Source organism: Balaenoptera physalus (assembly GCF_965194825.1).
Source record: "Balaenoptera physalus genome assembly, chromosome: 3".
In the NCBI taxonomy this organism is placed as follows: Eukaryota; Metazoa; Chordata; class Mammalia; order Artiodactyla; family Balaenopteridae; genus Balaenoptera; species Balaenoptera physalus.
In genome coordinates this window covers 143,568,992-143,713,170 of record NC_138890.1, presented here as the reverse complement: position 1 = coordinate 143,713,170, position 144,179 = coordinate 143,568,992, and the positions used below count along the sequence as shown (strand labels likewise).

The following is a 144,179-nucleotide window of genomic DNA, read 5'->3' as shown; positions in this document are numbered from 1 at the left end:
CAGAAAAAGCAAAACTTCTAATTAAGAAAATTTAGGGGATTTCCCTGGCAGACCAGTGGTTAAGATGTCGCGCTTCCAATGCAGGGGGCGTGGGTTCGATCCCTGGTCAAAAAGTCTAAGTCAAGTCCCATATAAATTTTTCTGTGAGTTATTACCTAATATTTTACTACTTAATAGTCATTCCGCTTTTTCTAAAATGATTCTCCAAAAGCATATGAACTCTAATGTTAGTGTCTAGAGAAAGGAAACAGAGGAATAATTTTCTGAACTTTTCTTTTGACTAAAGATGTGAATTATCAAGACTTTTATAAAATGATCCAATTACATAGCTGCAGCACCAAAGAGGTGAACTTAGGTTAAACAGAGTACTATTTGGGAGGGAGTCTGTTGTTTGTCTGTTTCCATTTTATTGCTACTTGTATAGTCACGTAAAATCTTAAGTTACAGTGTTTTACCTGGCTACCACAATTATACAGATAATATGCCCATAAGATTGCCAAGGTAAATAAGCTAAGGGTGATCCTTTGAAAAGCTAGACCTATTCTACCAGGTCAGTTCCAAAGATGTTGCAATCAAGGGGTGTGTTTTGAGTTGGATGTTTCCTGTTCTGGTTACCTAAACTGCACCACTCCTGTGTTAAATACCATGTGTCCAGGTCTACACTAGGAAAGGCTAGAAAGGAAGAAAGGGCAAAACATACTTGACTGCACATTTAAAAAACTGAGGTCATGCTATGTAGAAGGGTGTTCTTGGACGGTAACTGCTTCAGAACTCCTTTCTTCAATTAGAGACATTTATCCTCTAGAGCAACATTCCTCAAAGTGTGGTTCAGGGGCCATTTGCATGCATCGGCATCACCCGAGATGCTCATGAAAATACAAGTGCTGATTCAGTAAGTCCTAGCTGGGCCCCTTGAACCTGTGTCTTTTTTTTTTTTTTTAATTATTTATTTATTTATTTATTTATTTATTTATGGCTGTGTTGGGTCTTCGTTTCTGTGCGAGGGCTTTCTCTAGTTGCGGCGAGCGGGAGCCACTCTTCATCGCGGTGCGCGGGCCTCTCACTATCGCGGCCTCTCTTGTTGCGGAGCACAGGCTCCAGACGCGCAGGCTCAGTAATTGTGGCTCATGGGCCTAGTTGCTCCGCGGCATGTGGGATCTTCCCAGACCAGGGCTCGAACCCGTGTCCCCTGCATTGGCAGGCAGATTCTCAACCACTGTGCCACCAGGGAAGCCCGAACCTGTGTCTTAAAGAGCATTGAGGGAAACCTAATTTATATACACTAGAGTTTAAGTATCTGTACTATAGGATACACTATCATGGCTTGATAAAAACTCTAAGTATATGCAAAGTTATCTGGTTTGATAGCCAAAGGACATCAAACCGTTTCCAAAGAAAGAGAGATTTTCAGGCAGAATTATAAATCTATTACTTTACTTTGAGGAGAGTGACAGTGTTAAATTCATATAAATCTTTCAAAATCTTCCATTCTTCATAATTTGAAAACTTGCTGTTGGCTGTCAAAACTAAATTGGTCAAAGCAACGTCAATTTTCTTTCTTCAGAGGTTTTCGCATACAAAATGGTCTTCAAACTGAAAGTGAGCACAAGGACAGTTAATGTTCTGTTTTTATCTCCAGATAATGTTCTGTTTTTTGATCTAGGCGTTAGTTACAAAAGCCATGTTCTCTTTATAAAAATTCTTCAAGAGAATTCCCTGGTGGTTCAGTGGTTAAGACTCTGTGCTTCCACTGCAGGGGGCATGGGTTCAATCCCAGGTCAGGGGAACTAAGATCCCATATGCTGCATGGCAAGGCCAAAAAAAAAAAAAAAAAAAAATCTTCAAGCCAAACACTTGTGATATGGAAACACTTCTCTATACAAAGTATCCTTCAAAAAAAATTTAATTGGTCTTTAAAAAAAATTCCACCTCATTAGGAACTATATGAAACTACTTTAACAAGATATTCTTGTCTTTCAAACTAATAACCCTTAGTATTGATGGCTGTTGAACTGAAACGGTCATCCTCATATATATTGTTTTTTGGAAATATAAACGGATGTAAGCCTTTTGGAAAGCATTTTGACAATCAATATTTGTCCAACGCTTTTTAAAACAGTCATACCCATTGACCTAGTAATTCTACTTCTTGAATCGATCCCAAGGAAGTAATCTTCAGTATGAGAAAAGCTCTATTCCCAACATCCAAAATATAAACCCAACTAAATAATCACAATAGGGGAACTCTTACTGAAATCTTAATATATCTATATGGTGATAAGTATACACTGGCGATAAACGTAAAAAGAAAAGCAAGGAAATAATTGATACAAAATTCTTTTTTTAAATTTTATTGAAGTATAGTTGATTTACAATGCTGTGTTTAATTTCTGCTGTACAGCAAAGTGACTCAGTTATACATATATATTCTTCTCATATTCTTTTCCATTATGGTTTATCACAGGATATTGAATATTGTTCCCTGTGCTATACAGTAGGACCCTGTTGTTCATCCTATATATAATAGTTTGCATCTCATACAAAACTCTTGATGCAACTGGGAAAAGGCACAAGGGTCTCCTAAGTGCCTGCTAATATTCTATTTAAGTTTGTTGCATATACAGATAGTCTGATTATCATCATTATTTAAACTGTACATAAACTTTATATACTAATATATACAAATATATGTTATATTTTATAATATACAAATTTTTATAAAATTCATAACAAATCATATTTACCAAAAGTTTATCAACATGAAACATGCTCATGTATAATGGTGAGATTTTTTTTTTAAAAAAGGACATAAAATTAATTATAAATTATGGTATATAGATTATGTAAAAGAAGGTTGGGATCATCACTACAAAGACACAGAAATCATCTCAAAACAAAAGAAAGGAAGAATGCACCTAAACTGATGTTCTTTTCATGTGATATAATTATACACTTAGAACTTTCAAGACAATCAACTGACAGTGTTACAGAACCAAACTGGGGTCTACTTGCCCAACACCCAGCAAAGCCAATCTACTGATACCAGGTTGTAGTGAAGGAAGGTAGAGCCTTTATTGCAGGGAGCTAAGCAAGGGAGTAGGTGACAAGCCTCAGATTCACTCCAACCTGGTCTTTGAGTTAGGGGGTTTTTAAAGGGGATGAACAAACAGGCTGGGATTAAACATCAGCTTGTGACATTTCTGACATTTCTTAATTGTAGTTTCAGGAGTCAGGATGTCTATGGTTTACAGTGGTCCACAACTTGGGGATGCATTAGCTCATCTTGCCCTAGAGAAACAACCTGAGTTTGTACATTAATGATGATATCTATAACAGCAATTTTAGTCACCTTATTCTGGTTGATTAGTGTTCCATTAGCGCAGGATTGATGTCAGAGGGGACAAGGCTGTCCTGGACACCAGCTATAATAATAACAGCTAACAATTTTTGAGGGCTATGTACCAAGCACTGTACTAAATGCTTTTTAATGTATTAACTCATTTAATACTGAGGGAGGTTAGTATTATTATCCTGATTTTAAGGATTAAAAAAATCCTAAGGAACAGAGAGGTTAAGTAACTCTGGGAGGTCACACAGCTAGTAAGTGACAGAGCCTGGCAGAGTTTGTGCACATAGCCAATACATTATATTGCCCTAACAATAAGCAGTTAGGAAATGTTATAGGTCACAGGATCTCATTCACAAAACAATACAGGATCATTAAAAACACAAACAAAAATCAAAACAAACAAAACCCTAGCAATAAATGTAACCAAAAAGTCACATTTTAAAAAATTTAAAATAAGACCAGATTGGAAGACTCAATAAATTAAATGGATGTCAATTCTCCAAAATAACAAAAAAATCGGGGGGGGGGGCATGAAAAAAAAGTGAGTAAGCTCTGTCTTCCAGATAGTCCAGTCCTCCAGCCAGTCACATAGGGAAGTCCCTGGAGCTTGAACTGCAAGGTGCTCCATTCACACAAAGGTAGCTCAAATCCAGCAATCTGGTTTGGCTACTTTGAGAAAAAGACAAAAGTAGGTCTCAAACAGTGGCAGGCCATAGAATGAAGCGTTCTGCTCCACTGCTACCCCGGAACCAAGGCATCAGCATGACAGCCCGGTCAACATTCATTCACTAAGGTGTGGTCAGGGCAACATTTGGCCACTATTTTCCTGGTAAAGATAGCAATGCAAGTTGTAATTCTCCAGCTATGCAGAAATAAAAGAGTCCTCCCTGAGTCTCAGAGTGCATAAAGGGGCTAGCAGATCAGACCACCACGATAACCTTCTGTCACACCAACAATGTTGAGCTGAAGTCAACCATAGATCTCCAATCCAGCTCTCCCTATTTACAAAGAAACTGAGGTCTAGAAAGGGCTTCTCCTCCCAGGTCACAAAATTATTTTAAGCCAGAACCAGAGCGTTAACTCCCCCCTCCCCCCAAGTTTTGAATAGGCACATCCAAAGTACTGCAACCTATTTATACAGGGGTCCCCAACCCCTGGGCCATGGACCGGTACTGGTCTGTGGCCTGTTAGGAACCAGACCGCACAGCAGGAGGTGAGAAGCGGGGTGAGCGAGTTTGAAGCTTCATCTGTATTTACAGCCGCTCCCCATCACTCGCATTACCGCCTGAGCTCCACCTCCTGTCAGCATTACGGTGAGTTGTATAATTATTTCATTATATATTACAGTGTAATAATAATAGAAATAAAGTGCACAATAAATGTAATGTGCTTGAATCATCCCAAAACAATCCCCCACCTCCCCAGTCCATGGAAAAACTGTCTTCCAAGAAACCGGTCCCTGGTGACAAAAAGGTTGGGGACCACTGTACTTATAGATAAAACCAGCATTTCCCAATCTTCAGACATTCACCTGAATGATTTTGCCACACTATATATTATCTCTACTATTATTCACTTTATATTTTCTTTGAATATACTCCTTTCTCTTACATTAACTTAGCTTCATTCTAAGCAACAACATCCATTCAGTCATGAATGAGATGTGCATTTTTCCCTAACACATCAAAATAAATATGTATCTACTGAAATTACAATGTTTGTCTCTGAACTATTCCTCAGAAAAGTAAACCATCCTTTGCCATATTTGGAAAGATCTCCCACATGTGTTCCAAGGAATTCTAATCTTTATCATGTTAATAGGTGTTAGTGAGGAAAGAGTGCATGATCAATAAACCTAGGGGATGCTAACTGAAATGAAGTTAAAGAGCTTTGAATTTTTTTAATGGTCAGACACCTCAGGGCCTAAGGAGGGAACACAGTACAATATTTCCAAAATTTATCTGACCATGAAATCCTTCTATCTAGGCAGAATCAGTATTGAAAACATGTTCTAAGCTGTATTAATTTTCAAAAGGCAACAGTTTTTCTTTTTGAGCCCATAAATTACAAAACTAGATACTGTATATAATAATTTACCCTGTATCTCTATTAGAACACTTAGAATATTTTTATGGTCGCAAAAAAGAATGGGTAGGAAATCGATATTTCCTCCTGTCATTTTCAAAAGGTCAGGCTCTTGGGTAAAGGTAACTCACCTTGTTTATAATGAAACCGTGTAATAATATTGGCACTCTAAAAACGTATATATCGGGCTTCCCTGGTGGCGCAGTGGTTGAGAATCTGCCTGCCAATGCAGGGGACACGGGTTCGAGCCCTGGTCTGGGAAGATCCCACATGCTGCGGAGCAACTAGGCCCGTGAGCCACAACTACTGAGCCTGCGCGTCTGGAGCCTGTGCTCCGCACCAAGAGAGGCCACGATAGTGAGAGGCCCGCGCACCGCGAGAAGAGTGGCCCCCGCTCGCCGCAACTGGAGAAAGCCCTCACACAGAAATGAAGACCCAACACAGCCATAAATAAATAAATAAATAAAAACGTATATATCACTTCTAATAAGTCATCTAAATCTCCTACATTATTGATTGTAGTTGATGACACACAGGCTTTTTATGAAGGCTTGTTTTTGTTGCCTTGGGGACTTCTAAGTGGAACTTCAAGAGTGACAGGTCCATAACATCACAGTGGTCTGTGGGTTTGACCATGGGAAAATGTGTAACAGATTTACCACCTAGGCTTTTTTTTTTCTCTCTTTCTCTCTCCTGGTCCTTCCCTCCCTTCCTTCTTCCTTTCTCTCTTTCCCACCCTCCCCCTTTTCAAATGCTTTGATATAAAAAACTAAAAAGTATTTTTCACCTTTAGGCATTTTAAAGTATTTTTGTTATCATGGGGAAAACATCCCATAGCTACTAAACTAGTGCTTTAAAGCCAAAGTGTACAAATATTTCTTTTGTTGCCTTTTCAAATAAAATTAAGAACTAGGACTCAAGACAAAGAAAATGCTGCAATACCTTATCTTCAGTATTCCTGTTAATGAAATTAAGCAGTCCATTAGTCAGGAAGAATGCTAATGTGTTAAGAACAAGATAGTCCTTCATCCAACCATACACCAAGTCACAGACCATGTTGAGTATATTACTCTTAAATACTTACTTTTTTCCCAACGACCAAAATCTCAATATATTCTTCCTCTACACCTTACAGAGGTTATCAAGTTATCAAGTAAATTTTTATTCTGTAGAATGCTTTTTATGTTCTCATTCAAAAATATTTATTAACTAGAAAGTTGTGTTCTTCTGAGGTTCTTCACCAAACACTGGAGGCCAGGAAAACATTCAGAAAAATGAGTCAGTTCTTGTGAGTGTCCACATTAAACACTAATGCATTGCAACAGAATCATCCTGAATAAGCTGAATTCTCTCAAATATTTAAGGCAGCTACAAACAAACTAAAGATTGAGTTTTCTACTCTCTCTGGTTCTAGAGTCAATTGTGCACTGCACTGCATTCATAATAAAGAAATAGTGTTTCACTCTTTCAGTAAGGGAGATAAACAAGAGTTCAACTTGTATAAATATAATTTAAAATGTGTCTCCTACCTTATATGAGTGAGAATTATTAAAATACACAAGCATCAAGAACAAAAGATAAAATAGAGATAATGAATAAATGTTTGATCCTTTAGGGAAATATTCCCCAAAGGGCTGTGTTATTATAGCAAACTTCTATGCCATAGGTTTCAAATGATTCAATTGTCCAAATATTCATTTTCGTGTATGTTTAAACATCACAAAGTATCTACTAAATAAAGTTAGGTTTTAATTATTGCAATTCATCTATTTTTAAAAATCATTTACTCCCTACTTGGCTCCCAAAATTCTATTTAAAGTATTGGAAGATTTAGCTGGTTCATAGAGTTGAAAACTTAAATGTCACAGTTGGACCCAAATACAATCTGTTCCTGCCTCTTCAGTTTGTGTCCTGCTGCTCTCTGAATTGCAAATGTCGGTATTTTGCAGAAAGGCATGTATGATAATGTTAGATACATTCCAGACATTCTTGAGGTACTTTTTTTGTAGGTGAATATGCCTTGCAGGACCCTCTATCCTAGGTGAGATTTTTTTCTAGTTACATATTTAATGATCATGATCTCTCTCCTGCTACATCCCTTTCATAGTCTGTTTGCAAAAAGTTCGCCCTACAAAGCAAAAAACCCTGATGAAAGATCTTCAGAGACCTTCCATAACCACCTAGGCAAGGAGGACCTCATCAACATACCTTCAAAGTTTACAAAACCACCTTGCATTAGGGTCTCTTGGAATCAATTCTACACACAGTATATGCTAGGTCAAGCATGGCAAAATCTCTTGTGCCATCACTAGTAGATGGTGGTGAGCCCTTGAAGGAAGGAATGGTGCTGTGGATTAGCAACGTCTATAATGAGAATAGAAAGACAAAAAGGGGTAGGTGATGTATCTCCCATTACCTCCATTTGCATCTGAGTTTATGCTAATCTTTCTTGCCTATGCCCATTCTTACCCCATCTCCCGTAAAAGAGATGTACCAAAGGACTGCAGATTTTCTGACTGACTTTACATCCCAATAGAGCAGCAGGGGCAATAATGCCACCTCCCTTGTTGGTTTACCCTAGGCTTATCTAAGATAAATACAAAGGGTTTAGCATAATCCCTGGCACATAGTTTATACTCCATCGATGTGTTTTTCATGTTATTCACTCTACTCTCCACTTTATCCATGCATACGTTCAGCTTAAGCAGGAAAACTGACTTTGGTTGGGTGCTTGTGAACAGAATAAGACAGAGTATAAGGAAGTATTTGATCATTTAAACTTCACAGAAGCTATTATAGATACCCTTGGTAGTTGCAGAAGTGGTAAACTACTCCACATAAAATAGAAAATTAAAATAAGTGCCTAAAAGCTCCAATCAGAAATACTGTGAAGAATTTTGTACTTCCTGCTTTTTGTACCCGCTTCCTGGGCACCCAGAGATGGGTGGTGGGTAGCTAAACTAAGTACACCATTATTGCTCAGAGAAGTCTTACCTTTATCCTTTATTGAAATGTGGTGGCTTTGTCCTTTTGTGCTTTAAGGGATGGGGTGAAGTGTTAAGGAGTGGGCCCCTGATCAGTGCCGGGGAGGAGGAGACGCTGTAATTCAGTGGTCAGCAGCACACACTCTCTGCCACAGCACTTGTGAGCTCTGGGACCTTGGAAAAATTACATAACTTCTCTCAGTGTCCTTATTTGTAGCATAGGGAAAATAATTCACTAAAAGCACTTTGCACATTGCCTGGCACCACGGTTAGTGCTTACTAAATGTTAGTTATTGAGGTTGTTGATTTACTGAGAAATGGAAAGAAAGGGGGAAAGAGAAGAAGGGAAGCTCTGCTTGGCATTGCTCTGTCAATCCTTTTAGACCAGTGGCCTTCTGGAATACTGGGTTTGTTGATTCAGGGCTCAGGGACAGCTATCCTAAGAAGGGCGGGAGGCAGTTTTGCAGAGCAGAGAGAAGTCATATAAGAAGGAAGCTCCCAAGAGAGGGCCTTAATTTGAATTATAGGAAAGCTTTTATCATTATTATGGATGGAAGTGGGGAAAAAGACATTAGCATTTGCCCAAACTTAAAATGCCACTACAATTAACACATTAGTTCAGGGATCACAGGATTGAAACTAGCTTTGCAAGACAAATGATTTCCTCAAACTCCTAAAAAAAAAAAAGTATCCCACTAATCACTACAGAGCAATGTAGGGATCACCTGGACAGAACTGAACACTTCCTAATAAATAGAGCTTTTATAAAGCAGCAGAGATCTCAGGCATCTTTCTGTAAAAGTGAATGCTTGGGCAGATCTGTAAAACAGCAGACCCAATCCTCCAACCCTCCTGCACAAATCTCATCTCAGAAAAATACAGGAAAAAATGTCAACTGCAAAAGCACATTTTGTCAATATCCAAAGAGAGAAAACTAACCCTTTAAAAACAGCAATGGAGGCACACAGCCCAGCCTGCGAGCTGAGGTGTCAGCACAGCTATTTCTCACTAGGCACTCTGATCCGAAGTGCCGGGTATGAGGCCTCTGCATGAAGCACCCTGTGAACAAGTGAAACTAGATGAAGCACAAGGAAAAAGAAAAAAAAAATGCAAGCTGCAAACCCTTTGAAAAAAATGCCTCTGCATCTCTAGCTCTTGCAGAGGTTGGCGTCTTTAATGGAGTCTCCTATTGGAGGGGAACCTTCAAGATGCCGGAGGAGTAACACGTAGAGATCACCTTCTTCCCCACGAATACATCAAACATACATCTACAACTGGAAAAACTCCTACAGAACACCTACTGAACGCTGGCAGAAGACCTCAGACTTCCTAAAAGGCAAGAAAATCCCCACGTACCTGGCTGTGTGGCTGACAGGGTCTTGGTGCTCCACCTTGGTGTCAGGCCTGAGCTTCTGAGGTGGGAGAGCCGAGTTCAGAACACTGGACCACCAGACACCTCCTAGCACCATGTAATATCAATCAGCAAGAGCTCTCCCAGAGATCTCCGTCTCAATGCTAAGACCCAGCTCCACCCAATGGCCAGCAAGCTCCAGTGCTGGACACCTCATGCCAAACAACTAGCAAGACAGGAACACAACCCCACCCATTAGCAGAGAGCCTGCCTAAAATCATACTAAAAGTTCACAGACACCCTAAAACACACCGTCAGATGCGGCCCTGCCCACTAGAAAGACAAGATCCAGCCCCAACCACCATAACATAGGCACCAGTCCCCTCCACCAGAAAGCCTACACTACCCACTGAACCAACCTCATACACTGGGGGCAGACACGAAAAACAATGGGAACTACAAACCTGCAGCCTGCAAAAAGGAGACCCCAAAAACAGTAAGTTAAACAAAATGAGAAGACAGAGAAATATGCAGCAGATGAAGGAGCTAGGTAAAAACCCAACAGACCAAATAAATAAAGAGGAAATAGGCAGTCTACCTGAAAAAGAATTCAGAGTAATAATAGTAAAGATGATCCAAAATCTTGGAAATAGAATGGAAAAAATACAAGAAACGTTTAACAAGGATCTAGAAGAACTAAAGAGCAAACAATGATGAACACAATAAATGAAGTTAAAAATGCTCTAGAAGGAATCAATAGCAGAATAACTGAGGCAGAAGAACAGATAAATGACCTGGAAGATTAAATAGTGGAAATAACTACCACAGAGCAGAATAAAGAAAAAAGAACGAAAAGACTTGAGGACAGTCTCAGAGACCTCTGGGACAACATTAAACGCACCAACATTCAAATTATAGGTGTCCCAGAAGAAGAAGAGAAAAAAAAAGGGTCTGAGAAAATATTTGAAGAGATTATAGTTGAAAACTTCCCTAACATGGGAAAGGAAATAGTCAATCAAGCCCAGGAAGCGAAGAGAGTCCCATACAGGACAAATCCAGGGAGAAACACACCAAGATACATATTAACAAACTATCAAAAATTAAATACAAAGAAAAAATATTAAAGGCAGCAAGGGAAAAGCAACAAATAACATACAAGGGAATCCCCATAAGGTTAACAGCTGATCTTTCAGCAGAAACTCTGAAAGCCAGAAGGGAATGGCAGGACATATTTAGAGTGATGAAAGGGAAAAACCTACAACCAAGATTACTTTACCCAGCAAGGATCTCATTCGATGAGATTCGATGGAGAAATTAAAACCTTTACAGACAATCAGAAGTTAAGAGAATTCAGCAGCAAAAAACGAGCTTTAAAACAAATGCTAAAGGAACTTCTCTAGGCAGGAGATACAAGAGAAGTTAAAGACCAACAATAACAAACCCAAAACAATTAAGAAAATGGTAATAGGAACATATATATCAACAATTACTTTAAATGTAAATGGATTAAATGCTCCAACCAAAAGACATAGACTGGCTGAATGGATACAAAAACAAGACACATACAAATGTTGTCTACAAGAGACCCACTTCAGACCTAGGGACACATACAGACTGAAAGTGAGGGGATGGAAAAAGATATTCCATGCAAATGGAAATCAAAAGAAAGCTGGAGTAGCAATTCTCATAGCAGACAAAATAGTCTTTAAAATAAAGACTATTACAAGAGACAAAGAAGGACACTACATAATGATCAAGGGATCAATCCAAGAGGAAAATATAACAATTTATATCAAGGGTAAATATTTATGCACCCAACATACGAGCACTTCAGTACATAAGGCAAATGCTAACAGCCATAAAAGGGGAAATCAACAGTAACACAATCATAGTAGGGGACTTTAACACCCCACTTTCACCAATAGAAAGATCATCCAAAATGAAAATAAATAAGGAAACACAAGCTTTAAATGACACATTAGACAAGACGGATTTAACTGATATTTACAGGACATTCCATCCAAAAACAACAGAATACACTTTCTTCTCAAGTGCTCAGGAAACATTCTTCAGGGTAGATCATATCTTGGGTCACAAAACAAGCCTTGATAAATTTAAGAAGACTGAAATCGTATGAAGTATCTTTTCCGACCACAATGCTATGAGACTAGATATCAATTACAGGAAAAAATCTGTAAAAAACACAAACACATGGAGGCTAAATAATACACTACTAAATAACCAAGAGATCACTGAAGAAATCAAAGGGGAAATCAAAAAATACCTAGAAACACATGACAATGAAAACACAGCAACCCAAAACCTATGGGATGCAGCAAAAGCAGTTATAAGAGGGAAATTTAGAGCAATACTGTCTTACCTCAAGAAACAAAAAAAATCTCAAATAAACAACCTAACCTTACACCTAAAGCAATTAGAGAAAGAAGAACAAAAAACCCTCAAAGTTAGCAGAAGGAAAGAAATCATAAAGATCAGATCAGAAATAAATGAAAAAGAAATGAAGGAAACAATAGCAAAGATCAATAAAACTAAAAGCTGGTTCTTTGAGAAGATAAACAAAATTGATAAACCATTAGCCAGACTCATCAAGAAGAAAAGGGGGAAGACTCAGATCAACAGAATGGGAAATGAAAAAGGAGAAGTAACAACTGACACTGCAGAAATACAAAGGATCATGAGAGATTACTACAAGCAACTATATGCCAAAAAAATGGACAACCTGGAAGAAATGGACAAATTCTTAGAAAAGCACGACCTTCCGAGACTGAACCAGGAAGAAATAGAAAATATAAACAGACCAATCACAAGCACTTAAATTGAAACTGTGATTAAAAATCTTCCAGCAAACAAAAGCCCAGGATCAGATGGATTCACAGGTGATTTCTAACAACCATTTAGAGAAGAGCTAACACCTATCCTTCTCAAACTCTTCCAAAAAACTGCAGAGAAAGGAACACTCCCAAACTCATTCTACGAGGCTACTATCACCCTGATACCAAAACCAAAGATGTCAAAAAAAAGAAAACTACAGGCCAATATCACTGACGAACATAGATGCAAAAATCCTCAACAAAAACCTAGCAAACAGAATCCAACAGCACATTAAAAGGATCAAACACCATGATCAAGTGGGGTTTATCCTAGGAATGCAAGGATTCTTCAATATACGCAAATCAATCAATGTGATAAACCATATTAACAAACTGAAGAAGAAAAAACATATGATCATCTCAATAGATGCAGAAAAAGCTTCTGACAAAATTCAACACCCATTTATGATAAAAACTCTGCAGAAAGTAGGCATAGAGGGAACCTACCTCAACATAATAAAGGTCATATATGATAAACCGACAACCAACATTGTTCTCAGTGGTGAAAAACTGAAACCATTTCCTCTAAGATCAGGAAAAAGACAAATTTGCCCACTCTCACCACTATTATTCTAGATAGTTTTGGAAGATTTAGCCACAGAAATCAGAGAAGAAAAAGAAATAAAAGGAATCCAAATCAGAAAAGAAGAAGTAAAACTGTCACTGTTTGCAGATGACATGATACTATACATAGAGAATCCTAAAGATGCTACCAGAAAACTACTAGAGCTAATCAATGAATTTGGTAAAGTACCAGGATACAAAATTAATGCACAGAAATCTCTCGCATTCCTATACACTAATGACGAAAAATCTGAAAGAGAAATTAAGGAAACACTCCCATTTACCACTGCAACAAAAAGAATAAAATACCTAGGAATAAACCTACCTAAGGAGACAAAAGACCTGTATGCAGAAAACTATAAGACACTGATGAAAACAATTAAAGATGATAAAAACAGATGGAGAGATATACCATGTTCTTGGATTGGAAGAATCAACATTGTGAAAATGACTATACTACCCATAGATATCTACAGATTCAATGCAATCCTTATCAAACTACCAATGGCATTTTCCACAGAACTAGAACAAAAAATTTCACAATTTGTATGGAAGCACAAAAGACCCCGAATAGCCCAAGCAATCTTGAGAAAGAAAAACGGAGCTGGAGGAATCAGGCTCCTGGACTTCAGACTATACTACAAAGCTACAGTAATCAAGACAGTATGGTACTGGCACAAAAACAGAAATATAGATCAATGGAACAGGATAGAAAGCCCTGAGATAAACCCATGTACCTATGGTCACCTTACCTTTGAGAAAGGAGGCAAGAATATACAATGGAGAGAAGACAGCCTCTTCAATAAGTGGTGCTGGGAAAACTGGACAGCTACATGTAAAAGAATGAAATTAGAACACTCCCTAGCACCATACACAAAAATAAACTCAAAATGGATTAAAGACCTAAATGTAAGACCAGACACTGTAAAACTCTTAGAGGAAAACAGGCAGAACACTCTATGACATAAATCACAGCAACATCCTATTTGACCCACCTCCTAGAGAAAGGGAAATACAAACAAATATAAACAAATGGGACCTAATGAAACTTAAAAGCTTTTGCACAGCAAAGGAAACCATAAACAAGACAAAAAGACAAGCCTCAGAATGGGAGAAAATATTTGCAAATGAAGCAACTGACAAAGGATTAATCTCCAAAATATATAAGCAGCTCATGCAGCTCAATATCAAAAAAACAAACAACCCATTCCAAAAATGGGCAGAAGACCTAAATAGACATTTCTCCAAAGAAGATATACAGATTGCCAACAAACACATGAAAGGATGCTCAACGTCACTAATCATTAGAGAAATGCAAATCAAAACTACAATGAGCTATCACCTCACACTGGTCAGAATGGCCATCATCAAAAAATCTACAAACTGTAAGTGCTGGAGAGGGTGTGGAGAAAAGGGAACCCTCTTGCACTGTTGGTGGGAATGTAAATTGATACAGCCACTATGGAGAACAGTATGGAGGTTCCTTAAAAAACTAAAAATAGAACTACCATATGACCCAGCAATCCTACTACTGGGCATATACCCTGAGAAAACCATAATTCAAAAAGAGACATGCACCCCAATGTTCATTGCAGCACTATTTACAATAGCCAGGACATGGAAGCAATCTAAGTGTCCACTGACAGATGAATGGATAAAGAAGATGTGGCACATATATACAAGGAATATTATTCAGCCATAAAAAGAAACGAATTTGAACAATTTGTAGGTGGGTGGACATAGAGTCTGTCATACAGAGTGAAGTAAGTCAGAAAGAGAAAAACAAATACCGTATGCTAACACATATTTATGGAATCTAAAAAAAAAAAAAAAGGTTCTGATGAACCTAGGGACAGGACAGGAATAAAGACACAGACGTAGAGAATGGACTTGCGGACACGGGGAAGGGGAAGGGTAAGCTGGGATGAAGTGAGAGAGTAGCACTGACATATATACACTACCAAATGTAAAACAGATAGCTAGTGGGAAGCAGCTGCATGGCACAGGGAGAGCAGCTCAGTGCTTTGTGACCACCTAGAGGGGTGGGATAGGGAGGGTGGGAGGGAGACGCAAGAGGGAGGGGATATGGGGATATATGTATACATATAGCTGATTCACTTTGTTATACAGCAGAAACTAACACAACGTTGTAAATCAATTATACTCCAATAAAGATGTTAAAAAAAAAAAAAACTGCCAGGGAAAATCTTTAAAAAATAGAATGTACTGAATTTTTTTAAATGTGTTTTTTAATCTTTCTCAAGGGCAGTCCTTGGCAAGGGTTAAAAGATTTGATTTGGGGTTTAAAGCTGACTGGTATGTCATCTGGGCCAAAAAGAGAGACCTTTGTACTTTCTTTGACAATCAAGGACTTATGAACACTTCATAAAATGGGCATTTCTAGCGCCACACCTTCAAGTCCAAGTGACTGTGCAACGTATAAGAACCTAAAGGAGTCTGTAAACAGGATCTCCAAAATTATGTGAGTCCAGGCAAAACCTCACCTAGAGGATGGCCTCTTCCTCAAGAGGAAGATACATTTTATTTCTATTCCTTTGTGGCATTTTTTTTTAATGTTCAATTTGGAAAACAAAATTTTAAATGAGATGCAAGCCAGGAAAAGGAAAACAAAACTAAATAATACTTTTTCTTCTTACAGTTTGTTTGGTTATAAAAAAAAGTTTAATCCATAGGTAGAACACTCGGTAAGAAGTGACTGCTATCAAAGCTTAAATTCAACATATATAGTTTAGAGTGAATTACACTTCAGACAACTTAGACTGTCAGCGGATCTTTTAAAATCCCTGCAGCATTAGTGTAATAGGATCAGAGATGAAGACAAATCATTAAAACAACAGGACAGTTTTGAGAAGTGTATGCTGTTCTTTCAGCTACTAAAATTTCACAAAATTTTTACTTCTTAGCAACTGACACTTTTACACTAATTCGCGATTGAGAGAAAAAGAATTCATATTCAATTCTCAGTCCTCACATTCAATATCTTCAAAATGTACTTGCTTTTTCAACTTAAGTGTCCATCGATAGATGAACAGATAAAAGATGTACGATATATATATGTATATATATACACACACACACACAAAATGGAATATTACTCAGCAATAACAAAAATGAAATATTGCCATTTGTGACAATAAAAATAGATCTAGAGGGTATTACGCTAAATGAAATAAATCATAAAGAAAGAAATAGAAAGACAAAGTATGATCTCGTTTATATGTGGAACCTAAAAAGCAAAACAAACAAACAAACAAAACAAACACAGACTCAGAGAGAGAGAACAAATGGATGGTTGCCAGAGGGGAGGGGAATGGTGGGGAGAAATATGTGAAGAGGATTAAGAAATACAAAGCTCCAGTTAGAAAATAAATAAGCCACAGGATGTAATATACAGCATAAGGAATATGGTCCATAATATTGTAATAACTCTGTATGGTGACAGATGGTTAATAGGTCTGTCATCATTTCATAATGTATGCAAACGTCAAATCACTGTTGTATACCTGAAACTAACATAAAATTGTATGTCAACTATACTTCAATTTTCAAAAATGTACTTGCTTTTCTTCTGTTACATTAAATGAATGAATCTTACTGCAGAAATGTCTTAGGCAAATTTTATAGCTCTTTTAATATATAATCTATTATTTCATAGGAAAATACACGAAACAACTTGACATCAGAAAGTCATATTAAAAAACTGCTGCTGGGCTTGCCTGGTGGCGCAGGGGTTAAGAATCTGCCTGCCAATGCAGAGGACACGGGTTCGAGCCCTGGTCCGGGAAGATCCCACATGCTGCGGAGCAACTAAGCCTGTGTGCCACAACTACTGAGCCTGTGCTCTAGAGCCCGTGAGCCACAACTACTGAGCCTGAGTGCCACAACTACTGAAGCCCGCGCACCTAGAGCCCATGCTCCACAAGACAAGTCACCACAATGAGAAGCCCACGCACCACAACGAAGAGTAGCCCCTGCTCGCCGCAACTAGAGAAAGCCTGCGCACAGCAACGAAGACCCAACGCAGCCAAAAATAAGTAAATAAATAAATTTATTTTTAAAATTGCTGTTTATACAATCAAATCTCATTTCTTGTTCGATCAAGCACTGTAGCTTTTTGTTTTCCTATAAAACAAACAGCCTTATTCATTGACTTTGACTTTCATACTTTTAGGCCTTCTTAAACTACAGCAAAGTTTTAATTATACTTTTAGTCTCCTTTGTGACCGATACTTACTAACCTGAAATGCAAGGAGCAGGCCAGGCTTGAGACTAATTTTGGCTTGAATTTCAACAGATGGTGAAGTTGGTATTATCCTCAGAAAGCAATCCTGCTTCATTTCTCCTCCCACCTCGCCCTCCCCAGTTAAGAGCTTTGAACCTCTGTTTCAGGAGTTCACAGTCAAGTGGCAGATTCTCTCTGGTCATAGCTTCCTCTTTTCGAACTTTGATGATTTCCTTTACTTCAATGCACCTCACTCGGGTTATTCAGCTCCGAATTTCTTCAAGATCTGTTCTCTGAATTCTCAGAAACCTTCTCTGTTCTAGATATTGGCCTGTAGGATGTGCACCTGTCTTCTCTGAGGCATCAGAGTGGATGTGAAGCTCTGAGCCAGTATATGCTTAAAGCTTCCTGTACTTGGAATGGAAGATAACCTGTTGTTAACTAGAGAGCCAATTTGGAGGGAAACAAACAATACCATGGTTAGAAAACACAACCTCTTCAGAATGGCCATTCCTGCTTTAAATCTAAATGAAGGCTGTCCTTTCTTTTCTTTCATAGCATTGATCCCAAGTTGTAAATATCTAAGTGAGTGTGCTTATTTGAATGTGTTTTCCTTTCTGGACTGTAAGCTTTCCCCCATTACACAGTTAAGCTGCGTGAGGGCAGGAACTGTTTATTTTGTTCAAAGGATGCACTCAGAGGTTATCCCAGCCTTTTACACAAGTACCTGTTGAATGGATGAATGAATGGCAGATTGAAAGGAAGAAATGTCTGTGGCTGGTCAATTCAAGCACAATGAGTACACCAGGTAAAGTACCTTGCTCACGGAAGAATGAAAACATCACGTTTTTCCATGTTCTGGGTCAACTGGAGAGATTTGTGTCTGAGGATGCATGCAGGGATGTGTTCATTGGTGGGATGAGGGCAGCAACTTGTGTATATGTCTCTTTAGGTTGGATGCGTATCTATATGCATATAGGTATTGAAAGTGAAGAGACTGCTGTGAGACCAGATGCAAAGTGGAATGTGTATGGATGACAAAGGTCAAGAGGGTAAGTTCTGAACACTCACTCTACTCTGGATGTGCCACGCATTGTGCTAGGGCACTAGCAGTTTTTGCAGGACAGGGTCCCAGTGGTACCCTGGATAAGCTGATGCCAGGTCAAGGGACCCCATAGCTATAGATAGTATCTGGTAGGACAAGCTGAATCCTTATGCCTGTCGAAGAACAGCTTCTTTCCTCAACACATCTTTCCTCACAAAGATGCTTGTTCTTTTTCTTTCCATTTTTGACTGGAAATGTTCCCCTCTTGGTCCTCCTTCCCTCTGCAAGGTCCCCACGTTGGCTCCCTGCTTCCAGGCGGGTTTGCATTCATTTCTCCCAAATAAATGTGCTTCAATTCTTCTTATAAACATCTCGAAATTTAAAAATTGGAAACTTATTTTGGAAGAAAACCAGATGAATTCTGTGTCTGGGTAAAATTCACTAATATCACCTCAATAGCTAGACTGTGATTACAGTCAATATTAGGTATACCTTTGAGAAATTATCTAATAAAGTTAATCAATATAAGTAGGCAACAGAAATCATCTCTTTGAAAGTAATTCTTTCCTTTTCATCAAGGGAAGGGAGGGAGATTGCCTAAATTATCTGAAAAAGTACCTTAATTCTCTTTTTGTGATTATATACACAACCAGTCTTTGGATATTTGGGGCTAGGCCCAGGCAAAAATAAGTTCTATCAAAGTAATATATACTCAACTTATTATTATGCCCTCTAAACATTTTATGCACAACAACTAATCATATAATCATTAGAAATAAACCTGGGAAACATGACTATGTAATAATAATAACTACTGTTTTTAACATGTGCCAGATATTTTGTTTATATGGATTGCTATATTACTTAAACTGCAAAGGAACCAACTTAGTAAAAATTCCTTTTTGCTAAGGCACAGGCAACTTAACTTACCTACTATGACCTTGAATCCAGATTTTCTTTATCCCAAGGCCAATGATATTGAGGGGGAAAAAAAGAAGACATAGAGTCATATGGTTGGAGTTCCAGTTTGCGCTAAGAAATATAGAGGTTAGGGATAGAGGTTTGGGGATCAGACAGACCTAGATTAAAATCTTTGCTCTGCCATTTATCAATACTGTGATCTGTAATTTACTCAATCTCTCTGTGCTATGTGGGGTTATTATTCGCAAGCAACAGAAACTGAGTATGGTCAATTTAAGCAGGAAAATAATTTATTGGAAAACAATCAATCACACAAGGAGTCAACAGGAAGGCTGGCAGCAGCAAACTCAGCCAAGGTCACACCTAACCAAGATGGTAAGGATGCCTCAACCAGCAGCCACTTACACTGTGGGATCCTTCACACCACCATCCCCAGATGCTGTGTAGTCTTTTAAGAAATGAGGGCTTCCCTGGCGGCGCAGTGGTTGAGAATCTGCCTGCCAATGCAGGGGACACGGGTTCGAGCCCTGGTCTGGGAAGATCCCACATGCCGCGGAGCAACTAGGCCCGTGAGCCACAACTACTGAGCCTGCACGTCTGGAGCCTGTGCTCTGCAACAAGAGAGACCGCGAAAGTGAGAGGCCCGCGCACCGCAGTGAAGAGTGGCCCCCTCTTGCCGCAACTAGAGAAAGCCCTCGTACAGAAACGAAGACCCAACGCAGCCAAAAATAAAAAATAAATCAATAAATCAATAAATTAAAAAAAAAAACACTTTAAAAAAGAAATGACTATGTCGTCTTCCACATTCCTTAACCAAATATCAGTTTGCTCATCTGTAAACTGGGCCTACTAAGTGTAGTACCCTCCTCATAGGTTTCTTGTGAGCATTATATGACATATGCATAAATCATTCAGCACAGTGCCTCACTGACTAAGCACTGGATAAATTTCAGCTGGCCTCACTAATTTTTGTGCCTTTGAGCAAGTCACATAGCTTTTCTGTGCCCACAAGCTCATTACTGAAGACAGATGAATCCAATTATACTGTATTAGTCAGTATAAGCTAACTGCCCAAACAATCAGCCCCTCAAATCTCAGTGGATTATTTCTCTTGCACTTCATTGTCCAGTGAAGGTCGCTGGGATTGGAATGAGGTCCCTACTCCATGCAGGCATTCAGGGACCCGGTCAACTTCTATCTCGTGGTTCTGCCATACACCAGGGCCTTGCATCTTGTTGGCAGAAAAGGGAAGACAGAGAGCACAGAGGATCAGGGTCTTTTAGGCACCAGGCTTGGAAGTGGCACATATCACATCCTCCCGTTTTCCACTGGCCAGAATACAGTCACACGGGCTTTACCTGACCACAAGAAGTCTGGGAAACACCATCCAGCTATGTGTTAAAGCAGAAATGGAAACAGCATTTGGTGAAACATGAGTCTCCATCACACCTACCTAACATCCTCAGGGGTTGCTAATAAGAACACATGCGAGTGCAATTGTGAAAGCTCTGTGGAAAGCAGCCAACAAGCTACAGATGATGCTGGTGTTGATGATTAAACCAGGGAGTCTCTGTGTTATTTCCTGAAGTGCTAAAAAATACAGCGATTCCGGGGGTGTGAGAAGAAACTAAAATATAATCAGAATGTCCATCTTCCTGTAGAAGAGACGCCTGGACTCGTAAGGCTTTATCTCTCCACCTGTATCTTCAAAAATGATCAACACTAAGTAAGTAATCTCCTTTCTTTGTCCATTAGTCCAGTTCACAATGGGAGTGCAGTGGAAATATTTGTTTGGAGAAAAAAGAGGGGAAGAATACAAGGGTAGAAAGCCATGCCGTTGACGAGTGTAACTGTCGGAGAAGAAGGCAGCCTGAAACCGTCACTTGGTGGCCACCAGCCTCCACAGCAGTAATTTATCCCCACATGAAGACGCTGGGGAGTTAATCACAGTACTGACACGTGTAACAGCTCCAAGCACTAGACTCAGCACAAAATTTATGCTTACAAAATGAAAATAATTAGGTGCATATTTGAAATGCACCACTAAAAAGGGAGGGCAGTCCTTAGGACCACAACCACAACCGTGGACCTCTTTTCATGCCCAAGGTCAGGTTAACATCATGCTTCTAATTTACTGAACCAACTGGGTGAGGGTGTAGAAGGCAGATGTATCCAAAGGCACTGTGTTATTTGTACCAGACAGATGCCTTTTTCACTGTTTTGAATATCCGTATGGCCTGTCCAGAATGACAGAGAGCAAACACAGTTTGCACAGGCTTTGCTACATGAATGTTAGCACTTTAGGAACGCTCTAAGATGTGGCCAACTTCGGCTTAGTAGGGGGTCCAGGCTAGATCTGATTCATCCTGCTGCCTTCCCTCCAGGAATTAGCCCCTTTGTTACCCATTCCTTTGACCCAAGGAAGATTCAACCTAGTCAAAGGCAACGTGGTTGGTACCCTGCAAGCAGACTGTGGTTTTAAATGAGTTCCCCGCTTATGGTATTTACTTAAAAGAGTAGTCCAGTAATTAGCTAGCAGAGAGCAATCAAACTGATCAGTCAGGCCATTCTTAGACTAGTGCAAACCTTCAGAGAGGATTTAATGACAGTTCTAAAGAACTGAACTAGGGGCTTCCAGTGCAGAGAAATAGGGACTGAGGCAGCAACTGCAAGGGAGGATAGCAAACAATGTTTAGAAAAAAAATCTTTTCATTAAAATATACAAACAACGACAAGAATTGTCCACATAATCATGGCGATTCTTCATTTCCTTGTGCAATGTAGATTCCTGGTAGAGTGTGAGGGAAACTGAACTACACTGTCTCAGCTTTTCAAGTTAAGAAAATAAAATAATTATTTGTTTCCCAAATCTTCAACTTCTACTTCTGAAGGCTAAACTTAAGTTTTAAGAATCATGCACCAAAAGAAGTTACAGGTAAACCTGCATTTTTTCAGTCTTGTATTCTGGATTCTTATTTTCATTTTCCTAAAGCTACTGTGGAAAGAAAATGTAAAGGACTAGTAAGAAAAACAGCTCTATTGATAGCAAGCCCAGTTTATCAACGACACGCTAAAACCTGTAATATTAATTCTCTCAACAGTGTGCCTCAATTTTTATATTTAATATACTCTTCATCGTGAAAAGTTGACAAGTACTAATCCTAATTGTTCTCCATTTTAGGAACTTCAAGTGGAAGGAGAACTGGAAAAAAATTTTTATTAGCAGAAAGTGATTGATTATAAGTGGAACTTCCCACTTCGTCTTCATATTGTGACTGACAACCACGTGACAGGGTAATAGTGATACAATGTAGTCAGGGAAGACTGGGGGGTAGAAGGTGCAGTTTCCTTTTTCTAGTGTTGATTTGTTTTCAGTGCTGACACAATCCTAGAGCTTACTACTCATGGGAAGCACAGACAACAGTAGTGGTTATAGTGATGATTAAGACTCCGAGAAACTGACAAATCGCCATCAATTATTTTATATTGGCTAACAAATGTGTGTTTTTCTTTCTGAATCCCTGATATTCATGAGGAAACAATACAAACAACAGAATGATGTTGTATCAATATATCCACATGGTGCCTTACGCAAAATGTGTAAATACAATTCTAATATGTCCTGTAATTAGTTGAAATCTGGAATGCCCTCTTTTGTTTCTCCTATTACTTATTTGTTACTGTGTCATTTGAGAATAACTGGAGAACCAGATAAATTCTTAGGTTTGTTCATTCATGAAATAATATTTAAGGCATGAGTGCCTGCTTTATCATAAGAAGAATCAAGTTATTTACCTACCCTGTGAGGAGATGCAATATGTTAAAATGCACGTATACAATCCCCGGAAGGAGGTTTTCTTAGGAACCGAAATTGTGAAGGCTCACACAATCTCACTTCATGGTTAAAAAAAAAAAAAATGGTGAAGCAGTTATAATTATGCCATAAAGTTTTACAATCACTTTTTTTAGTTTTCAGTTCTTACTTCAGGAAGTAGAATAGAAAGAAGTGAATAACGAGTAGTCGAAAAAAACTGTTCCCATCACAGAAGAAATTATAGTGTAATTCAAAGTAAAAAGGTAGAGCAATTAGGCTTTTCCAAGAGTTGACCAGGGTTAGGGTTAATTCCTTTACTCGAAAGACTTTTAAATCCCAGTCTCACTCTGCATCAGCCTTTCCAAGGATTCGTGGTGAAGGTATCTAAACACGAACGTAACAGGGCCAAGACACGAAGCTCAGTCTAACCATTCTCACCAGGCGGAGAAGTTCCCCGGAGGAGGAGAAAGGCCTCCGCGGTTAGACAGGCAGCCCTCCCCCCTCACTACCCCTGCCCTGGGGGACCGCGCGCCACCTCTCCGCAGCCGCAGGGCCCTGCCACCTGCGCCGGGAGAGGTTGCTGTCCCGGCTCCTTTTTTCTGCCTGGGGCTGCCCTACCGAGCGCAGCCCACAGCCTGGGCGCTGCCAACTAACTCCTTTCATGGTGAGAAGATGGATTCTTCGTTGTTTCCCCGCCCTTGCCGGGTGCCCACCCGCCCATCCACCCACCACAACCGTCGCGCGCACCCTACTTCTGACCCGGGGCCACGCGCGCACACACCCTATTTCTCCTCCCCGGACCACGCGCGCGCGCGCGCACACACACACCTCGGCCGTTCCAAAGTTGAGTCATAAGCCGCTGACCTCCCTTCCCAGCACCCAGATGTCGCGACCCGCGTGAAGTAGGTGCGAGAAACAGCCCACTTGGAGCGGGAGGCAGTGAGGAAGAAGAGATGCCGGTTTCAGAGCTGGCCCCCCTGGATGCCGACTTCAGAGTACCTAAGAGGGTGCACAGAAGAGCACTGGGGCTTCCCCAGGGTTCCCGCGGACCACTGCTTCTCCGCACCACCTGCCTGAGGCGAGGGGACCAAGTCTCCAACACTCCCCCCCCACCACCTCGTTGGAGGGCGGGAAAGCCGCAGGGAGCCGCCCCCCGAGGCGCGGTGGGATCCGCGCAGCCCGGAGCCCCTCCCTCCAGCCCGCGGAGCTTCCTCGCCGCGCAGAGGAGCGAGCACGCGCCCCGCCCCCTCCCGGTCTGGCCAATGGGCGCCCGGGCCGCGCACTGTGTGGCCCCGCCTCCGCCAGGGAAACTTGAAGCAGGAGAAAAGTTTGTACAGAGGCTGGACGGGCAAGAGCGGAGCTCCGAACAGGCAGCGCGAGAGGAAGATGAACGGCCCCAGGTCAGAGCCTCAGGCCGAGTGGACCTCAAGCCGCCCCCAGGGCGCCAAAAGCGGCCTCAGCTGCAGCCGCCAGCCCCGGTAGCCACCCGCGCTGCCTTGGGCTGGGAAGGAAGGCGGCCCGAGCCGGGGATCGAGGCTCGGTGCCACCTGCGCGCGCGGCAGTACACCTGAGCGCCGTCCGCCCGCGGACGAGACCCGCGGGCTTCGCAAAGCTTGGATCGTCTTTGGAGAAACGAAGGAAAAGAGAAAGAAAAAAAATCCAAGATCAGGCTTCACTGACCCATTTCGCTGTCCTTCTGGTTCTCCAAGTTTTTGAAAGCTGACCACTCTGACCCCTGTTCCGGAAAATTGGCAGCCACCGAGAGAACAGGCTCTGAGAAGGCAAAGGCTTGGTAAGCTCCACACTGAGCGGGGCAAGGCTGAGGGCAGGTTGAAGGCGTGTCCAGGATATCCGAGGCTTGACCCTGGGGGCTTACGTGGCTGCCACCTCCGCGGCTACCACAGGTGAGATAGGGTTGGAGGCACTGGGCAGAGAGCGGTGGGCGAGCGCCCCTTGAGCCGAGCCAGGGAGGGAGGAGCGCGCTCTCCAAATTATCTTCCGTAACCTGGTTTCAGTGAGACTTTTATTGACTCAGAATCTGTCGGGAAAACGAGCAAAACACTTTTCCCTTGAGATAAGTCTTGTTCATCTTGGCAGTGGATGAGTTGGCTTGGGGGGCGGAGGAGAGAATGGCAGTACCAACGTATAAATATTAATGCCAGTAGAGTGGTGCTGCTGGCAGGACGTATCCGGAGCCTGGAGATTTCGGTAGCCGCAGTTGGTAAGTGGCTACAATCCGCAAGGTAGGATCGAGTTGCTCCCCTGGTCTCCTCAGCATATTGTCTCTTGGGCGCGGGTCTGACACCTTTTTGCAAGTGGTAATTTCCGCTCACCGCGTCTTTGTCTCTCCCCTACCAACCGCAGACCCAGCCTCGCACTCCAAGGCAGTGTACCGCCGGCCACCACCATGGCCACCCCTGGAAGCAACGCATCCGCCCTGGCCTCCGACCGACTGAACAGCCCAGTGACCATCCCGGCGGTGATGTTCATCTTCGGGGTGGTGGGCAACCTGGTGGCCATCGTGGTGCTGTGCAAGTCGCGCAAAGAGCAGAAGGAGACGACTTTCTACACACTGGTATGCGGGCTGGCGGTCACCGACCTGCTGGGCACGTTGCTGGTGAGCCCGGTGACCATCGCCACGTACATGAAGGGCCAGTGGCCCGGGGGCCCCGCGCTGTGCGAGTACAGCACCTTCATCCTGCTCTTCTTCGGCCTGTCGGGGCTCAGCATCATCTGTGCCATGAGTATCGAGCGCTACCTGGCCATCAACCACGCCTACTTCTACAGCCACTACGTGGACAAGCGGCTGGCGGGCCTCACGCTCTTCGCGGTCTACGCGTCCAACGTGCTCTTCTGCGCGCTGCCCAACATGGGCCTCGGCAGCTCGCGGCTGCAGTACCCGGACACCTGGTGCTTCATCGACTGGACCACCAATGTGACGGCGCACGCCGCCTTCTCCTACATGTACGCGGGCTTCAGTTCCTTCCTCATTCTCGCCACCGTGCTCTGCAACGTGCTCGTGTGCGCGGCGCTGCTCCGCATGCACCGTCAGTTCATGCGCCGCACCTCGCTGGGCACCGAGCAGCACCACGCGGCCGCAACCGCCGTCGCCGTGGCCCAGGCCGCCTGCCGGGGCTCCTCGGCCGCCGCCTCCCCCGCCCTGCCGCGCCTCAGCGACTTTCGCCGCCGCCGGAGCTTCCGCCGCATCGCGGGCGCCGAGATCCAGATGGTCATCTTACTCATCGCCACCTCTCTGGTGGTGCTGATCTGCTCCATCCCGCTTGTGGTGAGTGGCTGGGGCCAGGGCCCCACTCGGCCCTTTTCTCGCATCCACCTCCCTCCTCCATCTCCCCCTCCCTCCTCTCCCTCTCATTCCTCGGCCACCAACGCGTCTCCTCCAGGTCGGGGCTGGATCTCCACGCTCTGCTTCTCAGAGCAGGCCCAACCTCTTTTTACGCCCCGTCGCTAAAGAGATGCAGCAGGTGCTTTTCCCCTACATCGCCGTTTCCTTCCCTGAAAGCCGGGTTCTCTCTCTCTCTCTCTGTCTCTGTCTCTGTCTCTGTCTCTCCTTCCCTCCCTCCCTCCCTCCCTCTCTCTCTCTCTCGGGACAGCCCCTACCCCTTGCTGCCTGACACTGGTCTTGAGCCTTCCGGGAACACCCGCCGCACTGTCAGATGTGGAGGGGAAACCGTTGTAGTGTGACTTAGCCCCGTCCTCTGCACTGTCTAGGGCAGAATCCGAAACGTCAGGGGTGGTGATCTCTTTGGTGTACACTCCTTACAATAGTGGGGTTTTTAGTGTTTTGATTTATATCGGGTTTTTTGGTAGCTTATGTAGAATTTTAGAGCTAGAATGGATATTGGATGCATTTTGGTCTAGTCTAACTCCTTCACTTTACACAGGGAGTGACTTGCTTAAAATAATCCAGCAAAGCTAATCTATCAAGCTGAACTCCCTGCTCTTTACCATGCTGGGAAGCACATCGCCGTGCACATGTGGCCCTACACAGGCATGGTCCAGAGTCCGGTTCCTTCATTCTCTCTAGGGGCCAGGAAAGCAAGGTTTCTCAGGGGGCATATTAAGGGCAGGCTCATGGACATGGGGTATTGAATTTGAATCCTAAGCTGTGAGAGGTACAGTGCCTTTCTAGAGAAATGGGGTTTTAGAGATGGTCAGCTTATTTATTGCCAAGCCAAAGCCTTGCAGCTTGAAATGAACCTCAGACCCTTCTGACTCCAAACCCTGCTTCTGTTATATTGTCATGTCTCCCTCCTAGAACGCTTCTAATTTTGGCCTTCGCAGCAGTGTGTGTATTTGAGTTTTGGTACACTTTATTTTCATGACACCACCTTCTTTAAAATTGCCTTTGGATTAACTTTCAAAATGTTTTAAAATGTCATAAGCAGAAAGGTTGAAAGCCTACCTAGTTCTCCTCTATTTGCACTAGAAACCCATGGGCAGATGCACATACTACTGTATCTAGAGTTTCTCTTGAAAGCAACTAGTTCTGAGTTTTTCCATCTCTCAGAACACCGCATTCCTGGAAATTCTAAATTATCAACTCAAAAAAGTTTGGGTTTTTTTTATGCTGACTGGGAGCAAGAGAAAATGTAACAGGTTATTATTCCTTCTTTTCCCTTATTAATGCTGTTCAGGGATCTTTAATATAAAAATATTATATCTCTGGTAACACTGACTGTACATGGAAGGAACTTCAAGGTGGCTGAGAGCCAGCATACAGTAGCTTCTTGCCAATTTGTATAAACAGAAGTAAATGTAATTGGCCAGAAGGGCCTTTAAACCATTGCAGGACCCAGTATAATTTACAGAGTTGACTGAGCCACATAAATATATTTTACTGTCTGTAATGGCAACTCAGAATAAAGTGAGATTTTGGAAGAAACAACTCTGCGCCTGCTGGGGCTTCCTTCTGTGGCCTCTGCCTTATGTTTTACAGAACAGTAAATGCCAAAGTGAGTTGCTGTTGTTTGCAGAACATGCACTTTAAGGAACTGAGGAATTAGAGCTAGAAGCTTAGCAACATGCACATACTTTTAAAATGTGCTTTGGTTGGAGATAAGCATGTGAAGCTGTTGATTACCGCACACAGTCACAGATGAATTGTTTTCTTCAAGCCTCTTATGGGCTGAGATAGCAGATCTGACCCGATGGTGCAGGGCCATTTATCACAAAGCCTTTGACATTATTTGAGAAGCAAGAGGCAAGAAATTATAGGAGCTATATTTGTGGTTTGCAAATTAACCAGATTTTAACTAACAGGGACTATACTCTATAGAAAGTCAATATCTTGTAGTAGATATTAAGTCATTTTACCTTGAAAATTGACAATGGCTCAGCTGAGAAGTAATCACATGGACATACCTTTGTAAGTAATAAGGAATCATACAAGTAATGGCAGCTTCAGTTTTTAGCCTTTAGTTTTGGCCACTAAAATCTAATTTCAGAATCAATTTAATTGTAAATTAATGATAAGAATGGTGTCATTGTACTACTCACCCAGCCACAGTTTAGCAATTACTGAAAGAATTAAAAGGGAAACATCCACAACTGTAGCCTTCCTTGGGTTACTTTTACAACTTCCTTGTTTTTTCATGTTTCTCTTATTTATATTGTAATTTAAGTTGAAAGTTTCTGAACTGTGACATTTAAAACAGTCAGATCTATCTTCAGTTCCAAGGAAACGAATGAAGCATCTCTTTTAACTTTATCAAATAAAGTTGGTCATTAATCCTATTTGAGGCAAATCAAACCCTTCGAAACATTTAAAATGCTTTGGAAATAATAGAGCAAATACAGTTTATGTGCAGTTTAGCAAAGCTTGACTCACAACATGTAAGGAAAACAAGCAGTCACTGCAAAGGACCCACATTTTTTATATTTTGGACACCAGGGAAGGAGAAACTACAGTGGCTCTTAGAGGGCAGTTGATATTGAATTTAGGATCAAAAGTAAATTTTAATTTGTTATCCAAAATATATATGTCGCATAAATAGACCTTGGAATGGAAATTTGAGAAAGGCTGGAGAATTAGTTGTGGATATATAAGGAACTGTGCTGAAGTTGCAAAATTTTCTAAAGCGAGTCATAAACAATGAACAGAAAAGATGTAAATACAATGGACAGGGAACATTACATGACAAGGTTTAGTGGGAAGGCGGTGGTTGTCATTTTGTCTATTCTATTTATAACCAGGCTCTGGTTTTTAAAATACAAGAGAAGCTAAAGAAATGAAAGACTCTATGCTTAAGATAAATAAAAGGGATTGAATTCTTTAGAAATATGTGAGATAGCCTCCTAAGGTCCTGGTGTTAAATGCTGCAGCTGGATCAACGTCTGGTGCCTAATTTTGCAGTTACTAATGTTACGATAATGATTATAATCCAATCTTTTGCCTCAGGGCTAAACAGTTACACTGTAGGATTTGAAAAGGCATTTTCCCCCCATGCACAGGCAAGCCATGGCAGTATTTACTGCTTACTCGTTTCTTTATTTTCTTTCTTCTTACTCTGAAGTAGCAAGCATTCATCTCTGTTAAGGGCAGAATGGCCAATTTGATTCATCTTCTGCCTGGGACGGGTGAAACTTAGGTCTTCAGGAAAATAGCTTCCTGTAAGTGTTTATTTGTTTCCTTACTATAAACTAGTTGTCTGCATAAAGACTTCATCAGCATCTGATCAGCAAAGGTTTATTAGAGCAGAAGAAAGCTGTGTAGACTTTTGTTTACTGTAGGCAGACTGGAAGTGGAATCTTAAAACAACTGATGGGGTTTCAGATGAGTAAAAATCACATCTAGAGGTACATGAGGAATACCATAAATCCAGGCACTATTACAGCAGAACCTGAAGGATCTGATTATTTTTTTCAAATATATTTGGCTAAATTAAAAAATAGCAATGCCCCAAAGCAGATTTTTAGCCATAACATAAAATTGCAGACCCAGCAGTAAGTACCTTGAAGACTGCAAAGCAGCACATAAAAGTAAGGTGTTTTCCCTGCATCTCATCTGAGTCTTAAAAAAAGCTCTAGGCAGAAAGGAGGGCTGGCCAATATCTTCGCTCCTTCTGCACCTCGGATTCCTCAACTGCAGATGAAGACTATATCATGCTACTTCCTGGGTGGCTGTGGGTGAGTTCTAGTCTAATGTTCCTTTCGCTATGCTGTGCTGACCTGTCAAGGCTTGGTTATGGAACATTTGCTAATAAGATATTTTTCCCCCAGAGCTGAAGTGATTCTTGCAGGCTCCTATTAGAATGTTGAAAGTTAGAGTTTAAAAAAACAATCACTTGGGCCGGGAAGATCCCACATGCCACGGAGCAACTAAGCCCGTGCGCCACAACTACTGATCCTGCGCTCTGGAGCCCACGAGCCACAACTGCTGAGCCCACCTGCCACAACTACTGAAGCCCGCGCGCCTACTCTTGCCATAACTATAGAAAGCCCGTGCACAGCAACGAAGACCCAACGCAGCCAAAAATAAATAAATTAAATAAAATAAATTTATAAAACAAACAAACACTTCATAAATAAATTTTCAATGTACAGACCTGACCTACAGAGACGAGGCACTTCGCCTGCAGTTAAATGGCCAGTTAGTGAGGCAGAGGGAAGGAGAACAGAGCTGTCACTCCACCACACAGCCAAGCACTCTCTCCACTCTCCTTTACTTAGAGATTTTTTTGTCACTAAATTAAAAAAAAAAAAGGTAAGCATTTCTAGTACCAGCTGTGTCAATTTTGGACTCTTCACAGGGCAGTTAGATAACCGAGCACACACAGATCACTCCTTTTATGTGCTCAGAACAGAACAAGGAGCACACACACACAAATCCAGTTACAGGTTCTTGTCATTTGTTGGAAAACATTTCTACCTCGACAGTCAACTACCAAATCAGTCCAATCAAAATTTCAACATTCTTTTTCAATTAGACATTCCCCGCCAACAAGTTAACTCTTAAACAGGAAGTATGTGTTTTTGATACCGTGTCATTAACTATATACCCCAAAGCTATCTCTAAGCTGTGGTTTAAAAATTATTGGTATATTCCCCAGTGGCCAAGCCTCCACGTATTTGTACTAAGCCCTTTCATAATTTGCTCATAAATTCTTTACGGAGCAGAGCCAGGATTTGAACAGAACGTGGGCATTCATCTTTACAACATGTAGCCTCCCTTATAGCTTTCCTGTCATCACATCTAATTTTGAATTTATCATCTTTTCTCCAAGTTATGTTCCAATGCTCCTGAATCCTAATGTCTAGTCATCTTTGAGAATTTTAGAATATTGTCGTGTATGCCAATTTTAACAATAAGCCACAGGCGCAAATCTGCAGCTACTGAAAAATAGACTAACTTTTAAAATTGCAAGAGACTGTATGTGTTGTTTGTATTCAGTGAATTCTTTTAAGGTGTTTCCCCCGCCCGCCTCTGACTCAGAGGTTCAGTTTTCTCAGCAGCACACTCTTCCAAAACTGAAAACTGCCTGAACGTGTTTATTTGTGTAACAAGAGCCCATTGGACAGGAACTGCAGAAAAGTGCTTTCCCCTCCCTACATGACACTGAAGTCCTGCTGCGGATGGTCCCATCTTAATCTGGGGTTTCCCCCCTTTCGGCAGAGCAAATCAAGTAGCCTTTAAAGTGAGGCAGAGATGGCTATATTTTTTTCAAACCTTATGAAGTGCGTGGGCATTTTGTTCTTTTTTGCCTTCTTTTTCTCTACTTCAAGTCAGTCTCCAATGAGAACATGCTGCAAAGGAAAACTCTTTCATCTTGATTTTTTTCAAATGATTTGACCAACTTTTGAGAATGTTTTTACCTGAATTTGGAATGTTGCTTTTCAAACTCATGTTTATTGCTACCCCGTGAGCTCTCCTTTCCTGAGAAGACATTAAATGACCAGGTTCAGTAGCTTGTATTAATGGTAAGCACCCCCCGACCATGGAACTCTGAAATAAGGCTCTCTTTCATTCCCTTAACAGTAGTCAGAATTAATTACTGCTGAACATGAAGTGAGCCACAAAGATGATTCTTTCCTTGCCTCTCGTCACCTTTGATTATGAAAGTCCATTATTAATTTTTTTACAACACTCTGACTTTTCTGAAAGGTCATGGGAATTTAAAAATTGAATGGTAACTCCTAATATTACATTCCCTTAAATAGCTATAAATTTCATTCCTTCTATATCCATTTCAGCTGTTCAAAATTCTTCCTCCTTTGAGTAGTAACCATGTTTCCCTAGAGGAAGCGGTGGGAGAAACAACTAGCAATAAAACATTTCTGTTAAAAATTTGAGAAGTGCAAAGTTTAGAATTAACCAAGATTCTGTTCTTAAAGAGGGTCTTGGAGGTGGCTGGGCAAAACGCTTCCTTTTTATTTTTTTAATTAATTAATTAATTTATTTATTTTTGGCTGTGTTGGGTCTTCGTTTCTGTGCGAGGGCTTTCTCTAGTTGTGGCGAGCGGGGGCCACTCTTCATCGCGGTGCGCGGGCCTTTCACTGTCGCGGCCTCTCTTGCTGCGGAGCACAGGCTCCAGACGCGCAGGCTCAGTAGTTGTGGCTCACGGGCCTAGTTGCTCCGCGGCATGTGGGATCTTCCCAGAAGAACCCGTGTCCCCTGCGTTGGCAGGCAGATTCTAAACCACTGCGCCCCCAGGGAAGCCCGCACAATGCTTCTTAAGCTGCCTGTGGGACCAAAAACTCCCAAGTGGAGCAACACTGCCACCTAGAGGCTGGAAGTCTCAAATTCGCACAAATCCTGCCTTAGGTTTTTCACTAGAGGCTACTACACACCAGGGAGGGCCTGATACTAACAGATTTAAATCTATCCTTTCTTTCACCCTTAGGAACCTACTGTGTGATGTGAGTAAAATATAGATCTCACGCTTTTTACCAATAATTCCCTTGTCAGGAAATAATTCTTAAACAGAAAGCCAGCCGGCCTTAAAACAGAAAAAGCAACATGGAAGTCATCTGGAGACCTGGGGCCCAGACCAAAATCGCCCACCAACAGGGTGGGGGATCTAAATAAGGTTCTCAAAACGTCCAGGTTTCTGTAACACTTCATCTGAGAAAAGGTCCGTAGACCTGAGGGAATCTCAGTGCCCAGGCGCAGCTGAGAACCTCAATAAAGAGTATGGTGGAAGGAAACCAAGATGCTTTGTTTCACTGGTTTTTGAAAGGATAGACAATCAGTCATCCTTTGTCTTGATAGTATCATTTATCCAAACATGGTTTCTAATAGTATTTTAAGAGTAGTCATCATAAACTGCTGTTCATTCTAGTTCAGTTTTTATTTAGCTGTCTTCCAGAGATCAAGGTAATTTCATCTTAGAGCCATTTGACCGCGTTATTCTATGAGATTTGCAGGACTGTAATTGCTTATTCAAAACACTTAGCACCAGATGTGTTTTCAATTCAGAACTTCTTGGCTTTTAGAAGAGTTATTTAGTAATACACTAAATGTATAAATGTATAAAATGTAATATCCCCATCAGAACTGGAACAGGACCTCTGGAGCAAAACATAGGAATATTCACATTAAGTGGAATAAATAAAATTATAAATCACCTCATGGTCTAGTCAGTTCAAGTTTTACAACCAAAAACAAAACAAAGCAAATGAATAACAAAACAATAACAACTTCTTGATAAAGATTATAAGCCTGTGGTTGATTGAGGTCTGAACTCCAGTGTAGGAAGAAACAGAAGTGCAGTTACACCTCACTGATCTATAGCATCATCTAGAAATAAGTTTCATAGAAGTTGAGTTTTGCAGATTAATGAAATTTATTTACACATTTTAGACTTTTTTATCCAATTTGTTATAAATCTTTCTAAAATATCCCTATTCTTTCTTAGTGACTCATACACCATGAATATTAATTATTATACTGTATGGCAAAGTGGCAATGTCATCAACTCTTATTAAAGTTAGAGATATTTGTCCCTAATTAAATGGCTCCAGCTATGCTTTTATGAGTTCTTTCTTCTTTTTATGGTTTTTAATGCATCCTCCTTGGCTGTGAGACTCACTTCTTACTTCTCCCTAATCTTAAATAATTACTGAAGGCAATAATAATTATCAAATAATTACTAAAGACAGATGGCAGTTATCTTAAAACCACTATTTTTATATGAATTACAGTGAGATTTTTAAAAATTAATTAATTAATTAATTTTTAAATTTTTGGCTGTGTTGGGTCTTCGCTTCTGTGAGGGCTTTGTCTAGTTGCGGCAAGCGGGGGCCACTCTTCATTGCGGTGCGCGGGCCTCTCACTATCGCGGCCTCTCTTGTTGCAGAGCACAGGCTCCAGACGCGCAGGCTCAGTAGTTGTGGCTCACGGGCCTAGTTGCTCCGCGGCATGTGGGATCCTCCCAGACCAGGGCCCGAACCCGTGTCCCCAGCATTGCCAGGCAGACTCTCAACCACTGCACCACCAGGGAAGCCCCCTGCAGTGAGATTTTTATATAAAAGATCCTGGTGGAATTAGAAGTAAGACCCAGACATCATCATCATCATCCTCCTCCTTTAAGAGAAAAATTCTGGGTTTTTTTTTGCATTTATATATATATATATATACACACATATTTATTTATTGAGATATAATTGTTATATATTTGTTTCAGGTGCACAGCATAAGGATTCAATATTTTTATATATTGCAAAATAATCACCACAATAAGTCTAATTAACATCTATCCCCACACATAATTACAAGATATTTTTCTTATGATGAGAGCTTCTAAGATCTGCTCTTCAGGAGTAAATGTGAAAGTGTACATTTAACAAGTACTTTTATGAAGCAGACTCACAGGTAAAGAGAACAAACTAGTGGTTACTAGTGGGGAGAGGGAAGGGGGAGGGGCAACAAAGGAGTAGGGGATTAAGAGGTACAAGCTATTAGGTATTAAATAAGGTACAAGAATATATTCTACAACACAGGGAATACAGCCAATATTGTATAATAACTATAAATGGAGTATAACCTTTAAAAATTGTGAATCACTGTATTGTACACCTGTAATTTACATAACATTGTACATCAACTATACTTCAATTTTTTAAAAAGAGAAAAAAATAATAAGTGCTTCTACCTCTAAGGAATAAAATGATAGTCTTCCTTAAGTTTACACAAATTCATACTCTTTTCATTGAGTCATTTGAAGTTCCCAGAAGTTGGCATATCATTTCATTCTTCCATGACTTTGCACATAGAATTACTCTACTTAAAATGCTATGTCTGGGCTTCCCTGGTGGCGCAGTGGTTGAGAATCTGCCTGCCAATGCAGGGGACACGGGTTCGAGCCCTGGTCCAGAAAGATCCCACATGCCACAGAGCAACTAAAACCGTGCGCCACAACTACTGAGCCTGTGCTCTAGAGCCCGCGAGCCACAACTACTGAGCCCACTTGCCACAACTACTGAAGCGCGCGCGCCTAGAGCCCGTGCTCCGCAACAAGAGAAGCCGCCACAATGAGAAGCCTGTGCACCGCAACAGAAGCGCAGCCCCTGCTCGCTGCAACTAGAGAAAGCCCGTGCGCAGCAACAAAGACCCAACGCAGCCAAAAATAAATAAAATAAAATGCTATGTCCTTCCTTCTAAATTCAGCAAACTCCCACTCATCCATCAAAACTCAGTCCAAGCTCCTCTCCCACAGGAAGCATCTTCTGATGCCCTCCCCTCCAGGTCTGGGTTAGCTGTGCCCCCTGTAAATGCCTCTCATCATTTACCCCCAGCAATAGTTGATCTACCTTCCTGTTTTGCATGCTGTAGGTTACTCTCTGCCTTCAAGCGTTGTTTGGTCTTTAATGCAACTTTTTGTGCCCAGAACCTATCACAATGCCTAACACACAATAAAGGCTTACTATTAAATGATTAAATGCATGAAAGAATATGAGTAAATAAGTGATTACAGTAAGAGCAAAAACGTTTAACTGTCAAAAATAAGACTCCACAACAGCAAAAAGGCCGTTAGGGTCTCCTTGTGTCTACTTCATTCATGCCATCCCGGCCTGTGCTGGGCTGGCAGACGTGCCCCTTCCCTTGAATGGCTCAAACTGCACTCAGATGAGTTGTCATCCCTGTTGGGCTGTCCAGGGTGCTCTTGGCTGTTTACTGGCTCAGATGCTCCACAGACACAAAGGAGGGATGGATTCCCTGAGTGGCAGTTGTTGAGCAAAACTATAGTTCCCAGGCAGCAGGGAGCCAGTGAAGGTTTAGCAGCCAAGTAGCATAATCAGATCTGCATTTTAGAAATAATCTCCTGGTGGTAGTTTTTGGAGGATGGATTGGAAAGAACAGAAATCGGAGGTGGGAAAGCTAGTTTGGTGGTTGATGCAGTTATCCAGGTGAGGAATGCAGTTAGAGGGGAAAAAAGGGGAAAGGTTTTCTTTTTTTCTTCTTTTCATTTATTGTATTTATTTATTTATTGACATATAGTTAGCTTATAGAAAAGATTTTTGAAGGAAGAGTTGATAACACTAGATGATTATTGTAACTGGGGAACAGATTCATATAGAGAAAATAAAAACTGTTCTCTGGTCATGCTAGATGATAATAGATTCAGATATTGGTTTAAAAGTTTCCAGGCTATTCTTTCTAGATCCTAAAATAAATTTCTGGGCTTTTCTGTGATTAGATGATTAGTTGACTTCCAAAATAAGTTTCATTTAAATATATACAAAGCCAACTGGCATAAAGGAAATCAGTGCCTATTGGGGAAAAAAGGATACTTCATTAGAATTACAAAAACTTGAAAGCACTCACAGAAATGAAGTTAATAAAATTCTTCTCCAGGGAACTTCATGCATATGTTACCTGTACACACATTGCATTCTTTTATACCATCTTTGATCTTGGGAAGATATTCATAAGGTAGTTACAAATATATTAAAGTTACACTGACTTGAAACATAAATGTTAATCGGTGGTTTTTCTGAAGCTAATTGTGTATGCTGCTCTTTTCCTGGCACTTATTAACAGAAAAGAGGGCAGCTACCTAATGTTACTAAGTTAGACGTTGCATAAAAATGTTTCTCCCAGTTGCTTAATGATAAACACTAAATGTGGGCATCTCATTTACACAGGTGCGGGTGTTCATCAACCAGTTATATCAGCCAAATTTGGAGCGAGTAATCAGCAAAAACCCAGATTTGCAGGCCATCCGAATTGCTGCTGTGAACCCCATCCTGGATCCCTGGATATACATCCTCCTGCGGAAGACAGTGCTCAGTAAAGCGATAGAGAAGATCAAATGCCTCTTCTGCCGCATCGGCGGTTCGCGCAGAGAGCGTTCGGGGCAGCACTGCTCAGACAGTAGAAGGACATCCTCCGCCGTGTCCGGCCACTCTCGCTCCTTCCTGTCCCGGGAGCTGAAGGAGGTCAGCAGCACGTCTCAGACCCTCCTTTACATGCCAGACCTCAGTGAAAATGGCCTTGGAGGCAGGAATTTGCTTCCGGGCGTGCCTGGCATGGGCCTGAACCAAACAGACAGCACATCACTTAGGACTCTGCGAATATCAGAAACCTCAGACTCCTCACAGGGGCAGGACTCAGAGAGTGTCTTACTGGTGGACGAGGTTGGTGGGAGTGGCAGGGCTGGACCTGCCCCGAAGGGGAGCTCCCTGCAAGTCACATTTCCCAATGAAACACTGAACTTATCAGAAAAATGTATATAGTAGTGAAGGAAAGAAATACAGCACTATTTCTGGAAGCTTCTAAGATCCTGTGCAATAGACACATAAATGAACTGTTTAGCCGTGCTCAGAAGGGCCCTCTTCATTCTACAATGCACATTAGAGAATATCCTGGCTTTTGAGCACTTTTCAAACAATCAAGTTGATTCCTATGGGTCCCGAGGTCTGAAGCACATTGGTTGCCACCTCGCTATGATACAGGATTTCGGTTACAACTTGATGGCTGGGAAGATGTACCCTCAGTTTTTCTACTTGATAGGAGGATGGCATAAGTTTGTTATTTTCATAACATCAAGAGCTTTATATCTGGCACACAGCAGAAGGCCAGGTACAGAAGGGCTCTATTCCAATAAACTAGGAGGACTATCTTATGGATGATTTAAGTGTCTCACTAAAGCATGAAATGTGAATTTTATTGTTGTAAATATGATTTAAGGTATTTAAAGTATTGTCTTCTCTGTGAGAAGGTTTATTGTTAATACAAGGTATAATAAAATTATGGTAACCCCTCTCCCCCTAGTATAACCAGCTGAAGTTGCAGATGTTAGATATTTTTCATAACCAAGGTTCAGGCTATGGTGTTGAAAATTCACAGTGAGAGTCATATCTATAAAAAAGATATAAATTTTTAAAAGAAAGAGTTTAGCACTATTAAAGGAATAAAGCAAAATACTATTTAAGACATGAAAATTACAGGCCAAAATATTAAAGTTCTTTCTAAGCTATGTGTAATACATAGTGAAAAACGTTTAGTGATGCCGCATGCATTTATCCAGAAAACTGATTTCAGGAGAACCTAACATGCTGATAAATATTTTGTACTTCTGTCCTCTCTAGCTGGTACTTTTTAAAATGTAACATAAATTTTAAAAAGTGTTTAATAAGTAACCCATAATTGAAGTGTATAATATAAAAATAAAAAGTCTAAGCAGCTTGTTTTCCCCCCAGAAGTGTGCATAGTTTTACTTTCCTAAGGAATGATCTAGAATATTCTTTAAAATTTAAGAGGAAGGCAGATTGCACCATGAAGGGCTTTACTTGGAGGCGTGGAAGGATTGGTTAAATTAGCCTTTCACAGATGTCACAACAGAAGGGGTACAGAAATTGGGCATGTAAGGGTCATCTTCTAAAAGTTTTGTGTTAACGCCCAGTAATGCTGTACACATATTTGAAGGACCTTCTCAAAGAAATATTAAGCATGTTTTGTTGCTTAAAGTGTTTGTTTTCGTGAATTGCTTGGTTGTAATTAAATTGAGCCTGATAGTGATGTGGTTTTAAGCAGTTGTACCAACTGAAATTATTTTGGAGATTAAAATAAATAAATACAGTCAGTCTGAGTTCCGTATCATCAGTTTCGGAAAACTCGTGTGATTTTTGTGTGTTTGTTTCAGGTCATCTTTCATCTTTTTAAATTGAAATATTTAAAAATTTTTATTTTAAAATAATGATGTCAGAGGTAAAGTTACAAGAATAGCACAGAGCCTTGGATCCACTTAATGAAGACGGGCATTTAGAAACCAAGATCTGGGTGCGAAGTGTATTCAAAATTACCAGATAGTAGGGGAGACAGTATTATGCTTTACTTGCTACATGTAAAGGATCCAAATATTTAATATTAAACAATTAGCATAAACTTGTGACCCTTCCTACTTGTTAATTCTCTAGATCAGTGCTTTTCAAACTTTAGCATGCATCACAGTCATCTGCAAGTCTTGTGAAAACACGAAGTTTCTGATTCAGTAGGTCTGGGGTATATCCTAGGTGATGCTGATTCTGGCAGTATTAAAACACACTGAGTAGCAACAATCCCCAGGAGTGAGGTTATGATTTTTTTGTGTGTGTGATTTTTTTTTTTTTTAGAGAGATTTTTGGATGATATCAGAAAAACAAGACTGTCATCTTCACAGTCCTGATGGCTTAGTGATTTTCGGCTGAGGGAGGGCTAACTCAGAAAAGGAGATCTGGCTCAAACTTCTGAAATGTTGTATTTTACCGTGCTAACCAATGAATAAGAAACAATGTTTTCAGAGAATATTTTACTTGTGAGAGAAGCTTTTGTTTTTCTTCCATGTATATGGACAATGAGACAACATCTAAATTTATGTATAAATGAATATATATATTCATCACCCATGTTCATGGAGGAAAAACAAAGCCTCATTCAGAAGTTAGCATTACTAATAGTCAAGGCATAATCTCACTCATCCTTTACTTCGGGTTCACCACCCAGAATGCTGATTCTGGCTTATTCTTTTTTTTTTTTTTTTAATTGGAATAAAACTCACATATAATAAAATTTGCCTTGTAAAGTACTGTAGCGTATTCACAGAGTGCAACCATGACTCCTAATTCCGGAACATGTTCATCACCCCCAAAAGAAACCACATACCCATTTGCAGTCACTCCCAATTCACCTTTCCCCCTAGACCCTGGCAACCACTGTATCTCTATGGATTTGCCTATTCTGGACAGAAATGTAATCATACAATATGTGGCCTTTACTGTCTGCATAATATTTTCAAAGTTCATCCATGTTGCAGCATGAATCAGTACTTCATTCCTGATTTATGGCTGAATAATATTTCATTGTGTGAATATACCACATTTTGTTCATCCATGCATCAGCTGATGAGCATTTGGGTTGATTCCATTATTTGTCTGTTATTAATACCACTGATAGCCACAGTTGTGTACAAGTATTTGTGGGAACATATTGTTTTCAATTCTCTATATACCTGGGAGTGAAACTGCTGGGTCATTTATTAAGTATATATTTAACTTTTTGAGGAACTGCCAAATGTTTTCCCAAGTGACTGCACCATTTTACATTCCCACCAGCAATGTACAAGCGTTTCAAGTTCTCCACATCCTCATCAATACGTGTTATTGTCTTTTTAAATTATTACTGTCATCCTAATGGGTATGAAGTGGTGTCTCACTGTGGTTTCGATTTGCATTTCCCTAGTGACAAATGATGTTGAGAATCTTTTTTTTATAATTTTTTTTAAATGGTAATTTTATATATATTTTTAATTTATTTATTTTTGGCTGTGTTGGGTCTCCGTTGCTGCACTCGGGCTTCTCATTGTGGTGGCTTCTCTTGTTGCGGAGCACGGGCTCTAGGCGCATGGGCTTCAGAAGTTGTGGCATGTGGGCTCAGTAGTTGTGGCTCATGGGCTCTGGAGCACAGGCTCACTAGTTGTGGTGCATGGGTTTAGTTGCTCTGTGGCATGTGGGATCTTCCCAGACCAGGGCTCAAACCCGTGTCCCCTGCATTGGCAGGCAGATTCTTAACCACTGCACCACCAGGGAAGTCCCAATGTTGAGAATCTTTTTGTATGCATACTGGCCATTTGTATATCTTCTCTGGAGAAATGCCCATTCAAATCATTTGTGCATTTTTAAATTGGATATTATGTCTGTATTAGTTTGCTAGGGCTGCCATAACAAAGTACCATAGACTGGTTGTCTTCAACAACAGAAATTTATTTTCTCACAGTTCTGGAGGTTGAAGGTCCAAGATAAAGGCACTGGCAGATTTGGTTTCTCCCAAGGCCTCTCTGGCCTCTCTCCTTGGCTTGTGATGGTTGCCTTCTTGCTGTCTTGCCACGTGTACACATGCATCCTTGGTGTCTCTTTAAGAGGACACCAGTTAGGAGCTTCCCTGGTGGCGCAGTGGTTAAGAATCCACCTGCCAATGCGGGGGACACGGGTTTGAGCCCTGGGCCGGGAAGATCCCACATGCCGCGGAGCAACTAAGCCCATGTGCCACAACTACTAAGCCTGCGCTCTAGAACCCGCGAGCCACAACTACTGAAGCCCACACGTATAGAGCCTGTGCTCCTCAACAAGAGAAGCCACCGCAATGAGAAGCCCGCACACCTCAATGAAGAGCAGCCCCCGCTCGCCGCTACCAGAGAAAGTCCGTGCACAGCAATGAAGACCCAATGCAGCCATAAATAAATAAATAAATAAATTTATTAAAAAAAAAAAAAAAGAGGACACTGGTCACATTGGATTAAGGCCCACCCTTATGACTTCATTTAACCTTAATTACCTCCTTAAAGACCCTATCTCCAAATACAGTCACACTGGGGGTTTTAGGGCTTCACCATGTGAATTTCAGGGGGATACAATTCAGCCCATAACACTGTCTTTTTATTGTTGAGTCTGGCTTATTCTAAAAAGAACAACCAAAGGAAGAAAAACTTCAGCATTGTTCACCATCTATTCCACATTTACTTATAAAACTTACCAACTACGTTATGCAAAAACAGGTTTTTTTGTTGTGGGAAACTTGTTTCTGATCATTTAGAGTGTCCAACTTTCTATGCAGGACAGTTCTGATTATCTAACTGGCTAGTATTAAATCCTACCTGGTCCCAGTAGGAAGATAATTTTAACACCATCTCATAATCTTTAAGACAATCTCATAATCTAACCAACCAGGTCAAGTGTATTAGAAAAGATTGTGATATTGGTACAGCTATTAAAGTGGTACTTTGACTAGAAGACCATGGAATGCAAGAGTCTTTTCCCAAAGTACAGCCACCCCTCTGCACAAGTTTCGTATTGGAGCCACAAACATAAAGGGCCATGGAAAAATCAAGGCATAGTAGTATTCACTGTTAGCTATACCTTTGGCCTTAGACTTTAATGCAGAAATATCCGCACTACATGAAACAGTCATTTTTCCTAAACTACTTGTCATAGTTTCAGAACAAAACAAGCCATGAAGTTTGCTCTCTTTTCACTGCTTCCCCACCTCAGGCCCTTCCTACCACCACCGAACCTGAGTCTAAGATGCTGCAAGTGTGATCGATCTTACGATGGCTCTCAAGGTACACCAGAAGTGGAACCAGAGAAAAATAGACTCAGCTCGAGAGAACATTCGACCCTATTGTTTAGCCTGAGCTGCCCTAGGCCACACATGGGGCTGTAGCCCTAGGTTGGAAGTGCTTTGGAAGAAAAGAAGAGAGAAAGATAGTTGGGCTTCTTGTCTTTGTGTCAATATCAGCATCTCTACCATTCATTCACAACCTTATATTTACCCTCCCAGGTCATCCACCCCATTCCACACCACAGAAGAGGACAGAGGAGCACACCAGACACAGCTGTGTCCTAACAACTCTCTACCACAGCAAGTCCATACACTAAAATCTGAACAACTGGGTAAATATGTCTCTTTCTTGAGTTCAATACAAGGAAGAAACAAAGAGAATTCCAAGAACAGTGATGAAAGAGAACTCAAGGCAACAGCTCTGCAGTAGAACACAGTGAAACTAGCCTAAGGCAGGAGAGGGGGTTCTGGATGTCTCTAGGTTAAAAAAAAAAAAGAAAGAAAAAGAAAATCAATGGATTATTTTATATTTGGAATATTGAGGGGAGTATTATATTTCTATTAGAGGGGATATTTGTAATATATACAAGGAAAACTAAAGAACAAAAAAAAAGGCAATTATTGACTCCATGAAAAACAAAGAGAAGTATAAGAAAGGTAAAATAAAAATAATAGACTAGGTGAGACTAACTATGTGTCATAATTACATAGTCATATTAAACAATGAATACAGATTGAGGCCAAAATTATAATCAACTGTATTGGAAATAGATGCAGAAGTAGTAAGTAAATATATTGAGGAAATGTAAGAGAGCCAAATCATATTCCAAATAGTTCATGTCGTAAATTTCTAAAAAAAAAAAAAAAAAATGAATAAGCAGTGAAATCGTAATTATATATACACACACATACGTATCTATGCAGTGAAATCACATGTGTGTATGTGTGTGTATATATATATATATTCACACCCTTATACACCAATCATATTTGTAAAAATTTTATAGTATGAAAATACCAAGTATGCTTTAGAAACTCTAATACATTGTTGGTGGGGTATAAAATTAGAACCATTTTGAAAAAATGAACTCGGCGTGATCTACTGAAATTGAGGATGTACACAACATCAACACGAATAATAACTGCAAGGATTGAAACATATATGTCTCAATGCATGACTTCATAATGATACAAAAACGAAACAGAACACCTAACTCATCACCTTTGGAGGGTGCTAGAGAACCAACGTATTATTTTGAAAAGTGCTAAATAAAGGGGAAGAACAAAGCCTCCACTACATAAACTGCCTGTACTACATAAATTGTTTCCAAGGTAACAAAATAGTTGATGAGGGGAAGTTTTTCTTCAAAGATGTTTTCTAGCACCAGAATTCTAACAATTATCACCATTTGTAGCCTCTAATGAAACAATGAATCTAGGCAATGATAGTCAACAGCTGCTGACAGTACAAAGAGAAAGAAATAGCCAGAAATATTTAACTTCTGATCTAAATATCCAAAACCACCCATGATGTATTCTTACCAGAAAACTGAAGAATTCTAAACATTTTATAGGAAATGTAGGTACAGAGTAACATTAATGATATTAGGTGGGCTGCAAGAGACAAAATACAAAAAGCAGAAAATTCTAAAGGACAAACAACTCAGTTTTAAAAAAAATAAACTGCAAGGAAAAAATGAAAGGGAACATATAGATTATAAAAGACTAAGAGACATATCAACAATGCAACAAATGGACTTTTTTGGGATCCTAATTTAATCAAATCATACTATCACTCAATGTGACACAATTGACAAGGTCTACGTTGTAGCTATTTTTGACACCTAATTTGTAATTTTAAACTTTCCCAAAAAGGAAATGCTAGGTCTAGGTGACAATGCTTGTTAGTTCTATTAAACACTATTGAACAAAATACCAGATCTGTAGAAATCTTTGAGAAAAGAGTAGGTGGAAATGCTTTTCAACCTCTATTTTTAACGAGGTCAGCATTACTCTGATTCAAGAGCTAAAAGAGTATTACAAGAAAGCTACAGACCAATATTTTTCATGAACATAGACATAAAAATCCTTAATAAAGTATTACCACATTGAATCAAAAGGATCTAAAAAGGATAATCCATCATAACTAAATAGGGTTTATTTTATCCCCGAAATGCAGTTGATTTGACATTTGAAAAATACATGTAATTCATCATATTAACAGAATAAAAGAGAAAAATCATATGATCTTCTGATGGATGCAGGAAATAAATGTATCAAAATTCAATCCCCACTTGTTATAAAAGGTGTTTAGCAGACTAGAGAAGGAACTTCCTCAATTTAATAAAGGACATATATAAAAACTACAGCTACCATCATACTTAATGGTGAAAGACCAAAAGATTATAAACAAGGCAAGAATGTCCATTCTCACAGCTTCTGTTTAACATTGTGCTGGAGGTTCTAGCTGGTGTAATAAGGCAAGAGATAGAAATAAAAGGCATTCAGTTTGGAAAAGAAGATGGAAAACTGTCTTCATTCACAACATGATAATATATGTAGAACAGCCTAAACAATCTACAAAAAAGTCAATGCAACTAAGAAATGAATTATCAAGGTTGTAGGCTACCAGGTCATTATTCAAAAATCGATTATATTTCTATGTAATAGTATCAAACTGGAAAATGAAAATTTAAAAACACCTCTTAAAAGCATCAAAAAAATATGAAGTACTTAGGGATAAACTTAACAAAAATATAGGCAAGACTTATTCACAGAAAACTAAAAAACATTACTAAGAAATTAAAGATCTAAAACAATGACAATTATGCTGTGATCATGGATTCAAAGATGTGCCATTGTTAAGATGGGAATTCTTCCCAAACTGATTTACAGATTCAATACAATTCCAATCAAAATTCCAGCAGACCTGCAGGTAGATAGAGACAAATGATTCTAAAATGTATATAAAAGAAACTAGAATAGTTAAACGATTCTTTCTTTGAGAAAAAAAGAACAAAGTTAGAAAAATCACACTGATTTTTAAGACTGTAGGACAGTGTGATATAGGTATAAGAATAGACATATGGATCAGTGTAACAGAATACAGAACTCAGACAGACCCTCAGATATATGGTGAAGGTATTTCAATGGGAAAGAGCATTTTTTTTTAAATACATAGTACTTGAATAACTGAAAATCAAAAAACGAACCTAGCCCTTCACCTCATACATTACATAAAAATTACCGTGAAATGAATCAGACCTTGATATAAAAGCTAAAACTGTAAAACTTCTACTAGAAAACATAAAATCTTTCTGATCTTGGAGTGAGCACAGATTTCTCAGCACACAAAAAAATACAACCATAAAAGAAATATACTGGACTTCATCAAAATTAGAAACTTCTGCTCTTCAAAAGGTATCATTAAGAAAACAAAAAAGCAAGCCACAGATGGGGACAAAATATTCACAATACATATATCTCAGGATTTTTATCCAGAATATAGAAGAAGTTTTTACAACTCAATAATAAGATAACCCAAACTAAAAAATGGGCAAAATGTTTAAAAAGGTACTTCCCAAACGAAGATATACAAATGTCAAATAAGCATATAAAAGATGCTCAGCATCATCAGGGAAATGCATATTAAAACCACAATGAGATACCATTACATATCCACGGAAGTCACTAAAGTGAAAACGAACAGCAATACCAACAAGCACTGACAAGGATACGGCACAACTGAAACTTTTTTAATCCATTGCTGGTCAGAACGCATAATGGTACGGATACTTCGGAAGATTCAGTTTCCTCTAAAGCTCCACATATACTTATCATAAAACTCAGTAACTCCACCCCCAGGTACTTAAACATATATCCACACACAGACTTGTGGCATATGTATATAGCAGCTCTATTCATAACAGATCAAAACTTAGATGCTCATCAACAACTTAGATGTCCATCAACAGATATGAATAATTGCAAATCGTGATATCCATACAACAGAGTAAGAGCAATAAAAAGGAACACATTACTGATATACACAATAGCGTGGATGGATCTCAACATGGATAGATTTCAAAAGTATTATGCTAAGCGAAAAAGGTCAGAAAGAGTATATATTGTATGATCTATTTGAAATTCTAGAAAAGTCAAATCAATTTATAGTCACAGAAAGCAAATTAGTAGCTGACTAGTGCTGGTTGCTGGGGTGGAGGAGAACTGGCTATAAATGAGCATTAGAGAACTTTCTGGGTGATGGAAATACTCTACACCTTGATGGTAATGATGTCAAAGCTCTTACAATGAATGCATTTTATTACACGTAAATTACACTCTTAAAGTTGACAGGGCAGGCAGAGATATTGTTTCATATTCTTCCCTTCAAATTAAATCTAGAGTTGATATTGTGGTCTAGCACAATGCTAAGTCAGCAGACCTTTTAAATACCCTGAACAAATGTTTACATGTTGCCTTGTAATTAACATTACAATAGAACTTCCATGATTAAAAAAAAGTTAATGTAATTAACATTTTCAATAGAACTTCCATGATTAAAAAAAAATCTAACATTAGAAAAAATCTGGTTTTTGTCTCATGCTTACACTGAAATATAATCTGCATTAATCTTTGTTAGGGTTTGAGGGAGTCATAAAATAACACCCTTTTCTCCTCCTGACTTTTTGAGCCGCTTGAGAGACAAAAAGTCATGTAGAGATTTAATATGTCAGATTTAATGCTGAAAAAGTCTAGGTCAGAGGATGTGATTTAGGTTTGTGACAACAATGGCCACCTAATATCAAACCCAGAATTAGACAGACCTGCTCACCAAGGCATGGGCAGTCCTACACAACTACAGGTCTCCCCTCGCAGGGACAGAGAGTCTTCACTGCAAAACCTACAACATTTCTGGCAAGAGACCACAACATAGGCTCTCTGCAGGCATGACACGTCCAAAAAAAAAAAGGCAGAATGAGGCTTGTAGGTCCAGTTCTTTATCTTAAACTCCCTTTACTGGTGAGGTGGAGGGGGAGGAAAGGGAGAGACTGGAATTCCTTGGTTAATGAATGTCCAAAGCAGCACCATCCCCACCCTCTGCCTTCCCAACAAAGTGTAGACCAGCATTTCTCACCCTTTCTTCCACCCTGCACACACAGCAAGTGAGGTTCACACACAACACATATTAAGGTACAATTCATGGTACACTGGCTATAAGGGCCATCCCTTCTCTTCCATTCAAGTGGACATATTTAATTGCATGTGGCAGAAGTGACACATTTCACTTTACTTTGGTAATGAGTAAATCATTTACAAATTTGTGTATTTTATTATTGGTTAAAAAAAGAAAAACCTTACTTTCTCAATCCTAAAATGTCATCAATTACAAAATACACCATCAGTTTCATAATAACCTCTGAGGAAAAACACACTTAATATACCTATTGATTTGAAGATAATTATAGAACTATGGTTTTTGTGTCAACTCACAGCTCATTTAGATACATGTATGTCATGAAATCAAAGTCCAGAGTCAATTTAGAAGGGCTTCTGACTCAAGAAACCTGAAATTAAAGAAATGATTGACAATTTCCTACTGCTGGGGAAAGGAAGGGAAACAAGCTTCTGACATCATTACATAAAGTATAATTTTCAAACTGGTCAGTTATAATCCTGGAAACTCTAGTTTTCTGAGACAAAGCTTTTTTTAATTTAAAGTCTTCATTATAGTTTTGACATACAACATCAATTTAAAAGCTGATTTCGTACTTGAGTACCATAAAATTTTGTACATAGGCTCCAATTAAAGTAGATCCAACTAATTATTAGAGAAATGCAAATCAAAACTACAATGAGGTATCACCTCACACCAGTTAGAATGGGCATCATCAGAAAATGTACAAACAACAAATGCTGGAGAGGGCGTGGAGAAAAGGGAACCCTCTTGCACTGTTGGTGGGAATGTAAATTGATACAGCCACTATGGAGAACAGTATAGAGGTTCCTCAAAAAGCTAAAAATTGAATTACCATATGATCCAGCAATCCCACTACTGGGCATATACCCAGAGAAAACCATAATTCAAAAAGACACATGCACCCCAATGTTCACCGCAGCACTATTTACAATAGGCAGGTCATGGAAGCAACCTAAATGCCCATTGACAGACGAATGGATAAAGAAGATGTGGTACATATATACAATGGAATATTATTCAGTCATAAAAAGGAACGAAATTGGGTCATTTGTAGAGACGTGGATGGATCTAGAGACTGTCATACAGAGTGAAGTAAGTCAGAAAGAGAAAAACAAAAATCGTATATTAACGCATATATGTGGAACCTAGAAAAATGGTACAGATGAACTGGTTTGCAGGGCAGAAATTGAGACACAGATGTAGAGAACAAAAGTATGGACACCAAGGGGGGAAAATGGTGGGGGGTGGGGGTGGTGGTGTGATGAATTGGGAGATTGGGATTGACATGTAAACACTGATGTGTATAAAATTGATGACTAATAAGAACCTGCTGTATAAAAAAATAAATAAAATAAAATTAAAAAAAAAAAAGTAGATCCAGGTTCTGTGATCTATACCTTGCATGACTTTTCAACGTTTATGTAGTGTTAGCACATTTAAGATAAATACTCTATAATCTAAGAACCTGTTGTCGGGACTTCCCTGGCGGTCCAGTGGTTAAGACTCTGTGCTCCCACTGCAGGGGGTGCAGGTTCGATCCCTCGTCGGGGAACTAAGATCCCGCGTGCCACTGGTGCGGCCAAAAAACAACAACAACAACAAAAAGAACCTGTTGTCTAGAGAATAATATATGATTCTCAAATCATCAGGCATGGTCTGGATGTGTACTGTTCCGACTAATGAGTGTCTATGCCAATACAATTTTCAAACAAGAATACTACAAATTATGTTCAATATAATATTAGTGTTTAGTGCTGTTTCAGAAAGTATATTAAATATCTTTAATTATATCTTTATCATAAACATCAATTGTTTTTCTCTCAGATTCAAAAGCATTCGCTATTATAGTTACCAAGCTTGGTAAAGATCTATCAGTATTCACATCCTTATAAAATAATGTATGCATTCTTCTCTTCACACACAGAAGAGTGTTAGCTAAGCATCTTTTGGGGCCTGAAGAAATGAGCTGCCTTCCTTCTGCATAATTCACTATTTCTTTCTCTCCTCCATCCTGCATCTAAACCATCTTATGTCTTATCTCTGTGTAAGGAAGAAACAAACCTGGCCTACTGATGTCAATAAAGAGGAAATGCTAGGTTCATAAACAGAATTTAGTGGCTACATGCACTCCATCCTGGGTCTTGCTTCTTTTGGGTTGAGGTATAGACCTTACACCAAGAAGAGTCCTCGACTGATAGCCATCTGTCCTACAGTATCAGAAGTAGTGACTTCTCACTTTCATAAAAGGAAAAGATTACAAAGTAGTTCTCCTCCTTTCTTAAAATCAGAAGAAAGTGAGGTTAAATAAAACCAATTCAAGTTCTTCATAGAAATAGCTAGCATTTACTGAGTACTTCATACACAAGACACCATACAAGGTGCCTTACATATTTTATTTTCATATAAGAAATGAATTAAATAAATCAATCTAATTTTTCAAAAGCTAACAACACAAAATAATAGGCAAACCTTTAAATGCAGAAAAAACCCATTTATTCACAAATTATACAATAAACATCCATTACTCGAAACAACGTACGAAATAGTAAGTGCTCACTTCTCTCGATACCCAACTATCTGCCTTTTGAGAGTATGCCTTATTAAACAAAATAAAATATAATTAATATTTGTTTTTTGGATCTTTCTAAAACTAACTTCTTTAACCAGAGCTAACTTTCTGATACAACTTTGGGGAAAAAATATAATACTTTTCAAGGCAAGTGCTGGCTTCTCCAACTCCGAAAAAAAGAGGTAAGCATTCCACTAAAAGAAATGTTTTTAAATCATCTCAGAAAAATGTACACTATTACATGTACATGCCCTCAGAGGGTAAGGTAAGATTCTTTAAAATAACTTACTTCCTCTCTAACAAGGATAAAATTAATTTTAAACCAATAATAGCTTCCTGAGTTTCAGAAGTTAACAGTACACAGCAGTTCTACTGTACTAACATATATGTGGCATAAAAATAACAATTAACATTAGCAATGACAGTATTGACTTGTGGATGTGACTGTGGCCTTTCAATGAAATATATTCTGCAATATATCCTTTCTACTCATGGGACTGAACCATAAATCACATTTCAGTTTCTATGTATGTTGTGCCTAAGGTATTCACTCATTGGCACTTTAATAAATCTCTACTTTTTTTTTTCCAATTTTTAGAAAGGTATAATTTAGCTATTTAAAACTGTGATTGTTTCTCATTTCACTGAGTAGTTCCAGAAAAGTTAACTAGAAAAGGAATTCCAAACCATCAGCTGGAAAGTTATATCAAGAGATAAGTTATTTTCAAGGTTTTTAATCTTGTAAAAGTAAGGAAAAGAAAATAACTGCTTTTGACTGGGACAAAAGCAGTGCAATTTGTTATGATGTATCTATAAGAGCCATTCATTTTAAAAAATGCACATCTTAAAAATGACTCACTTGGTGCTAAGGACTACTCTATCTACTTTAATAATTTAAAAAATAAAACCATGATTCTGACATTTATCAGTATTTCACACATCTAACAAATACTGAAACTAGCAACTACCATTGTTATAAAAAAAGTCAAAACAAAAGCACAAATCAGAATTAAGAGAAACTTCAGAAAGTATTCAGAATGTACACATATGCATGCATTTTCAGTCAAACTTTCAAGGATCCCACATATAACCAAATGACAACTTTGAATCAAAATGAATGTCAAAAAGATTCAAGCTTTGTGACAGACTTACTCTAATGAAAGAAGAGAAAAAGAAGAGTGAATAGTAACAGCAGTGTATTTCTAGCAGGGAAAGAAGCCTACTTCCTTTATCATAAAAGCCAACAAGTCAATATTTTAATAACACTGGCCATCAAGTTATTCACTCTTTGAGAATTTATTTTTCAAGTTGTATCTTTAAAATGCATTCACTTATGTATTTGGATTAAATTAAGCTTATTAATCAAAAAACCACTGTACCCAGAATTTTAATCTTAAGAAGCTGAAATCATAGCTTATCAAAGCAGAGTCCAAACACTACACAATAATTCTTCCATTTAGTTTTTATATGCCTCATCTGAAAAACTTATTTTACAAACAGGAGTTTTGCCCTGTTTCTCTAAATGCCCCCACGGCTAAAATTTAGGTGGCAAAGATAGATTCAAATGATTCCTGCTAAGCTTCATCGGGCTTTGATAAAAACAGAGCCATCTGGTGGAGCAGCACCATCTTCCTTCTCAGTCACAGTCTCTACAGTCCCAGAAGCCGACACAATAACCATTGTTTTATCTGCTGCAACTGTCTTCTGTTTTTCAGCAATAGCTGCACAAACAGCTACAATCTCCTCACTTTCAAAGTCATACTCAGGAATTGACTTTGGTGAGAAATGTGTTACCTCTGCTGGTGCTTCACTTTTTTTAATCCTCTGTGCTACCTTCTGCTGCTCCTGGAGCGTTCTTGCCCAAGAAAGGTCTTCTTTCCATATTTCAGGGTTCATTGGATAGATGTGAAGGGCTACTTGAAAACTTCGAATTGCCTAGGGAGGAGAAAAGGTCAGACTTTTTTGTTTGCTTAGTTTTAATAAAGGAGTGTATTTAATATAATCTACAATATCCATCTCTCTCTCTCTCTCTCTCTTTTTTTTCCTCAGTGTATTAGAATGTAAAGATGGAAGTTAGAGCTGTTCTCTACCCACTAGATGATGGTTACGGTAAAAAAAAAAAAAAAAAGAGTCAGAGTGTAAAAGAAAGTGGCTGACAAATTGTTGATGAGGACTAAAAGTCTATTAAAACAGAGGTACTGATATTATGGCTCAAAACAAGGCAAATGCATTGTTCAGTTTCTGCAGATCAGCAAATATATAAATCTGGTGATTTCCTGGGCTAACCCATGATCAGAAAGGTATCAGGAATGCATATCTTTGAAGCCAAGAGTTTAGATCATGATAATGATAACATGTCTATAGTGTCACAGGAGACAAAGAAGGACATTATATAATGATAAAAGTGTCAATTCACCAGAAAAATATAATGATTATAAATATATATGCACCCAACAGCAGAACATTTAAGTATATAAAGTAAACACTGACAGAACTGAAGGGAGAAATAGACAGCAATAAAGTATTAGTAGGAGACTTCAACACCCCACTTTCAATAATGAATAGAACATTCAGACAGAAGATCAATAAGGAAACAGAAGATTTGAACAACACTATAGACCAAAGGGACCTAACAGACGTATATAGAATGATTCATACAACAGCAGCAGAATACACATTATTCTCAAGAACACACAGAACACTTCCAGGATAGATCACATCTTAGGTCACAAAACAAGTCTTAAATTTAAGAAGACATACCAAGTATCTTTTCTGACTACAATGGAATAAAACTAGAAATCAACAGCAGAAGGAAACTGGAAAAACTTACAAATACATGGAAATAAAACAGCACACTCTTGAACAACCAGTGAGTCAAAGAAGAAATCAAAAGAGAAATTAAAACATATCTTGAGACAAAAATTAAAATGTAACATCCTGATACTATAGGATACAGCAAAAGCAAAACTAAGTGGAAGTTTATAATGATAAATGCCTATGTTAAAAAAAAAAAAAGATCTCAAGGAAAAAAACCTAACTTTATACCTCGAAGAATTAGAAAATGAAAAACAAACTAAGCCTATGAACATTTTCCAACATACACACCCAGCTCCGCATAAAAATCTAAATACTCATAGATGTATATACAACTATTGACTTTTAATTTACTGCCTGTTCTATTTACCTATGTATTTTCTTATGTTTTTGTCCATATGTATATGTAGAAAGAATTGTGAGATGTTAGAAATTTTAGCTTGTTTTCAATATATTTTTTACAGTATTCTCTTCATTATGACAATGAGTAAAGTTATTTTTTTAACCATTCTAGTATTTCAAAAGAACGGCTTAAGTTTACATAAAAATTACAAATTTAGATTTTTTTCAAGTAGAGCCCTAAAACTGTATTAAATGGGGGAAAAAACACTTTTAATTCCATGAATTTCACAATATAAATAGAAAGAAGTGTATCAAGGGGAAAAAATAGCAGTTGAACAACTGGTACTCCTATTTTGAAAACTTAAAATATTGAATAATTTTACTTTTATTGGTTTATTCAAAGTATCTCTGTTGTCTCACCTGCAGTTTATTTTCTTTCTTTATAGGACAATCTTTGCTAAACATTATGTCCTAGAGATTTTTCCCATTACCATAGGTACTTATAAGCAAAACAGATAATGATTTGTAAGTTTTTAATAAAGGAGAAATGGGTAAAAAGTATCATAGAATAGACTTTTGTTTTGCTGTTAACCTGTTAGAAAACTAAATTCCTTGAATTTCTTTTTCCAACTCTGATATGATTTAAGTCTTCAGATAAAAAAGAGGAAAGATGACTATGTTAAATGGCAAGGAAAGAAAACAACCTTTGATTTAACTTGTTTCCATCACTGTGAATTTTATTTCAGATTATCATTTTTAAGTTACTTTACTTTAAGCAATCCTTTTCTCATCAAAATTCCTTATGATTTTTGAGAATCTGATAAATACCTTTTTTGGTAATTAGAAATAATGATATATTTACAAGAGTACCAGAAAATCTAAGTTATCTACAACTGACTAAAGCCATTATTAGTAATGTTAAATTCAGGATTTACCAATAATTTTAGCCTTTAAAGAAACTTCTTTGGGATTTTTTGCTTGTTTTGTTTTTTAACTGTAAAAAGCTAATAAAAGCATGAAAAATCTTAATTTTTGATGACAAAGAGCAAATCTGGCACCACTATATTAGATTTACAGAAGTCTTTTAGGAAATTAGCTGTCAGGTATATCTAGTTCAGTCAAAAGAAAAACAAAAACAGGACAATGCTCACAGCCAACTCTGACCTACCAAGCCTTTGCTACCTACAAGGTATAGTCCAGACAAGGTGAGAAATGCATCAAGTACCAGTTTAGAGTAAACTTTACACAATGAGTATTTCATTTTCATAAGCTTCTACCCTTCCCTATTTCTCCCCTCACTAAGCCTAGCAATTTTTCAGTCTGAATATTTATCACCATTACTCTCCCGTATTTCACTTTCTTCCTTCCTCAACATAATCTTTTAGTGGTTTTTGTCTCCATGGTGATACTAATACCACTTTATAATGTGGTAAATTTAATGATGCAAGGAACTAACCTAAAAGTTGTTTTATATTTAAATAAGGTTTACCAAATGCCTACATTTCACGTTAATATTTTTTTAATTCCCATGATGCCAAATACCTGAAAAATATTCTGATCCTGATATAATTGATATCTGTAACGGAAAAAGATGTTCGGTAATAACTGATCTGTGTTTATGGGTTAATACCTTTAAAAGGTTATTTGCTATTTACTATTTACTTTTTGGTTCAGCTGATGCAAAGCATGTCGAAATAAAATGTCATCACTGTAATAATCTGACGTACTTACCAAGACTATCTCTCCTAATCCAAGCTGAGCACGTCCCAAAGTTTGCCAAGATTCCCATGAATGTGGATTTCTCTGGACAGCCATTTCCGCAGCATGAACTGCTGGGAATGTTTCATGAAGAGACATTAGGACCTATAGCCAAAAAAGAAGAAACAAAACCCATCAGTAATATTCATAAATTAGCAAACTAAACACTAGCCAAAAAGAAAAAAATGGATAATTGTATGTAAACAACTCTTTTCATTTTTTAAAAATATATTTTTAGTCTGGAAAATATAACATTTTAGTGGGTTTGACCGCCTTCTCTGCTATTCAGGGTGAGAAATTATATTCTTCCTACTCCTGAAATAACTATGAAAAATACAAAGCATTCCCTTTTCAACTGCTCAACCCTACTGCCCATCTGGTCAACACCAGGTGGGCATATTCTGGCCATGGTGGCTCACAGCTATCTGAACCCCAATTCCCCTTCTATTTATTCTACTTACAATGTGTTTTTTTAGGGAACTCCAGGTCCTGCTGTCAAACTAGGTAAATTTAAATTTGTTCAACTACCCATCCTGTTCCTAGTGAACATCTTTCTGCTCTAAAAATCATTTAAACACTCCACCAGCCTCCCCACAACTGGGTTCTTCAAATCATACACATCAGAAAAATCAGGGAGTTCCAGAACCCTCTACCTCAATTTATGGGAAAGGGCTGGCTTTGATCTATAATATTTTGACCATCTGCATTTCACAAGATTTGTGACACCATCATTATCAGGTTCCAAATAAAACAACTCATTTCATATAGCTTGCCACAAATCCTATCTTTAATATATACATATTTAAGATTAAAAATTAAAGACTTATCCAAATGAAGGTCCTCATGGCACTCCATTCAGTGGAAATAATTTATTTGGGTTTTTCCTGGATAAACTACAATCAAAGCTGAAAAAGGATGTGCCCTATGTTTGGGATCATCATCTGAAAGATATGCTAGGTGTGTGGATCAAGGCTGAACTGCAACCATTCCCTGCCAGAAGTATGTTTCATTCTCTCTTTGAGATTTTAAACATCTTTTGGATAATCTAATACAAGTGCTCAGAGGTTTTCTTTATGAACTTTCCCACAAAATATTAAAACTGTATTTTTAAGTAGAAATGTTATTTTTATATTAATAAATTGAGTCTATTCTGACCTTCTGCTATGGACTAGGCCATTTTTAGAGAAATATCATCATCTAGAATCCAATCCATCCTCATTCTGAAGAGACTGAGTTACTGCTAAGCCCACTACAATTAACTTCCAAGGAAAGCTAACACATTTCATTCATTTAAGGGATCACCAGTGACTTTTTAAAAGACATCCATCTGCTCATATCTTAAGCAGTTAGGTTGAAATGAAAGTTAGCTTCATTGTGAAGTGTTTTAAACAAACTTCTAATCTGATGCATGAGGAAGAGCCATAAATAATATGGTGACATATGTTTTTCCCAAATAAACTATATTTTCAAAAAAAGAAAATGGGGCTTCCCTGGTGGCGCAGTAGTTAAGAATCCACCTGCCAAGGCAAGGGACACGGGTTCGAGTCCTGGTCCGGGAAGATCCCACATGCCGCGGAGCAACTAAGCCCGTGTGCCACAACTACTGAGCCTGTGCTCTAGAGCCTGTGAGCCACAACTACTGAAGCCCGCGCGCCTAGAGCCCGTGCTCCGCTACAAGAAAAGCCACCGCAATGAGAAGCCCGCGCACTGCAACGAAGAGTAGCCCCCACTTGCTGCAACTAGAGAAAGCCCGTGCGAAGCAATGAAGACCCAATGCAGCCAAAAATAAATAAATTTATAAAAAAAAGAAAGAAAATGGGAGGAAATGCTCTTTTGGCTCATCACCAGACATAGTGAGTGCAATTTCATAATGAAAGGGAAATTCTTCATAATTATTACCTGTGATTTCATCTCATACAGGGTAGCATCATTTGGGGTTAACTGCAGTGCTTCATCCCACTTCTGAATCGCCTCTTGGTATCTATGGTTGTTAAAGTTACATTAATATTATATTTTCAGTATGTCTTTGAGAGTACATGACCAAATTTAAAAATCAGAAAATAAGGAATAATTGTTTACCAAGAAATATCTCTATTCAAGAACTGATAATGGTGATGTTACAAAAGCAGGAAAATTTAAGACATACAAGGGACAGTTCCAGGTTGGTTTAGTTATCAGAATTAGCAATCTCTAAACTAATCAAAAATTCAAATGACACTAGTACTTTCTAAGTATAATAAGGTTATATCTAAAATACAAATCATATTCAGGTTGTTTAATCCTCTGAAACTAGCCTAGGTGTTTAACAATTAGAACTATAATTTTAAAATTTTGGTCTTATAGAAAAAAGAGGAAATCCTTATAGTGAAAAACAAATACAGCAGCAGCCTCTCATATCTTCTCTCCTCAATCTAGTATCCAAAATACACGCAGGTGCATGCACGCACACACAAACATACACTTAAAAGCTCTGCTTCAAATGAACAACTACTTTTAAACTACTGTAAACAATAAGAGGACATGTACAGGAACACTATTTTCAAAACCTTTGTAAGGGACAAAAAACTTTTTTCCTTCAACAACTTAAACATAAAAATAAACCTCTAAACAAATGCTGATGAAGGCAAGTTCTTAACGGGGGAAAAAAACAGCGAATAAATGCAGGAGAAATATTAGAATTTTTAAAATCATCACTTATGAAATAATGGATCTAGATGGATCTAAACGAAGACCATCAGTGGATGCTAAAACCATTAGGGAAAAGATGGATGCAGAACTGTACGACGGAAGACAAGGCTGATATTCCCCTGAATGCTGTAACTGACCTTAGCATCACTAAAGGGACACTCAGATATTATATATGTCATGATGTGATGCAACAGAAAGTAAACAACACCATGAATATTCTAGCAAAAAAAACCTGAACTTCAATTGAAGCTGCTTGACTTAACTTCCAGTTTACAGAAAATACAAGAGATGGAGGGAAAAAAATTAAATGATCCAGAGGGAAAAAATCAGGCAAATCCAGAGTGTGAGACAGTCTACTAAGCAATTTGCCTAGTTAATTCAAAAAGTCAATGCCATGGGAAAAACTTTTAAAGGTCAGAGAATTGTTCTAATGTTCTAAATAAGGGTCCACAGACTTTTTTCTGTAAAGGGCCAAACTGTAAATACTTTAGGCTTTGGAGACAAGACAGTCTCTGTTCCAACTTCCTGACTCTGCTGCTCTAATGTGAAAGCAACCACAGACAACACAAATGAGTGGTGCTGTGTATCAACAAAACTTTATTTAGAAAAACAGATGGCATACAAAGTTTGATCCACTAACTGTATGTAGTCTTAGTCCCGGCTCTAAATTGAAAGAGACTAAAAACACCTAACAACCGGTAACGATGTATGAGTCTTGATTGGATCTTCAGCCAAAAAATCAGCTATAAAAAACATTTTATGGACAACTGCAAAACTAAATACATATGAGATACTAACATATATTAGGAAATTACTGTTGTCTTACATGCTAGTTATATTATGGTTATTTTGGAAATGTCCTTATTGATAGAAAATTCATATAGAAGTTTTCAGGGATAAGCTTTCATGATGTCTGCAACTTATTATCAAATGGTTCATAAAACATATACAGAGAAAGCAAATATGGCAAGATAACAACTGCTGAATCTAGGTGGTGGGTAAACAGATGTTCACTGTAATTTTCAACTTTTTTGTATGTTTCAAAATTTTTACAATAAAAAGTTAGAAAACAGTTTTTAATGGAAAGTTATAAGCATGTCCCCTATCTTTCTACATACACACATGCACACAATCATTAAAAGCCAAGTTTGCTGCTTGATAACAATATACTCAAAAACAAAAAGGGAAAAAAAGTAAACTATGTTTTTTTAAATGCACATCCAGTTTGATCTAGCAATTCCATTTCTATAAACCTTTCTTGGACTGACCTGTATGTGTGCACACTTATATCTTTGAAAGGATACCCACTATATCATTTGTAAAAATTAAAGATGAAAATGTTCTTTTTCAAAAGAGGTAAGGTTAAATACATTTTAGAACATCATATAATGAAATACAAGTATACCTTCATATCCAAATCTTTCCGGTTCCTGATTTCAGATAGTAAGAGTCTGGATAGTAAGAGACCTACGACACAGCCATTAAAAAAAAAAAAGGACTTTCCCTATGGCACAGTGGTTGAGAATCCACCTGCCAATGCAGGGGACACGGGTTCGAGCCCTGGTCCAGGAAGATCCCACATGCCGCGGAGCAACTAAGCCCGTGCGCCACAACTACTGAGCCTGCACTCTACAGCCCGTGCACCACAACTGCTGAAGCCCACACGCCCTAGAGCCCGCGTGCACCAACAACTGAGCCCACGCACTGCAACCACTGAAGCCCATGCACTCTAGGGCCCATGTGTCACAACTACTGAACCCGTGTGCTGCAACTACTGAAGCCTGCGTGCCTAGAGCCCGTGCTCTGCAACAAGAGAAGCCACCACAATGAGAAGCTTGCGCACGGCAACGAAGAGTAGCCCTGCTCGCCACAACTAGAGAAAGCCCGTGTGCAGCAACGAAGACCCAACACAGCCCCCCCCAAAAAAAGATCTCTAAGATGTATTAAGTTAAAAAGACAAGGGAGAGAATGGTATATAGATTATATTTAGAATGCTACCATTAATGATGTTTTAAAAGATCTATAGACCCACAAGCTTATAAATATAAAGATGATCTTGGCAGGATATCAAGAAACTGGTGACTGTGGCTGCCTCTGGGAAAGTGAAATAAGAGGCTAGGGGACAGGAGTAAGGGCAAGACTCTTCACTGTGCATCCTCTGTTATTACTGCATTTGCTTTTTAAGAATCATGAGTATGTTTCATTGCCTTTTTCTTTTCATTAAAAATTTTAAGAATAAATTAAATAAACCATGGATCTGGGAAAGATCACATACAGAAGAGAGTAGATAAGAAAGAGAAAAAATACCAGGGCTGGAGTTTTCACAATCTGGAGGTCAAGCAAAGAAGGAAGGACCAGCAAAGATGACTGAGAAGCAGAGAAAGAAAGGAAGGAGAAAATTCAGGAGTGTGTGTGATTTTATAGAAACCAAGAGAGAAGTCTGTCATGGAGAGAGTGACGAGTTGTACTGAATACTTCAGAAAGCTCTAATATCATGCAGGTCATTGGGGACACTAACCAAAACAGTATTGTTGGAATGGTGGGAATGGAAGCCAGACTGAATAGTGAAGTGGAAGTAAAAAGGTAGGGACAGTGAATGACTCACTTGGGAAGTTTTCCTGTGAATATCAAAGAGAGAAATGAGAAGATTACGCATATAAGAATATAAGATCAAGAGGTGATTTATAGGGACTTCCCTGGTGAAACAGTGGTTAAGAATCCACCTGCCAATGCAGGGGACCTGGATTCGAGCCCTGGTCCGGGAAGATCCCACATGCCACGGAGCAACTAAGCCCGTGCTCTAAAGCCCGCAAGCCACAACTACTGAGCCCACGTGCCACAACTACTGAAGCCTGTGCACCTAGAGCCGGTGCTCTGCAACAAGAGAAGCCACCGCAGTGAGAAGCCTGAGCCACAGTGAAGAGTAGCCCCCGCTCGCCACAACTAGAGAAAGTCCACGCGCAGTGACGAAGACCCAACACAGCCAAAAATAAATAAATAAATATATTTATTTATTTAAAAAAAAAAGAGGTGATTGACATATCTCAAACACAACGTGTTCAAACTGAACTCACCATCATCTCCTACTCCAAATTTACTCTACCCGTATATCCCTGACTTAAAGAACAGCACCACCGAGTCATTAAGAAAATCCTGAAGCCATTCTTGACTATACTTTTCCCTGCTCTAGGTCACATTAGTCTTCAATTCTCTAATTCAGTTCCTTTAATCCACTGTCACTGCTACTAGTGTAGGTCCTCAGCCTTCCAGGATGGTCAAAAATTCAATAAACCAGTCTTCCTGAGACCAGTCTTGCCTGACTCCAATCCATTTTCTACTCTATCTCAGAAAAAAATTTCCAAAACATAGTTTTAATGAGTTCACCTACTGATAAAAACATTTCAATAGCTCCTGGTTACCTTCAAGACACTCAAGTTCAGGCCTCTTACATTTAACTAGACATCCAATAGACATGTCTCGGCTCCAAATCCCCATTCTCCTCTAGACACTCCTTTCACTGACGTTGTACATTATGCTCCTTCCAGTTCTACTGAACTATTGTTGATACTCCAAAGGGAGAGATTTTCTCTGGCCTCTTCTTGGCTTTGCACATGCAGATTCCTACGACTGGAACATTGTTCTGCCCCTTCTTCAGCTAATTTCCATTTATCTTTTATGACTGTTCTGATGCTATCTCCTCCCAAAAATCTTGTAAAACAGGCTTTAATTCTTCCATTCCCCCATTTAGTTAAACACCCCCCTTTTATATCATCCAAGGAACTCTCTAAAACAGTACTCTTTACTCCATATCAAAACAGCTTCCCTCTTTGTGTTGCCCCCCAAAAGATGCTTATCTAATATTTTCTTTGTGGCATCAATGCCTAACAAAAGCACTAAATAAATGAGTAAAAATAGATACAAGACATTAATATACTAAGTTAATTTGAGTGAAGGGAGAAGAATATGAAACAACAAATGACAAATGATGTTGAACATAATTTTATCTTTGCTGAATCACACTGCTAGATTTTATGCAGCTTTAAAGTAAATTTTAATTACTTGTCCTGATTAAATTCTTGACAAAAGAAAAGATGCATACATGAAAACACTGCTAAACTCAAAAGCTTTATTCTAGATATAACTGATTCCCATTCCCAGTGGTTTTGTTCTATAAAGTCACCATAAAGACTGAATTAATGAATACTGAATCATTGGTTCTAAGGTTAAGTTCCAGCAAGCCTCTGGTCACATTTTTATCAACTGATTAACATATAACCCTGTTTATGTCCGTTTCTTTTTAAAGACATCTTTAATATACATTGCTGATTCACTAACACTGAACTCGTGGCCAGCAGCACTGTAGCTCAGGCCTGGATGAAGCTTACCTAACATGCGTATTTTCTCCACATGGCACATCACAGCCTTCTTGGGCTTAACAACACTAGACAGCACTTCTGCGCTACACTTGGGGGCCTTTTTAAACAGCAAAATCACCAAGAAAAGGCAAAAAAAAAAAGTGCAAAACATAACACTAAATAGACCACAGAGAGCACGCTTGTTTTCACTATGAGAGATAAAACACAAAGGCAGAGGGAGCATTGCCTTGTTTGACTCAGCTGGGAACTCAGATGGGAAAGCACCATGAGTATTGATTTTGGTGTTGCAAATACATTGTACTGAGTAAGTGAACTCACAAATCCAAAATCCATGAATGAGGACTAACTGTATTTAAGAAGAAATGTTAGAGCATTTTTGTCAATGTAAATAAATTGTAACTAAACACATTGATCACCACTTTCCACTAATATCATGATAGACTTCTATCATACAATTTTATGTGCTCATGTGGAAATACCAAAACAAATTTAAAAGCTATTCCTATACAGCTACATTTCAGTAAATCAGCAGCTAATATATGATTCATCATTTTATTTCCTTACGAAAAACTATATCATCAAGAACGTTAAAGGGAACTTCCCTAGTGGTCCAGTGGTAAAGAATCCGCCTTACAATGCAGGGGACGCAGGTTCGACCCCTGGTCAGGGAACTAGGATTCCACGTGCTGCGGAGCAACTAAGCCTGCGTGCCACAACTACTGAGCTCGCGCCCCTCAATTAGAGCCCGTGTGCCGCAAACTACAGAGCCCACGCGCCCTGGAACCTGCGTGCCACAATTACAGAGCCCAGGCACCCTGGAGCCCGCACGCCACAACTAGAGAGAAGCCGGAGCACCGCAACGAGGAGCCCCCGCACCGCAACGAAAGATGCCGCAGGCCTCAGCGAAGATCCCGCGTGCTGCCACTAAGACCCGACGCGGCCAAAAATAAATAAATTAGTTAATAAATAATAAATAGATCTCTTAAAAAGTTTTTTAAAAGAGTATTAAAGTTTTCACCTTATTTTATATTGTTTTCTAATATTTATAATCATTGTTTCCCCAAAATGTTTAACGACAGAAATAACTTTTCTGGCTTAGTTTAGATTTTGTTATTGGAAGTTCAGTATATAATATTTGAAATTAAAGTTTAGTTTGCTTCCTTGATTTTGTGGGAGCTTTCATAGAGAAATTATAATGATGTTGAGATTTGACTGAAAATCGTGCGATTCCCAATGTAGGTAGATCAGGTTCCAAGTTTTAGACAAAGGTCAATTCCCTGAATTAAACCACACATCCACAAAAAAACCCTCCATAAATTACTTTGAGTTTTTCTGTCTAGAATTTAGAATAACATTCTGAAGAAAGCAAGGAGCAAATAATGTGCAGTTCCATACATGAGCATTCATCATAAGGAACTTAACTTCTCGCAACTTCAGATAGGCTCAGAAAGGAAGAAAAAAAGAAGCAAAAACAATGAAAGAAAAAAATATACTGCCTAATTGCATATTCTCTCAAGACAGTCATATTGAAGGAAAGGGGATCTAAAACAGGAAGAAGTATCGAGATGATGCTCAGACTGGAGTCCCAGTATGTTTTACGAGGCAAGAGCAAGAGACACGATATAAATATACTTTAAAAATAGGGCTTCCCTGGTGGCGCAGTGGTTGAGAATCTGCCTGCTAATGCAGGGGACACGGGTTCGAGCCCTGGTCTGGGAAGATCCCACATGCCGCGGAGCAACTGGGCCTGTGAGCCACAACTACTGAGCCTGCGCATCTGGAGCTTGTGCTCCGCAACAAGAGAGGCCGTGATAGTGAGAGGCCCGCGCACTGCGATGAAGAGTGGCCCCCGCTTGCCGCAACTAGAGAAAGCCCTTGCACAGAAACGAAGACCCAACACAGCCAAAAATAAATAAATAAATAAATAAATAAATAAATAATAAAAATAAAGGAATTCCTTTAAAAAAAAATAAATACTAAACTGCTCTGAATTTTAGTCACTATCAATTAATGAAATTATGTGGACACAGGATTAGGTTAAGTCATAAAGTCTACTCTCACTAATAATTTAAACAATTTACCTACACAAAAGAACAAACATGTCTTTAAAAGTTTCTAATTTATTATAGACAAGAACAAACAATTTACGGCAGATCAATTCACTCTGGAAACAGTAGGAAGGTCCTCTGAAATTACATGGAAGTGCACACACACGGAATAAAGGTCATTTTCCAAAGCAAACTGAAACAACAATGCCAACGTCTAACTAGTACAGTACGTTTCTTAGTTGTTACTGTATTGAAAGCAATTACCCTGTTCTACTCCTTGCTACACTAGGCAATGAGAATTTTCTGAAAAATTTCTAAAAAGTCATCATTTTAATATCCCAATTTTTACTTTAGATACAAGAATCATTTGAAATATTTTACCACCTATATTACTCATTCGTTTAGCATACACATACATGTCACAAAATAAAATTCACCAGAAATTAATTCTAGTATAATTTGGATTAAATGAAAACATTTACAAATAAATCAGTAGTTCCCTTATTTTAATGATAAATATGATAAAATCACAATAAAGGCAAAACAATAAGTAGAACTCCCTTCGCCTGGATGAACTCAATCATTTGTCTTCTTGCTTCCTTGGAGAAGCCTTCTGTGACCCCTGATCTAAATCACTCTGGCTCATGGTACCCGGTTATTTACCTTTGTAAAACTATTTGAAACTTCATATTTATCTCTGTGCTTATTAAACTAAAAGCTCTATGTAGACAGTGCAATAGGTATTTTGCTCACCAAAGTATATGCAGCTGTATCAGCTAACACAGGACGAACTGGGACAATATGGGAGGGGCCCTGACTGGAAAATAGCAGCCACTGCCTAATCCAAAATTTTAAATTCCACGATTAGAAATGTAGTCTTAAGAGTCCTAATGCATTTCAGCATATCTGGAGAATCTAGCAATAAAAATAAAGTACACTTTTGTCCTAAGAAAGATACATTATTTGAGAAATGAGAATTAATCCTAGTGATCACTGAAGAATTTTTAGTCCATAAGATAAATGTAAAAATCCTAAATAAAGGATTAGCAATTAAATCCAGCAACTTGCTAAAGTACAAAATCTACATGACCATGTAGGGTACACCTCAGAAAAACATTAGAAAAGGTTTCATACGTAATAGATAATGGAGAAAAAAAAGTATATGACACTCAACAATGCTTACTATAATTCAATACCCATTTTTTATTATTCATAGCTATCACCTATAATGTGTGTTTTTTTTTTTTTACCTATAATGTTTTTAACAAAATGTATATACAACATTAAAGAAATTTAGTTCCCTGGTGCTATTATCCACTAAGTATTAATGGTATTACCTCTAAAAGCATTAACTGTGTCACCTAAAAAAACGCATTTGTACTTCTTAGGCATATTACAGGTGATTATAAACTTGTCTCTAAATAATATTTCCAAATGTTATTATAGACACAACATGAAAAACTTTGGAAGTATGTTATGTTCTACCTTCTTTCTCTGGAAAATTAAATTGTTGCTTCATAATAATCTTTATACTCATAATTTTCTAACTAATAGCATAGTAGTAAATTCCACAGGATTTAACAGTAGCAAGTCTATGTCTCCCAGTCTTAGCCTATCTGTCCAGTCTTTTTTCTCCCCACCACACCTCTGCTTCACTTAGCTGTGTCTTTGCCCTGTCTCTACCTACATATCACTCCTTTGTTCGTGTGGGTTCCTCAGTGTACAAACATGTGCACATTTAGGTTCCTGTTCCTCCCCCTCCTCACCTAGTCAAAGGCTCTCTCTCCTCTAAGACCAAGTGAAAATGCCCTTTTCTCATGAAGACCATGAGTACCACTTAACTGACCACACAGTCACACTTATATTTCTAAAGTAATTTATGTTTTACAAAGCAGTTTCCATACAATTACTTAACATACAATTATTTTCGTAAAAAGTTAATTCACTTAGTGCTCACAAAAAGTCCTATAAGATTGGCATTACTTGCTTTCATTTTACTGATGGAAGAAACAAAAGTAGAGAGCAAATACAGGACTACTCCAAAGGCACATGGTACTAAGCCTACACAAACCAGGATTTGAAGCTAGCTCTTATAACTACATGACCAATGCTTTCTCTAACTACCCCAATATTGTTTTCGTTTAATTTTTCTCTAATTCTTCCATGTATTTCTATCTTCTCTTTACTAATGAGTTCAGGGACCAAAGGGTGGGTTTGCTTGTATTCTCTACAACACCCAGAACATGACCGGGCACACAGAAGGTGCTAATATCACAGATTCTACCTATCTCATTTGTCCTACCTTCTCCAAGAGAAATCTTGGAAAGCAGCAGAGAGAAGCATGGAAGACATGAAAAGAGGACAGAAGCTAGCATGCTTACAATACATAAAAAAAAAAAAAGATGGAAAGACGTAAAAACAAATTCTACCCTAAGACAGAAGTAGCAAACACCTTAATTCTTACTTTGTTTCATCTCACCATTCCATGTACAGAAATTACAAGAAATTCCCAAGACTAGGGGAATAGAAATATGGGTAGAAAGAATCAAGAGATTAGAATTATAGGTACCTTAAGACCCTGGGATGTCTGAGGTTTCAGGCATCTTTGTGGCTTTTGAGGAAGGGCCTAAAGCCAAGGTCAGCGTAGTAATGGTCCATACAATGAATATTTTAGGCTTTGTGGGCCATACTGTCTCTGACACAACTACTCAATTCTGTTGTAGCACAAAATCAGCCACAGACAATACACAAACAAAAGTACATGTTTGTGTCCCAGTAAAACTTCATTTATAAAAATAGACTAAGGTTTGCCAACACCTACTCTACTTGGACCAACTACTGTTAAACTGCCACATTTGTCAAATGTCCTTTTTTCTTTCAGTCCTATTTTCTGCCTACCTCAAGCAGGGGCAGTTATCACCCCATGGAGGGCATGTATGGCAATTTATAGAGGACTTTTTGGTTGTCACTAAGACTTGGAGGCACTAGTGGCAGGGGTTCAGGGGTGTTAACATCCTGCAAGGCAAAAGGCAATCCTGCACAAGACACTGTCCTGCCCAAAATGCCAAGAGCGTTATTCCTAAGAATCAGGCCGGCTCATCCCACCCACTGCCACAAAGCTGCTTATGCACCTAAGTTTAAGTTGTCCCAAAGTACAAAATAAACTAAGAAGTTCAAGATGACACTGACCATCCCTAGTTCTGTTTTCTCTTTTCATTAGGCAGGCATGCAAACTTGAGGCAAAAAGAAAAATGTCCTCTTCCCGTTGCACTGCTTTGGTTTTGAAAACATAGCCACTGCTGTTAGCAGAGGCACTGCCAAATGAAACGTGCTTTGTTCACCAAGGCATACAAAGGTTTAAAGGAACAAGCGAGCTGCTTTCCACTGGCTAAAGAGAAGCAAGAACTGGTGGGCATTTACTTCACTACTGTGGGCTTGGTGAATTCCCTCCCCTCCCTCATTTCTCATTTCCTCTTTGATTTACTTCTCCTGGCCTACAAATAAAAGGTGGCACCATCTAGTTCCTCCACTTCTGGATCACAGGAAACTTGGCACCTAATAAATCAATGGTCTCTCGTAAGCTCCACAGCATATCTCTTAATTCAACTTTGGTTTGGAACAGACCGAACAGGCACAGCCCTACTGCAGCTGCTGGATAGGAAACATTAAAAGATAAAAACCTGGTTTAAAGTCACTCTGGTTAATAAGTGACCAAAGTCTGATTCAGCCAGTTTAAAGACAACCTTAACAGTATGCAACCGAACTAGCACAAAGAAGGAAGCAGAGTGAATAGTTCCAGGGACTGCCCAAGGGTGGGGTGAGATAATACCCTACACTGAGGTAAAGAACAGCTGGTCACAAAGCACCGAGCTGACTTTGTGACCACCTAGAGGGGTGGGATACGGAGGGTTGGAGGGAGAAGCAAGAGGGAGGAGATATGGGGATATATGTATATGTATAGCTGATTCACTTTGGTATAAAGCAGAAACTAACACACCACTGTAAAGCAATTATACTCCAACAAAGATGTTAAAAAAAATTTTTTTTAATAAATTAAAAAAAAAAAAACAGCTGGTGATCAAGCCAAATAAGTCAGCACGCTTATTACCAGATAGAAATATCAAAGTGTTTAGCTACTTTGCTCCCAATTATATTTGTAATTTACTGTAGCATCAAGTTTAATGAGCTATATAGTTACCAGCTTATTTATTTAATAAACGTTTATTGAGCACCAGAGCAGAATACTACTCTGGGTCAGGTAGTATTCTAGGTACTGAGGGTGCAGCATTCAATAAGATATAAAAGGACCCTACTACTCTTCTAGAGCTTACATTCTAGACTGTATATGTGTGTGAAGAATGCACAGAAAGACAACAAATGTAAGTTAAAACATGGTTAAGTGCCATGATGAAAAACACATGGACGGATGTGACCGGGGTGAATGCATGGTCAGAAAAGGTCTCTCTGGGAAGGCATCTGAGCTGAGAGCTGAATGACAAAAAGCGGCCAGCCAATGGAAAATCTGGAGAAGTTCATTCCAGACAAAGGAAGAGCCCAAGGCAGGATCAAACACCCCATTTTTTGAGGCAAGAAAAGAAAACGAGCATGGCTATAGAAGAAAGAGGAAGGGGATTGCGAGGCCAGAGAGGTAGTCCAAAGCCATGATCGTGAAACTAGTAGTCCACAGTTGTGAGTGTGGATTTCACTGTATGAGTGATGAATCCATAAAGTTTCCATGCAACACAGAGACATGAATTGCTTTACATTTTGAAAAGATCAGTCAGGCCCAGGGGAGGAGAATGAACTGTAGGGGTACAAGAATGAGCACAGGGAGGCCTGTTAGTTAGGAGACTACCAGAGTAATCTAGGTAAGAGCTGACAGTAGATTAGACTAGGATGACAGCCATGAAAACAGAAGGGAGGATAAAAGTGATTTAGAATATATTAAAAAGTAAAATCATCTCAACTTGGATTGGATATGAGGAGTGAAGAAAAGAAAGGAATCCAGGATGATATCTTAGCTTGGGTTACCTGGGAAATGAAGCCTGAGGCCTAAGCTTACAGGCTAACGCTGTGTTGGGAGTAGGATCCAAAGGAAGCAAGAGTAAGGGGAAAAAAAAAAGAAAGAAAAGTGAGGCAGGAAGGAGGGAGAATAAATATAAGGCATATGTTAAGCTGACAAGAGCTTCAAAACAAACACAGATGATTGTTAATCTTGTAGAACTTCTTCAGAGACAGTATGAAACCTCTTTGTATTGGAAACAGTCCAGTGGGGAAAGGAGGAAAAAGAATTTATCTGCAGCCTCCCTCCCATATCCTGTCTCCCCTAGATCAAAGTCAGCCCCACAAGTCTTTAACCCACTCACACTTCTGGGTGTGTGACCCAGTCCCTCTAAAGCACCTATAGGTCCAACCTGGCCAGTGTCAAGGTGTGATGGTCTTTCATTATCAGTTAGCACCGTACATAGGGGCTCCCTGGTCTGTGCTGACAGCAGCAGCTGCCAGGACTTTATGGTAATAAGAATATTTGTAAGAACCTATAATGAAAAATAATCTGAAAAAATATACATATATATAAACTGAATAACTTTGCTGTATTCCTGAAACTAACACAACATTGTAAATCAACTACACTTCAATTTTAAAAAAACATAAAAAAAAAGAATACCATGAGCTGTCTCAAAGGCAGGGTTTTGGAGGTGAGTGGGGCTGATTAGCTCTGGAATGGCACATAAACCAGCAGAGATGACTTCTGGCTTTTGGGCTTCAGTAACTGGGTAAATGGTGGCACCTTTTATTACTGACATGGGCAAGACTGGAAAGGACCAGATGTTGGGGAGAAAGTTCAAGAGTTCTGCTCGGTACATGTTAAGTTTGAGATACTAATTAGACATCCAAGTGGGTATAAAGCAAGCATGGGAGACAAAGAGTCTGGAATTGAGGTGGGAGGACAGCACTGCAGGCTGTAGTGACTGGCATAGAGATGGTACTGAAAGTAAGAGACTACATAGGTTCTAGGAGGACAAGAACGTATATGGAAAAGAAAAAAGGTATTGTCTAAATACTGTGGCCCACTAATATTTAGAACATGAAAATGAGCAAAAGAAAACAGCAAGCAAAGAAGATTAACAAGCAGTGGACACTGAGACAAAAGGAAACTCATGAAGAGTGTGGTGTTGCAGATTAGAGGGCAGTATATTTAAGAAGGGAGTGCTCAGCTGCGTTGAATACCAAGAGGCACACTAAATGAGAACCAAGACATGATGACTGGATTTGACCACGGAGGTCATCAACAACCTTTAGAAGGGCGGTTTCAGTGGATTAGTGGGGACAGCAACTTGACTGGAATGCACTGAGAGGATGACTCATCAAGAAATGGAGTCTGTTGTGAAGGGGCAGCAAAGAAATGGTAGGGTGTGTGGAGTCAAGGGAAGGTTTTTAAATGGATGCTATCACAGTATGTTTGTGTACCAGTGAGAGGGAGCCGGGGGGCGGGGGGCAGGGGCAATAAGGGGTAGGGGAATAGAAGGTACAAACTATTATGCATACCACACAGGGAATACAGCCATTATTTTATAATAACAAATGGAGTACAACCTTCAAAACTTGTGAATCACTATATTGTACACCTGTAACTTATATAATATTGTACATCAAATATAATTCAGTAAAAAAAAAAAATAGGGTAAAAAAAGAGAGAGAGAAGACAACAGATGACATGAAAATGAAAGGGGGTTTTAGGAACAGTATTCCTGAAAAGGCAAGAGAGATGAAGTGTAGTGCACAAGTGGAGGGGTGGGCCTTTGATAAAAGAAGGGGCACTTCATTACAACACAGTGAACGCAGATGGCTTGAATGCAAACGCACTCAGATTGGGAGATGTGGTGGTGAGAAAATAAAGGCATTCTACACTGACTGCATCTATTCTCTTCCAAAGAATAAGAGGCAAGATCACAGTAATTAAATATATCCAGGTTGGCACTCAACAGACTGTGTTTCACACAGCCAGGTCACCTTCAAGTTCACTCTGGTAAGTATGCTTTTCTAGACAAGGAACAAAATTCATGGTAAATTCTAATTATATGCTAGCTTCACACACATACACACTAATACTCAAAAGAAAAAAATGAAACCATTTAGCTACACAATCAAATATCACCATCTAGTGGTTGAAACGTTAAAAGCCAACATATCAAAGCTGGGACCCACACTGTGATTCTTGAGAAGATACATCCTAGTTAGAATTAATTCAAGAAAAAGCTGTTTGAACAAAAGAACTTATAAAAAAAACTTTAATACTGCATGAAATATACCAATCACATATAAAATCTTAAAATAAATTACCTAAAGTATATTTACTGAGTGCTTACTAGGTGCTAGGTGGCATGCTAAGCTCTTTTACATGGACTTGCTCCTTAATACCCCAATAGTCTATGAGATAAGTGTCACCATTTTAATATAAGGAAACTAGAAATTGACCCTTGAAAGGTTAAGAATGTGCCCCAAGTTTATACAGATAGAAATGATAAAACTAGGATCTGAATGGAGTTAAACTAACTTCAAAATCCACACTCGTAACCACTAGACTTACTACTGTCTCTATAAGGCACCAACATTACTTAGGGCTTGTGTAGAAAAGTAAACTAGTCTTCTGTTACAAAGAATCATGAATACTACAAGGTAGAACTTCAGAACTTAAAAACCATTCCACTGCAAACCGAATTTTTCTAAGAGCAGTTACAGTTTGTTACTAACGAAATAAACTGGACAACAGGAGACTCTGATGCTCAAGAACTATGCCTCCTTTGGAGGAAGACTGACATGAACACACTTGGATCATGCATATTCAATGCGTTCAGAAAACTCTCTCTGTGCTAAATAAAACTAAATAAGAGAATCTTGAGGGCAAAAACGAAGAAAATCACAAATAGGCAAAAGGATGTATCCCAGGAAAATCCCTCCTCCCTCTCTCCTTCTGTAGCAATTCCTCCAGGGGCGTCCCTACTTCTCTACCATTCTAAGGATTATTACTCATTCCAAGTTCAAAGGTGTCCCATATTTTGTTACTTAATCCTTACCATCATAGGTTATAGGGAAAGGAATAAGACTCAGAAAAGAACAGTAATTTTCAAGTGTCATATTCTCATACAGATAGGAAAATTCTATTCCCAAAGGTCCTTTGTGGTTGGGATATGAAATAAAATATGTTCTCAGAATACTGTGTTCTAATCTGGAGTTTACAATATATATTCCTATAGTACAATGCAATATATGGTAGTTAATCCACAAAAACCTATTTAGCCATAATATAGCAAAACACAGCAGCCTTATAAATATTCAATAAATATTTACTGAGGGCCTGGGAAGTGCCACAAATTGGTCCAAGAGCTGAAGGTAGAGGACAAAAGTCTGTCTAGACAAAGTCCCTACATTCCTGGAGCTTACATTTCTACAGAAGAAAGACAACTAAATATAAACAACTAAATAAGTGTATAAGGTAACTTCAAAAAGGGAGAAATACTATAAGAAAATTTAATATGCTGATGTGACTGTGGTTTTTCATTACTTTGTTAAAGTCATAAAATTACTTTTCACCATTGCCAATAGAATATAATGAAAAGGGTCTTACTGTTGCATATAAAGAGATCAGTCTAGTTTTTTTTCTTCAGCAGTATTTACTGCAAACTTATTTGTATTTCTTTGCTCCAGCAATACCAAGTTGGTAGAATTTTCCTAAACATGTAAAACAATTTCTTTTACAAGTTTAGGAAAATTCTTTGCATTTCCATATTCTGTTCCCACTTTCCTGAAATGCTTCCCACCACTACTGGTTTGGCAAAATACTACTCCTTCTTTGAAACCCAGCTGAAGATTGAACTTATCTGTCAGAACTTCCTTGATATACCAGACAGAACTGGTGGCTCTATTCCCTGTGATTCTAAAATATTCTGTATGAACTAACCTGTCTTACTGCAAACACTACTCTGCAATGTATTGATAATTATCTGTATTCTGTGCATCTTACCAAAGGCTGAGCTCCTTAAAGTCTGATAATACATCTTACCTCTCTTTGAATGTTTTTTTTAAAGAAGGATGGATGGATGAATGGATATTTGATGTTATATTTTAATGATGACATTACACATTTCTTAAAAGTTGACTCATTTTATAGAAATTGGTACATCAATAAATGTCTAATACTGTTCCTGAACCAATAACTGCCACCCTAGCAACTAAATAACTTCCTGATCTGTCACCATAGGTGAGATCAACTTAATGATATCCTTTGAAACACAGATTTAGAAACATACACATAAGTCATGAGTAAAGAATTTTATTTTTCATTCATTTGTAAGGTTTATTTGACTAGTATTCCTTTCACCTAATCACAAGATAGAAGTTTAAAATTCATTTTTTATTTTTCTTGGCCACACCATACGGCATGTGCGATCTTAGTTCCCTGACCAGGGATCGAACCAGTACCCCCTGCAGTGGAAGAGCAGAGTCTTAACCATTGGACCACCAGGGAAGTCCTAGAAGTTTAAAAATCTTTAAACAACAACAACAAAAACATGACTTCCCTGGTGGTCCAGTGGTTAAGAATCTGCCTTCCAATGCAAGGGACATATGTTCGATCTCTGGTCAGGGAACTAAGATCCCACATGCCGCGGGTCAACTAAGCCCACACGCCACAACTAGAGAGAAGCCCACGCGACACAACTGGAGAAGCCCACAAGCCGCAACTAAGACCCAATGCAGCCAAATAAATAAATAAATATTTAAGAAACAATAAAAAAGGTTGATATAATGGAGGAAAAGGGAGTATGGGGTTGCTGGGTAGTCGGGGGGGGTTCGCTGAGAAGAGGACATGTGAGCAGAGATCTGAAGGACAAGACGAAAGACATCAGAACACAGGAAATAAGAGCTTTTCAGACGGAGTCATAAGACAAAGTTGTATTAAAGAACTGTGTTCAAAAACACAGGGAAGGCCAATGTGGCTAAAAATGTAGTGAAAATGATGGTGGTTTAAGATAAAGTTGAAATAAAGTTTGGAAGACAGGGACTGAGTTTTATTTTTCTTAATTTAACTTCACTATTCTTCCTTATATTATTTCCTATTCCTTATATTACTTTCAATCAAGTTGAATATTCTCTTAGATATTTTTAAACCATTATTTCTATTTATTTTTGGCTTAGAGTAGCCGAACAACTCATTTCTACCAGATTCCTTTAATTCTGTTATCTTTTAAAGCTGTGTATACATTACTCCAAAAACAAATGCTAAATAGCTAAAAAACTTAATCATCTCACAGTGTTCTCCATTCAAAATAAAGCATCCAATCCAGCTGATTTCAGTGAAATGACTCAGTGTTTTGACATGCAGGAAAAAAAAAAAATGAGTTATTTTGTTTATACACAAAGTTGGTATCTCTCATCTACCACAGGAAATTCAGAGGGAATCCCATGGCAATAACTGAATAGCTTTTCCCTTCTACACACTAGTGTGGTCTAGAGAAAAAGATAAAAACAACAAAGTTAATGAACTTTTAACAGGCATTTACAGGAATTTCTAAAGATGTTTTATGGATATTCTGAAAATGATTTCATAAATGTGGAAAATTTATAGTTGGTTTTCTTCTGACTAAGACAGAATGGCCAATCTTGCAAAGTTCTACAAGAGAAAAATCTTTGCCTAAAACACTGCAAATGAGAATTCACAATCTAACATTAGGCCGTTAAGCTGTTAGTTGTCCTTGATTTATTGTCTACCCTTCACTCCCAATTTGAGGTGCTAATATATTATAGCTTAAGCATTATTTTATGTTTTATATTAAAATGCATTAATAAGATTACTCCCAGAATCAAAAATAATAACATGCCTAGAAACGAAAATGCTGGTTGCTCAACTTTGACTCAATTATGACAAAAATGATAAATAAGGAATCTTATAACCATCCTTACCAATAGAAAAAAAAAAGAAAAAAGAAGATAAAGAAGAAAGAAAAGAATTTTTAAAAAGTGCTTCTTGTTCAGCACTACTTTTAATTTCTCAAACTCTTCAGCACCACAAAGCAGATACCAGTCAAAGGCACAAAGGCCTGACTGTAGATCTCTGGATGATCTGAGGAGTATTCTGTCCTACCAAAGACCAAAACTGTTCTTGAAAAGAAAACTCTGAAAACATACCTTTTGTTTTCAGCCAAAGTGGCTCCTTCGTCCTTCAGCTGTTTACTTTTCTCAGCACAGCCTTCAAGGAGAATTTCTTTCCTCCGTTTAATGGCATGAAGCCAGTTCCCTTCATCGTTCTCAACTGCATCCTTCTCATCAGCAGCTTCAGCTTCAAACTGCTGGGAAGTGACCTTTGAGACCTTCTCTCCAATCTTCCTTTTCCATCCAAAGGAAGCCATTCTGGAAAAATTACAAGGAAAGAGCTTTAAACTTCAAACTTGGCCTTTTATAGAAGTATTCCAATAAATAGCTAAAGAAAGGATAATAGGATTAGACTGTCACCATTTTTTGAGCCCTAATTAAAATAGTGGATCTAGGCAATAATCACTGAAGGCTGCTAACATCATAAAGAAAGACAAGTCCACGATTGTATCTCCTGACGGAAGTGACACAGCATCCATGAAGTACTTCTGCCAAAAATTAAAGCTAAATCAGATCAAACCTCTACCAGTTTACAAGAAATATGGGATACAGATGAGCATGACAGATAAGATGTCAGAGATGCAGACAGCAAGAAACAGAAACTAAAGAAAAAACTGGCTTCTTCAAGAAATGAACTGCCAGGTTTCTTCAAGAGGAAAAGAAAAGTGAGACTTAAGAAACACACAAATCAAATATAATGTGTGGAGCTTGCTTAGCTACAGGTTCAAAGAAGCCAATAGGGAGGAAACCTTTATGAAATAATAGGGGAAATCAGAACAATGATTTCATATTTGATGATATTAAGAAGTTCCTGCTTTTTTTTTTTTTTGGTATAACAGTATTGTGATTATGTTGACAAAAAGAGTGCTTATCTTTTAGAAATACATATTAAAATATTTTACATGAAATTACACGATATCTAGGAATTGCTTCAAAGTAATCAGCGGGAGTGGGGAGTGCAATAGAAGAGAGATATAGATAAAAAGATTGCTTTGAGTTGATAAGCGATGAAGTTAGGTGATGAGTACATAGGATTCTTTGTACTTTCCTCTCTCCCTTCATATAAGTTTGAAATTTTCCATAAAAAAAGTTTCTGAAAGATTCAAACTTGGGAAATGACTTAATTCACATAACTATAAGGTTAATCAGACTGATAAGAAATGTTAAACTGCTTTGTAAATCTGCAATAATATACAAATGTAAGGGCTAAGCGAGACAGCATAACTGATGGAACAAAGTTAAAGGAAAACCTGGAAGAACTGAACAAATATTTATTTAGAGAAGGGATTTGCTGAGGGATCAAGAGCTCTTGCTAGTTACATGGATGGGTTTAAAGATACTGAGAAACCCTTGGAATTCTATATAAACTTTTATATGCTTGTGTGCAATCTGCACAAGAGTCTCTAAGCTTTCATTCCATTCTTAAAGGAGTCTATAACCCCAAGAAGATTATGATCAACTGACTGATCAACTATCGAGATAAGGAAAAGCAATGAACCAGAGGTCTCCATAAAACTATCAAAGAATGGGCATTGTGGGAGTAAGGGAGGGACAGAAATGAAATAGCAAGTAAGTTCTAGCAGATATCAAGATCTTTATCACTAATGCACATGCTGAAGTAAAGTATAAGCAACCACTAGAATGATGGAGACAAAAAAAGTGAGGTTGGCCACTAACATGGAAAGGCCCAAGATAATGGCAGATTTTGGAGGGGTAAGAAAATTGTGGGTCATGTGCCTAAGTTCTTAATGAATATGACAAAGTGCCAACAAATTACAGCAATCAAGAAATGTACAGGTTGATACGGGTAAACCACATGCTTTCCACAGGAGCAGAGATTTCTAGAAAAGCCTGTAGGAGTAATGGATTATAAGCTATACTAGGGAATCAGGACAACGCCAAACTCTCTCCCCAGACCCATTATAAGAGAGGAGAATGAGTTTCCTCTGTTTGAGGATGACTGCAAGTAACTTAGGGAAAGAACCAAGAAATGGCTGAAAATGTAAGTGTGGTTACTAAGGAACAGAAGTCCGGAGGCCCAGAAGGAGAACAACATGAGAGAATGGATCGTTAGGAAGGTCTCACGAGATAACAGAATAAGTCAAGATAAGAAAGAAGTCTTGTATTTATGACTGTCCCTAAAGGTGACAAGGATGAGGATGATTAAGTTTTCTGGCTTCAAGTTTCCAAGTTGGCAATGTGAGGGACCAACCAAGTGTGGGAACTCTAATAATACAGACATTATACCCTGCCACAAGCTAGAGAATGCTTCTCTTCCCTGCGACGTAAAATGCAGTACCCAAGACGAGAAACCTGATGAACACAAACAGGTAATCACAACCGCATCCTTCCGGGTATAGGGATGTAGTCGGAGGTGAGGAATTCAAGAACCGATTTACCCGAAAATGTTACCGCAAAAGAGAAACCAGCATTAGCGATTTCCCCTCGTTTTGCACAACAGTAAAGAAGAGCGAAGTTCATAAAGGCTGCCCAGGACTTCACCCGCGAGTTCACAGCCCCGCCCGCGGCCGCGGGCCCCTGCCACGCTGGGGGCTAAGCCAGCTCGCTTCCGCTCCTCCCGCCGCTCAGGGCGGGTCAAAGCCGACCCGCCCGCCTCGGAAGCCGCCCCGGGCGCGGGCGCCAGGGAGGGCCCGATCCCCAGACTTGCTGGTCCCTAGAGACCAACCTTAGCGTCCCGGCTCTGCCACACCCGCGGTAGGCCTCAACTCCGACTTCTGAAGCTCCTGTCTCTCGTTACCCCAAGACCCACCAGCCTCGCTTCCCTCAACTTCCTCCAGCTTCCACCACAGCCCCGTAGCCCCTCTTACCTGATGACCACTCCCCGGGTGCCGTGTTTACATTCCGCTTGCCCTTTGCCCACCGGAAACGGAAATTACCGCGCCCGACCTCCTACCTGCTTGCCGTAGGTGCAGGGTCTCCCAAGATAGGGGTTTGCCCGATCTGGGGCGTGCGAACAGTCCAGAGAAGCTGGCAGGGAAGAGGCGACTCTTAGCGCTTTTCTCTTCCGCAATCCTTTCCCCGGGACCACAAATCCCAGAAGTCACTGCGGCCGCCCCCACCCCATTATTACCCTCCGAGGCTGGTAGTCCTGGCCGCCCGGGCCGGGAGCGCCCTCTATCGGCAGACGAGAGCGTCGGCGCGCGGGCGCCCACAGGTCGGGAGCGCGGGAAACTGCGGCTGCGCGGGCCGAGTGCGCGCGGAGAGGACAGCCCTGGCGGTAGCACGAGGTCCATCCGGTCAGCAAGTAAAGCAGAAGAGGCGCGGGAAAACGATTTGGGGGGAATCCAGAGCATCGACTCACGACTCTCCCTAAAGGAGCTTACAACCTAGTTGATGAGGTCGTCCAGACGCTGAAGACAGAGGCAAACCCGACTGAAGAAGGGTACGGCCGTGGCTCAACTGTCGGGGGAAAAAAAACCCCCAAAACAGTTGGACTCAATTTCTCTAAAGAAGAAAGAATTATGGCCCGAAAGTAGCTGTCTTGAAAATAAAAAAAAAGTGGGGACATGTAATACAGGGAAGTGTTTAGGAAATTGAAAAATTAAGATCGTTTTGATTTCTCAATGTCGCTGTGGATCATTTTTGTAGACCAGTTTTTCTCAACCTCAAGGCTGTAACATTTCCAACGGGATGATTCTTTGTTGGGAGAAGGGGGCCTCTCCTGTGCGGGGCAGGGTGTTTAGCGGCACCCCTGGGCTCTACCCACTGGATGCCATTAGCATCCACTCCCACCCCACCAGCTGTGACAAGCAAAAATGTCTCCAGACATGAGAAAATGTCCCTGCAAAAAAGATGGATCCCCCCACCCCTACCCCATTGAGAACCACTGATGGGGAGCAAGGATTCTCCAAAGGTGATCCTCAGACCCCCTGAGGGTCGTCAAGATCCTTTCAAAGTCAAAACTATCCTTATTTTCATACTAACATGAAGACATCATTTACCTTTTTCACAATGTTGACATTTGCGTTGAGAGTGCAAAAGCAATGGTGGCTAAAACCACTGGCACCTCAGCCCGAATCAGGGCAATGCTACCAAGCTGTACTAGTAGTCATTGTATTCTCCACCACTGTACACACTCATTGTAAGGAAAAAAAGATGCAGTCCCTCAATGTCCTTGAAGAAGCAGTAAAAATTATTTTATTAAAATGACCCTTGAGTACACACATTTTTTTTTAATATTGTGACAAAAATGGGAGGGGGGCTTCCCTGGTGGCGCAGTGGTTGAGAATCCGCCTGCCAATGCAGGGGACGCGGGTTCGAGCCCTGGTCTGGGAAGATCCCACATGCCACGGAGCAACTGGGCCGGTGAGCCACAACTACTGAGCCTGCGCGTCTGGAGCCTGTGCTCCGCAGCAAGAGAGGCTGCGATAATGAGAGGCCCGCGCACCGCGATGAAGAGTGGCCCCCGCTTGCCGCAACTAGAGAAAGCCCTCGCACAGAAACAAAGACCCAACACAGCCATAAATAAATAAATTAATTAATTTAATTTAATTTAATTTTAAAAAATGGGAGGTACAAAGTACTTTTGCTGTATATTGAAGTATGATGTCTCAAGATAACAGCACTCGTGAAATTGTGTTATAAACTGAAGTAGATGCTTTTTTTGTGGAATACAACTTTTACTTAGAAGGGCTGACACCCCTGCTGGTTATTCAGGCTTGGGTCTGACAGGCCTTTTCGTGAAAATGAACAAAGGGAGCCTGTTACATCAAGGAAAACAATCGAGAGTTACCAATGATAAAATTCAAGAATTTAAGCAAAAATCATCATTCTGGAAAACATATATTTGCCACAGTGATCTTGCCAGCTTCCCAGTACTTTCAGATTTTTCCAATGAGATCAGTGGTGGTATCAGATGCGATTTTTATTTATAATATATTGTTGGATTAAATGTTTCAACATTGGTAAGAACTGTGGAAGTGAACCAATTTTTTCAAAATGAGCAATACGCAATTGTGGTAGCCAACCTCCAAGATAGCCACCTATGATCCCTACCTGGCATTCATACTCTTGTGTAGTTCCTTCCCACATCATACCAGGATTGTTCTGTGTTGCCTGTAGGATAGGGCAGAAGTGATAGTATACCACTTCTGATATTATATCACTTCTGATATTAATAAAAAAGACACTATTAAGGTGGTGGCAATGTTACTTCATCTGGGTTAGAGGTTTACATGGCCATGTTCATTGCAAACCTAAAACACTGAAAATACATCAAGCCAAATATTTTATGATTTGTGCACTTTTCTGTATATGTTATACCTCTATAAAACTCTTTAAAATATATGTATCTCCCTAACAAGGCATTCAGAGCAGGATTTATGCCTTATGGTCACATTCGTAGTGCTTGGTTCATAGTTGCCTTATGAGGGGATATAGTTTGCAGAGTAAAATAATTAAATGGTGCTTGAAGCTGTACCCCTTTCTAAAAAGAGTCTTTCCTAAATCTCTCAAATAACTTAATCTTGATCCACTCTACCCTAGTAAAGGCGACCTCCAACACTAAGTTTTCACACTTCACCCACCACTTTCCTACTTACTTTGGTCTATGATCATATGCATCTATTTATATAATTTCCCATGCTGTCTGTATAGACAACATGATCATCTTCCAAGTTGCTAGAAATCCTCTACATTTGTCATAGTTAACGTTTATTGTCATCCACAATAAATAGAGCAGCCTACTTGTTTACAATAAATAAAACAGTTCAATAACTATTTTTCAGACAAGAGAATTTCTTGTACAATTTTGTTCAGTCAGGGTACTTAGAGTAATTTATAAGTTCCCTAAAAGAACAATCTATGTGCTGTTCATAACAGTCTAGTACTGTGTTCTGTTAAAATTATCAAGCTATTTTAAGGATTCAGAATGTCAGCAATCTAACACAAGCCCTGCCAACAATGCCATATAAGATTTCATACTGATTGAATTCTAACAGTAGTGGAATTCTAACCAAATCTAATGTTAGCAGCCAAAGATAACTGCTCTGATTTTTATTGTATATAACTTAATATTTTGTTCAGGTGGTTAATTTTTAGATGAAACAAAAACTCACTAATTTAGATGAGACAACAATCACCACGTTCAAGTGCTAAAATTTGTTCAAGCACTATACTTTAGGCACATTGTTTAAAAAGTGTACAGATGGTCGGCCATAACAAGTGCCTTTTTTTTTCCATGTAGTTTTCCCAGAAGTTAAAAAAGTTAAGCACATTGTAAGCCGATGAAAAATGATGTTTTTCTTTATTATCCATTTTCCAAATCAAAGTATTTGAAATTGTATCCTTAAATATACTCTGGTCAAGACATACATGAACAAGTCTCAGAAATATTGTACCACAAAGATTGATTTCTACCATACTACCAATTTATAGTTATGTTTTATGTGGACTTTCATTCATCTAGTGAAGAGAACTCACGATGAAAATATGATCTCTCTTGTGGATGGGGGAGATGGAAGGAGTTAAGGGGAAAAGATTTAAATACATTTTTTTTCTTTCATTCCAAAGGTTCATGGAGTTCTACATCCACCCATAGTCCACCAGTCATTAATTCAGTGTGAATGGTATCACTACAAGGTCAAAAAGTGGGGGGGGGGGGGGGGGGGCAGGGTGAGAGGGCAGGACTTTTTGTACAAAATCATTTAAAAGTCTGAAAAACTACAGAACCATCCAAAGAAAAAATATAATCAAAGTAAAAGCAATGGAGTTTATTTCAGTGAAATTATTTTAAATTAGATATGATATATTAAGCTCCCATATCCCCCAACCTGGTAGAAAAGTTCCTCTCAGTGAGAAATCATTTATTTTAATGGCAAAAATTTTACATATCAGTAAAATCTGTTATATTTAAAACTATGTATACAGTACATTTCTGGCAAAAACCTTATACATCTTTCAGTTGTCAAGACAAAGTAAAAATATGGTTGCATAAAATCACAAAAAATATAAATTGCTGAAAAGATAATAAAAAAAGATTAAAAATCATTTGCATTGACTCCCTTACATCTTCAATTAGTAAGAATTTGCAAACAACAGTAAATTTCTGAAAATTCTGATGCAACCTTGACATACTCAACCAAAAGTTGTCATTTCAAATATCCCAGCTTAAAAAAAGAATTTACTGCAATAGTCTGTGCATTTATTATACTATTTGTACAAGTGCAATATTTAAATATCTTCAAAATAAAACTCAGTAACTAAAAGGAACCACAATAACTTAAAAGAAGCAGTTTACAAAATTAACAGTTTTTAGAAGGTTCTATTTAATTGGTTCCTCTTTTTGTTCCCTGCTCCCCACAACAGGTTATAGAGACATTACAACGATGTCTTAGTTCTATATACAAATCTGTAGCTTTAAAAATACAGTCTTCTGTTCTTAACATTAGGAACATTATGCTGCATTTAGCGCCTACACGAAGTCAATATCCTCAAAACAGAGGGCCACATACAAGTTATAAATACAGTTTGAACTTATATTTAAATGGAACTCCTATAATTTTATACAGCTTTCAGATTCTAAGTTGAATAGAATAAGCCCTGGACAAAAGGAAGCAAGGTTTTTCTTTTGAATTCAGTGCATGTTTCTAGGGGTACTGGAGCCAAATCTACAACTACAGTAACTATGCAAGCTATCATGACATTTGAGTACATTATCATCTGGTTACAGAGGAGCCAAAAACAATACTACAATACAAAGAGTCTTAAAAGAGAAAAAAAGATAGTTCCATTGCAATGGAAAAATAATTAATACCAAAAAATTTTTCTTGAAGTTAAAATATAGTATAAGGCAATTATGGGTGACACAGTAATTTTTTATTACCATACACATGATACGAATTTTATCTGAGGTGACCCTAAATTTTTTTCTTACACCTATTATGTAATGCATTATACTAAGAGCAAGAAAAAGAAAATATAAATCAGCGCTCTTAGGAAGATTAAGCAACTTTAGGCAGTTTCCATAATGCTACTTTTTAAAAAGTAATTAAAATCCAAAGCAAATGTGACTATTTAGAAGAACTGATCTGTTCCATATTTTATCGAAACAATAATAAAGTAATAGCTGATGAAGGAGACACCAAATGCAATGTATAAACTTTAATTGGAGCCTGGTTTGAAATAAATTTGTAGGACAATGGGGGAAATCTAAATATGCATGATTAGATGGCATTAGAGAATTATTAATTTTTAATGGTATTATGGGGTTTTTTAGGAGAATGTCATCATTTTTTAGGAGACGCTTGCAGTGTTGAGGGGTGATCAATATGTCTGCGAAATCCAAATGGTTCGGGGAAAAAAGCATATACACACACACACACATATATATATAACTGTATCTATATACAGATATAGATAAAGCATATATGGCAAAATGTTAACAAATGTTGAATCTAAGTGGTAGATACACATGTGATCACCTTACAGCCTTTCAATTTTTCTTTTAAAAAATGTCCATAATGAAGCCTAGGAAAAAAAAGTCATATCTTTTTTCAAATAGTTGGTAAGATATGTTCTATGCACTGAATCAATTTAAAAGATACATGATTGAATGACTAGAACTTTTTGCATACATTTAATACTGACTGACATGATGAGCAGAGGACTTTGTGATATTGGCAAAACCAGCATGATTTATTTACAGTATATGCAACGCAGCTCTTGTGACAAAAAGAGCAATTTATGTACAGAATATAGTGGGACAAATTGTAAAATTAAACTTAGTGCTTAGAGTATCTGAATATATAAGTTCTGGACTTACCAAACGAAAGAAAAAAATTTAAATGTGTCCAATATCTTTAAGGTGACTTGCCATATACTACAGAATATTAAGAATATTAAGGAGGGGATATGGAAGAATCATCCAGGCTGTCCCTACTGTTGAAGATACTTGCTATTTAAGGAGCCCAGAAAACAAAATCACGTATAAAGTTCTCTGGGGATTCTAGGCAAATATTTATTGAATAAATTTATAAAGCAAATATATAACACATCAACACGTAATTAATATATGAAGGCCTTTATGGTAAATTAATATTTGACAAAGCCCTGTATACACTAAATATAAAATAGCCAAAAATCAAGTGAGCCTGAGAGAACTATAATTCATTGTGTATATTATATTATTCTATATGCCTACTGAACAATGAACAAAATTATCTTAATTCATTTCTGCACATTATGCTTTTAACGATTAATCATGTTCCAGTCCCTGTGCAAACTGCATTCCGAAAGGCCAACCCTCAGTTATAATTATGTATAACTTGATTATAAATGGAAGCATTTGGCTATGATTTATTATGCATGCTTATTGCTATCAAAGAAATAAGCAAAGTTTTAGGTTTACTGTGCAAGAATTTTAATTAGATTTGCACACATCTCAAAAAATTCTATTGTGTGACTTCCAGGTCTTGGAGTTAAGTCAACAGGCGAAGAGTCAAGTGAGGTTACAGATGAGGTAAGAGAAGCTTCTGAGGATTTTCCTTGAGCCTCAGCATCTGAATCATTCCTCTGGCAAGCTCGATAGCTGCTAACTGAGCCCGATCTCTGTGGAGTAGCAGTCCCTGATTTGGCTTCAGTAATTTCATCTGGGTAAAAAAAAAATTCAATTTATTATAATCCATGACACCCTGCCCAAAATTTTAATAGTATTTAATTTGCTTCTTTAAGTGACATCACTGACCAGCTATCAAGAGCATGTTTATTTTGAATACCTCCTAAAATAGAGGCAATGAATCTGTATTATGCCACTTGCCTTTTTTACACACAGCAATGTATGCCCCTAATGACTTACTAAGACTGGGTACATATTTGGCTACTCATCAGTCTTGCAATCCAGGATTAAGAGAGCCCAATAAACTAATAATGAGGCTTAATAAACATCATTCCCTAGCAATAAAAGTCAATCTTTCTATATTAAAATCATAGAATAAATGCACTTAAAATTTGAATCCTGGAAATCATCTCATCTAACTCCTCGCTTTATTGATAAGAAAACATAAACCCCTTTAGAGTTAAGTGACAAATGAACAGAGAGGTAAATCTAGAACCCAAGTCTCCTAACTCTCATCTTGGTGCTCTTCATTCTCCCACTTTGTCTTCATATTTGATTTAAGATCTTATAAAAGAACAACAATTCCAATGAACAAAAATCAAGGAAAACCTAAGTTGGGAACATAATATAAAAACAGTAAATGTCCGTTCAGTTGGTAAACCCAGGTACTAATAAACCTAAGGTTCATGAATTTAATCCAAATACAATGGAAAAAAATAAAACCCATTCTGTATCTCAGACTGCGTTAGTAAGTGTTAGAAGAAAAATACCATCTAGACATAGACAAACAGGTTTAGCCAACATATCATAGCTCAAAACTGTGTCTTTCTGATACTATGTGGGTACTATCTTTGAGTTTACAAAGAAGACAAAAAATTCACAGGTAAATCTCATCTAATAATTCCATATAATCTTAAATGAACAAAAGTGGCAACACATCTTAATTCAATTGATTTGGCCAATGAAGAAGTGCCATAAACTTCTACTTAATTAAAGTTCTGGGGGGCTTTCCTGGTGGCGCGGTGGTTGAGAACCCACCTGCCAATGCAGGGGACACAGGTTTGAGCCCTGGTCCGGGAAGATCCCACATGCTGCGGAGCAACTAAGCCCGTGCGCCACAACTACTGAGCCTGCTCTCTAGAGCCCACGAGCCACAACTACTGAGCCCGTGTGCCACAACTACTGAAGCCCGCACACCTAGAGCCTGTGCTCTGCAACAAGAGAAGCCACCGTAGTGAGAAGCCCGCGCACCACAATGAAGAGTAGCCCCTGCTCGCTGCAGCTAGAGAAAGCCCGCGCACAGCAACAAAGACCCAATGCAGCCAAAAATAATTAATTAATTAATTAATTTTTAGAAAAAGGTTCTGTTTGTGAGAGAACATTTATATATATATATATATACACACAGCTATAGCCTTTCATAATGCTGGGGTAGAATTATTATTGATATTTATTTGAATTATGAGTCAAATGTGTTCCATCAGGCTTTTTAATAGATAAGGTAAATTAGTTTTAAGAGTGTATATGCATGGGAGATCTGAATTAATGTACATTTCAAACCATGGTATGATTTTGCACCATTTACTAGAAGTCAACATTTATTCTAAATAAAACATTTTATCTTACCAAAATGAACTACAAAAAACAGAAATGTAGCAGAAACTAGTACTTTAGGATTAGGCTGTATCAGGCTTTAAGGATTTTAGAAGATAATCTTAAAAGGACAATAAACTATTCACAAGATACACAAATGTTCACGTCAACAAAGGCACAAAATCTTATATTCTGTGTTCTTTTGCTATTGAATTACTAGGAACAATTCAAAAAGCTTCAAAAGAATCAAAGATTTACTAAAATGCCAAATTAGGTAACAAGGTCTAATATGTCATCTATGTTGTTCTGTGTGATGTACATACCATCAATACTACGGAAATCCAATAAGTATGTTCTACTGTCCACTTGGTATAACTGTAGACTCATTTTGGAGAATGTACTTGTCACAGGATTCTTCCTTCGAACACGCAAATAATATGGGTTTACAACCTAGCATATGGTATGGAGAAAAACAAAGTCAAAAGGAATTCTTCTATAAAACATTATACAGACTACAGGTTTGTCAAATGTGCTAATAATCAGAATGCTCTTTCTTTCTTACCTTCCATTCATAATCCAGTTGTTTAATGGCTCTACAAACTTCTGCCATGATATCATTTGGTCGACTTTGACTTCTAATTCCCAAATGCCATTTTGCTTTCCTTACACCTTGGTGTTTGGACTTCTGTGGATTTAATTCATCGAGGGTATGGCGTGCCCTTGGTGTTTCAGCAACCAAGAATGGTACTCTTTCAGGATGGGGCCGGGTCAAGTGGTGATCATCGAGAAAAGAATCAGGTGGGCTTGTTGCCAAGTAAAAATCTTTGGCCTCATTCATTATTCTCCTGTTATCTATTATGAGGTGGTAGGCAACTGCCAAAGGGTCCTGGTGATTTCTGTTATAAAGGCAGCTGAGAACCTCCTCTTCTGAGCATTCAAATTTTTCACATACTTCTTTTAAGGCTTCATCATCAATCATGGTTGAACTATATGATGGATCCTCAGGAAAGAGATATTTTGGAAGGTCCTGTTTAAACCATTCATGTTCCCTGAGAGAAAACGGCAGGGGTCAGAAGGACTTCGAGGAGAGATGAGACTGAAAGTAACAGTTTGGGGGAATTTAGGATATGAATTCATTTATATTTATACTCATACTGTATTATCATTTTTTTAAAACTGAGATTTTCCTCTTCTGGCTCACATTTCATGGTATATGTTAAGGGAAATTCTCCAGCCTTCCTCTGATTTTAAGAGGGAGAAAACACTGCTGGAGCAACCAGAAACAAAGTGTCTACACTTTAAAGTTTTGGAACAAATAGCAATGACAAACAAATGGCAAAGACCATGTTATTTCCAGCTCAGAAAGAGAACAAAATTAGTCTGTGGATTCATTATAATACTCTTTGGATATAATGTTAAGTGAAAAAATATATAACAACAACAAAAATAGACAACTATTATTCATTGAGTGCTTACTATGTGGTAGATTTTAGGCTAAACACTTCTTATATATTATCTCACCTCATTTTCAAACAACTCTGTGAAGATAATATCCCCTTATTTTAATGAAGGAGCTGAGGATTTCCTAACTTCATATATAAAAGGATATTTTTGACTTGAACTATGTGAAAAAAAATATGCTAAAACTAAAAACATTAAAAGAGGAAAACACCCAAAAGAACAATGATTATATTCTGGGTAATGGAACTAAAGATCACTTTAATTCTCTTCTCTAATTTTTTTGGTGTTTTCTAAGTCTTTTCCAATTGTCACATATTTCATTTAAATTGGAAAAAACATGTAAAACACAAGAAAAAGCATCTCTCACTAAGATATTCTGAAATACAAATTTTACAGAATGACTAGTCGTTCTCCTCTAGTGGTAAAGTCATGCCCTGCCACTCACAGTCTGTTTTTTAGCTAGTCTGCAGCATATGGAGTAAATGGAAAGGAATGACGCTTTTTTTTCTTTCTTTTTTTTTTAATTGGAATATAGTTGATTTATAATGTTGTGTTACTTTCTGCTGCATAGCACAGTGAATCCAGTTATACAAATACATATATACACTCTTTTTTAGATTCTTTTCCCATATAAGTCATTACATAGTATTGAATAGACTTCCCTGTGCTATACAGTAGGTCCTTATTAGTTATCTATTTTAGGAATCAAGCTTTAAGTTCTACATATGATCTTCCTTTCTTCTTCATTACCCTAATGCTTTCTTCTTTACTATTCCCAGATATACATCTGACTTCTTTCTTCCTTCTCCCTCCATCTCAGAGAAGTGTGCTGTCTAGCCATTGGAAGACCAAAAGAGAAATTTCCATAAGGGAAAAAAAGGAAAGAAAAATGATGGTAGAAGAAACAAAATTTGCAGTTTTAAAAAAAATGTTCATCAGAGGGCTTCCCTGGTGGTGCAGTGGTTGAGAATCCGCCTGCCAATGCAGGGGACGGGGGTTCGAGCCCTGGTCTGGGAAGATCCCACACGCCGCGGAGCAACTGGGCCCGTGAGCCACAACTACTGAGCCTGCGCGTCTGGAGTCTGTGCTCCGCAACGGGAGAGGCCGCAATGGTGAGAGGCCCGCGCACCGCGATGAAGAGTGGCCCCCGCTTGCCACAACTAGAGAAAGCCCTCGCACAGAAACGAAGACCCAACACAGCCAAAAATAAATAAATAAATAAATAAATAAATAAATAAAAATTAAAATAAAAAAATCTTCATCAGAAATGACCTGCCCAAATTTGAGAAGGAGATTTGTTATCATCACTTTTGCCTTATTTAAACTATTCCGTGGAACCATATGCAACTGGCAAAATTGATGGACTTTTTTACCTACAATACAGTAATTTCATATGTAATTCAATGTATACTACTACAAAAACAAACATGTCATTGATTGAATTAAAATTTTCTCATTCCTTGAGATGAACAAAAGGAAAAAATACAATAATTTATAAGATCAGAACTCAAATAGCAACACACAAATTTACTATGAAAAAATATTAGTCCCCATGAGAATATGTAAAAGTCAAACATGAAGCATACTATAGAAAATCTTAAAGAATCACTACCAAATCTAATACACAAACAGGGTCCTTTTTATTTTTTATTAGCTCTTTTTTTAAATTAAAAAGTAATACACTGACAAGTACAGTTTTCTGGTAACTGACTATACTGCTGAACTGAATGAATAAGCATTTTCAGAACTCTAATGGAAAACTGATGAATTCATAAAAGTGCTAACAAAAGATCAAGATGAAAAAAAATATTAATTACATGGGACTGAGTGAACTGATGAGGATGATTATAATTTTTGTGACTTCCTGTTTGAATTAAAAAAAAAAAGTTAAGAAAAATGTTAAAAAAAAAAGTACTTACTGGTGTCCTAAGAACTAGTGAGGAGTGACAAAACTGACAGCTCAAAGCACCCTTCCTCCACTTCTGACTTTAACTCCTCCACTTTATTTTGTAAGCACCTATTTTTCTGATCAGATATTATCCTGTTTGAAATGCCTAGAAGAGATTATATTTTCCTTACTGAACCCCAAGTATATTATTACAATACTTAGCTAAGAGTGAATTCCCCTCTATTTTAGTTACAATATACACATTTACTTTAATAAAAAATATTGTATTCAGAATTTCATTAAAGCAACTTTGTAGATGTATGGAATAAAAAAAAAAAGTAATATAATGTTCACTGCTACAATTTCAAAACAAATAAAGAAACAAAAGCAAAAAAGTGAAAGCCCTTCCTCCTACCAATCTTACTTCCCTAAAGCAGCCAGGTTAGTATGTGTTCTTAAATATCAAAATAAAATAAATGAGTCTATACACTATTTTTAACATAAAAACAGGATTACATTGTACATACTGTTCTGCAAAATTTTCTTTCACTTATATCACTGATACTATTAGATCTGATAATCAAGTTGCTTTATCACCTGATATCTTTGATTGTGGCTCTCTTCATGGGATCCACCTGCAGCATATGTTTCAAAAGGCTAATCACAGAAGGGTTTAAATACTGAGGGGTATAAAAGATCCCATCACATATCTTCTTAAAAAGAGTTGGCACATGATCATCATCGAATGGAAGTGTTCCACATAGTAAAGCATAGAGAATAACCCCACTGCTCCATATATCTACCTCTGGACCAGCATACAATCTGTAACGGGAAATACCAATTGGATTAAGCACTCATCAGTAACCTAAAGAGTAAATCAATTTATCATTTTAAATATAGATACTTCATAAAGAATTATTAGTCAGAATATGGTTTCTGTAAGTCACTGCTGTGTACTACACATACAGATTCTATACTAATTCTATCAGTATTATCTTTGAAAACAAAAATCAAGAATTTTTTTAAGTTACAGACTATAGCTAAAATTCTCTCCATGCTACCTCACAAGGGTCCTCATGATATCCAATCAATAGGGCCAAACTTTGAACAAACATATCATTACTGAATTTAAAATCATTGTTTTTTGGTTACAGAGGAGAGGTTAAGCGATCTTTCATCAAGTGAGAATGTTCTTTAGTGATGGACTCTAAACCCACTCTCCGCAATAACCCAAGACCTCATACCAAGGTAAAAGGGGCCTGAGGCTGTAGAATGAAGCCCAGCTAACTAATTCACAGAAGATTTTAAACTCTTATTTGCAATACACTGTAACCTACTGACTTTACCTGCTACTGACTAACTAGATAACCCATTCAAAGTCTGGCTTCAGGGAAAGGATTTCTTTAAATTGGTCAAATAAATTACTGAACTGATCAATAAATACTATTTTGAAAGTACAAGTTTCCATACATCTAGACCTCACAGAAAGACCTTATCCAAACTGGGAAAATTAGACTTCAGTAATGGCCCATTACATATATGCACAATTACGTTTCTTTTTGTTTATTTAATTAACACTGCCCCCAGTATCCAGGTCCTAAATTGTTTTCTTCCCAAAATAATTAGACAACCCACATGAAATAACAAACATTAAGTTAATATAAAAAGGTAATGATGAACCTTGATAAATCTAAAATTAGATATTTCTGCCTTACTCATAACCATGCCTTAACACAAATATAATTTCTCTGAGCAGTCTAGGCAAGCAAGCTTATGAAAATAGAAAGAAAATACTACTCTATTTCTGCATTCTAAATTAATCAGGATGTAAGACATTCAAACAAAGAAACATGGTTTGAATGAAAAGTTATTAAAAGTTAATTATAAAAACTAGTAAACAAACTTTAGCTTCTTTGTGTTCAATTTCAGCAGTATAGTGAAGAACAGTTACTCTTCAAAAAATTAAATTTTCCTGTTATCTAAACTATTCGAAAAGCTGCCCTATACTAAGATCCTCATGTTCTCAATGCTGGTGGTTAGTAAATTGAGAGATTAGAATTCTTAAAATATTTCAGTTGCCAGAAGATTTAAAGGATGAAAATTAAATAAAATCTGAGGACTTTATCAATACTTCAGTCCAATTCCCCAAGGTACCTTATCATAGAAGCTAAAGCTAATTTGAAAAATTAAAGCTACACATTACACTTTTAATTCTTCATCTAAGCAAATAGTACACTATTTCTTACTACTAGACATTTCTGTATTATTCAAGTTTTTAATGTCTCACCTTTAAAACTTGCTAGTTTTAAACCTTCAGTTTCTTCCACCAGGGGAAAAAATGAAAGTACTCTCATCTAACTAATATAATTTTGACTTGCAAACCAACATCCTCCTCGATAAATGGAGTCCTTAATCCTTATTCACTTATAATGTTTTATTCTTAAAATAGAATACTTTCTGGATAAGAAAAGAATAAGCTTTAAATTCCTTTCACTAGAATTGAATATTACGCTATAGACTAACAAAGTCTAGGAAAAAAAGACAATTACAAATATATTGGGCGGGGAGGAGGTGGCAAACACTACCTTCCTGAAATTACTTCTGGTGCAGCATAGTTGGGTGAGCCACAGCTTGTTCTTAAAAATTCACCATCTGACATCATGTTTGAAAGACCTGAAAATGCACAAAATCCACTGCTCAAGATTTCCCAAGAACAAAAATAAAAACAAAACTCCATTAAACAATAAAATTGAGTTTGCATTAAAGTGATAAATCATCATTTTGTTCTTTGCTTCAACAGAAGCCTACAGTCTTTATTGTTCCCAAATATTTTGCCTTTATGCCATAAAATCTGTAATCTGTTTCAACATATAAAGTTAGTGCATTGTTGGAGTTTAATGAGTACATATTAAGCTATTGGTTATTTTGCTTAGTAGAATAAACTGGGCATGTTTAAGTTTTATTAATATAGAAATTACTAGAAAAAAATGTAGAACAGAATTAAAATTCAAAGTTTCTATTAACCTCCATTCTGATTCTTTAAAAAAAATAATAATAATTTTTAATATCAAAGTTCCTTCATAGTTCTACTACAAAAAGAAAACTCGGGAATTCCCTGGTGGTCCAGTGGTTAGGACTCGGTGCTTTCACTGCTGTGGCCCGGGTTCAATCCCTGGTGGGGGAACTAAGATCCCACAAGCTGCGCAGTGCGGCCAAAAAAAAAAAGAAAAAAAGAAAACTCTGCCTCCTCAAAAATACAATGTATAAAAAATAATGACAACTAAAGAATAAGAAAGTCAAATAATTTAGTCAGTTACAAAAACACCCAGTAGCTCAGAGCTGTTGGGCACTATTTAGTGAATCTCTATAGATTAAAATATATAAACATATACAAAACTGAAGAAAATATAAGTATCTCCTCTGATTTGAAATGAAACTAAAAAAAGAGACTTGTAGATATTCATTTTTATCTTAGGTTTAATAATGTCAATGGCAATTTTTATAAGAAATAAAGGAAAAATAAATTCATTAAATTTTCCTCAAGCTGAAACTATGCTTTTCTATTTAAGATATTTTAGTTTCTTTTTTTAAAAATAATTTTGTTCATATGGTTTGCCTTCTGGCTTTCAAAGTTTGAATAACTCCAGCCCAGTCTCTTTCCTCTTGCTCCATACTTGATCAGAAGAACACACTGGAAATAGTGTGTTCTATTGATAACACTATTTAGCAAATAGTTAAATAATGGTCTCTTTTCAAGTGATGTCGCTAATGCTGCCAATTTAAATTGTTTGCCTATGTCATAAAAGTCAATTTTAAAGACATAAAGCTAAGAGAATTCCTTATTTTTACTCCTTTTTGTAGCTCACAGACAAATGGTGAGGAGATGCTACTTTGGGATACTCAGTCTATGATATAAAAGCAAAAGTTATCTGAAGAATCCTACTGACATTTGTTAAACATAATGAATATATGAAACTATAAAAATCTCCTTACCAAAATCAGCAATCTTTGCATTCATGTGTGCATCAAGCAGGACATTTTCAGGTTTCAAATCTCTGTGGACCACCATATGCCTGTGACAATAATCCACACCAGAAAGGATTTGTTGGAACAGACGCCGACTTTCTTTTTCATCCAGCTAAGAAAAGTAGAGAGGCAACTTAAACGTGTGTCTTTCAAAAGAAATTATTCTACCTATAATTCTCCAACCTATAAAACTGTGAAAATGGAAGAAACCTTCCAAATGAACCTCACCCATGAGATACTTTTGAAACGGGGAGGAGATATAGGCAGCACAAAACAGAAATGCTAGGAGGATCTTAGAACCCAAATCAGTAACTCAGCTTCCTAATATTATCGCTCTCTTGACTACACTCTAATAACTTGCTTTCACCTAATCTCATGCACTATTTCAAATAATTTCCATTTCGACCTGAAAGTAGGCATGTTTTCTCCTGTAAGTTACAAATATTTAATCCTTGATTCCTTTAACAAATATTTATTGAATACCTTCAATGTGCCATGCACTGTTTTAGACACTCAAGATATAGCAATGATTTTAAAAAAGGCCCTAATCTAGTTAAAGAAAATAGACAATAAACATATAAATATCAATATAAGGAGTAAGAGTGTTTTGAAGAAAAACAAAGCAGGATAAGGGCACAAAGAGTTATGCTGGCGTGGGGAATACTGTTGTGGACTATATGAGAAAGCAACATTTAAGCAGTGTTAATGAATTAGCAAGCAACCATGTTATCATATCTCCTGAAATAAAAGATGTTTTAATTTTAACAAAAGAAAAACCTGAATTCATTTGTTTTATAAAATATAACAGCATTTATCTTTACTCTGCTTACTGAAAAAATTACACCTTATGCTGTAATTACATTTTTAAAAATATTCTTTAAAAACTTCTCTGTCTATTTATCCATATTTTCTTATTTTATGATGTTTTTTCCATAAATGAAAACCATTACTTGGGTATGCCTGCTCCCAAGAAGTCATATTTAATAAATAACCTATTAATTCTCTATGCAAAGGACTCTAATATGCAGTTCTCTAACACAGGTCACAAATTAGCATTCTAAAACCAGGTTCCTACACCTTAAATGGTATGGATAATCTGGAATATGAACCAGTAATTTCTTTTGAAAGCAAAACTAAAACTCTCGAAGTACTCAGAGATACCCTTCCTCTAGAGAAAGTAATAATGCGTTAGCCAGCTAATACCTTTATTTCTAGAATATAGGTTCATTTTTTAATATGACTTCATATCAAATACACTAAATGAAAAAAAGAATGTGTTCTAAATGTGAAAGAGAAGAAAATTTAATTGGTTAAGCAAAATACAAGAGATAAAATAACTGGATAGGCTACAAAAATGAAAATTATACTCTATTAATAATAAACAGAGTACAAAGGATCAAGGAGGGGAAGTCTACAAAGAAAGATTAGAAAAGTCAAAGCATATTTCCATTTAAGCATGGCAGATGGAACGTTTTGTCTCCACTTCTTGAAACATCACTAAGGTGACAGCATATAAAGACAAAAGAGCAAGAGAAGAGACAGCAGTAATCAAGAGCAGTCACTAAGCTAGAGAGTAGATGAACAGTGATAAAGACTTGGCCAACCACAGAAAGCTGAAATCTAATAAGCCTTTAGGGGTGGAAATCAGTGATAAACTCATCTGCACACAGACTCCTGGAAGGGCTTAGATATTGGAAGTGTTGGGAATTTCTGAAGGTAGAAGGGAGAAATGGACTGAAAACAGAACAACTGATGGAAGAAAGAAGTTTTAAGCTCACCCTTACTGGGGAATAAGACCCACGACTTACTCTTTAATAAGGCTGAACCAGCTCTGTTCTCAAGGACACCAGAGTAGGAATGAGGCACCAGAAGGAAAACATGGGGATAAAATGAAAGTCAACATACTAACCAGTGAGGCTTGTGGGCCTTTCCCCATTTAGCTCGCAGAGCACTGGCAGCTAAGCTAACACGCTCAAGGAAACTGGAAGGTTTCTTCTGGAGCAACTTTCTGATCCAAGGAAAAATATTTGTAATTGTTAACATTTGGTGTTTCCTAGGAAAACAAACAGGTCCGTACCTATTCAACCTATGGGAAGCCCCACCAATTAATAAGTTCCATCCTCATGAGCCTGGCTTTTAGAATCTCACTCTCAAATATGAGTGGACAACCCAGAATCACCAGGTATCTGAGCAAGGGTCATGCACAAAAGACAGAGACCAATAAAATGAATAGAAAAAAAACAGGGAGCAGGGAGCACAGAAGGTACAGAAGCAATCCAGGGAAGAGAAGAAGAAAATATTTTTAAACTAATTGTCATCCTCAGACAGATACATTTATTATCTCTGTGGAACAACAAAAAAAATAGTCTATTTAAAGAAAGACAACTTCAGAAAACAAGAAAGAAATAAAAAATGACAGCTGGAATTTTAATATGCAACAGATAAAATTGAGGAAAATTCCCATAATGTAAAGCAAAATGATCAAGACATGAAAAACAAAAGATAAGAAAGCAAGATACCAATTCAATTTGTGTCTGTTTCCATTTTTCTAGGCAGAATATTTGTGCGGGATTGCGGGGGGCGGGGAGTGGGGAGTGAAAAGACAAGTGGAATACCTGAAATCGAAATGAACCATGTTAAGAAATGGTAAAATCAAAATTAATTTGGTTAATGATTTTGATTTTGATGAAAGTAAAGAGATATGCTACATAGAACAAATGAGTGAATGATATAAAGAATGTTAGATTGGGAGGGAAAAAAATTGGCTTCTCAGTGCTTGATGTGGCTCTTCCAGAAATAGGTTTTTGCATACCACATACCCTGGGTGTAAGAAAAAGTATGGGCGGGGGGCAATGTTCAGTTTTTGTATCTGTAACTTAAGACACTGTTCAAAATGTCTTCTAAAGTTCCTTCCAACTCTAAATTCTTTAAGTCTAATTCCTCTAATTCCTACCTCCTTCATGGAGCCTGTTCTTACTATTCCAGGTACATCAGATTTCTGAAACCAAAAAATGAATGCAATTTAAATGTGACTAGGGTTGACTAGCAAGGCCTAGATCTTTAAGTATTTAATAATATATTTTTTAAGGATTACATACATAATTTAAGATATATAGTAAAAGGATTTGTATGCCCCAGAAGCAAAGTCTGAAGATCGTTAGTTCTGGAGTCTCAATCCAACTCTGTCATTAATAAATTACGTGACCTTGAGCATATATATAAACTGTGAGTCTCGGACTTCCCTGGTGGTCCAGTGGTTAAGACTCTGCGCTTCCAATGCAGGGGGCACGGGTTCGATCCCTGGTCAGGGAACTAAGATCCCACATGCTGCAGAGTGTGACCAAAATATAAAAAGTAAATAAATAAAAATAAATAAACTGTGAGGGACTTCCCTGGTGGAGCAGTGGTTAAGAATCTGCCTGCCAATGCAGGGGACACGGGTTCAAGCCCTGGTCCGGGAAGATCCCACATGCCACGGAGCAACTAAGCCTGTGCACCACAACTACTGAGCCTGCGCTCTAGAGCCCACGAGCCACAACTACTGAGCCCGCGTGTCACAACTACAGAAGCCCATGCACCTAGAACCCATGCTCCACAACAAGAGGAGCCACCGCAATGAGAAGCCCACACACCACAACGAAGGGTAGCCCCCGTTCGCCGCAACTAGAGAAAGCCCACGCACAGCAATGAAGACCCAATGCAGCCAAAAATAAATAAATAAATAAAATAAATTTTTTTAAAAATAAATAAATAAACTTTGAGTCTTGGTTTCCATATCTGTGTAAGTAGGCTAAGGAGATAATCTTTAAGATCTTTCTTAGCTCTAAATAGTCCATGATTCTAGGCAAATACATGACTAAGGGAGCTGGTTATTAAATAGACCTCTTAGAATTGCTTTCTGATATTTTGATGCTAGTAAGGGATCAGGGGAATTACAAAACATATACAGGATTAAAACAGAACTGCTTACCCTTCCATTTTTACAGATATAATCAAATAGCTCTCCTCCTGAGACATATTCCATCACCATGAAAATATCAGATGGTGTACTGATGACCTGGTACCTGGTGAGAGAAAACATTATCTACCAGTATTAAAACATGTATATTCATTCATTCAATAAGTGTTTACTAAGCACCTATAATACACCAGGCACTGTGCTAGACGCTGGGAAAACTGTAGGGAACAAAACAAATTATCTGCTCTCATGGAGTTTATTTTCCAGAAGCCAGGAAACAGACACTAAATAAAAAACAGTATCTCAGGTGGTGGAACATGCTATGAAGAGAATCAAAGCAAAACTAAGGGAAATCTTTCATACAGGGTATTCAAGGAAGGCCTCTCTGATAAAGTAACATTTAAGCAGAGCCTAAAGGAAATCAGGGAACAAACTATGCCAATATCTAGGAAGAAGGTGAACCAGGCAGAGGGAACAGCAAGTGCAAAGGCCCCCAGGGGGAAACCTGCCTGGCGCATTTGAGCAATGGTAGGAAGGCTAGAGCAGAGTGAGCTAGGAGCGAGAAACAGGATGTGGGGTCAAAGAGGTAACTGGACAGCAGAGGACACAGAACCTTAAAAGCCATGATGAGGCTTTGGCTTTTACTCTATGGGAGAAAGAAAGCTATTGAAGGTTTTAAGCAAAGCAGTCACATGATCTGGCCAAGTAAAAGGGTAACTTTAATTGATGGCAGCAATGTGAAGAACTGACTGGGCAGTAGGGTGGAAGCAGGTGGCTACTGCAGTAGTCCATGAGAAAGATGAAGGGGGCCCACACTGGGTTGATGATAATGAAGGAACTAGAATGAGATCTTAAATATATTTTTGAAGGAAGAGATGGAATGGAGGTTGGGAAGTGAGAGAAATACGAAAGTTAAGGATAGTTCCTAAGTTTCTGCCCTGAGGAACTGATATTAACTGAGATGGTGAAAAGACCAGGAAGACCAGGCACGGGAGGGTAATAAAGGGTTCAGTTTGGGCCATGTCCGAGTTTCACATGCCTCATGGTCACCCAAGTGGAGATGTAAAATAGGCAGTGTGCATATTCAGGGAACAGGTTTCAAAGCAGGAGATGTGTATTAAGGGTTGTCAGCATAAGGATGGTATTTAAAACCACGGCACCTCAACAAATGAGAAGAGGTGAGAGTGAAACATATTTTGAGTCACCAGTTCAATACAAAAGCCTAAATGGTTTTAATTTATAGCCTGCATAATAAAGCTGAGTAGTAAATAAGTTAACTGTAGATCCTACAATTGTCAGCTGTAAAACAACGGTAATATTACTGCCTTTTGAAATTTGGATTCCTGAAATTCTGTTATTTGGATTTGGATTTGGATTCCTGAAAATCTATTATTTGTTATTTGTTTTATCAGATATAAGCAGCGTGGGGGAGTGGAGACCCTACTGCATTGTCTCTAGTGAGGCTAGCTGATATCATCTGGAAATTTGGAGGGCAGGAGTTTTTACTAGCAAATCATTGTTGGTTCTACAGCAGTAGGGGCACTGAAACTTATCTATCAGAAGGGCATCAGTCCCGAGAATGAGAAAGATAACATCTGATCATCACAAGGGCAAAATGTGAACTTAGGCTTAAGTGACCGTGAATGGGGTTAGATAAATACATGAACAGGAAGAAATTTTAAAACCCTTAGGAACAGACCAAAGCAATGTCACTCATCTTTCTCACTTGTCAGATTAAGAAGGTTAACAAAAATGATGCAAAAATGATATGACTATATTTAATATAATCAGATCTTACAGTTTAATTATATGAGGATGCCTGAAAAGCTTGAGGTTCTGAATTTCTCTGCGGATTTTTCCTACTACATCAAGGCTTCGAATCTTCTGTCGATTGAGAATCTTCACAGCAACTTTATGCCCAGTCAATTCATGTTTGCCAACTGTAGGAGAAATAATTTTAATAAATTAGTGCCAGGTTTGATTAATAACATATTTAGAACTATTCGAAGAGTAGTAATCTTAGCATTCTCCAAAAGTACTTGAGCAGTTCCAAGTTCCTTTTTTCTTTTTTAATTTTTACTGGTGTATAGCTGCTTTACAACGTTGTGCTAGTTTCTGCTGTACATTAAAGTGAATCAGCTATAGGTATACATATATCCCGTTTTTTGCATTTCCTTCCCATTTAGGTCACCACAGAACACTGAGTACTATTCCCTATGCTATACAGTAGGTTCTCATCAGTTATCTATTTTATACATAGTAGTGAATATATGCCAAGTTCCTTTCAATTCTGCCTGATTTACCCCTGAACGTTTAGATGTTTAAAGCTGGAAGGCTAAGGGAGAGAGAAAGAAACTTCTTTTTGCTCTCTACCTTTTTGTACTTTTATATTCTCTTAAAATACTTTTCATTTTTTAAACTATCATACAAATTGAACTTTTTTCTTTTGGTGTGCAGTTCTATGGATTTTAAGACATGTAGAAATTGGTGTAATCACCATTATAATCATATACAGAACAGCTGAATCATACCAAAAACCACCCTCATGTTAGACACACTTTCTCTATAATCTCTTGAACCTTTACAGTTTTGGTTCATAAGCATGTAGTTTCTGTTTTAAAAATAAGAAAAAAATTTTAAGTGATTACCTTTCAATTTTGAATGCTATATACCCAGATAATCAATGGTTATAATACAATTTAGACATTTTTTAACAGACAAAGTCTCCAAAAATTTAGCTTCTATTCACGCTTTCTTAAGGACCTAGTGGAGAATTAATATTCCATCAAAATCAGGAAAGAAACTAAGATGGTAAGAGGGCAGACAGCAGAAGCAAGAATAACTACAATTCTGCAGCCTGTGGAAGGAAAACCACATTCACAGAAAGATAGACAAAATGAAAAGGCAGAGGACTTTGTACAGAATGAAAAAACAGATAAAACCCCCCAGAAAAACAATAAAGTGGAGATAGACAACTTTCCAGAAAAAGAATTCAGAATAATGATAGTGAAGATGATCCAGGACCTCGGAAAAAGAATGGAGGCAAAGATCGAGAAGATGCAAGAAATGTTTAACAAAGACCTAGAAGAATTAAAGAACAAACACCTAGAAGAATTAAAGAACAAACAAAAAGAGATGAACAATACAATAACTGAAATGAAAAATACACTAGAAGGCATCAATAGCAGAATAACTGAGGCAGAAGAACAGATAAGTGACCTGGAAGACAGAATGGTGGAATTCACTGCCGAGGAACAGAATACAGAAAAAAGAATGAAAAGAAAAGAAGACAGCCTAAGAGACCTCTGGGACAACATTAAACACAACAACATTCGCATTATAGGGGTCCCAGAAGGAGAAGAAACAGAGAAAGGACCCGAGAAAATATTTGAAGAAACTATAGTCGAAAACTTCCCTAACATAGAAAAGGAAATAGCCACCCAAGTCCAGGAAGCGCAGAGAGTCCCAGGTAGGATAAACTGAAGGAGAAACACGCCGAGACAAACAGTAATCTAATTGACAAAAATTAAAGACAAAGAAAAATTACTGAAAGCAACAAGGGAAAAACGACAAATAACATACAAGGGAACTCCCATAAGGTTAACAGCTGATTTCTCAGCAGAAACCCTAAAAACCAGAAGCGAGTGGCATGATATATTTAAACTGATGAAAGGGAAGAACCTACAACCAACATTATTCTACCCCGCAAGGATCTCATTCAGATTTGACGGAGAAATCAAAAGCTTTACAGACAAGCAAAAGCTAAGAGAATTTAGCACCACGAAACCAGCTCTACAACAAACACTAAAGGAACTTCTCTAAGTGGGAAACACAAGAGAAGAAAAGGACCTACAAAAACAAACCCATAACAATTAAGAAAATGGTAATGGGAACATACATATCGATAATTACCTTAAACGTGAATGGAATAAATGCTCCAACCAAAAGACACAGGCTCACTGAATGGATACAAAAATAAGACCCACGGCTTCCCTGGTGGCGCAGTGGTTAAGAATCCACCTGCCAACGCAGGGGACACGGGTTCGAGCCTTGGTCCAGGAAGATCCCACATGCCACAGAGCAACTAAGCCCGTGCGCCACAACTACTGAGCCTGTGCTCTAGAGCCCGAGTGTCATGACTACTGAAGCCCGTGTGCCTAGAGCCCGTGCTCTGCAACAAGAGAAGCCACCGCAATGAGAAGACCATGCACAGCAATGAACAGTAGCCCCCGCTCACCACAACTAGAGAAAGCCCGCATGCAGCAACGAAGACCCAATGCAGCCAAAAATAAATAAATAAAATAAATAAATTTAAAAAACAAAAAAAAACAAGACCCATATATATGCTGTCTACAACAGACCCACTTCAAACCTAGGGACATGTAGAGACTGAAAGTGAGGGGATGGAAAAACATATTCCATGCAAATGAAAATGAAAAGAAAGCTGGAGTAGCAATACTCATATGATATGAAATGGACATTAAAACAAAGAATGTTACAAGAGACAAGGAACGACACTACATAATGATCAAGGGATCAATCCAAGAAGAAGATATAACAATTATACATATATATGCACCCAACATAGGAACACCTCACTACATAAGACAACTGCTAACAGCTATAAAACAGGAAATTGACAGTAACACAGTAATAGTAGGGGATTTTAACACCTCACTTACACCAATGGACAGATCATCCAGACAGAAAATTAATAAGGAAACACAAGCTTTAAATGACACAATAGACCAGATAGATTTAATTGATATTTATAGGACATTCCATCCAAAAACAGCAGATTACACTTTCTTCTCAAGTGCACACAGAACATTCTCCAGGATAGATCACATCTTGGGTCAGAAATCAAGCCTTGGTAAATTTAAGAAAACTGAAATCATATCAAGCATCTTTTCCAACCACAACACTATGAGATTAGAAATCAATTACAGGGAAAAAAACGTAAAAAACACAAACACATGGAGGCTAAACAATACGTTACTAAATTACCAAGAGATCACTGAAGAAATCAAAGAGGAAATCAGAAAATACCTAGAGACAAATTGCAATGAAAACACGATGATCCAAAACCTATGGGATGCAGCAAAAGCAGTTCTAAGAGGGAAACAAGAAAAATCTCAAATAAACCATCTAACCTTACACCTAAAGGAACCAGAGTAAGAAGAACAAACAAAACCCAAAGTTAGTAGAAGGAAAGAAATCATAAAGATCAGAGCAGAAATAAGTGAAACAGAAACAAAGAAAACAATAGCAAAGATCAATAAAACTAAAAGCTGGTTCTTTGAGAAGATAAACAAAATTGATAAACCATTAGCCAGACTCATCAAGAAAAAGAGGGAGAGGACTCAGATCAATAAAATTAGAATTGAGGGCTTCCCTGGTGGCGCAGTGGTTGAGAATCTGCCTGCCAATGCAGGGCACATGGGTTCGAGCCCTGGTCTGGGAAGATCCCACATGCCGCAGAGCGACTAGGCCCGTGAGCCACAACTACTGAGCCTGCGCGACTGGAGCCTGTGCTCCGCAACAAGAGAGGCCGCGATAGTGAGAGACCCGTGCACCGTGATGAAGAGAGTGGCCCCCGCTTGCCACAACTAGAGAAAGCCCTCGCACAGAAACGAAGACCCAACACAGCCAATAAATAAATAAATAATAAAAGAGTTTTTTTTAAAAAAAAAAATTAGAAATGGAAAAGGAGAAGTTACAACGGACACTGCAGAAATACAAAGCATCATAAGAGACTACTACAAACAACTCCGTGCCAATAAAATAGACAACCTGGATGAAACAGACAAATTCTTAGAAAGGTATAACATTCCAAGACTGAACCAGGAAGAAATAGAAAATATGAACAGACCAATCACAAGTAATGAAATTGAAACTGTGGTTAAAAATCTTCCAACAAACAAAAGTCCAGGACCAGATGGCTTCACAGGTGAATTCTATCAAACATTTAGAGAAGAGCTAACACCCATCCTTCTCAAACTCGTCCAAAAATTTGCAGAGGAAGGAACACTCCCAAAGTCCTTCTATGAGGCCACCATCACCATGATACCAAAAGCAGACAAAGATACTACAAAAAGAGAAAATTACAGACCAATATCACTGATGAACATAGATGCAAAAATCCTCAACAAAATACTAGCAAACAGAATCCAACAGTACATTAAAAGGATCATACACCATGATCAAGTGGGATTTATCCCATGGATGCAAGGATTCTTTAACATTAGCAAATCAATCAATGTGATACACCATATTAACAAACTGAAGAAGAAAAACCATATGATCATCTCAATAGATGCAGAAAAAGATTCTGACAAAATTCAACACCATTCAGGATAAAAACTCTCCAGAAAGTGGGCATAGAGGGAACCTACCTCAACATAATAAAGGCCATATACGATAAACCCATAGCAAACATCATTCTCAATGGTGAAAAACTGAAAGCATTTCCTCTAAGATCAGGAACAAGACAAGGATGTCCACTCTCACCACTATTATTCAACATAGTTTTGGAAGTCCTAGCCATGGCAATCAGAGAAGAAAAAGAAATAAAAGGAATACAAATTGGAAAAGAAGTAAAACTGTCACTGTTTGCAGATGACATGATACTATACATGGAGAATGCTAAAGACTCTACCAGAAAACTACTAGAGCTAATCAATGAATTTGGTAAAGTAGCAGGATACAAAATTAATGCACAGAAATCTCTTGCATTCCTATACACTAACAACGAAAGATCAGAAAGAGAAATTAAGGAAACACTCCCATTCACCATTTCAACAAAAAGAATAAAATACCTAGGAATAAACCTACCTTAGGAGACAAAAGACCTGTATGCAGAAAACTATAAGACACTGATGAAAGAAATGAAAGACAACACAAACAGATGGAGAGATATACCATGTTTTTGGACTGGAAGAATCAATATTGTGAAAATGACTATACTACCCAAAGCAATCTACAGATTCAACGCAATCCTATCAAATTACCAGTGGCATTTTTCACAGAACTAGAACAAGAAATCTTAAAATTTGTATGGAGACACAAAAGACCCTGAATAGCCAAAGAAATCTTGAGAAAGAAAAATGGAGCTGGAACAAGCAGACTCCCTGACTTCAGACTATACTACAACGCTACAGTAATCAAGACAATATGGTACTGGCACAAAAACAGAAATATAGATCAATGGAACAGGATAGAAAGCCCAGAGATAAACCCATGCACCTATGGTCAACTAATCTATGACAAAGGAGGAAAGGATATACAATGGAGAAAAGACAGTCTCTTGAATAAGTGGTGCTGGGAAAACTGGACAGCTCCATGTAAAAGAATGAAATTAAAACACTCCCTAACACCATACACAAAAATAAACTGAAAATGGATTAGAGACCTAAATGTAAGACCGGACACTATAAAACTCTTGGAGGACAACATAGGAAAAACACTCTTTGACATAAGTCACAGCAAGATCTTTTTTGATCCACCTCCTAGATTAATGGAAATAAAAACAAATATAAACAAATGGGACCTAATGAAACTTAAAAGCTTTTGCAAAGCAAAGGAAACTACAAACGGTGAAGAGACAACCCTCAGAATGGGAGAAAATATTTGCAAACGGGGCTTCGCTGGTGGCACAGTGGTTGAGAATCTGCCTGCCAATGCAGGGGACACGGGTTCGAGCCCTGGTCCAGGAAGATCCCACATGACGCGGAGCAACTAAGCCCGTGTGCCACAACTACTGAGCCTGTGCTCTAGAGCCTGCGAGCCACAAATACCAAAGCCCGCGTGCCACAACTACTGAGCCCATGTGCCACAAGTACTGAAGCCCGCGCACCTAGAGCCTATGCTCCACAACAAGGAAAGCCACTGCAATAAGAAGCCCGCACATTGCAGTGAAGAGTAGCCCCCACTCAACGCAGTTAGAGAAAGCTCGCACGCAGCAACAAAGACCCAACACAGCCATAAATAAATAAATAAATAGGCAGAAGACCTAAATAGACATTTCTCCAAAGACATACAGATGGCCAAGAAGCACATGAAATGCTGCTCAACATCACTAATTATTAGAGAAATGCAAATCAAAACTACAGTGAGGTATCACCTCACACCACTTAGAATGGGCATCATCAGAAAATCTACAAACAACAAATGCTGGAGAGGGTGTGGAGAAAAGGGAACCCTCTTGCACTGTTGGTGGGAATGTAAATTGATACAGCCACTATGGAGAACAATATGAATGTTCCTTAAAAAACTAAAAATAGAATTACCATATGACCCAGCAATCCCACTACTGGGCATATACCCAGAGAAAACCAAAATTCAAAAAGACAGATGCACCCCAATATTCATTGCAGCACTATTTACAACAGCCAGGTCATGGAAGCAACCTAAATGCCCATCGACAGACGAATGGATAAAGAAGATGTGGCACATATATACAATGGAATACTACTCAGCCATAAAAAGGAACGAAATTGGGTCATTTGTAGAGACATGGATGGATCTAGAGACAGTCTTACACAGTGAAGTAAGTCAGAAAGAGAAAAACAAACATCGTATATTAACGCATATATGTGGAACTTAGAAAAATGGTACAGATGAACCGGTTTGCAGGGCAGAAATTGAGACACAGATGTTGAGAACAAATGTATGAACACCAAGGGGGGAAAGTGGTGGGGAGGGGGTGGTGTGATGAATTGGGAGATTGGGATTGACATAGATACACTAATACGTATAAAATGGATAACTAGTAAGAACCTGCTGTATAAAAAATAAAATAAAATTCAAAAATTCAAAAAAAAATTAAAAATAAAAAAACTTTTCTTTAAATAATAAATAAATAAAAAGAAACCAAGATGGTATTCAGTAAGAAGGGATCCAATATAGGAGAAAAAGAAGAGAATCCCCAATAAGGTAATGAAGCAAAGTCCTAGGTAACAGCTGTGTAGAAGGCTGGAAGGCAACAAATCCAGACAGAAATGTTGCAGAGGATCTAGGACGGTTATTTCTAGGGAGAAAAAAGAATAGACAGATAAATTATCTTACAGGTTTGAAAGTACGAAATGTTACATTGAGGAAGATCTTACAAAAGCATTTGAAGATGTGGAGAATTTAGCCTTAGGTTAGAAGAAAACTAAGCAAATGAAAAAATGAGGTAAATTAATAACTCCAGGAAAAATGAAAAGTTCTATAAGTAAATATAGTCATAGTATTGGCTTAGCAGATAGTTTTTACACAGTCACAATTATGAAAACACCAAATATGGATTTTTTTTAAAGTATGACATAATTATATTAGGAGAATGAGGGTGTAGAGGAAAAGGTACAAAAGAACTAAAATCTTTGACATGGAGGTTATTATGCTTAGTGAAGTAAGCCAGACAGACAGTCTCCTCAGCAAGTGGTGTTGGGAAAGCCAGACAGCCTCATGTAAATCAATGAAGTTCAAACACTCCCTCACACCATACACAAAAGTAAACTCTAAATGGCTTAAAGGCTTAAATGTAAGACATAATACCATAAAACTCCCTAGCAAAGAACATAGGCAAAATATTCTTTGACATAAATCATAGCAATATTTTCTTAGATCAGCCCAAAGCAAAAGAAATAAAAGCAAAAATAAACAAATGGGACCTAATCAAACTTATACACTTTTGCACAGCAAAGGAAACCATAAACAAAACAAAAAGACAGCCTATGCACTGGGAGAAAATATCTGCAAATGATGAGACCAATAAGGGCTTAATTTCCAAAATATACGAACAGCTCTCTCAATATCAAAAATATAAACAAGCCAATCAAACAATGGCAGAAGACCTAAATAGAAATTTCTCCAAAGAAGACACAGATGGCCAATAGGCACATGAAAAGATGTTCAACATCTCTAATTATTAGAGTAATGCAAATCAAAACTGCAATGAGGTATCACCTCACGCCGGTCGGAATGGCCATCATCAAAACATTTACAAATAATAAATGCAGGAGAGGGTGTGGAGAAAAGGGAACCCTCCTACAGTGTTGGTGGGACTGTAGATCAGTGCAGCCACCATGGAAAACATGAGGGTCCTAAAACAACTAAAACTAGAACTACCATATGATCCAGCAATCCCACTCCTAGGCATGTATCCAGAAAAGATGAAAACTCTAATTCAAAAAGATACATACAGACTTCCCTGGTGGCCCAGGGGTTAAGAATCCGCCTGCCAATGCAGGGGACACAGGTTCGAGCCCTGGTCCGGGAAGATCCCACATGCTGCAGAGCAGCTAAGCCCATGCGCCACAACTACTGAAGCCCGCACGCCTAGAGCCCATGCTCCACAACAAGAGAAGCCACTGCAATGAGAAGCCTGTGCACCACAATGAAGAGTAGCCCCTGCTCACTGCAACTAGAGAAAGCCCACACACAGCAACAAAGACCCAACGCAGCCAAAAATAAATAAATAAATTTATTTTTTTAAAAAAAAGCATAAGAGGAGAAAGGCAAGTTCCTCGTAAGATGACATTGTTCCCAAAAGGCCAGAAAAAAATTTTAAAAAAGAAAAGAAAAGATACATGTACCCCAATGTTCATAGCAGCACTATTTACAATAGCCAAGACATGGAAGCAAGCTAAGTGTCCATCAACAGATGAATGGATAAAGAAGATGTGATACACACACACACACACACACACACACACACACACAAGAATATTACTCAGCCATAAAAAAGAATGAAATAATGCCATTTGCAGCAACATGGATGGATTTAGAGATTATCATATTGAATGAAGTCAGACAGAGAAAGACAAATACAATATCACTTGTATGTGGAATCGAAAAATAATAATAAAAATGAACTTTTTTACAAAACAGAAACAGATTCACAGACATAGAAAACAAACTTATGGTTACCCAAGGGGAAAGGGTGGGAAGGGATAAATTAGGAGTATGGGATTAACAGATACCACTATATATAAAATAGATAAACAACAAGGATTTACTGTACAGCACAGGGAACTATACTCAATATTTTATAATAACTTACAATGGAAAAGAATCTGAAAAAGAACATAATATGTATATATATCCACAACACTTTGCTATATGCCTAAAACTAACACAGTATTGTAAATCAACTATACTTCAATAAAATTTTTTTTTAATTTAATAAAATAAAACTAGTGAATATAACAAAAAAGAAACAAACTCACAGATAAAGAGAACAAACCAGTGGTTACCAGTGAGGAGAGGGAATTGGGTAAGGGCAAGATAGGGATAGGGGATAAAGAGGTACAAACTACTATGTATAAAATAAATAAGCTACAAGGATATGTTGTACAGCACAGGGAATATGACCAATATTTTATAATATCTATAAATGAAGTAAAATCTATAAAAATTTTGAATCACTATGTTGTACATTGGAAACTAATATAATACTGTAAATCAAGTATACCTCAATATAAAAATAAAATAACTTAAGAAAGAACTAAAATCCTCATCAACCATAATAAGAATTTAACAAAAAGTCTGTCAACAAGAATTAAGATAACTTTTATGCATGCATTATCAATTAGAAATGTGGAAGTTTAAAAAAAAAACAGATAGGGCTTCCCTGGTGGCACAGTGGTTAAGAATCCACCTGCCAATGCAGGGGACACAGGGTCAAGACCTCGTCCAGGAAGATCCCACATGCCGTGGAGCAACTAAGCCCGTGCACCACAACTACTGAGCCTGTGCTCTACTGCCCGCGAGCCACAACTACTGAGCCCACGTGCTACAACTACTGAAGCCTGCATGCCTAGAGCCCGTGCTCTGCAACAAGAGAAGCCACCGCACTGCAATGAAGAGTAGCCCCCGCTCGCCGCAACTAGAGAAAGCCCATGCGCAGCAATGAAGACCCAACGCAGCCAAAAATAAAATGAATAAAATAAATTTTAAAAAAATAAAATAAAATAAATAAAAAATTAAAAAAAAATTTTTAAAGATAAATACAAGAAGAAACAGCTAAGAGTTGAAAGTGGGGGTAGGAAATTCTGTTTTATAAATAGACCTCTTAGCACTATTTGACATTTTAAAATATACATGTATTACTTTTCAAAAAAATTTTTTTTCAATTTTTAAATAAGTGATTTAGAGTTTTAGTTTTTCAGGAAGAAAATGTTCTCTTCTAAATTAGAACACAGTTTGTAAGACCAATATCAAAGAGCTTTCCCTGGCAATCTTCATAATTACCAGCTGAAAATCAAGGGTAATGATAACAAGAAATCCCTGATGGGCTGAATTGTGTCTCCCCCCAAATTCGTATGTTGAAGTCCTAATCCCTAGTACCTCAGAATGTGATAGATAGTATTTGGAAATAAGGCCTTTAAAGAGATGACTAAGTTAAAATGAAACATTTGGGGTAGGTCCTGATCCAACCTGACAAGTGTGCCTTTAGGAGGAAATATGGATACACAGAGAAAGAGCAGAGGTACACACAGGAAACCACGGGAGGACAGTGAGGGAAGGCAGCCGTCTGCACGCTAAGGAGAGAGGCCTCAGAAGAAACCGAACCTTGATCTCAGACTTTTAGCCTCTAGACTGTGAGAAAATAAATTTCTGTGGTCAAAGCCATTCGGTCTGCAATATTTTTGTTATGGCAGATTAATACAATATTTTTTACGATTTCCAAATTGAAAACTCAGCACTGATATTTTAAACTCCTTGTATTTAAAACATTATTTTAAACAAAGAATTTTTCTCATTATTCCAATCTAAATAGACTTTCCTGCTTGATCTGGGACTTGGGATGGAGCCGAGCCTGACCATCCTTTAAAAACCCCCAAGGATTAGGAACCACTGCAGGTTTTTAATCATGGGAGCAATGAGATTATTATTTTTTCTAAAAGAAAAAAAAAAAAGCATTGTTTGCTCCTCACTTAATATGTGCTCTTGACGATTTAACAATAAGAAGTTTAGAATTTTAGAACTAAAGAGAACCTTACAGATCATCGGGTCCAATGGTTTTCAACAATTTAACATTTTTTTCCCCACCAAGCTAACCAAGACAATAAGTGAAGGGATCTTCTGCCCCATGAAACCCCCTGCAATTGAGAGGGATGGAACAGGGGATGGGGTGGTTCCTCATTATTTTGAATTTTTTAAGCATTTGCTACTTTGCTTAAATATTTTAGTTAATAATACTAAATTTAAGGTTAGGTTACACAGATATTTCACAATGGAAGAAAAAGTCTTTGTTAAATAAGACTCAAAGTGTTCAAATCAGAGTCCTAACTCAGTCCCTTTCAAGAATGTAATTTACCACCTAAGTTCACCTTCCATTTTGTCCAGATCCTTTCTTCTTTTTTTATAAAAAAAAATTGAGATTTTACTGGTTGTTTTGAGGATCAGCACAGACACTTAAATTGTATACAATTCTTTTTTTTTTTCTTGGCTGTGTTGGATCTTTGCTGCTGGGCGCGGGCTTTCTCTAGTTGCGGCGAGCGGGGGCTACTCTTCGTTGCAGTGCACAGGCTTCTCACTGCGGTGGCTTCTCTTGTTGTGGAGCACAGGCTCTAGGTGTGCGGGCTCCAGTAGTTGTGGCACATGGGCTCAGCAGTTGTGGCTCACGGGCTCTAGAGCGCAGGCTAAGTAGTTGTGGTTCACGGGATTAGTTGCTCCAAGGCACATGGGATCTTCCCGGACCAGGGCTTGAACCTGTGTCCCCTGCATTGGCAGGCAGATTCTTAACCACTGTGCCACTAGGGAAGTTCCTAAATTGTACACAATTCTTAACATACGTACCAAAAATCTAAAAAATCAGGTAGTTGTGATTCTTTTCTGAACAGTTATTCCAGTGACTTTCCAGCTTAAAATTTGGAGGCAAATTTTCCTTGACAGGATATCAAGTACCAATATCTTCAAATAGTGATATGCTGTTACATTGTAACACATAATTCACAATTTAGTATCATATACACTACATACTCAAATTGTCAGTCGTTCACAGCACATTAACAAAGTTACGAGAAGAACTGGACTACCACAACCAAAGATGTTACAGAGTACACAAAATTCTGACCAGGAGAGCCAAGATCAAGGAGTGAGTGGTTTGCTTTAGGAAACAATTCAACCAAAAACAACATGGGAAAAGAAGTAATTTAAAGTGTTTAAGACATTAAATGCACAACTGACTCCAAACTGCCATTTAGTATGCTTTGTATTATAGGATATAAAAGCTACCCCTCATCTATGGAATGTTAAGCTGACACCTAAGATAATCAAAGCCTTCCATATTCAATATCCCACTATTTTCTGGTTGTACCAAAAAATAAACAACCAGCAAATGATTTCACCTCTTAAAAAAAAAACGCATTTACACTTAAAAAATGGGATAAGGTGGGATTCCCTCCTTTTTAAAAATGTTTCTAGAGCTACTAAAACACTTGCATTTACAAAATAGTTGATAAAAATATTCCTCTGGATTGTACAAGAAGGGAGACAGGGACCACTGATAGGACCAGACGTGTGATGTTAATCAGAGTTGCTTCTTTCTTTCCTGCTTCATCAGAGGCTGGGCTCTTCTCATTTTTAGTTTCTCTGTTTTCTGCAGGTAAGTCTTCTTTAGTCTCTTGGTTAGCCACTTCAGCCAGTTTTCCCTTTGCTCCCCTTTTCCCTTTTGTCTGCACTTTTTTGGCTGAAGATTTATCCTTTCCTGCTGCCTTTTTTTGGCTTCGTTTCCACTTTTGCGGGAGCCGGTTTAGCTGACAACCTCGCCGATCTCCTCTCGGGCTCCTCCTTCGCTGCCCCCTCCTTGGAGGAGCTGACCTTCCTCTTGGGCATTGTGGCGGCGGGGCGGGCGTGTGCCGGGTGCCTGCGGGCCGCGGCGCTCCGAGAGCCTTCGCGAAGCTGGGCTGCATGGCCGCTGCCGCTCTTCCCGCCGGCCCGAGCTGCTGGGACCCGCCCAGATCCTTTCTTAACCTTCACAATACTCCCACAATACAAATCTTCCCAGCAAATGAGCGAATGTTCAACCGCAACATAGTCTAACCCAAAGGATTATCAGGGAATAATAAAGTAAAAGTGCCATTTTTTTAAAAACATCTTCGGAGTATAATGCTTTACAATGGTGTGTTAGTTTCTGCTGTATAACAAGTGAATCAGCTATATGTATATACATGTATCGCCATATCTCCTCCCTCTTGCGTGTCCCTCCCACCCTCCCTATCCCACCCCTCTAGGTGGTCACAAAGCACCGAGCTGATCTCCCTGCGCTATGCGGTTGCTTCCCACTAGCTATCTATTTTACATTTGTTAGTGTATATATGTCCATGCCACTCTCTCACTTCGTCCCAGCTTACCCTCCCCCCTTCCCATGTCCTCAAGTCCATTCTCTGTGACTGCGTCTTTATTCCTGTCCTGCCCCTACGTTCTTCAGAACCATTTTTTTTCTTATATTCCATATATATGTGTTAGCATACAGTATGTTTCTCTTTCTGACTTAATTCACTCTGTATGACAGACTCTAGGTCCACCCACCTCACTACAAATAACTCAATTTCGTTTCTTTTTATGGCTGAGTAATATTCCATTGTATATATGTGCCACTTCTTCTTTATCCATTCATCTGTCGATGGACACTTAGGTTGCTTCCATATCCTGGCTACTGTAAATAGTGCTGCAATGAACATTGTGGTACATGACTCTGTTTGAATTATGGTTTTCTCCAGGTATATGCCCAGTAGTGGGACTGCTGAGTCATATGGTAGTTCTCTTTTTCGTTTTTTAAGGAACCTCCATACTGTTCTCCATAGTGGCTGCATCAATTTACGTTCCCACCAACAGTGCAAGAGGGTTCCCTTTTCTCCACACCCTCTCCAGCATTTACTGTTTGTAGATTTTCTGATGATGGCCATTCTGACCGGTGTGAGGTGATACCTCACTGCAGTTTTGATTTGCATTTCTCTAATGATTAGTGACATTGAGCATCCTTTCATGTGTTTGTTGGCAATCTGTCAAACACAAAAGACCCCGAATTGCCAAAGCAATCTTGAGAAAGAAAAACGGAGCTGGAGGAATCAGGCTCCCTGACTTCAGACTATACTACAAAGCTACAGTAATCAAGACAGTATGGTACTGGCACAAAAACAGAAATATAGATCAATGGAACAGGATAGAAAGCCCAGATATAAACCCACACACATATGGTCACCTTATCTTTGATAAAGGAGGCAAGAATATACAGTGGACAAAAGACAGCCTCTTCAATAAGTGGTGCTGGGAAAACTGGACAGCTACATGTAAAAGAATGAAATTAGAACACTCCCTAACACCATACACAAAAATAAACTCAAAATGGATTAAAGACCTAAATGTAAAAAAAAAAAAAATCCTAAATATAAGGCCAGACACTATAAATCTCTTAGAGGAAAACATAAGCAGAACACTCTATGACATAAATCACAGCAAGATCCTTTTTGACCCACCTCCTAGAGAAAGGGAAATAAAAACAAAAATAAACAAATGGGACCTAATGAAAAGCTTAAAAGCTTTTGCACAGCAAAGGAAACCATAAACAAGACGAAAAGACAACCCTCAGAATGGGAGAAAATGTTTGCAAACGAAGCAACTGACAAAGGATTAACTTCCAAAAAGTGCCATTTTTAAACTACTACAATGTAAAGGGAATCTCTAACTTTTCTTGTAAGTACCATTTATATAGTTCAACTAATCTCAAAACCATCCATGGCTGGCCAATAGGCACATGAAAAGATGCTCAACATTGCTAATCATCAGAGAAATACAAATCAAAACCACAATGAGCTATCACATCACATCTGTCAGAATGGCTATCATCAAGAAGTCTACAAATAACAAATGTTGGCAAGGATGTGGAGAAAAGGGAACCCTTGTACACTGCTGGTGGGAATGCAAATTGGTGCAGCCACTATGGAAAATAGTATGGAGGTTCCTCAGAAAACTAAAAGTAGAACTACCATATGATCCAGCAATCCCACTCCTGGGGTATATATCTGAAGAAAACAAAAACACTAATTCGAAAAGATACATGCACCCCAATGTTCATAGCAGCACTATTTACAGTAGCTAAGACATGGAAGCAACCTAAGTGTCCATCAACAGATGAATGAATAAATAAGATGTGGTATCTATCTATCTATCTATCTATCCATCTATCTCCATATACACACAATGGAATATTACTCAACCATAAAAATGAATGACATTTTGCCATTTACAACAACATGGATGCACCTGGAGGGTATTCTGCTATGAAATAAGTCAGACAGAAAGACAAATACTGTATATCATCACTTATACATGGAATCTAAAAAATAAAACAAACTAGTGAATATAACAAAACAGAAACAGATTCACAGATACAGAGAACAAACTAGTGGTTACCAGTGGGGAGAGGGAAGTGGGGAGGGGCAAGATAGATGTAGGGGATGAAGAGGTACAAACTGTGTATCAATATGAAATAAATAATCTATAAGGATATATTGTACAGCACAGGGAATATAGCTAACATTTTACATTAACTTTAAATGGAGTATAAATCTATAAAAATTTTGAATCACTATGTTGTATACCTGAAATGAATATAATACTGTAAATCAACTATACCCCAATTAAAAAAAAAAAAAAAAAGAACCATTCATAGCTAAGAAATTATAGAAGCTTCCTGAAAGATGGCATGGTAACAGAATGCACTGTATATATTTCCATCAAAACATCATTAAAATATATATGAAATCAGTGAGGAAGAAAAACCTATAGTCACAGCTGAAATGAACTGTAGAAATCAAGCACATTCTAATTTCTGATAAGGTTTTCTCCAGTCTCCAGTACCAATCAGATGTGATTAAGAGGAGTCAACTTGACTGTTAAACCCAAATTCAGGAAGTATCTTCTTTCTGAGACCTAATTTATTGATACTGAGTAAGTACTCATCTCATCTGTCCCAACTACCCCCCAAAACTCCAAGCATGGCTTGGTAGGAACCTTTTCCCATTAACTGCACAACTGAAACAGAACTGGGAAATAGCAACAATACCAGTTAATATTGACAGAATCCATTTGGGTCTAAACTCCAATTCATCACCCAATTCATCAACTGGTTGATGAAACTCCAATTCATTGACCACTCTCCTCTTATACCATACTCTGCTTAACTTATTTTCAACCCCAATTAACTTTAAGAAACAATTAGGGCTTATCTGAAACTCTTGATGTACATTCTGTCATTAAATAAGGACCTGGAATAGGAGATTCAAAGCATTCTCTCAAATTCATTCATTTGGCCTTATGTATGGAGCATCTTCTATACGCCAGTTAACGCTGCCAGGGAAAGTACCAATGGAAAGCAGTCTGGGTCCCTGGGACCTTCCTGGCCTCTGAAGAGGACCAAAGTAACTGTAAGGTAAGAAACACCAAAACGAGTACAAAAGAATAAACAAGCAAACAAAAAGAATGGACATTAATAATGCTCACTTGAGAAATATGTGAATGTTTTAGGAAAATTATTAACTATTTCATGGTGATAAGAAAATAAAGAAGTGGGACTTCTCTGGTGGCGCAGTGGTTGAGAATCCGCCTGCCAAGTCAGGGGACACGGGTTCGAGCCCTGGTCTGGGAAGATCCCACACGCCGTGGAGCAACGAAGCCCATGTGCCACAACTACCGAGCCTGCGCTCTAGAGCCCGTGAGCCACAACTACTGAGCCCACGTTTCACAACTACTGAAGCCCGCACGCCTGGAGCCTGTACTCTGCAACAAGAGATGCCACCACAATGAGAGGCCCGAGCACCACAATTAAGAGTGGTCCCTGCTCACTGCAACTAGAGAAAGCCCGTGCCCAGCAACAAAGACCCACTGCAGCCAAAAAATAAATAAATTAATCAAAAAACAGAAAAAAATTAAAAAAAAAAAATAAAGAAAATAAAGAAGTTATGAAATGAGAGAGTGCAAGACAAACTTTACAACAGAACAACTAAAATCATTTAGAAAGCAGTACGTTGCAGCAGATATGTGACAGAAAATTTTATGGAGCACATACCAAAAAGTTAGGAAGAAATTAGCAAGAGTAGGAGGGAAGGTGATAGACAAGGCATAGGGAATCAAGTAAAATTCAACTCATGAGTAATAAGGAGTAGAATATCATTCCACCTATAAATAACAGACGCGCCCCCCCCCCAAAAAAAATAAAGAAGGCAGAATAAACAGAATGAAATCAATCACAAGATAATCAAGGTATAGCTGAACTTTTTTCTAAAACTTGAGCATTTCATCAAATTATAAATTAATTAGAAGTATAGAGGCATAACTTCTTCACTTTTGAAACAGTGGAAGAAATCACAAAAGTGTGATTGCATAAATATTCAAACAAAAATTAAGAAAATGTCAGGGAGGGGGAAGGTGTCATGACAACAACTGTAAAGATATCATTCAAATTCTCACACATACACAGACATTCCAAACTAAGTCAGTAGGCAGAGAACATGATCAGTTTGGGTTTTTTTGGTTTTGTTTTAATATTTATTTATTTATTTGGTTGCACTGGGTCTTAGTTGTGGCAGGCAGGCTCATTAGTTGTGGCATGCGAACTCCCAGTTGCTGCATGCATGTGGGATCTAGTTTCCTGACTAGGGATAGAACCCAGGCCCCCTGTGTTGGGAGTGCGGAGTCTTAACCACTGCACCACTAGGGAAGTCCCAACAGTTTGGTTCTTTTAATGGAATGTTAGTATAATAATTCCTTTTTCATGGCTGTGTAAACCAACAGTACATTTTAGGGCAATAAAAGGGCAATTACTGTCCTAGAATAGCATTAAGGGTGCTATTTCATTTTTTTTTTAATTTGTTGTTCCTCTACTTGTAATTTAACTTAGAATTAAGTAAATGAAAAAATGTGCATAAATATGTTTATTACAGTGTCTTATGTAAGAACAAATACTGCAATTAACCTAAATGACCAATTTCAGAGAACAGTTTAATATATTGTCATTCCAACAGAACAGACTCTCATAGAAAAACTACATGAAATGCTCTCATAAACATGAAAAGAACAAACAAAAACTGTATATGTATTCTACATTTTCCAGCTATACAAAAATATTTACATAAAAATGATAATGTGCCATAATTAAAATAGTTATTCTACACTGATCTTTCTTTCAAATTTTACTTACTTTTTAATATTCTTTTCAATTAAGAAAAATTTCAAAGAGAAGGAAAAAGCAATGATAGGTATTAACAGATTCATCTTTTTCAGGAGTAGGGCTAAGCACCCAATTCCACTTCCACATGAGAAGGCAATCCGCGTGCAGAGCATGGGCTTTGCCGTCACAAAGACCTGGGCTTTGGTGCTGCATGAAGGTATTTACTAAATGTTTGACTTGAACAAGTTAAATTACTTCAACCTTCTATTCAAAATCAGAATACCACGTACTCCATAAGGGTGACATGAAGTAGGCTTTGTAAAGCACTTTCCATAGTGACCGGCACAGTTAAGTGCTCAATAAAGAAAGGATGGCTATTGCTATTTAGGGTTATTTATTTTCCATTGCTCCCAAACCTGTCCCCCATTCCTAGCTAATCAGTCCTAAATTTTCTGATTTAATCCTATATAGCCAATCTTATCTCAGCTCTTTGATTTGTCCCTTTTATCCACTTAGATCCAGGTACATAATAAGTACTAAATAAATAATAGCTGTAATTTCTATGCATCTAGTTTCCATCCCCATAAGCTTCAATCTCACTAACCTGTTCCATCCTCCTCCATCCCATCAATACCAGAGATTTCTAGCTTCCAAAGTTCAACCCATTTCCTAACTTTGGTTAATTTTCAACATAATATTGCTAGACATATATATACATAGTGCCAAGTCCTTGACAGGGATTTCACCTACTACCCAAAAACTATAGAAACACTTATTCTGTCATAGAAGAGCACAGAGGTGAAAACAGGTTCATTTGACTTAAGTTGAAATCAGATATTTTTAAATGACTACTACTTTTTAAAATATAAATCTAGTTGATTTATAATACATAATTAAGGTATACAACTCACTAGTTAATATTCATGACATACTCACTTTGTACCCAAACATACTGACTCTAACTCTCACCAACCCTGGAAGACTAGTATTATTAGCAACACTTTACAAGTAACTGAGGCACGGGAAGATGAAATAACTTGCCCAAAGTTACACAGCTAGTGACTGACAAAGCAAAAATACAAAGCCAGATCTGTCTCAAAAACTTGTGCTTTTTCCAAAAAGGGTAAGTGAAATGTGATATTTTTTAAAAGATAATCCTCAAAAGAATATTACATAGTATAATAATACTAAATATCCTTTTAATAAAACATAAATAGTAGAAGTTGAACATATCAGCAGAACCCTTAATTTACAGTCTGGTAGTTTTGAAAAGAATAATAGACTGAATTCCCCATACTAATAAGACTTATTCTAAAAATTCATTCATGTATTTAAGAAATAATTATTGAGCACCTGCACCTACTATGTGCCAGATACTGCTACTATGACCTTTTTCTTGTATAAGAAAAATAAATCCTGTCTAATAAAAACCTGCTTCCTATTGATTTCAATGTTTTAAAACAAGATACCAAAGAAGACATTTTATTCATTCTATTAAACCAGTTTAAAAGTTACTCAAAAAGTACAATTGGTCCTTGAACAACACGGGTTTGAACTGCAAGAGTCCATTTATACTAGGATTTCTTTCAGTAAATAAACATTCAGCCTCCCTATCCCCGTATGCAGAACCTGAGGGTATGGAGGGCCGACTGTACTATGTCCCTTAATATAAGGGACTTGAGCATCCACAGATTTTGGTATCCTCAGGGACTCCTGGAACCAATCCCTCACAGATACTGAGGGATGACTGCATCATAAGGGAGAAATTAAGAACATAAAACTAAAAGCACATAGGGATTTCCCTGGCGGTCCAGTGGTTAGGACTCGGGGCTTTCACTGCCAGGCCCTGGGTTCAGGCCCTGGGTTCAAGCCCTGGTCAGGGAACTAAGATCCCGCAAGCTGTGCACCACGGCCAAATAAATAAATAAATAAAAGCACATAAACTGTAATGGCAAGTGCAGTGGGTTGAAAAGTGTCCCCCTCCCCACAAACTCACGTCTACTATAACCACAGAATGGGATCTTATTTGGAAATAGGGTCTTTGGGGGTGTACTTAGTTAAGGATCTCAGGATGAAATCATCCTAGATGTAGGGTGGGCTCTATGTCTAATGACTGGTGTCCTTATAAGAAAAGGAGAGAACACAGGCACACACACACAAATGGGGCCATGTGAAGACGAGCAGAGAATGGAGTTTTGCTACCACAAGCCAAGGAACACCAGGAGCCACCAGAAGCTGGAAGAGGCAAGAAACAGATTCTCCCCTAAAGCCTTCAGAGGGAGTGTAACCCTACTAAACCCTTGATTTCGGACTTATGGCCTCCAGAACTCCAAAACAATTTCTGTTGTTTTAAGCCACACAGTTTGTGGTACTTTGTTACTGCAGCCCTAGGAAACTGATAGGTTTATGATATTCACCATTAAAATCAACAAGTTAACAAAAGTAATCTTTTTTGAAAACAGGTTTTCTAAACTGAACTACACATGTCCAAGAATTCTATTTTTTTTAAATAAATTTATTTATTTATTTATTTTTGGCTGCGTTGGGTCTTCATTGCTGTGCGCAGGCTTTCTCTAGTTGCGGCGAGCGGGGGCTACTCTTCGTTGCAGTGCGTGGGCTTCTCATTGTGGTGGCTTCTCTTGTTGCAGAGTACGGGCTCTAGGTGCGTGGGCTTCAGTAGTTGTGGCTCACAGGCTCAGTAGTTGTGGCTCACAGGCTCTAGAGCACAGGCTCAGTAGTTGTGGCACACGGGCTTAGTTGCTCTGCGGCATGTGGGATCTTCCCGGACCAGGGATTGAACCCATGTCCCCTGCATTGGCAGGTGGATTCTTTTTTTTTTTTTTTAATAAATTTATTTATTTTATTTATTTATTTTTGGCTGTGTTGTGTCTTTGTTGCTGCACATGGGCTTTCTCTAGTTGCGGCGAGCAGGGGCTACTCTTCATTGCAATGAGCGAGCTTCTCATTGCGGTGCATGTGTTGCGGAGCACGGGCTCTAGGCGCATGGGCTTCAGTAGTTGCAGCACACAGGCTCAGTAGTTGTGGCTCGCGGGCTCTAGAGCACAGGCTCAGTAGTTGTGGAGCATGGGCTTAGTTGCCCGGCAGGCGGATTCTTAACCACTGTGCCACCAGGGAAGTCCCATCCAAGAATTCTTAAATGGAACACAGTGATGACGGGGAACCAAGCAAATGTTCACCTTGTATGAGCATCAGTTACTCCCTATGCCCTCACACAGTGACATCCATGGGAGTTACTTCTTGCTCCCAGGCTATTATGTTCCAGCTCCTAGGATTTTCTGCTTTTTGAAGTTGTGTCTCATCCTTCACAGCCTATCAGGAGTCAACTCACAGCCTCCTCTCCAATGTTCTAATTTCAGGATTCTAAGTTTCTATGGGCTAGAAAAAAATCATAAAACTAAAATTATTAGAATAGACTTTCTAAAGTATGCTCTACAAAACACTAGGACTGGAGACTCTCCACAGAAAAAGAGTTCATAATCAAGGAGTCTGGGAAAGGATGTCTGCTCTCCCTTTTGGAAACTCATTATACATATTAACACAGTAATGGCTCTAAAGAGCCCTGCCGTAAAGAAACCTATCAAACGTTTAACCTGGTATTTCCCAGTCTTAATTGGATACAGGTTTTTCCCTCCAAAGTTTTAAAATATGTCCCAACACTGATGACTCTAAGTATTTTCTCTTTCAGAGTAGGCAGTATCTCTGATTATTTTTCTCCCTTTTTCTTCCCAGCAAAATCTTACTAATTTAAGGCCATAAGATAATATGTTATGTTTTCCTTACTTGTAGGAACACAGATATCTGCCTTGAACCCAACTGCCAATATACTTCAGCATTAGAATTTCAGTAGCATAATATTTTTGAAAATATAGTTACCTTATTATAGCTTAGGAAACACATTATCACATTCGATCCTCACAATAAACCTATGATGCAGGTAATATGAGGCTCTGGGAGATTAATTTGTTGAAGTAAAGCTATTAACTGATCAAGTTGGAACAGGTCTTCTAATTAGGAATATTCCAAGTCTTGCACCTCTCCGCTCTACCCCACCATCAAAGTGCAGTGGGAAGGGAAAAAAAGCCTTGGCACAATATCAAAACCTGAACTGTTTTCTCAAAACTAGGCTAAAGATCCTCCAGTGACTTAACTCAGTTGCAGCCAAATTAACTGCTGCTCCGTAAGTCAATCAGTGCAGTAAATGGACTTTGTCAGGAGTATGCGTTACTAAGATATTTCTCCCCTTTTCCAAAGCTCAAAACGTTACTCTTCAGACTGTCACTGTTTTACAGTAATGTTAAGATGTTGCTTTTGAGTGAAATGGAAGACAGGTATTTCTGCCATGGAAGACTTGAGTCATTCACAGCAAAGGTTACCAGAACTCACAATGTCTCCCGCACAACAACAGCAGCAGATGAGTCAACTAAATATTAGCTAACAACCCGTTATCGCTTTCTAAAGGGAACTTTGTCTAACTGTAGAACAGTGTAACAGATGCTCTTGTAATTAGATATGTAATCCTGAAGTAAAACAAGATCATACTTTGAAAGAGAGAATTTTAAATACTGATAAAGAGATGCCACAAAGATGGAAATATTCACTAAAGATATTCTAATCACCCAACCATTTCATTCTCACTCTAAAATTGAAAAAAATAAAAATCTCACTGCTAAAAGTAGCAGGGAAATAACTTAATCCTAGAGAGGGATGAATTTTAAAAGCTATAGGTGGAAATGTGAGAAAGGTACCTTTTCTTAACCAAACATTTCAGGCATCCCAAAAGGCAAACCAAATACCCGTGTTCCACCCAACAGCAGCTTAAGCAGTAAAACATTACAGATGCAACTGAAGCCCAGTCTGACTCCTCCCAGATTCCTTTCTCCTTTCTCTCTCCCTAGAGGTTACCACTATCTTGAATGTGGTGTTTGTCTTTCCCACAGGTATGAAGCCATAAATGATACAGTAACAATGTTTTTCATACGGTTATTTTACAAATTTAATTTTATATATTCTTTTGAAAACATAATACCTGCACTACACAATTCAAAACTATAAAAAGATATACAGTGACATGTCCCCCTGCTACCTAGTTCCCCTCCCCTGAACAACTAATGTAACAGTTTCGTGTGTATCTTTAAAGAGACACTCTATACATATGCAAGTAGTTACACTCACTTTAATTTGTCCCTGCTCTGTATACACAAATGGTAGGAATACTATATACTTTGTTCTACTATCCCCTTATTTTTTCCTCTTAAAAATACACATTGGAAATTGTTCCCTGTATTATATGAAGTCTCTTGCTTTTTTGCTTTTTTTCCTAATGTCTGCAAGGTATACCACTGTATGGATAAACCATAATTTAACTATTGTCCTACTAGAAAGGTTACTTCCAATCTTCTGTATTTACAAACAATATGGCAATGAATAACTCATTATTTCATACACCTATAGGATAAATTCCTAGAAGCTGAACTGCTGGGTTAACTTTAATAAATACTGTCATACTCTATAGAGGTGGTACCAATTTGTACTCCTACCAGTAATGCATGAGTGTTTTTGCATGTTTTTAAATTTTATATGAATAACATGACTGTATATATTCTTCAACTTCTTGTTTTTGTGGCCTGACCTTATACACTTGAAATTCACCCATGCTGATATATATAGCTCTAATTCACATATCGATTTTTTACTTAAAGAAGCTTTTAAGTAACTTCTTTGATTCATTAGAAGAGTCACCTATTTATCTGAAATTGCAGTTTTATATAGAAATACTCACCAAAGTAATAAATCCATTGTATGTATAAACAACTCATTTGCCAAAGGCTACCCACCCTACTAAAGAGGCATCTTCTTTCGGAACACTAACAAAAACTGTCATTTAAATTTACTGCAATAGTAACATGACTCTGTTCATCCATGCTTTTATAATTGTTCTACCTGGGAGGAAAGGAGAGTAGACACCACAAGGGAGTGGAGACTAACACCCTGACAACCGGAGGGGGTGGGTGGGGAAGTATCTTGGAAATAATAAGATAATTCAAGCATAATCCCAAACTAACCCTAGTTGTCTATTTAAAGTTTCCCCTCAAAATGTTACCATTAAATTACCAAAGGATTTTTTTTAAACCTGTAACAAGAAACAAAATAATTCATATGAATTTAAAGTCCTCTCTGCCCCCCCAATAAGTTTCCTATAAGATGGAATACCATATCGGGAATTTTTCTGCATATCTGTATCACATCCTCCATTAGACTCCTTTTCTATGTTAAATTTAGCAATGTGTATGACTAATTTTAAAACCTCTATCTAATCCAAATTGTCTCCATTGAAATATGTGGCTAATCATATAACTTATAAGAATTCTTGTCAAATTCTTGGCTACTGTAAGTTACCATCGTCACCGCTACAGTGGCTATTTTTGCTTGCTCACTGGGCAGCTATGTCCCCCTTCCTCTCTTCTAAAAAAAAACCATTTCTGTGTAGGTATCTACTCTGTCCCCCCATACTATTCAAGTACTTCAGAAGAAGATGTCCCCCCCACACACACATCCAAGAGTGGGCCATATTCCTCTAAGGGTAATATCATCTCCCCTGCTAGTGCCTACTTATAGGAACACAAGCCTAAGCCAGTTAGCACATGGTATCCCTGGCCAGAGGGACTGATTGAGCCAATGAGACTCATGAGGGCTATGCTGGGGCTTCCTTGCTCTGGACAGAGAACCACAGAAAGAGATGTTCTTGGCTAGGCTGAGTTGCATTTTCTTATTCGGGGCAGAAAGCATCCCAACTGTTTAACAACTTTAAAAAATGCACTGGTTGAAGATTTTGACCACCATCAATTAATGTATTTATGAACAAATGAACCATATCTGTAAAACCTATGATCCTTTGACTAATACTGGCCTTTCTATATTTGGAGAGATTGTTGACTTTGACAGTGTGTGGTATTTCAAGAGAAGCACATGTGGAAGAGTGAAGGTTAAGGAATAGCAGTCGCTGGAGGGATTCAAGGCACAGCCACATCACAGATCAAACCCAGGAAATGAGAAATATCCTCTTGCTTTCCTATCTGCCAGGCCAAAAGCCACCTAGCCAATAAGAAAGTGAGACCTGACTCTGCTCAGGTCTATATTGGGAAAACAATGAGTATCCTAATCCAAACAGAACTCTGGGAGGGGTGAAGGCATCAAAACTGTCATTACTATTTGGGTGGCGTTAACGAGTATTTCTTACAAATACTTATAAACTGAAAGTTTGTAATCGCTAACAAGTAAAGAGACAACATCGCCAAAAATAAATAACTTCAAAAGCACAGAAACATCTTACTGGCCTAATACAGACCCACCCTAATGGCTGTTATTACCCTATTCTGGCATTTGCTTCTTACTTTCTTACATTGTTGGCCTTGCTGATTTTCTTAAGAAGGTTTAGGCAGTTGCTTCCCTGTGGGCTATACAGCAATTTTCCAGTTCTATGACTCAGAAAGAGCAAGAGAAGGAAGGGCTCTCCTCTTCCATCCCTAGATAAAATCAGAAAATGTTTATTTAGCTCCGATAGAGCAAGGCTCAGTTAGTTAATTCACTGTACAGACTTTCACAAACTTTTTTCCCTTTCAAGTCAAATATTTACCAAGAGCTTAGTATATTCAAGTCACAGGCTATTTATCCAAAGCCAATGCATGAATTATTTATCAGTTCCATACTTCCTTCCTCTACATCCCTAATAACAACGTCAAATATTTTGAAGAAAAAATATTTATGCCTCACAAAATTTGCAATTAAACTTTTTGTGCCAGCATTGGTGGACTGGAGAGCAAGTTTGTTATTTCCAGAATACTGTATTGAAACAAGGGTAAGCGATTCCACTTTTCTTTAAAAAAATTTTTTTTTCAAGTAATGTACATAAAACTATTTATTAAAAATATAGATATCCTGTGAAAATAAACGGAAACTAACTGCATCAATGAATTAATAAACACTATCTGGAAGCAAAATCTGCACTGCCTACCAGGTTTGGTAATTCAGAAACACTGAAGGCACGGCGTCTGCATTCAGACCATAAACCAAGGATCGCAAATACATGGAGGAACAGTTACATTCATTAACTGCTCCGAAAAAAATTAGTGATCCTTTCCGACGAGATGGCCTTTTTTTTTTTTTTTTTTTTTTAAACTCTGTAAACTACTCCCCAAAGCAACCTTACTTCGGGGGAGCACATTTCACACTTGAGAATCAGCCAGGGCAGGTAAGTCAACAGCCTTCTGAAGAGGACGGAAATATGGACAATGCCGAGGACGGCCAGGGAACCGATGGGCTGGCCCTGAGCCGAGGGATCACAGCTAGGACGAACGGCGGGCCGCCTCGCCGGGGCTCCCGGCCAAGACCCCGGCGCCCCCACCCGGCTAAGGGAGCGGGTAGTGCAGCCCCCGACCGTCCGGCCTGGGAAAGTTCGCACCTCTGCATCCCCGCCCCTCGCACGGACGAGCCCCTCTGGCCGTCGCACCGTCGCCATGGCGACCAGTCCCCACCCCACCCCCCGCCCGCCCTGGGGGCGCCGCTCCGCAGTCCCGCCGTGGCCTCCGGCTCTACTCCGGCAGGAGCCAGGACAGGGACTGCCGAGCCCGGGGGACGAGGAACGCAAGGGGCGGGGGAGGATGAAGAGATGCGAAGGGCGGAAGTCACCCGGATCCCGGGCTGGGGCCGAGCCTTGCCCCGGAGGTCCTCACCCTTCACTTTGCCGAACGTCCCGACCCCCAGCGTGTCTCCCAGGATGTAGTGGCCGATCTTCACCCGCCCGTCGTGTTTCTGCTTCTCGGCTGTCGCCATCTTTCTCCAGGAACTGAGTCTGCGCATGGCGCCGCGGGAGGGGGCGGAGGGGGCGGGCAAGGCCGCGCCGGGGGCGGGCGGGGAGAGGGTGGGGACGCGGGAGGGGAGCCGCGCCGCCGAGCCGCCGCCCTGCGCCGTCCACCGTGTCCCCGCAGCCGGCCGTCGGGCGCAGACGCTCCCCCTGGCGGGGCTGGCGGGGGTCTCTGGGAGGGGCCCCGGTACCCCGCTCCATGCCCTGCATCCTTGCGGCATGGGACGCCCGCCCACCTGCGCGCGGGAGGGGGCTTCCTGGATTGCAGAGAAGGGCCGCAGCCCTTCGGTTCCTTTCCTCTGGCGGAGTCTCTGCAGGCAGTGGTCTCCCCTAATTATTACTCCGGAGTCGTGGGGACCGCTGCCCTTCCTGTTCCAAGGTGGGGAGATGGGCACTGGGGAAGTTGCTTGGGTAAGGCAGATATGTGGCTTGTTATCAGTGCAGCGTGAATTGAAACATGGCTGGAGACACCACCCTGCCACTGTTTTCTAACCTTTTCGTTTTTCCTGTTCGGATGGAATCTGTAAGCCCCTGGGAGTTGTCCCTTGCATCTTTGATGAAGTTTCCTTTTCCTCCACCCCACCCGCCACCCGCGCTGCTCTTTTTTACTTTGAGCCACTAAGTTGCTATTGGGCACCTCGACAGCTCAAGAAGCGAGAGATGTTGGTCTTTCCTCCTGCTGGATGCCCTCCTGAAATGTCCTCCCCACGACAAGCTCTGTTGGAAGGAGCAGGTTGGGGTTAAGGGTGAATGTGTGTGTGTTCGGGAAGCAGGATGCTACCCAGACATTTGGATGTATAGGAATTAATATTTTTAGATTATCAGTAAAATGTAGACTTTGAACTGAAAACAAGGCTTACAGTTGCATCAACCAAATCAATCGACAAATATTTATTGTACTTTCAGTGAGTAAAAGTCTATACAGATGGGATCATGGCATATCACAGGGGGAGTAAAGAAAGTATGCTTATTTGTAATAGAATTTTAAGTGAGTGTGTTACTCAATTATATTCCTTTAACATGGGCAAAATCAAGTGTCCAAAAAAAGTTTATGTGATCTCAGTTTTGCAGTGTCATAGCATTTGGACAGGTGTCAATGGGCAAAGAGTTAGACTCTTCATGAAAATAATATAAAAGAGAAAAAGACTAAAAATGTTCTTTTTCCTTCCCAGTGAAAGTTACTCAACTCTTCTGGTTTTTATATACTTTATATTTATGAAATAAAAGTAATATGCATTAAGCACAGCTTTGTTCCAAGCAAGGTACTGCAGGAGAGGCAAAAGCCTTTGAGCTTAGAATTACATCAGATAATCAGAGGACATTTACAACTAGCCTTGGATAGATAATCAGTTCCTACTGTATTATGGACTGCACATATTTTGAAGAGCCAAAAAGTTAAGAAATATTTGATTACTGAGATATTTGGGGGGCAGGCAGTGGTTACTGTTGTAATTTTTACTCTGTTGTTTCTTCACCTTTACTGTTTGTCATGTGAGTTTCTGCAGTTTTTTTTCTTTATTTATTTTGGGGCTGTGTTGGGTCTTCCTTGCTGCGCGCAGGCTCTCTCCAGCTGCGGCGAGCTGGGGGCCACTCCCCGCCGCGGCGCACGTGCTTCTCATTGCGGTGGCTTCTCCTGCTGTGGAGCACGGGCTCTGGGCGCACGGGCTTCAGCAGTCGTGGCAAGAGGGCTCAGTAGTTGTGGCTCGCGGGCTCTAGAGCGCAGGCTCAGTAGCTTTGGCGGACGGGCTTAGTTGCTTTGCAGCATGTGGGATCTTCCTGGACCAGGGCTCGAACCCGTATGCCCTGCATTGGCAGGCAGATTCTTAACCACTGCACCACCAGGGAAGTCCCTAAGCAGCTTTTATTAATGGGTTTTTTTTTTGTTTCTTATGTTGAGTTAAAAATGGAATTCAATTAACAATTTCTAAGAAAGTAAATGATAAACCTCCTTTATTCCTTTGCTTTTTCTCTTTCCTTCAGTCCTTTTTAAAAGTTTTTGTCACATTTTCTTCCACCCAGACACTATGGGTAGACACAAAATGAAAAGTCATGGTCCCTACCCTGGAGGAGCTCATAATCTAGGAGGGCAGTTCTCTGTATCCCCCCAACCCCACAATAGATAACATTCACATGTTCAGCATTCTTCCGGGGGTGAAGTAAAGATAAGGTAAACTGTGACTTATACCCAGTTTCCGGACCCATCAGTTGTACCCCTATCTCAACAAAGTATATTGGAATAGAAGTGGGCAGGAGTGACTTTGTAGAAGTAACCTTGAATCCAGTCTAGTTTAGGAGGGGGGAAAAGTAAATTGTTTTCAAATTTCAGTACTTTAACTTTTATTAGCGCAAATAAGTTACAATACATCTCAGCACTGATGAAGACAAACCAAGATGACCCAACACTGTTGTGGAGAACCTCTGGTCTCATGGGGAAACTCACTAGTTTGTTGTCAGCTGCTTCCTCTTTAGCCCTTCAGAGATTCTAAGGGAGCTGTGCACCCTCTTAGTCTTTTCTTGTTAAGGCCATCGCAGTGTTAGTAAACCATACATTGTCAGGGAGATGCTATACTTCCTCAACATCTATCTGTATATGTGGTGGCCAGAACTAAAAATTTTAAGTACTGTGTTGCTATTAATGCAGCCTAATATATCCTTAGTAGTAGTTACATTGTAACTAATATTCAATATTTATTCAACAACGACTAGGTATTAGGCAGATTGCTAAACTCTGAGGACTCAAAAAACAAAGGAATATACTACTGCCTTTGACATGGCCAAGCAAAGTGATAGGTGCTATAATAAAAATATATATACATATGGTCCTAAAAGGGCTTCATGAGACAAGGGCATAACCTTTATCTGCAGAGGTCCACAAAGTCTTTTAAAATTGAACATATTTAGAGGAGTATTAAGAGTACTTTGTACTCAAAGAAAAGGGTGGCATGGGGGATGAAGGAACTTGGGGAAGGCATCCCAGGTGAGAGAAACAGCATATACAAAATCACAGAGGGAAGGAAGCCTTAGACTTTTTAGGGAAGAGCAAAATGCTTACAGCAGACAAAATCCGGATGGATAGAGGGACTGACTAGAAGAAATGAGAGAGAAACAGGACAAAACCCTGAGAAGCCTCATATGTGCTTCTCAATTTCACCATTTACTTACAGACAGTGGTGAGCCATGGGAAGATGTGAAGTAGATGCCTTTTAGAAATGCAATCTTGGGCTTCCCTGGTGGCGCAGTGGTTGAGAATCTGCCTGCCAATGCAGGGGACACGGGTTCAAGCCCTGGTCTGGGAAGATCCCACATGCCGCGGAGCAACTAGGCCCGTGAGCCACAATTACTGAGCCTGCAGCGTCTGGAGCCTGTGCTCTGCAACAAGAGAGGCCGTGATAGTGAAAGGCCCGCGCACCGTGATGAAGAGTGGCCCCCACTTGCCACAACTAGAGAAAGCCATCGCACAGAAACGAAGACCCAACACAGCCAAAAATAAATAAATAACTAGAAATACAATCTTTACCAAGGGAATTGATAGCTATGGTGCCTTTGGGAAGGCAAACTGGGTGACTGAGAGGTGCAAAGTGCAGACTTTTCCCTATGTACTCTTTTGTAACATTTTGGTTTTAAACTTTATGCATATATTACAGAGTTGAAAAAATTAACTGTTAGAAAAAAATTTTTTTTAACTCTGACTTTAGTATGGAGGATAGTTTGGAGAAGAGCAAGACCAATGTGTGTAACAGGAGACTTGCAATCGCCTAGTGAAGGAATGATGGGGCAGGCACCATGTATAAAAAGGAAAAACTCAAGACCTATTTAGATATGAAATTAGTGAGGTACAGAGATTGGTGTGGACAGAGCGGGAAAGGAAGGAATCCTAATTACCTCCCAGGTTTCTGGAGAGATTGTCAGGAGGACGGGGAATGGAGGTTCAACAGAAATAATGAATTCTATCTGTAACATTAAGGCATCTGAGAGACCTTCAGGAAAGATATCCAGGAATGTACGGGTAATACAGGTCTATTAGCCCCAAAAAAGGTCAGTGTAGAGATACAGATTGGGTGTCCTCACCAAACAAATGGCAGAGTAGGGCGGTGAATTTGGGTGAGATCTCCCCAGGTTATAGCGTTAAGGGACCCAAGGACGGAATGCTCACTTAAAGAATATGGATAATTAAGAAGATCCAGAAGCAATGTGAGCCTATGAAAGAAACAGGGAAAAAAAGCCGATTTATGTTAGACATTCTCTAGGAAGTTACAGTGATTAAAATCAGTTTGTGGATAGTTTCCCCCTATTTATCTAGGGTAGATGATTCCCAACTCCTGGTTTGAAATATTTTTAGGTTAAAACTTTTGCAACCCCCTCACGATGATGAATTTTAAGCTTCAATTACCCTTGTAAAAATAGGCCCAGAGCTGTTTTCTAGGGAAAATCTTAGCACTGTTCACAAGGACTCCCTCGGTCCAGCTCTAGGTAAATGTGGTTGGTTAGTCCTGGTTGGGTTCCTTGCTTTTAATAAGAAAATATCAACCCTGCCCACCTCTCAGTTGATTCACTGAGTATCAGGCACATGAATCTGTCCGTGATCAGCAGCACGAAGAATAGTCATTCACCAAAAAAATGTAACTCCAAACTCTTTGCTGCCCTATTCTTATCAGTTAAGGGAAATAATGTCCTTGGATGGTTGCCTGAAGGGTAGGCTGATCGTCTAAATTGTGCCCTTGGATCATCTGAGACTATCAGAGAGAGAGGTCGTTGGATTGTCTGGCTCTGGTTACTGTTAGATTCGTTTTTACTCAGTTTGGTAATACAAGGGGCTGATGACATGTGGACGCCTTGAATAGGCTAATAATTGGGCTCTCTGTTCCAACTAGTAATTCGGTTCCCTTCAAAACTGTATTCTTGAAAAATTTATTCAACGTTTATTTAAGTGGAAAGGCAGAGAAAGAGGATGTCTGGAGCGGTGTCCCAGGAAGCAAAGACCCTGCGGTTCCCAGACCCTAACTTCTTAGGCAGCAGCCCACAGGCCATCTAAGCATGCATTTTGTGGCGTGAGGAGGTCTTATCCCACCCCAAGTGACTTACCAAAGTAGTTCTTTTTAGCTGCATCCTTCCAAGAAGAACTCAGGTAAATAAAGATTAGAGTGACGTTTTGGCGCCCCAGAGATGTGCAGTATTCTTTATAGACTGGCTTCCGGGCCGCAGGCCAGCTCAGCTCCCCCTGCTCTACTGCTGCTGTCTCTGTCCTCAGTGCAGGAGGGTGCTGAGGGCTGCTATGAGACACAGACATGCAAAGCTTCTTTACTTCTGCGGACCCAAATGTACAGCCTACCTCTAACCAAGCACGTCGTTGCTAAAGGCATGCATGTTAGTATTCTAACCTCATCCCTGGATTAACGTATTTTCCTTCCCCTCAGTTCCTTATTTATTTATTATTTACTTTGCTGGATATTATCACTCTCTAGGCTTCCCAGATGCTTTTTTTAAAGTAGACTTTATTTTTAGAGCAGCTTTAGATTTACAGAAAAAAATGTAAAGATAGTACAGAGTTCTCATATACTCATGCCCAGCTTCCCCTATTATTAACACCTGACATTATATGGTACATTTGTTACAATTAATGAAAAAAATAAACCAGTGTTGATATTATATTATTATTTTTTTTAAAAAAATATTAATTAATTAATTTATTAATTTATTTATTTATTTTTGGCTGTGTTGGGTCCCCGTTTCTGTGCGAGGGCTTTCTCTAGTTGCGGCGAGCAGGAGCCACTCTTCATCACGGTGCGCGGGCCTCTCACCATCGTGGCCTCTCTTGTTGCGGAGCACAAGCTCCAGACGCACAGGCTCAGTAGTTGTGGCTCACCGGCCCAGTTGCTCCGCGGCATGTGGGATCTTCCCAGAGCAGGGCTCGAACCCGTGTCCCCTGCATTGGCAGGCAGATTCTCAACCACTGCGCCACCAGGGAAGCCCTATATTATTATTAACTAAAGTCCATACTGTATTCCAATTTCTTTAGTTTTTACCTAATGTGCTTTTTCTGTTCCAGGATCCCGTTCAGGATACCACATTACATTTAATTGTCATGTCTCCTTAGGCTCCTCTTGGCTGTGACAATTTCTCAGATATCTTGGTTTTTGTTTTTTATGACTTGGACAGTATTGAGGTGTATTAGTCAGATATTTGCTGGAATGCCCCACTATTGGAATTGGGTGTTTTTCTCATGGCTAGATTGGCGTTACAGGGTTTGGGGAGGAAGAACACAAACAATGGTCTATCTTAATCACGTCACATCAAAGGTTTATTCGGGTTTCTCTGTAGTAATGTCACTCGTTTTTTCCTCCTTTCCATCCTGCACTCTTTGGAAGGAAATCACTAAGCACAGCCCACACTCAAGGACTGGGGAGTTATGCTTCCTCTCCTTTGAGGTGGGATATTTATTTAAATTATTTGGAATTCTTCACAGGAGATTTCTCTCTTCTCTCCCATTTATTTATTTGATCATTTATTTATAGCAGTATAGACTCATGAGTATTTACTTTATACACTGAGTTATAATCCAGTACTCCTTCATTGTATTGCTCAGGTTGTTCCAGCTTTGGTCATTGGGTGCTCTTTCAGTTGGCTCTTGTATCCCTTTGACATGCCTCCATCAATGTTGTTTTTGTTGTTTGTTTGTCTGTCACTTACTTACTGACACTACAAGATGCTCAACTTGTATATTTCCTGTCCTGGTCCTAGGATCAGCCATTTCTCAAAGATGTCCTTGTTACTTTTATTGGAGAGTGGTATTAGAAACCAAGATTTGGTATTTGGAGTGTAATTGCTTCTAGACCCTCTCAGCTGACAGAGCAAGGAAATATATGTGTGTATTCTAACTAATAAATATACCCATATCTCTATTTCTCTATGTGGAACCACCCCTGTCTATATTAAGCTAAGCATGACTTCATACTGATCCATACAACCAACTCTAATTCATTGCCGCGTAGATTATTCTAGCCATTCCCATTGCTTATCTGTAAATTCCTGCTCCAACAGTGAGAAACCTAGCTTCCATCATCTAACATCCATTTACCTAATTGCTCAATTTGAGTGTACATTTATGGAAGTATCAGAATTATTAACCCTACTCCTGTGGATAACAGTTTTATCAACTTGAGTCCACTGCTTGTGTGCAGTTGCTTTTGTCTTTAGTTTTACCGACTTCACTCACTTCCAAGTGGTAATCTTGAATGCCACCATTTCCTTAGGTAATCACCTATTTCCTCCACCCTCTTCAGTGAGGTCGTTTCATATATGTACAATACAGACAGATTATGTTGTCACAATCTGCATTCCATCCTCAGGTCCCCCAACCTCTGTTTTAACTGCCTCCTAGTCACCCTGCTGGTGAGGGAAGAGTTCCCTCCCTGGGGTTTTGGGAATAGCCAAACACACAACACCCGACACAGGACAGATGACATCAACAGCAGTCTGTTGGCCACATATACTCACAGTCTCTCGGGCAGGAGGGTACCACATAGAGAAGGCACTGCCACACAGAAGTCGCACTCAGGAACGGAAGGAACAACCAGAGGCTGTGGGAGAGAGTTTTGTAGTACCAAGAGGATGAGGTGCCCTCTGGTTCCTGTGAAGAATTTGATTAGTTGTTTGAATAATTCCACAAGTTGGCAGGGAACTGAAACTAACTACTCAGGGATCAGCACTGACTGTGCCTGGTCCCTTCAGTACGGAGAGTTAGAGGTTTAGCTAGAGGAACTTATCTATGGGAAGAGTGGGGAGAGGGACATACAGTTAGGCCATCGTAGGCCCTCCCATTTTTCCCAGGTAATAAACATGACTGTTAAGGCAACACATAATATTGAGACTTTATATTAGGCCTTATACTACGACTTCCCATATGATTTTTTAAAATTTGCATACATTAAGCTTCACTCTGTGCTGTAAATTTTTGTGGATTTCGACAATGTCATGTATCCACTATTTTTTTTTTTTGTATCCACTATTATGGTATCATACAGAATAGTGTCACTACCCTAAAAAATCTCCTGTTGCTTCACACGTTCAACCATTCTCCTCTTTTTCCTGTCTCTATAATTTTGTCTTTTTCAGAATATCATATAATTGGAATCATACAGCATGTAGTATTTTCAGACTGGCTTCTTTCCCTTAGCAATTTCCATTAAGGTTCATCTATATCTTTTCTGTCACACTTAAAGTCTTTTGAAACAAGGAAAATGTAAACTATTTAAAAAATTTTAGAAAGATTGGTCTCCATTCTAAAATATTTTCTTCAAATATTTTGAAATATTTTATACTTTCTAAAAGAATCTTACTAGGATAGAGATTTATTAAAAGTTATGTAAGGGACTTACCGCTTCCACTGCAGGGGGCATGGGTTTGATCCCTGGTCAGGAAACTAAGATCCCGCATGCCATGCAGCACAGCCAAAAAAAAAAAAAAGAAAAATAAGTTGTGTTAAATGTGTTGAGGATATACTCTGAAGAACTGAGCTGTAATATAGCTTTGGTGGATTTTTTTTTTAATATTTATTTATTTATTTGGTTGCGCCAGGTCTTGGTTGCAGCTCACTGGCTCCTTAGTTGCAGCATGTGGGCTTCTTAGTTGTGGCAGGTGGGCTCCTTAGTTGCGGCACATGGGCTCCTTAGTTGTGGCATGTGAACTCTTAGTTGCGGCATGCATGTGGGATCTAGTTCCCTGATCTGGGATCAAACCCAGGCCCCCTGCATCGGAAGCACGGAGTCTTAACCACTGCACCACCAGCGAAGCCCCTGGTGGATTCCTTAAAACTAATAAATTATATAAGAAAGAAAAGAGAGTTAAAGACCTGATTTTTTTTAGTAAAGAATATTATTCCTTACCTATGTGACCATCATGTGAAATTACTAATGTAATTCTCATATTCTCTATCTCTATTATTTCTCTTACATAAAATAAAGCACAATTAAAGTACATTGTAACATGTGTAGAGTGTTTAATTTCAAAAATTAAGTTGGTTTTATATGGGAATTCAGGAATTTTTTATATGTTAGGAATTTGTTCTAAGTCTAGTATATTTTATTTTTACTGAAATGTTTCTAGATTGCTTGACTCTGAAATTTTAACATGGAGAATGTTCTAGGTGCCTTACTGGATTAAGTACATTATAATTGACCTTTATAAGAGGCTTTTTGTTTTGCCTGGAATTAATACTTTGTCATGGTTTTTACTTGCTTAGATTTCTAAGTACTTATTGATTCAACCCGAACTTCCACCAATTGTCTAAAATCTCTCAAAGACATGGAACATGTGATGTGTATTATCAGTCTAAGGTTCTTGAACTCTCCTAGAGCTTTCTTACCTGCTTCAGTTGTTTACCTTCTATACCTGTCTCAGAGTTCTCATCTGAGAATCCCCTTCAATATTGTCCTGGAGAGTCCCTTCCCTTTCTCCTATGTTGGGTTTATTGTTTCCTAATGCCGTGGTTTCCATTTTTGTTGTTTGTTTTTGTCCTTTCTCCCTGGTTTTGGTGGAACAATCTCACCAGTAGTTTTATGAGAAAGCCTCAGGGAAGTAAAATTTTCTGAGAGCTTATGTGTTTGAAAATGTCTTTATTCTACCCTTATACCTTATGGTTTGGTTGGACATAGGGTTTTAAGTTGTAAAGAATTTCCTTGAGGGTTTTGAAGTCATTGCTCCATTGTCTTCTAACTTCCCTTCTTTTTTTTTAGACAAGTTTTTTGAAGTGTAATTGACATAAAATAAATCTCACTCTTTTTAGGTGTAGGTTTCAATGTTTTGAAAAATGTATACTATTGTGTAAGCATCACCACTATCAAGATTTAGAATAATTGCATCACCTGCCAGAATTCCCTTTTGACCTTTTAATTTCTGTAACTATAATTTTGCAGTGGCTTCTCTTGTTGCAGAGCATGGGCTCTAGGCACACGGGCTTCAGTAGTTGTGAAATGCGGGCTCAGTATTTGTGGCACACGGGCTTAGTTGCTCCGTGGCATGTGGGATCTTCCCGGACCAGGGCTCAAACCCATGTCCCCTGCATTGGCAGGCAAATTCTTAACCACTGTGCCACCAGAAAAGTCCCAATACTACACTACCTTGACTACTGTAGCTTTATAGTAAAGCCTTTTTTTTTTTTGGTTTGTTCTGTTTTTAAGCAGTTGTATTGCTATTCCATTGTAAAGATGTACAGTAATTTGTTTAACTCAGCCTCTACTTAGGGGATTTAGTTGTTTCTATTTTTTATATTACAGATAATGCAACAAATGCCCATGGGCATATAACTCTGTACCCTTGTGATAGTGCTTGTGTGGGGTACGTGTTTAGAATTGGGAATGCTGGATCAGTGTTTGCCCACATTTTCCCCTAGTAATTGGGTCTAGTTTCAGGTATAGATCCATTTGGGTAAGACTTATAGTGTAATTAACTAGGCTGTGCTTGGCTGTGTTCTAAGGCACTGTCTGATCTTGAGCAGTGCCTTGTGGCCTATGTGTTAAAGCAAAGATTTCCTGCTTTCCTCTTTGGTCAGTTCATGTGAGCTATAGAAAGATGCTTCCTCGAGAACACAAAAATAAGAGTGCTGTCAGAGAGTGTCAGAACATCAGGGGCATTCTGCCTGTTTGACAGTTATACTTTTGATCAATTGGCAAGCCTATTTTCAAACAATTATTAATTTAATCTGGGAGTGGATTAGTCAGTTTGCTGATCAACCACAGAGGCGGGTGAAGTGCATGGTGTGGTGGAGAAGTTGAGTAGATGGAGAAATTAAGGCCTTGAGGTTGAAACTGAGCTCAAGTGGTAGGCATCTCAGGACCATGCTTTCTCTGCTCCCTCTGCCTTTCAACCTAATGCACAACAAGTAGCTTCTGAACCTCAATCAAAGATAATCCCCCAGTGGTTAACCCACCCTACCTGAATAATGAGTTGACTGTAATTTTATTTTAAACATGACTTGGGCTTATGCATGACCACTCTCCCCTCTTCCTACCCTTCTTGGTTCACTGATATATTCCCAATGCCTAGATCAGTGGCTGGCACATAGACAGTGTGCAGTTTACATTTGTAGATAGAATGTTGTTAAAAATTAGTTTATTGAATATACATTTATCTTGATGATTTGGTTAACAACAGCTTCCCCTGAGAGATAAGCCACCCTCATTGTTCTGATCAAATCAAATTTCTGAGCCTACAGTGCTGTAGAGTCTCTAGCATATAGCAGACACTACTGACCACGGTGAATTCACGAAGATACATGTTGTCTTATAGGGTTTTGTCTTCCTGCTATTATCAGTGATACCCATTATCCAGGAATATTACCTATATAGTAATAATTATGATCACTAACATTTATCAGACTCTTACCCTGTGCCAGGCACCATGCTGAACACTTCATATGCACCATCCCATTTTATTCTCACAGCAACACTTCACAACGAACGTTATGAAGTAGGTACAACTGTAACCGAAAGTGGGGTCCGGCTGCTCGCCACTCAAAAGCAATAAAGAGGTAAGGTTGGTGGAAAGGAAACTTTGCTTTATTTTGGACGCCGGCAACCCGGGTGCGGGGGTGGTGCGGATACCTGTCCAAAGGCCGACTCCCCCCCCCCAGCTGATAATCAGGGGGCAAGAGCTTTCATAGGCTGAGGGAGGGGGCTACGTGCAGAAACAATACAGTCAGCTCTGACCGTCATCTTGAAATTGGTCATCGGTGGTCTGACCAGCGTCATCTTGACTGTTTTAAGTACGATTAATCTTCAGTTCCAGGGTTGGTTTGTTCCCATTTCCTTGAGGCCAATTCTTGGAATTGTGGCAGCTTATGTCATGGCTACAGTCTGGCCATCACGTAGTTAACTTCTTCCTCCTGGTGAGGGTTTCAGTATCTATACGACAGCTCACAGGACATGGCTCAGAATATTATCTATAGCCCTTGAGGGGGAACTAAAGGTCCTTGACTTTGCTTAATGACTGAACTATTATTATTTAGTCTTGTTGGACTGTCTTTGTTTCTGCATTTTCTCACTTCTCTGATTAAACTTATTCTTTGGCTAAAGTTTTTCACAGACAAAAGGCAGGCTGAGGACATGGGGGGCAAGGATCATAGGGTCCTGCTCCGTTTCACAACTTTTGTACCATTTTACAGGTAAAAATCTTGGCTTAAGTTAATTGACCTAAAAGCCAGTAACTTTGTTTTGATTTTACCTATATACTTACATGGTGAATGCAGCATTATTTTACTTTTTAAAAAATATTTATTTTTTTATTATTTGTTGCACCGGCTCCTTAGTTGCGGCATGTGGGCTCCTTTAGTTGTGGTATGCGAACTCTTAGTTGCAGCATGCACGTGGAATCTAGTTCCCTGACCAGGGATCAAACCCAGGCCCCCTGCATTGTGAGCGTGGAGTCTTAACCACTGTGCCATGAGGGAAATCCCAGCATTATTTTAGATGAAGACAACTTTAGCAAATGATGACTCAACCCCAAAACACTAAACTTGTTATTGTTTAGGTTTGGGCTACCCAGTAGGATAGTCACCACCACATGCAGCTATTGAACATTTGAAATGCAACTAGTCCGAACCGAGATGTGTTGAAAGTATAAAATACACACTATATTTTGAAGACTTAGTGTGAAAAAATATATATAAAATATCTCAATTTTTATACTGATTACAAGATAAATAATACTATGCTGGGCATAACTTTAAATAAAACATACTATTAAAATTAGCTTTACCTCTTTTACATTTTTAAATGAGGCTGTTAGAAAATTTACAACTACATATGTGGTTTGCATTTGTGGCTCGTGTTATATTTCTACTAGACAATGCTTGTCTAGCACATTTTAGACATTTATATTGGCCAGTTCAGCACAGATTTTACTCAGATTGAATCTGACAAAAAGCTCTAAGCTGTATCAAAATGATTCTTGGTGATTCAGAAAGAGGCCTACAGTTTCTCCAGGACCAAGCTCCCCGAGTATGGGGGCTTTCCCAATGCCAGGCCCCTGCAGTGTTGGTGGCTTCTCCAGTGCCAGGTTCCTGCCCTGTGCACTGGCTAGGTGCCCCTAATGACCAGAAGCTTTCCCTGGACCCCCTTCAGGCAGCTTCAAAACAGAACATTGTTGGGCACGGCACCTCCCCATGAATGGCTTCCCCGCCATCACCCTTCTGGTGGCTTCCCAGCAAGTCCCAGAAACAAAACACTTCAACATCCAGTGAGCTATGCTGCATCTTCTCAGACATCTGGATCTCAACTCGGGGTGGGGAGGCCTCTTTCCTGGGTGCTCTATCTCTGCTCTAGTAGTGGCTGCTTATTTCTGCTCTTCCTGAAGAGTTTTCAGTTTTTCCTAGCCAATCCCTTATTACCCTAATCCCTTAATCTTTTCCTGTTCAAGTTACTATGTGACTTCTGTCTCCTCATTGAACCCTCACTGGTATACCAGCTATTTTAACTGGATGTTTGTATTTTTATACTCTGCATGTTATTTGTTTATATATGTATATAATTACCATGTTTTGAGCAGTAACTGAAGTTTTCTTATTTTGCAAATACTAAATGACTTTTCTGTGCTTGCATCTGCAGATTTTAGTATTGGTCTAAATTCAAGTAATTGAAAAATACCAGAAGGCATCATGTGATAGTCTTTTTTTTTTATTTTTACTTTTTGGCTGTGTTGGGTCTTCGTTGCTCTGCGTGGGCTTTCTCTAGTTGTGCAGAGGGGGGCTACTCTTCGTTGTGGTGTGTGGGCTTCACATTGCGGTGGCTTCTCTTGTTGCAGAGAACGGGCTCTAGGCGCGAGGGCTCAGTAGCTGTGGTGCACGGGCTTAGTTGCTCCGCAGCATGTCGGATCTTCCCAGACCAGGGATTGAACCCGTATCCCCTGCACTGGAATTCTTATCCACTGCGCGACTAGGGAAGTCCCATGTGATAGTCTTTAAATCTGCCTATATAGTTCATCTACTTAGATTCGAAGAGTTGTCTCTGATGAATGTGAAATTTATTCAAAATTTAGCTGTTCAAAAATTTTAAACTATTGATGATTTTACTCTGTAGTATATTCTCATAGGACTTTTTTGGGGGGGGAGAGGGCAGGAATCAGGAAAGGGCAGATTTGCTCTGATCAAGATGACTGGAAAATGGCTTGCTATTACCTTTAAAGAGTTAATCCAGTGCTAAAATTACATGTTAATGAGATGTCTGTACTATATGATGTATGACTAGCACTGTGGTTCCACACCTAGGCCATAGATGAGTAAGTATTCTATTTAATAAAGACAAATTTTCTACAAAAGGAATCTTACATTGTACAATGTCTGTATTAATTAAATGCATTCCAACAACACTATTGTCAGAATCCTTATTACCAGAAAAAGAAAATATATACCTTTCACAATCTCTCTGTGCATTAGTTTGCTCCTCTCCAAAATAAAGGAGTTTTATTACACCATCTCAAGTCTCTTGCAAATTTAAAAGCACTGTGCCATGCTGTGCTACCTCAGAGGTGTATGTTCCCAGAGGTTTCTCTCTCCAGAGTCATCCTAATTGAACAGTACTTCTCTCTGAGGCTTCCTGCTTCCTGCCTCTCTCCTGCCTTGGGGAGCTGCTTCTCCTCTGAGGGCTGCTCCCCTGCAAAACAGGGACCATAAACAGTTTCTGCTCTGACTATGCCCTCTCCACTCTTGAGGTGGCTGAGCCATTTACTGACAGGCCATCCTTCCTCCCATTTGCCCAAGATGGTCATGTTTCTGAAACAGTACTATTGGCCACCTGGTATTAATCCCATTTGCTTCTTCCTCAGCCACCTCTACCACTTGATGTAACTTAAGGAAGCTGGACCTTTCTCCAATACCGTTTTATCAGTTGTCTTTTTTACAAAAGACCTTTCCCCTAAAGGCCTTAATTTCCTCCACATAACTCTAGAGTTCAAATCATTTTAAACATTTTTGAGGGCAAATCACACACTTTTTACATGTGCTAGATGTTTATTTGCAGAGCTATATAAATGTAACACTATTAGATTAGGTCTCTGAATTCCCTGGTGGTCCAGTGGTTAGGACTTGGCGCTTTCACTGCAGTGGGCCCGAAGTACCAAATTAGACAGACACACGAACACACACACACTGGAAATGTATACAAGAACCATTTTTTTTTAAATTGAAGTATAGTTGTTTTACAACGTTGTGCTAATTTTTGCTGTACAGCAAAGTGATTCAGTTATACATATATATGCATTCTTTAATATTCTTCTCCATTATGGTTTATCAGAGGATATTGAATATAGTTCCCTGAGCTATACAGTAGGACCTTGTTGTTTATCCATTCTGTAAGTTTACATCTGGTCACAGCTTTTAGAATCCTCAGCCAGATCAAGGATATAGGGGGGTCCAAGGGAAAGACTGGTAAAGAAATTTCTTTGAAGAGTTAAGTATTCAACTCAACCTCCCTGGAAAAGGGGGTTACTACCTTCTAGCTCTAAACCTAGGGAAGGAAACTTCAAAGGAACCACTCAGAGAGCTTGGAAATTTGCTTCCTGCAACCGTTTTGGTGGGGGGCCAGGAGAGTGCTGCTGCCATGCGATCTCCCTGCACTTAAGAACTTGTTCAGGCCAGGGAGGTGGGAATGTTTCCTGTGGACTAGATGTGGGCCACTCAGGAGAGAGGGAAAGCATGGGATAATTTTGAATCCTGTCCATAGGGCCCTCAGAGGTAGAGAAAACCTCAGGAGAAAGAGGTTGGATCCTAGGGGCTAGGAAGGAATCACAAAAGACTATTCTGAATTAAGATGGGAACTACAGGAAAGGTCATACAAATGCCCGAGAGGAAAAGTTTAATAATCTGCAGGGTCCAGACATTGTTTACCCACCCAACCAAGGAAGAACCAGCCTCCATCCCACCTCTCCTTCCTCCTCCTGTCTACTCTTTAACCCCACTGAGGAGTGAAATTGCAGCTCACAAGCCCCAGAGAATGTATACAGGGGGAAGGCTGAGATCAGAGGGACCATGCCCCCTTCTCCACTGCTGGCTCCAACCCAAAGGAGGCCCAAGCTGGAAGATGTGAGATAAGGTTAAGTCAACTTTGAAGTTTGACTATAACATAGGACTGGAAATTTTATTTGAAATAAAAAAATAACTTACTGAAATAAAACTGTTTTTACAACTAATCATGACTGGAGGGTATTTTTTGTTATCTGTGAATAATCCAAAAAAACAAGGGTCAGACCAAGTCTTCATCCTGGGGCACAAGAACATATTTCCACTGTATAAAGATGAGGACACAAAAATAAAACTGTTTTTACCTCAATCCATACCATGCCTGTGGTAATCTACATGCCACCTGCATACATGAGAACCATTTTTTTTCACTGGTATTTTCTTTGAACAAGACATACCATACCATACAAGGAAGCTTTTGCTTCAGATTCCATTCTTGGTTCCTGAGGTTGATGGCCTCTGCCCTGTGCTTCTCTTAGATTATGATCTGAACTACCTTGTTTTGAGGAAAAAAAACAACAAAAATATGAAATATAATCCACACGTAGTACGAATGAGAAAGAGAAAGCTCCTTATCATTTAACTTGGTAAGAGTTAGGGTTGGGATCTTAGTTCCCTGACCAAGGATTGAAGCCGGGCCCTCAGCAGTGAAAAGAGTCCTAACCACTGGACTGCCACAGAATTCCCATAATTTAACTTTAACCACCTTTCTAAAGGTTCCTCCACTCCCAATCTATCACACTCTTTATATCTTTGTCTTCACAGCACTTATCACTACCCGAAATTGCTTACCTGTTCTAGGTCTGTCAACCCCCAACACACACACACATGCTATCGAAATCTTAAGTCAGACAAGGACCCTTGTCTGCCTTGTTTTCCACTTGTATCT

At 38.9% G+C, this 144,179-nt stretch overlaps 4 protein-coding genes, 2 long non-coding RNA genes and 1 pseudogene across 14 annotated transcripts; 3 read left to right on the top strand and 4 right to left on the bottom strand.

Moving 5' to 3' along the window:
* Positions 1–5,799: 5,799 nt before the first annotated feature.
* On the bottom strand, positions 5,800–9,760 carry LOC309656890. The gene is made up of 3 exons (XR_014261583.1): positions 9,358–9,760; positions 8,429–8,592; positions 5,800–7,798 (listed from the first exon to the last, which is right to left on the bottom strand). It is a non-coding gene; the product is annotated as an uncharacterized lncRNA (long non-coding RNA).
* A 15,137-nt stretch (positions 9,761–24,897) lies between these two features.
* On the top strand, positions 24,898–39,304 carry PTGER4 (prostaglandin E receptor 4). 2 transcript variants are annotated; one of them, XM_082453817.1, is made up of 3 exons: positions 24,898–25,039; positions 25,612–26,533; positions 37,351–39,304. In XM_082453817.1, exons 2-3 carry the CDS (start codon positions 25,655–25,657, stop codon positions 37,939–37,941), a joined length of 1,470 nt encoding a protein of 489 aa, XP_082309943.1. In that variant the 5' UTR covers positions 24,898–25,039; positions 25,612–25,654; the 3' UTR covers positions 37,942–39,304. The 2 variants fall into 2 exon arrangements, with proteins under 2 accessions (XP_082309943.1, XP_082309944.1); XM_082453818.1 differs by having other exon boundaries at positions 25,021–25,151.
* An 11,165-nt stretch (positions 39,305–50,469) lies between these two features.
* TTC33 (tetratricopeptide repeat domain 33) lies at positions 50,470–78,846 on the bottom strand. Of its 3 annotated transcripts, none has more exons than XM_082453868.1 (5): positions 78,660–78,846; positions 75,782–76,003; positions 57,382–57,463; positions 55,456–55,587; positions 50,470–52,503 (listed from the first exon to the last, which is right to left on the bottom strand). In XM_082453868.1, exons 2-5 carry the CDS (start codon positions 76,000–76,002, stop codon positions 52,150–52,152), a joined length of 789 nt encoding a protein of 262 aa, XP_082309994.1. In that variant the 5' UTR covers position 76,003; positions 78,660–78,846; the 3' UTR covers positions 50,470–52,149. The 3 variants fall into 3 exon arrangements, with proteins under 3 accessions (XP_082309994.1, XP_082309993.1, XP_082309995.1); XM_082453867.1 differs by having other exon boundaries at positions 78,574–78,844; XM_082453869.1 differs by lacking the exon at positions 78,660–78,846 and adding an exon at positions 78,432–78,564.
* A 3,604-nt stretch (positions 78,847–82,450) lies between these two features.
* Positions 82,451–127,296, bottom strand: PRKAA1 (protein kinase AMP-activated catalytic subunit alpha 1). Of its 5 annotated transcripts, none has more exons than XM_082453771.1 (10): positions 127,154–127,264; positions 125,816–125,947; positions 100,044–100,185; positions 98,258–98,351; positions 94,255–94,399; positions 92,847–92,934; positions 90,859–91,083; positions 87,475–87,961; positions 87,236–87,362; positions 82,451–85,353 (listed from the first exon to the last, which is right to left on the bottom strand). In XM_082453771.1, the coding sequence occupies exons 4-10, from the start codon at positions 98,315–98,317 to the stop codon at positions 85,109–85,111; spliced, it is 1,377 nt and encodes a 458-aa protein (XP_082309897.1). In that variant the 5' UTR covers positions 98,318–98,351; positions 100,044–100,185; positions 125,816–125,947; positions 127,154–127,264; the 3' UTR covers positions 82,451–85,108. The 5 variants fall into 5 exon arrangements, with proteins under 5 accessions (XP_082309897.1, XP_082309896.1, XP_082309895.1 ...); XM_082453770.1 differs by having other exon boundaries at positions 125,824–125,947; XM_082453769.1 differs by lacking the exon at positions 125,816–125,947 and having other exon boundaries at positions 127,154–127,296.
* On the top strand, positions 100,193–110,172 carry LOC309656853 (uncharacterized protein). The gene is made up of 2 exons (XM_082453873.1): positions 100,193–102,467; positions 108,680–110,172. Exon 1 carries the CDS (start codon positions 101,054–101,056, stop codon positions 101,726–101,728), a length of 675 nt encoding a protein of 224 aa, XP_082309999.1. The 5' UTR covers positions 100,193–101,053; the 3' UTR covers positions 101,729–102,467; positions 108,680–110,172.
* On the bottom strand, positions 110,175–115,397 carry LOC309656863 (non-histone chromosomal protein HMG-14 pseudogene; annotated as a pseudogene). The gene has a single exon. The product of its transcript is annotated as a non-histone chromosomal protein HMG-14 pseudogene (transcript).
* Positions 127,297–130,774: 3,478 nt separating the features above from the next.
* LOC309656777 lies at positions 130,775–135,756 on the top strand. Its single transcript, XR_014261509.1, has 2 exons — positions 130,775–132,920; positions 133,247–135,756. It is a non-coding gene; the product is annotated as an uncharacterized lncRNA (long non-coding RNA).
* Positions 135,757–144,179: the final 8,423 nt, after the last annotated feature.

Coding starts and splice junctions, on each gene's coding strand:
- PTGER4 (XM_082453817.1), top strand. CDS start 25,655: ATGGCCACCCCTGGAAGCAACGCATCCGCCCTGGCCTCCGACCGACTG. Junction 26,534..37,350: donor TCTGCTCCATCCCGCTTGTG/GTGAGTGGCTGG, acceptor TCATTTACACAG/GTGCGGGTGTTCATCAACCA.
- TTC33 (XM_082453868.1), bottom strand. CDS start 76,002: ATGGCTTCCTTTGGATGGAAAAGGAAGATTGGAGAGAAGGTCTCAAAG. Junction 57,464..75,781: donor ACTTTGGCTGAAAACAAAAG/GTATGTTTTCAG, acceptor TAACAACCATAG/ATACCAAGAGGCGATTCAGA. Junction 55,588..57,381: donor TGTATGAGATGAAATCACAG/GTAATAATTATG, acceptor TTTTGGCTATAG/GTCCTAATGTCTCTTCATGA.
- LOC309656853 (XM_082453873.1), top strand. CDS start 101,054: ATGGTAAGAGGGCAGACAGCAGAAGCAAGAATAACTACAATTCTGCAG.
- PRKAA1 (XM_082453769.1), bottom strand. CDS start 127,280: ATGCGCAGACTCAGTTCCTGGAGAAAGATGGCGACAGCCGAGAAGCAG. Junction 91,084..92,846: donor CCAGAAGTAATTTCAGGAAG/GTAGTGTTTGCC, acceptor TTCCCGTTACAG/ATTGTATGCTGGTCCAGAGG. Junction 87,962..90,858: donor GCCACAATCAAAGATATCAG/GTGATAAAGCAA, acceptor GTTTTCTCTCAG/GGAACATGAATGGTTTAAAC.